Here is a 144179-nt window from a genome sequence, read left to right as displayed (position 1 = left end):
TACGGCTATCTATCGGTGATGAAAGGAGGAGATTCGGAGGACATAGGCGGTGCTGGGCTCCTTCACAGGCGGGCGTGGCTGGGCTCCAGGAAGGTTAGTAAAGCCCCTTGGACACATTTAAGACTAATTTACATATCTATAAAATCCTTTTTTAAAGAAATTAAAACCACACAGCCCTATAGGACAGATATATTGCGGACATGCTAGCGGCGATCTAGCCGTGCATGTCCGTATCTCTATAGCCCAAAACCTGGTGACAGAATCCCTTTAAGTTGCCATGTCACATTTGAAGACCCCCTAGAGTAGAAACTCCAAAAAAGTGACCCCATTTTAGAAACTATACCCCTCAAGGTATACAAAACTGATTTTACAAACTTTTTTAACCCTTTAAGTATTCCACAAGAATTAATGGAAAATAGAGATAAAATTTCAAAATTTCACTTTTTTGGCAGATCCCTTTAAAATTATCCCAGTCAAATCTGCTTTTCAAAAACCATATGGCGTTTCTTTCCTTCTGCGCAATACCGTATGCCCGTACAGCAGTTTACGACCACATATGGGGTGTTTATGTAAACTACAGAATCAAATATTGAGTTTTGTTGGGCTGTTAACCCTTGCTTTGTTAGTGGAAAAAAAATTATTAAAATGGAAAATCTGCCAAAAAAGTGAAATTATAAAATGTAATCTCCATTTTCCATCAATTCTTGTGGAACATCTAAAGGGTTAACAAAGTTTGAGAAATCAGTTTTGAATACCTTGAGGGGTGTAGTTTCTAAAATGGGGTCATTTTTGGGTGGTTTCTATTATGTAAGCCTCACAAAGTGACTTCAGACCTGAACTGGTCCTTAAAGTGCACTTTGCTTCTAAACTTCTAAGCCTTTTAACGTCCCCAAAAAATAAAATATGTGACGAGAAAAACAATCTCAGAATGGACTGGATAAGTAAAAGCGTTTTAAAGTTATCACCACATAAAGTGACAAAAAATGGCCTGGTCCTGAAGGTGAAAAATGGCAGGGTCCTGAAGGGGTTAAACTATAAAAGGAAAACAAGAAGAACATTTGCAAATAGTGCAGTTCTAGTAATTAGAAAACTAGAAAAATAGATACCAGTTTTGTTTTGGTATCATATTAAAGCTCTAAAAAACATTACGGTATTCACTAGAGATAAGCGAATCGATTCTAAACAAATCGAATTTGTTACGAATTTACCAAAAATTCTACTTCCAAACAAAGCCAAAGTTTTGGTGATTCAATTCAGATGGATTGCGCAAAATGGTGCCTGCCATTTTACATATCAGATTTAGTACACTAGTGAGGGAAAGCCACAGGATTGCCCATAATGCCTTACAGTCAGTCTCGCGGCACAATATTGACTTGTCTATTAAACACTATGGTTCCAAGCAGAGACGCTATTCTGAGCTCAACCACTGACGTGATAGGATGTTACTGTCACATACAATGCAATTAGACACACAAGACAGCCATTTTGTAGAACGTTTCGGAATTTGGAAGATATATTTAGTTAGGTAGATTGAATGACATGATAGAAAGTTAGGTTTGAACACTAGGAATAGGATAGGGGCCGTTAGTTTTTTGTGTGTATTACAGGGCTTGAGCTGTTTAAATATATATACAGACTCTGTTGCACTGCTCAATAGTTTCTAAAGATACAGTAGTCTTTTTTCTTATGTGCAGGAGCCAGCTAGCAGCTCAGTTAATAAAAAAAATTAAAAAAAATTGTGGGGTGGCTGATGATATTTTAAGCCTCATTGTTTCAGTGTACACTGTGTAATTGCCCTTTTGCTCTTCCACCACTTGTTCTGCAATGTTCCAACTTACTGGAATTCTACCTTTCATATGCTGGAGCGTCTCTACGAGCAGCATAAAACATTCATTGATTACACCAGGCCACCACAGCATGGAGCATGTGTTATTTTGAGCTCAGACAGTGGTAGCCCAACATGGACTTGTGTCACATACTCAGGCCCTTTGAAGAAGCCACCAGATTGAGTAGGCACACCAATGGCATCAACTATGTCATCCCCCTGTTATTTATATTTGAGCAAATGCTTATTCTGATGCAACAAGGTATAGTGGAAGAAAAAGAAAACTTCCAAATCTTACTCGCCACCCTGTGGATGTTGGGGACCTGCAGGGGCAAAGTTGAAAGGAGGAGGATGAAGATAAGGGGCTACAACTGGAGGAGGTGGAGTTGGTGGTGCAGGGAGACATGGAGTTTCTCCAGGCACAGCTAGGGAGCAAGGCTGAAACTTATGAAAGACTGCTGCTGACAGTGACACTGGCCACATCCAACCATTACAGTGAGTGCGAAGCCTGAAAGAACTGGGTCCTCGGGTACGCTGGTGAGCATGGTAGGCTGCATGCTTGGTTGCTTACTTGCTGACAAACATATCGTTAGCATCAAGCAAAATGATGACTACTGGATAGTCATAGAAGAACAATTTTTGGATTTTTTTTTATTTTAAAAAGCGTAACAAAGTGCAGTATGTTATTAGAGTGTTAACAGACTGTTTGTTAACACTGTCAACCATGTGTTTACATATAGCCATATGTCACCATGAGTTTGACATTAGTAATGCTAATGAGAGAGAAAAAAAAATGTTTAAAAAAACAAAGAAAGACAAGAAAAAAAATATATGAGGCCTTGAAGACCCCAATCAGTGCATGCGAAGTGCAGAGCGAGGAGAGCGCCATGAGCTGCACTGCACTGCTGTCACGGAACCATGAACCAGACGTACAACAAGAGATAAGTGAAAATAAGAAGGCTTTATTGAAAATAAAGCTGTAAAGCAAAAGTCCAAACGGATGGTGAAACCGAGCAGAGTCTTTGCGAAGCCAGAGGTCAGGAACCAGAAGGGTAGTCAGACGAAGCCAGGATCAGGAACCAGCAGGGTAGTCAGACGAAGCCAGGATCAGGAACCAGCAGGGTAGTCAGACGAAGCCAGGATCAGGAACCAGCAGGGTAGTCAGACGAAGCCAGGATCAGGAACCAGAAGCAGAAGCAGTCTTAGAAGCATGTGAACACAAGAGGACCAAGCAAGGAACTGAAGCCACAGACCTCCTATATATATGAGCTAGGCATCCAGCTCCTCCCAGGGGAAGGAGGAGCCGCAGGGTGGAAGGCTACAAGAAACCCAGAAACCAAGATGGCCGCCAGCACATGTCAAACGAAGGAGAGCAGCAAGCAGGTAAGACCATGACAGTACCTCCCCCTCAAGGGCCCCTCCTCCGCGGAGCACAAAACGGTTTCTGAGGGAAGCGTGCGTGGAAGGCTCGGAGCAAGGCAGGAGCATGGACATCTGCGGAGGGAACCCAGGAACGCTCCTCTGGACCATAACCACGCCAATGGACCAAAAACTGCAACCGACCGCGGACCAGGCGTGAGTCCAGGATATTGCTCACCTCATATTCCTCACGATTGCCCACTTGGACCGGACGAGGCCGAGGAACCGAGGAAGTGAAACGATTACACACCAGTGGCTTCAACAGGGAGACATGAAACACGTTGGAGATCCGCATGCCAGGAGGAAGCGCAAGGGCATAGGCTACCGGGTTTACCCTGCGAAGCACTCGGAAGGGACCAACAAAGCGAGGCGCCAGCTTGGGAGTGGACACTCGAAGGTTGAGGTTGCGGGTGGACAACCATACACGGTCTCCGACCTGGTAGGAAGGAGCAGGCGCTCGTCTGCGATCAGCCTGGAGTCTCTGGCGCTGCGCAGAGACCTCAAGGGACTTCTGGATCTGTACCCAAGAAGCACGTAGGACGGAAAGGTGATCCTCCACAGCCGGAATATCCTGGGGAGAGAATACCTCCGGTAACACGGCAGGTTGGAACCCATAATTGGCCATGAAGGGAGACGTCCCAGAGGAAGAATTCACCGCCGTGTTCCTGGCAAACTCAGCCCAAGGCAGGAGGTCAACCCAATTGTCTTGGTGATCGGAGACATAGCAACGAAGGAATTGCTCCAAGGCCTGATTGGATCGTTCTGCGGCCCCATTGGACTGAGGGTGGTAGGCCGAGGAGAAGGAGAGATGAATCCCCAACTGGGAGCAAAAGGCGCGCCAGAACCTGGACACAAACTGACTCCCCCGATCCGACACAATCTCCTTAGGCAAACCGTGCAACCGGAAGACCTCCCTGGCAAAAATCGTGGCCAACTCTTGTGCAGGGGGTAACTTCTTGAGAGGAACACAGTGGCACATTTTGGAAAACCGATCCACAATCATGAGAATGACCGTATGGCCTCGGGATGCAGGGAGGTCCACAATGAAATCCATCCCCAGGTGTGACCATGGGCGCTCCCCGGTGGCTATGGGTTGCAGAAGGCCCAACGGAAGGTGCAGAGGGGACTGACTCTGGGCACAAACGGAGCATGCCGCTACATATGCGGCGATGTCGGAACGTAGGGAAGGCCACCAGAACAGACGTGAAACAGCCCAGGACAGCTGATTCTTTCCAGGATGCCCCGCGGTCTTGGAGTTATGGTAGGTTCGCAACAACCGAGTGCGCAACTCCTCAGGCACAAAACATCTGCCGTTGGGTCTCCCAGAGGGAGCACCAGATTGAGCCGCCAAAATCTGCTCACCCAGGGGAGAGGTCAGGCTGGTGCGAATGGCGGCCAGGATCTGATTCGGAGGTATGACCGAAGTCGGAATCGACTCCTCCCTGGACAGCTCGGAGTACTGCCGTGATAAGGCATCCGCCCTGATGTTCTTGGAACCGGGTAGGTAGGAGACCACGTAATTAAAACGAGACAAGAACAGAGCCCATCTGGCCTGACGTGGTGTCAATCTCTTGGCCTCAGAAAGGTAGGTCAGATTCTTGTGGTCCGTCAGGATGAGAACCACCGAACCCTCGAGCAAGTGCCTCCATTCTTTAAGGGCCTGCACGATGGCCAATAACTCCCTGTCACCAATCTGATAGTTGCACTCCGCGGAAGACAGTTTCCGGGAGTAAAACCCACAAGGAAGCAGAGGACCCTCTGGTGTTCTACGCTGAGACAGAAGGGCGCCTACTCCCGTCTCAGACGCGTCCACCTCGAGGACAAAGGGCAACCCAGGGTTGGGATGCGACAGAATCGGAGCCGACACAAAGGCGGACTTTAGGGCCTCAAAAGCTCGGATGGCCTCGAGCGGCCAGACCTGGGAATTACTGCCCTTCCTGGTCAGATCCGTGAGAGGCTTGGCCAGCATGGAAAAGTCCCTGATGAACTTCCGATAATAATTGGCGAAGCCCAAAAAGCGCTGCAGGGAACGAAGACCACTGGGCTGGGGCCACTGTAAGACAGCCGAAACCTTCTCAGGATCCATGGAGAACCCCTCAGCGGAAATGATGTAACCTAAGAAGGTTACCTGGGATCGGTGAAATTCGCATTTCTCAAGCTTACCGAACAGCTTGTTCTCTCGTAACCGTTGCAACACTCGTCTGACATCCAGAATGTGGGCCTCCATGGATTCAGAATATACCAAGATGTCATCCAAATAGACTACCACACACTGCTGCAACAGGTCACGGAAAACATCGTTGATGAATTCCTGAAAGACTGCGGGCGCATTGCACAACCCAAAGGGCATAACCAAGGATTCGTAATGACCGGTCCTGGTGTTAAACGCGGTCTTCCACTCATCGCCCGCCTTGATCCTTACCAGGTTATATGCCGCCCTCAGGTCGAGTTTGGTAAAGACCGTGGCCCCTTTAAGGCGATCGAACAGCTCGGAAATCAAGGGTATCGGGTAAGCGTTCTTGATCGTGATGCGATTGAGACCCCTGTAATCGATGCAAGGCCTCAACTCACCGCCCTTCTTTTTCACAAAGAAAAATCCAGCCCCTGCCGGGGACGAAGATTTGCGAATGTGTCCGCGTGAAAGCGCCTCCCTCACGTACTCCTCCATGGCCTCATTCTCCGCTACCGACAGTGGATAGACTTTGCCACGAGGAGGAACGGCACCAGATTGTAACTCTATGGCACAATCGTATGGGCGGTGCGGAGGTAGGGCAACCGCGCGCACCTTATCGAATACATACCGGTACTCCTCGTATTCAGGAGGCAACAGAGAGTCCGAGGAAGTACACAGCAACTTGACAGACCCATGGATGCAACTAGCCCCACACTGCGGTGACCACGAGAGGATCTCGACCGATCTCCAATCGAAAGTCGGATTATGCTTCTGGAGCCAGGGGTACCCCAAGACCACCGAGTAGTGTGGAGACGAAATAACCTGGAGGCAGACCGACTCTATGTGAACGGCACCAATGGCTATCCCCACTGGAAGGGTCTCATGAGTCACGTGTGGCGGCAGAAGGGGTCTGCCGTCTATCGCCTCAAGAGCCAGTGGGGAACCTCGAGCCTGCAGAGGAATGGAATTGGCGGCAGCGAACACACTATCAATGAACAAACCACCAGCACCAGAGTCCACCAACGCCTGGGTCGTCACCGAGCCCCCGACCCAGGAGAGGACAACAGTGATCAGTGGTTTGTCAACACGGGAAACCGGGGACGAGGAGACTCCACCCAAGATCTGCCCCCGACAGGATCTCAGGGTACGAGCGTTTCCCGGACGGTTCGGACATGCCAACCGAAAATGCCCACCGAGACCACAGTACATGCATCGGCCCTCGCGTCTCCGGAGTGCCCTCTCCCCCTCGGACAGGCGAGCAAACCCCAGCTGCATGGGTTCACCCCCAGACAAGTCATCCCCAGGAGGCGTGGGAGGAGAGGGAGGCACGGGTGGGACAGCAAACGTAGGCACCAATCTGTTAGAAGACCTCCGCAGGTTCTCCTTAAAGGAAGGTCTCTCCCTGAGTCTGGTGTCAATCAAAATCAGGAAAGAAATAAGAGACTCGAGCTCAACTGGTAGGTCCTTAGCTGCAACCTCATCCTTCAAGGCATCCGAGAGACCATGAGAGAAAGCAGCGACCAGAGCCTCATTATTCCAGCCCACCTCTGCTGCCAGGGTACGAAACTCAATGGCTTATTCAGCTACGGATCGTGAACCCTGTCTGATGGACATAAGGAGCTTCGCAGCAGAGGCAGCACGAGCCGGCACATCGAATACCTTCCGAAGAGAAGCAACAAAACCGGAAAACTCGGCAACCACCGGATTGTTGTTCTCCCATAAAGGGCTGGCCCAGTCCAAGGCCTTGTCCGAGAGCAGCGAGATCAAGAAGCCCACCTTTGATCTCTCAGTAGGAAAGGCATGTGGCAGCAACTCGAAATAAATGCCCACCTGGTTAAGGAAACCTCGGCACTGAGTTGGCTCTCCCCCAAAGCGCTGTGGAAGAGGGGCAGAACCGGTCATACCCCGAAACACCGCAGGCGCAACAACAGGTGTCGGGGTAGACTCTGGCGCAACAACCGGAGCGGCAGTAGGAGCGAGCCCAGGAGCGACAACCGACCCATCGGCAACGGGAGCGAAATGAGCCGTGCGTTCAAGCAGGGTTTGCAACGCCACAGCGAACTGACCCAACAGGTGATCCTGCTGATCAAGTCTGGCAACCAGCGTGGGTAGCGAGGATGGCCCTGTACCGTCAGAATTCATGGCTTGGTCCTAATGTCACGGAACCATGAACCAGACGTACAACAAGAGATAAGTGAAAATAAGAAGGCTTTATTGAAAATAAAGCTGTAAAGCAAAAGTCCAAACGGATGGTGAAACCGAGCAGAGTCTTTGCGAAGCCAGAGGTCAGGAACCAGAAGGGTAGTCAGACGAAGCCAGGATCAGGAACCAGCAGGGTAGTCAGACGAAGCCAGGATCAGGAACCAGCAGGGTAGTCAGACGAAGCCAGGATCAGGAACCAGCAGGGTAGTCAGACGAAGCCAGGATCAGGAACCAGAAGCAGCAGCAGTCTTAGAAGCATGTGAACACAAGAGGACCAAGCAAGGAACTAAAGCCACAGACCTCCTATATATATGAGCTAGGCATCCAGCTCCTCCCAGGGGAAGGAGGAGCCGCAGGGTGGAAGGCTACAAGAAACCCAGAAACCAAGATGGCCGCCAGCACATGTCAAACGAAGGAGAGCAGCAAGCAGGTAAGACCATGACAACTGCACATATACAGGTGAGATTTAAATCAGCGCATATGTGAGAATTCGGAGCCAGACATCCAAACAGCGAGGAGGCCCAGCCGTGTCAATCAGGAATATGAGGAGTAGTGGCGACGATAGAGAGGAGATGAAGCTTCAGCCCCTCGGTGCTCCAAGCATCACATTTGCTTATGAATAGAAGTATGAATTTTTGTGACATCAGTAAATCCGATGGCAACCATAGAGGGGCTCATTTAATTTACCCTGATCAACCCTACCAGGCAGTATGCCTAATTTTATAGGGTTGAACATGGTGACAGATGCTCGTTAAATTCGCTCCATCTCTAATTTTCAGTTCTTCCTGTGCTGGTGGGTGGAGACCAGCTGTTTTGATGTCTCACATGAGTGCGCATGGAGACAAGAGATTCTGCTTTCTAACTCTCAATCACTCAAAATCACCATGTCGAACATTACAGAGATGTACTAAACAGTAGCACTTGGGGTACAATATAACACTAATAGCTGCTACTAATGATACAATTACCTTTTCGGATCATGCACCATGTTTCTCGTTTTTCCTAATTTCTACACTCCATCCTTGGTGCCTTTATTATTCCATGCTTCATGATCAGGGAGGCTACAAGGAGGTTTGGATAGAGCTGTCTAGATATTTTGCATAGATTGCAGTTCTGGAAGTGAACACTCACCGTCTGGCCCACCCATACATTTTCTAGACTCTGAAGGGTTACAATCTCCCCTAGCTTGTACACTCACTAACAAGGGTCCTTTACTTTATTGTCTCAAGCTCTGTGATGCTTCCTGACATGTTGTACACTTATATTTTGGCAGTTGCTAAAGATGGAAAGAACTCTTAGCATTATGCTAACTATAGAATCTTTTAAATGTATAACTAAAATATTTGCAGAGACCTTATCCACTCTGACTAGTTATGCTTGGCCCCCTAAGAAGACATTTGTGTTTTACTGTGAATTCTGAGATCCGGAATAAATAGGCTTGATACGGCTTAGTAAAGTATAATAAACTATGATAAAATGCGTAAAAGATATATACAAAACATAACATACAAAGTAAGTAATCAGTCATCTATGCTGTGACCAAATCAGTGGGCTCCCTATCAACAAGTTCCCACCATGGCATCTGGCCAACTCACATATGATACAAAAAGAGGTGGTATTAGTTAAAGACATCTTACCCAGATGATGTCCTTATTGGAGCGAACGTCTTTGTTGCATGCCTAGATGTTTTCTAGCTTCCTGGCCCCTCCTAAAGGTCTTCAATGTGCAGTACGCATGTACAAGTTGCTTCAGACCTCAGGAATGCTACCAGGTACTTGGTAACACTAACCAACTACATTACAAAGAATTAAAGAGAAAGAACTACTAAAATACCTTGCCACACAATAACAAAAACATTGTAAATGCAATTTACAGAGATCAGATCCTGATGTGCCTGCTCTCCATCAATGCAGAAAAAGCCTCTGACCATGCATGTTGGGCAAATTATTTTTGCCATCTTGGAAAAATAGACTTAGATTCTGCCATCAAATTGTGAATATCCTCAGTTTATTCCTTTGCAATTGCAACAGTATTGTACAGTACCCTTTTCTTAAATTTTTTGAATGAAATGATCACCTTAAACAATTTCTTGCTTATGATCATTAACTCAACCTACTTTCAGGACAGCATTTAACTTTTGTTGTGTCATCTGGAGGCAGCAGTGGTGTCAGTTGTGTTGATGCATCACTACTACAGTGGTCACATGCTGATATGTTAGGAGGCCAGTAACCAAATGCTGCCATGGGAGAAGCAGGGGATTGATAGGGTCAGTCTTAATACTTTTGCTAATTTATACTGGGGTCAGCTGTTTGTAAAAATAAAAAAAAAATGCATGGGGCTGAAAGACCTCTAACTTCCAAAAATCAGAAGCTCTAAAGATCTCCATGACTTCCCCTGTCTTGAGTAATTTCCTAAATTCTGCTTTGAAATATCTAAGGGTGATGGATTCTGAGACACCTCTCCTGTATTTGAAGTAATAAGATCATATGCCCCTCCTTATTAATCAACTATGATTTAGGGCTCATGCACACAGCCATAGCAGACCAACAACACATGCATACCGGCCAAGAGCCTGCAGACATTTTTCTTTTTACTACTTCACAACTGTCCTATACTTGTCCGCAAAATGGACAAGTATAGGACATATTCTATTTATTTATTTTTTGAAATTTCTATATTTTTTTATTTTCTTTAATAATAGTTACAAAGAAATAGTTAAACAGCGCTAAAAGGGCAAAAAAATGCGCCAAGAACATAGAAAAGGTGAGCGCAGCTTATAGACAAATGCCGTAAATAATGCGATAATTTCTACATTAACATAAATGATAAAATTAAGTCCAACACTGTATACACAAGCATAGTCCCTTTAAGCCCCTCTATTCCCCCTCTTACCCTTAGCTGCCGTCGCCGATACCCCAGACCCCGTATCCCCCCCCCCAGATGCCGGTCCGTCTACTCCACCCTTCGAGCTAAGCCATTCAATACACCTTACTACTGCGAAGCAGCACAATTACGCGTACCTCACCTATTTCGCCTCTCCACCTCCTCATATAGAGTTATCTGAGTCATGATCCGTCTCCACTCATCAAATACCGGTGAAATGGGGGAACCCCATCTCTTGACCATCAGAACCTTTGCCATCAAACAGCCCTTCATCCAGGCTAATCGATGATCAGAGGGATTAGGGTTGTCAGGTGTATAATAGCCCAAAATTACGGAGCTCATATCTGGTACACTAGCTTGAGGAAATTCCGCCTGCAATGCTGTAAATACCTGCTCCCAAAAGCGCTCCATCACAATGCATTCCCATAGAAGGTGGATATATCCAACATTGGGTCTACCACACTTTTGACAGGGAAAATCCCGTCCTCGGTTTTTAACAAACTTAGCCTGCATTTGTGGTGTATAGTATAGCCTATGTATGATCTTAAACTGGATCAGTCTATAGCTAGCTGCCAATTATACCTTTTTTTATATTTTGGAAAATCTGTGGCCAGGGAAGGGGGGAGGTTTTTAGATCCTGTTCCCATTTAAATGTGCTTTTAAAAGGAAGGACCATAGAAAGTGAGTTTCGCATTTTTGAGTAGATCTGTGCAATTTTAATCTTTTATCCTGCGTGAAGAAAAACGTAATCAAAGAACGGATGTTGTTGTGTAATCATATATGTTTTGTTAAATGTAGCTTCATAGGCATGTTGTAGACGTGCATACATAAATTGATCTAAAAAGGTGTTTGTGTAATTAAAGTCCCCTAAACCTTTGAAGCGATCTGCAACGAACAGATGTGCCACTCTGGTGATGCCTTTACTACTCCAATAAGTGTGATCAGTTATTTTCAAAAATTCCCCTAAATTCCGATTCTGCCACAACGGGGTAAAGTGGAAGACGTGTCGTACCTGCAAAATCGTTTTCAATGTGTCCCAGACCCTCTGTAATGTTGTCGCAATTAAACATCTAGTATCCGAAGTGAGAAAATGTGCAGTTTCTAAATGCGTAAAAATATTACCTAGTGACCTGCCTGATACCCTATTTAAATACTGCCCTAGTGCATTCTGACCAGCATTACAGCATCTTTGTGTCTGCGCAGAGAAAAAATAACCTTGGAAAAAAGGGAATGATAGTCCCCCGTCTGATTCGGCCAGGCACAAATACCTCTGCTTTATGCAGACCCTCTTCCTCCCCCAGATTAGATCATTTATTAGAACTTCCAAAAATATAAAAAAAAGGCATCTTCTATCCAGATGGGGGAAGCACAGATCGGATACAAAACCAACGGTAATATGATCATTTTTATTAATGGCAGACGGTCAGTTTGCGATATTACAAATTTTTGCCAAGCTCTAATTTTCCCCTTTACTTTATCTATCACCAAGGAAAGGTTTAACTCGTAAAATCTACCTATAGGAAGGCCTATCCTTATCCCCAGATATTCCAGGGAATAATCCCTGGACAATATCCGAACCCGGGAGCCTCCGTCGGGGACCTTTCGATTTAGCGGGAGGAGCGAGGACTTAGCCCAGTTAATTAAATAACCGGATAGTTCACTAAACTCCTCTATCACCTGCATAACGTGGGGGACAACCTTCCAACCCTGATCCAAAAAAAGAATAACATTGTCTGCATAGAGCCTGATTTTATCACTCTCTCCTGCTACCCCGAAGCCCCGGATCTGACCATCCAGACGAATCCTACAGGCCAGCGGCTCCATGAATAACGCGAAAAGTAAGGGGGAGAGGGGGCATCCCTGTCTCGTGCCACGTTGAAGCTCAATTATGGAGGAATTCACCCCGTCAATATTAACTCTAGCAATTGGCTGGGTATACAGCAATTGAGTCATTGAAATAAAGGTGGACCCCAGTCGAAAGCGTGGCATGGTCCGCCACAAAAAGGACCACTCTACCCTGTTGAACGCTTTAGCAGCGTCCAAAGACAGGATAGAGTGGTCTGGACCCCCCACCACCGATAGGTTCAAGTACGTCCCATACAGATTCTCCTGAATCTGTCTCCTGGGTATAAATCCTGTTTGATTAGGGTGAACCAGGGAAGCATTTACCTGTTTCAGTCAATTTGCTAGGGACTTTGCAAAAATCTTATAGTCTGTATTAAGGAGTGATATGGGCCTATACGACTCAACCTCACTATCGTCCTTATCTTTTTTTAAGATTAAAATGATGATTGCCTCCCTTAAAGAAGGAGGGAGAGAGCCGTATCTGTGGGATTCACTTAACACCTTCAACAAAATAGGGAGTAGTACTTTAGCGTGATATCTATAAAGTTTGAATGGCAGCCCGTCGGCCCCGGGGGATGAGTTATATTTACACGACCGAAGGGCCTCTTCTAGTTCTGCCTGTTGTAGTGGGTGATCAAGCATTCCAGTTTCCTGAGGTGAAAAAAAAGGCATTTCTAATTGGTCCAGATAGTCATCAATATTAGAAGAGCTACATAGCGTTTCGGATATGTATATAGTAGAATAGTGGTTCACAAATTCCTGTCTAACCCGATCCGGGTCCTTCACTATCTGGCCCCGAGTATTTCTAATATACCTAATTTTGGTTACGCCTCGTTGGTTGGCAACCAATGAGGCTAACAGTTTACCTGTTTTCCCCTCTTCCCTAAAACGTCTCTGTCCTTGAAAAAAAAGTTTATATTGGGCCTTATTTACCATGAAGGACCTATATTGTAGATTAGCTTCTTTCAATTGTATGCAAAGTGAGTCTGTACCATATTTAGTCAATGCTCCCTGCAACCTCCTGTCTTCCTTATTGCGTTTTCCTGTTTATGGAATTCCGCTCGATGTCTTTTAATTTTACTACAATAGAGGCCCCTGATATAGACCTTCAGAGCATCCCATACAAAGTGGATATAAGCCCTCATTACAATGCCAGAATTCCCGGATCTCCTTATTGATCAAATCCTGCTCACCAATAACCTCCAACCAATAAGGGTTCAGTCTAAAGGCTCTATTGGGACGCATATCTAACCCTCCCCCCCTGAGCAGAAGCAAAACCGGAGAATGGTCAGAGATTCCATGCAATTCATATTTCATCTTCACTACTTGATCAGACATAGCCGCGTTTGCAAAGGCTAAGTCGATTCTTGACATTGACCTGTATGACCGGCCAAAGCATGAATACGCGCTTTTTTTCCCATACAAATAACGCCAAACATCAACCCAGGCGAACTCCTGAGTGATGGAGCCCAACGGAGAATGGGACTGCCTCTGCTCAGAGGAGAGAGATACCCTATCCAGCACCGGGTCCAGAACTGAATTAAAGTCACCCACCAACAACATTGGGCACGGGGGTTTATTACAAATAAATGTAACTAACAGAGATAGAACAGTGTATGCAAAAGGGGGGGGACGGACATAGACAAAAGCTAAAATAGTCTCCTGTCCGTTCCACTGACCGTAAAGAAAAACATATCGACCCGCCTTGTCCACATGGACATCCAACGGAAGAAAATCAACCCCCTGATGTATATACACGCTCACACCCCTTGAATATGATGAGAGGCATGACTGGTATTCCAATTTCGCCTCTTTAACTGGGGGAGCTTCTCAACCGTTGCATGCGTCTCCAATAAGGCCACTATTGCCGGGAGAGGCCGGGCCATAACATCAAACACCACTGTCCTTTTAATTCTATCCCCCAACCCGCGCACATTCCAACACAAAACCTTACGGGTCATTATAGATTATCACAGAGCAAAACTTTCCACAGACCGGCAAGAGGGGAGAGGGAGGACCCCTAGGCCCAGAGACAGCAGCTAACCCCCCACACCTTCCCGTTCCCTAGTACCCACCCCTCACCCATTACCTTTACCTAACCCCACCATTTGGCTCACAGAGAATATTGTCCCCATCAACCTCTTCCACTATCGCCTAACCCCACTCCCAATCCAACCCTCGCTCCTCACGCCACCACCGTATAGACAACATAAAAAAATACAAACAAATCAATAAATAAATTAGAAGTCCCAGAAGGGGCTATAAACCGGTCAAACCCAGCCACTCTGCGGCCTCTACAGGGGTGGAAAAGAAATGCACAGAATCATTATAAACAACCCTGAGTTTGGCTGGGAACAACATCGTATACTTAATATGTGCAGAAAATAGCCTTTTTTTACATAAAAAAAAAGAGCGTCTTTTATTTTGTGTCTCGCGACAAAAATCCGGGTATATTTGGATGTCATTCCCGTCAAAGCAAATTTTGTCTCTCTCTCATTTGCGTCTGAGTACCCAGTCCCGGTCCTTAGAGCAAACCAGTCTAGCTAACAAAGCTCTGGGATGAGCACCTGGAGGTGGCTTCCTCAAAAGGCTCGCTCTACACAGAAAGAGGAGAGATCATGGTCCGATCCCAATGTTAGCACCAACCACTTTTGCACAAAGTCCGCTGGGTTATCTTGTTCCGCCCCCTCCGGAAACCCCGTCAGTCTTAAGTTATTCCTCCGGGATCTATCTTCCAACTCGATCAGTTTATTTTTTAACCCTAGACATACTTGCTGCACCCCTTCTAGACGCTTTTTTGTTAAACCCAACTCCTCACACCCACCGTCTCCAGCTCTTTCATTTTTGTTCTTAGTTTAGTAATTTCATCCCTAATTATGGTGATGTCCCCCTGTAGGGCCGCCATTGAAGTTGTTAATTGCGAAACAGTGCTATTGGTCTTATTTACTGCATCCAGGATTTCTGCTAATTTATTGTTAACTCCCTCCAGTCCTTCCCTTTCAGCCTCATTAGGTTCCACGGAGGCCAACATTGCCGCGGCCGTCTTGTTCCCGGCCACCTCAAGGTGGGCTCCCGCTTTTTGGGACCCCCCTAGTTTTAGGCGTGGGTGACCGCAGAAATTTGTCTAAGCGTGCTTGGGGGCTGGTCCCAAGACCACCTTTCGGCGGGCTTGCACCTCCCCCCGATTTCCGAAACTTAGGGGGCATAGTGACCAAATGTATTACCACCCTATCAAACAGCGTAACCAAAGTTTACATTCAATGATGCGCGACCTGAGGGAGAAATGCAAATTCAAGTCATACAAAATTAAATAATAAGCATACAACTATGACCAGCTTGTCAGATCGTAGCAAGCAACTAAAAATTGTAAAGAGATAAGGGTTAAACTGGGTAGAAACATAGATGTTGTTATGGCAGAGAGGTAGACAATCCATTCAATCCCGGAGTGCCCAGAGTTAGTATCTGTTAAGTCATATACTGGGGTCCATTCAATCCAGGTTGTCAACAGTTGGTTAGTATCTGTTAGAATGTATAATGAGGGCCCGGGTTAACTTGAAGGACAGTAGACAAATAACCCCCACCGAAGCGGGGTGACCAACAGATCTCACGGGTATTTGACCCTGTATTTTTTTTTTTTTTCCCTCCCTCCAATTTTCAAGGGGGTTATCAGCAATGAAACTGCCAAACGGGGGGTAGAAAACACTTAGACGTTGGAGTCTTCTCCCTCTCTCACAAGGAGCCCCTCTTCATCCCTGTCAGAGGCGTTGCAGGGATCAAAACAGCCCACTGATTGCACAACTAGGGTGGTACAGGGGATAACCAGGCGGCCGTGGCCGGGCTTGGGGCACCCTCGCTCACACCAAGTGAGCCCTTCTGCTCTTCCGCCCGTGGGCCCCTGTTCCGCAAACCCAACGCCCAAACCAGTACTTCAAGTGCTTAATGGTACTAACTAATTTTAGACAATCGGAAAATGCAAATGTGATCGCACACTACATCCAGCACTCTGCCCTCCATGCTGGACGAGACATTGGTTTATATTTTGGCCAAAGCATAGTAAGCCACTCACCGCGTCAAGGCTGTCTCATGAGTGGTCCCTAACTCTTGTTCCTACCTGTTCATGGGCCATGACAGCCACATAAAATCCAGGGAATGCAGGTCAGCATGCAAGCCCAGTACACTTTGCTTGTAACCCCGTCCGGTGCCATTACAGCTTTCATCGGATCCAGGGATGCAAGTACCAACATGCATGCTGAACCCACCATATACTTCTCCTGGAGCCTTGTATAGAACCTACCATTAGCCATTTGGCTCCAGGAGAAGTATATGGTGGGTTCAGCATGCATGTTGGTACTTGCATCCCTGGATCCGATGAAAGCTGTAATGGCACCGGACGGGGTTACAAGCAAAGTGTACTGGGCTTGCATGCTGACCTGCATTCCCTGGATTTTATGTGGCTGTCATGGCCCATGAACAGGTAGGAACAAGAGTTAGGGACCACTCATGAGACAGCCTTGACGCGGTGAGTGGCTTACTATGCTTTGGCCAAAATATAAACCAATGTCTCGTCCAGCATGGAGGGCAGAGTGCTGGATGTAGTGTGCGATCACATTTGCATTTTCCGTTTGTATATGTATTTCGCCATAGCGATCTGCACCTACAGGCAGGTTGTGCTGACCCAACCCCTTAATTTTAGACAATATCTGTGTCCCTACAGCGCCTCAAACTAAGACCACCCTGAGGGTAGAAGAGCACCACATCTGGGGCTGGCAATGTAAGCCCCCCTCCGTATCCGGACCACATCAAAGTCACGGCACACGGGGAATCCACACAGGCACACAGATCTTACGGTCGGTCCCACGAGCCTCTCAAGGGGAAAAATAAATAAAAATCAGAGCTCCTGTGAAGCGATAACGCCAGAGGCGAGTGTCACCTCACCACCTCATTTGAGGATTGTCCACAGTAAATAGCAGATAAGGTATCACCTAGATCGTAAGTGCAGGCCTCACTTCACCCGGACATCCAAACGTCTGGCCCCCGTCTGAAAGTTCTGTGGCAGTAGGGCAGCGGCAGATCACCTGATCAACAGAGCATCAACTTCACCGTCCACCGGCAGCAGCAGGAACAAGGAGGCAATGACGAGCAGCGCGCCTAACTTCAGCCGCACGACCAGCGTCCGGCATCTAGCTCCCTTCCGGGGCAGGCAATGGAGCGGCGGGACATAGAGGCAGAATCGGCGAGGGGGCGGGGCCACAGCACATCCTACGTCATGCCGCTACGCTTGTCCATTCTATTTATTTATTAATTTTTATTTGCAGGGCCACAGAACAGACATACGGATGCGGACAGAACATGGCGTGCATCTTTTGTGGCCCCACTGAAGTGAATGGGTCCGCACCTGATCCACAAAAAATGCAGATCGGATGCAAAGACCACGGTCGGGTGCATGAGCACTTACAAAGATTTGCCCTCTGGCTGCCCTTTTTTTCAGTTCTGAAGTGAGATACTGCTCCCTGTATTCTGGACATGATCTATGTTCTAAGACTGGATCCATAACTGTACATGTTAGGGTACACAGCTCCGCAAGGAAAGATCCCCTGCCTGTGATATTCCTCACAGTACCTATGAGCATTCAAATTGAACACCCTCACTTGAATGTCAGTCACACCCGCTTTCCCTTCCACTTTTGTCACACTGGGTGCAAAGATACAATCACACTGATGAGGATAGAGACATCACTGCATTAGTGTCATCCTTTACTTACACTTGGTACTTTCAATTCTCCAACGACTACAAAGCATTGCTGGCAGGAGGTACTGGACCTAGTAATTAAGGAAGCCCACCGCACCCCTTTCCCTCACTTTTATGTATCTCATGAATATTTATTGTTTGCTACTGTCTACAGCCAGAACTTAGGCCTCAAGCACATGACTGTAAATTTGGTCTATAGAACGCAATATGAGGTAGATGGTTGAAACTGACCTCTCCTCTAATGACTCAGTGGTCTCAATATTAAATACTAAACTGAATGTACCTTGTATGAAAAATAAGACGTACTGTAACTTATTTTTCTCTTATTAAAATAAGTGAGACAGTATAAATTAACATACACACTTCCTTCATGGAAGGGAAGGAGAAAGGACTATATCATAGTTAGCCCTATTGAGTTCTCCTGTATTTGCGAGGGGATCACCTAACAGGACTCTCTTTCATTGGAGTGCTTCCCAAACCTTTCAAATTCCCCAAGTAAGGAATAAAAAAAAAAGTTAAAAAGAAAAAATAAAATAAACATATTTGGTATTGCCACGTCCATGACGGTCGGCTCTATAAATATATCACATGATCGACCCAGTCCGATAAACACCATAAAAAAAAATAACTGTCAAAAAAAGCCATTTTTGTCACCTTACATCACAAAAAGTGCAACACCAAGTGATCAAAAAGGCGTATGTCCCACAAAATGGTACCAATGAAACAGTCACCTCATCCCGCAAATAATGAGCCCCTACATAAGAAAATCTTTCAAAAATAAAATAAAAATTATATATATATCTCTCAGAACATGGACACATTAAAACAATTTTTTTGCTTCAAAAATGCTATTCGTGTAAAACTTAAATAAATAAGAAAAAGTATACATATTAGGTATCGCCACATCCGTAACAATCTGCTCTATAAAAATGTCACTTGACCGAACCCCTCAGGTGAACGCTGTAAAAATAAATAAATATAAACTGTGCTAAAACAACCAATTTTTTGGTCACCTTGCCCCATAAAGTGTTATAATGAATGATCAAAAAAAATCATATGTACCCAAAAATAGTACCAATAAAACTGCCACATTATCCCCTAGTTTCCAAAATGGGGTCACTTCTTGGGAGTTTCTACTGTAAGGGTGCATCAGGGGAGGCTTCAAATGGGACATGGCATCTAAAAACCATGTGGAGTTCCTTTTCTTCCGCGCCCTGCCGTGTGCCCATACAGCAGTTTATGACATGTGGGGTGTTTCTGTAAACCGCAGAATTTGGGTAATAAATATTGAGATTAGTTTGGCTGTTAACAAATCTGTGTAAAAAAAAATAAAAATTGGATTAAAATGGAAAATCTGCCAAAAAAGTGAAATTTTAAAATTTGATCTCCATTTTCCTTTAATTCTTGTGGAACGCCTAAAGGGTTAACAAAGTTTGTAAAATCGGTTTTAAGTGACTTGAGGGGTGTAGTTTCTACAATGGGGTCATTTATGGGGGTATCCACCATGTAGTCCCCACAAAGTGACTTCAGACCTGAACTGGTCCTTAAAAAGTGGGTTTTGGGAATTCTTAAAAATGTGAAGAATTGCTTCTAAACTTATAAGCCTTCTAACGTCCTAAAAAAATTAAATGACATTTCCAAAATGATGCCAATATAAAGTAGAGATATGGGGAATGTTAAGTAATAAATATTTTATGAGGCATCACTGTTTTAAAAGCAGAGAAGGTGAAATTTAGAAAATTGCGAATTTTTCAAAATTTTTGGTAAATTTGGGATTTTTTTTCCAGAAATATATTGACTCAAATTTATGACTATCATGAAGAAAATGTGTCACGAGAAAACAATCTCTGAATGACTTGGATAAGTAAAGGTGTTACCACATAAAGTGAGATGTCAGATTTGCTAAATTAGGCCTGGTCAGGAAGGGGGCAAATGGACCAGATGGGAAGTGGTTAATATTTTTGGTCTATGTCTGATCCGCATTTATTTGCAAATCAAACATGGACCCATTCACTTCTATGGGACAGCAAAACAAAACAAAAAAAAAAACTGTGCAGCAAAGTTATAGAACATGTCCTATACTTGGCTTTTTTTTTTTTTTTTTTACAGTGGGTCCCGCAAAAAATTGTGGGATGCACACGGACTGCATCTGTATTTTGCAGATCCTCGAGTTGCAGGCCTCAAAACGGATAAGGTCATGTGCAGGAAGCCTTATTCTAACTCTGGACATTCTGAATTTGTGATGTTCAGAATGGTTATTCCTGCTATGTGGTTACCTTACACTTTGTATCTGTTATATTATACCTTGTTTTGTTTTTACAAAGATTGATAGAAAACAGGGGAGTATTGGCGGAGCTAGCTTTAACTTTGCCATACTAGCAATAGTAACAACCTATCACCCTGCCGTTTTCATGCAGAAGGCAATCAAATACACATAGCCTGTAATATTTTAATACACTGCTCAAAAAAATAAAGGGAACACAAATGTAACACATCCTAGATCTGAATTAATTAAATATTCTTCTGAAATACTTTGTTCTTTACATAGTTGAACGTGCTGACCACAAAATCACACAGAAATTAAAAAATGGAAATCAAATTTTTCAACCCGTGGAGGTCTGGATTTGGAGTCACACTCAAAATTAAAGTGGAAAAACACACTACAGGCTGATCCAAGTTTGATGTAATGTCCTTAAAACAAGTCAAAATGAGGCTCAGTAGTGTGTGTGGCCTCCACGTGCCTGTATGACCTCCCTACAACGCCTGTGCATGCTCCTGATGAGGTGGCGGACCTAATGGCAGTCAGGCTACCTCTGGCGAGCACATGGAGGGCTGTGCGGCCCTCCAAAGAAATGCCACCCCACACCATTACTGACCCAATGCCAAACCGGTCATGCTGGAGGATGTTGCAGGCAGCAGAACGTTCTCCACGGCGTCTCCAGACTCTGTCACATGTGCTCAGTGTAAACCTGCTTTCATCTGTGAAGAGCACAGGGCGCCAGTGGCGAATTTGCCAATCTTGGTGTTCACTGGCAAATGCCAAACGTCCTGCACGGTGTTGGACTGTAAGCACAACCCCCACCTGTGGACGTCGGGCTCTCATATCACCCTCATGGAGTCTGTTTCTGACAGTTTGAGCAGACACATGCACATTTGTGGCCTGCTGGAGGTCATTTTGCAGGGCTCTGGCAATGCTCCTCCTGTTCCTCCTTGCACAAAGGCGGAGGTAGCGGTCCTGCTGCTGGGTTGTTGCCCTCCTACGGCCTCCTCCACGTCTCCTGATGTACTGGCCTGTCTCCTGGTAGCGCCTCCATGCTCTGGACACTACACTGACAGACACAGCAAACCTTCTTGCCACAGCTCGCATTGATGTGCCATCCTGGATAAGCTGCACTACCTGAGCCACTTGTGTGGGTTGTAGACTCCGTCTCATGCTACCACTAGAGTGAAATCACCGCCAGCATTCAAAAGTGACCAAAACATCAGCCAGGAAGCATAGGAACTGAGAAGTGGTCTGTGGTAACCACCTGCAGAACCACTCCTTTATTGGGGGTGTCTTGCTAATTGCCTATAATTCCCACCTGTTGTCTATCCCATTTGCACAATAGCATGTGAAATTGATTGTCACTCAGTGTTACTTCCTAAGTGGACAGTTTGATTTCACAGAAGTGTGATTGAATTGGAGTTACATTGTGTTGTTTAAGTGTTCCCTTTATTTTTTTGAGCAGTGTATAAAACAATGGTATCCAGCCTTCATTTAAAATTTTTAATGACCCAAAGGCCCCTTGCAGACGAGCATTCCTCCCGCAGCAAGTCCACATCGCAGCACCCAGCCTGCCCTCCCACCACAGACTGGATTCACATAGCATTATATTGATTGATGATGCTATGTAACCCTTACAGTTCTGGAATGTATTGGATAACACTGGCAAGGGTGACATAGCATCATATATCAATATAATGCTATGTGACCCCCGGCAGCGCTGGGAGGTCAGGCCGGGAGCTGCGTCGGACTCGCTGCGGGATCAACGCTCGACTGAAAGGGACCAAACTCCTCTGGCAGAGTTCCATAGTCTCATTGCTTTATAATAAAGAATCCCCTTAGATCATGGATGCCCAACCTGCGGCGCCCCAGCAGCTGCAAACCTACAACTTCGATCATGCCTGGACAGCCTACAGCTATCAGGGCATGCTGGGAATTGTAGTTTTGCAACAGCTGGAGGGCCACAGGTTGGGCATCCCTGCCTTAGATGATTATATAGAAGCCTCCTTTGCTCTAGACATAGCGGATGCTTTGAGAGCTCTAGTCTTGATTTTAGAAGCTTCCTCCCAAATTTAGACCAGAAAGGACAAAGAATTGCCCGAACTGGACCAGAGAGCAGTGAGTATTAGGCCCCTTTCACACAGGCCAGAATTCCATGCGGGTGCAATGTGTGATGTGAACGTATTGCACACACACTGAATCCGGACCCATTCACTTGTGCATGGTGTGAAAATCGCAGCAAGCTCTATATTGTGCATTTTTCACGCAACGCAGGTCCCCTAGAAGTGCAAGGGGCTGCATGAAAATCGCAAGCGCGGATGCGGTGCAATTTTCACACATACTCATCAACCTGGGGTTAGTTTGGGATACATAAGGAGGTGCTCCCATTTCATATGCATGCTTGTCATGAGGAAGGACCCACATACCTAAGAGGTCTGAAACGCGTAGATTGATTTATGCACACTTGTTCACGGATTTTACTTCGCTGGAATAAAAAGCTATTATACTTCACCTGAAGTGAGCCGGATTTCTCCTCTTTGTTCTTTGGATTTTCACACATGGTTGCTAGGAGACGATCGGGATAGGGAACCGATCTTTATTATTTTCCCCTATAACATGGTTATAAGGGAAAATAATAGCATTCTTAATACAGAATGCTTAGTAAAATGCCCATTGAGGGGTTAAAAACAAATTTAAAATCACCCCATCCACTTGATCGCATAGTGCATCTCCTCTTTCTACTTTCTTCAGGACCTGGCTAAAAGGACCTTTGATGACATCACTTTTCTCACGCGTATGCAAAACGCATTAAACCGCTTTGCACTCACGCAGAAAAATAGAAAATTTTCCCGCAACGCACCCACATCTTGTCCAGCCCTCACACGGGACACCAGTGTGAAAGAGGCCTTAGGGTAGCTTTACACCTCCATTTAATTGATCCGCCAAGCAGCGCTGGGACAAGGTCCACCACCAACAGAGGCTGAGCTGCCCAAGTGCCCCCCCCCCCCCCCCCCCAGGGCGTTCCTTGTAATTTTACCCCATCCAGAACCCCATCAGACGGAAAAGATTATCATCTTTAAGAACTATCTTACTTCACTTCAGGGCAGACTCTCACACTCTATCCCTGCTGGGGCCTGGGCTAGGTCGTGACAGTGCTGTGCTGCTGCCTGTGCTGCTCCTGGTCTCCAGATGGCGCACATGTGACCTGACTGCGTACAGCGCATCAGGTCAAAGTGCGCACTGTACGCAGCCAGTCAGGCAAGCGACTGAGCAGAGACCAGAGCACCCGAACCAGGAGGTGGAGCGGGGAGGGAGCACGTAAGTCAGTGCCAAGTGCTCACTACTCCCTCAGTCCTCCAGCGCGGCCGGAAGCCCGGCAGGCGCGGCAGCAGCAGCGACGTGGTCAGTGGCCTGCCTGCCGCCCAGAGGCTGGGGAGCTGGCCTGCGCCCTGAGGCTGGAGCCTCCCCAGACTGTCAGCCTGGCCCTGCCGCCAAGATGTTCTGGCAGAGAAATCTTTTCCCTTCAGTTTCTGTTGTGAATCTATTGCAGTTTTGCCACAGCTGTCACCCTTCCATTGAAAAGGGTGACATCCACACAAATACTCGATATTATTAATGTGCCATTCAATCCATGGCGCTGTACATATTAAAAGGGGTATATATACATAGTACAAAACAATTACAATAAGCATAAACAAGACGAGTAACAAACTGGGACAAAAAGGAGAAAGGGCCCTGCACGCGAGGGCTTACAAACTAAAAAGGTATGGGAGAAGGACACAGTAGGTGAGGGTAAAGCCGGTCATAGGGGTATACAGCAGCAGCAGAATCACTGTATGTTGTAGGCTTGTCTGAACAGGTGGTTTTTCAGGTTTCAAAGAGTGATATGTTGGGGTAGAGTTCTAGAGAATAGGGGATGCACAGGAGAAATCTTGGAAGAGGTGATGAGAGTAGAGAAGGTGGTCTTGTGAGGCTCAGAGATTACATGTGGGGATGCATCAGGAAATTAGCTCAGATGTAAGGTGGGGACAGCATTGTATGTATTCGTTACTATTTTGAACTAAATTCGCTGGGCAATGAGGAGCCAGTGAAGGGATTGGCAGAGGAGTAACTGGGTGAGAGATGGATTAGTCAGGCAGCAGGGATGAGGATAGATCGGAGGGGTGCAAGGGAGCTAGATGGTAGGCCACATTGAAGGATGTTACAGTGATGAAGTCATGTTCAAACATTTCTGCAGACTCCTGGCTTAAGAATGCACAGATGTAAGATTTTGAAGTTGGAGGCAGCAGGTGGGGGAAAAAGGGGCTTGATGTGCCGTTTGGACAGGATAGAATCAAAGGTTAGTCCAAGGCAGAGGACTTTGTTGACCAGGAAGCATGTTCAGCCATCAATTGTGATAGGTCTGTTAGGGTGGTTAAGTGAGATGAGAGAAAGCTAAAACTGAATTTATTAAGTTTTAGAATGCGAGAAGGATATAGAAGATCGGGAATGTAGGCTTCTGGATAGTATGGTGGTGATATCTGGACCAGAAGTAAGTTTTCAGGTCAACAGCATAAAAGTAATAAAATCCATGGGACCATGAGCTGTGCCAGGCCAAAGCTGTAGAGGAGCAGGGGTCCTAGGACAGAGCTTTGAGGGACACCAACAGAGAGGCAATAAGACAAGGAGGTGGTGTGAGAGTAGGAGACACTAAGGGGGTCATTTATCAAACTAGTTTAAAGTAGAACTGGCTTAGTTGCCCATAGAAAACAATCAGATCCCTCCTTTCATTTTCCAAAGGAGCTGCCCAGAATGAAAGGTGGAATCTGATTGCGATGGGCTACTATGAATTAGTAGCAGTCTGCAGTAAGGATACAGAGGGGAGGTAACCAGTTGGGGGTGTGTACCCACAGACTCATTCTATCCAATCAGTGCTGCCATTTTCAGAGTGTGCAGGTACACCTGCCCCCCCCCCAACTTGTTAACACCCTTCCTGTAGACTGCTAGCAATTCATTCATAATTTCTAATAGAAATAAAAAATGGCACAACAGAGACAACAGTGGATGTCCCAGAATTGTTGTTATTACATAGGGAATGCATGAAGCTATAAAAACAAGCATGTCATGAGAGGTGAAAGGTCCTCTTTAAATGAGAGCAGGGTACAAGCTGTATTCGACCTGCACATTGAAGTCTATGGTGGAAAACTAATTTATATATATACACAGGGAGTGCAGAATTATTAGGCAAATGAGTATTTTGACCACATCATCCTCTTTATGCATGTTGTCTTACTCCAAGCTGTATAGGCTCGAAAGCCTACTACCAATTAAGCATATTAGGCGATGTGCATCTCTGTAATGAGAAGGGGTGTGGTCTAATGACATCAACACCCTATATCAGGTGTGCATAATTATTAGGCAACTTCCTTTCCTTTGGCAAAATGGGTCAAAAGAAGGACTTGACAGGCTCAGAAAAGTCAAAAATAGTGAGATATCTTGCAGAGGGATGCAGCACTCTTAAAATTGCAAAGCTTCTGAAGCGTGATCATCGAACAATCAAGCGTTTCATTCAAAATAGTCAACAGGGTCGCAAGAAGCGTGTGGAAAAACCAAGGCGCAAAATAACTGCCCATGAACTGAGAAAAGTCAAGCGTGCAGCTGCCAAGATGCCACTTGCCACCAGTTTGGCCATATTTCAGAGCTGCAACATCACTGGAGTGCCCAAAAGCACAAGGTGTGCAATACTCAGAGACATGGCCAAGGTAAGAAAGGCTGAAAGACGACCACCACTGAACAAGACACACAAGCTGAAACGTCAAGACTGGGCCAAGAAATATCTCAAGACTGATTATTCTAAGGTTTTATGGACTGATGAAATGAGAGTGAGTCTTGATGGGCCAGATGGATGGGCCCGTAGCTGGATTGATAAAGGGCAGAGAGCTCCAGTCCAACTCAGACGCCAGCAAGGTGGAGGTGGAGTACTGGTCTGGTATCATCAAAGATGAGCTTGTGGGGCCTTTTCGGGTTGAGGATGGAGTCAAGCTCAACTCCCAGTCCTACTGCCAGTTTCTGGAAGACACCTTCTTCAAGCAGTGGTACAGGAAGAAGTCTGCATCCTTCAAGAAAAACATGATTTTCATGCAGGACAATGCTCCATCACACGCGTCCAAGTACTCCACAGCGTGGCTGGCAAGAAAGGGTATAAAAGAAGAAAATCTAATGACATGGCCTCCTTGTTCACCTGATCTGAACCCCATTGAGAACCTGTGGTCCATCATCAAATGTGAGATTTACAAGGAGGGAAAACAGTACACCTCTCTGAACAGTGTCTGGGAGGCTGTGGTTGCTGCTGCACGCAATGTTGATGGTGAACAGATCAAAACACTGACAGAATCCATGGATGGCAGGCTTTTCAGTGTCCTTGCAAAGAAAGGTGGCTATATTGGTCACTGATTTGTTTTTGTTTTGTTTTTCAATGTCAGAAATGTATATTTGTGAATGTTGAGATGTTATATTGGTTTCACTGGTAAAAATAAATAATTGAAATGGGTATATATTTGTTTTTTGTTAAGTTGCCTAATAATTATGCACAGTAATAGTCACCTGCACACACAGATATCCCCCTAAAATAGCTAAAACTAAAAACAAACTAAAAACTACTTCCAAAAATATTCAGCTTTGATATTAATGAGTTTTTTGGGTTCATTGAGAACATGGTTGTTGTTCAATAATAAAATTAATCCTCAAAAATACAACTTGCCTAATAATTCTGCACTCCCTGTATATATATATATATATATATATACACATATACATATATACACACACACACACCTCAAAAAAATAAAGGGAACACTTAAACAACACAATGTAACTCCAAGTCAATCACACTTCTGTGAAATCAAACTGTCCACTTAAGAAGCAACACTGAGTGACAATCAGTTTCACATGCTGTTGTGCAAATGGGATAGACAACAGGTGGAAATTATAGGCAATTAGCAAGACACCCCCAATAAAGGAGTGGTTCTGCAGGTGGTGACCTGACCACTTCTCAGTTCCTATGCTTCCTGGCTGATGTTTTGGTCACTTTTGAATGCTGGCGGTGCTTTCACTCTAGTGGTAGCATGAGACGGAGTCTACAACCCACACAAGTGGCTCAGGTAGTGCAGCTTATCCAGGATGGCACATCAATGCGAGCTGTGGCAAGAAGGTTTGCTGTGTCTGTCAGCGTAGTGTTCAGAGCATGGAGGCGCTACCAGGAGACAGGCCAGTACATCAGGAGACGTGGAGGAGGCCGACAACCCAGCACCAGGACCGCTACCTCCGCCTTTGTGCAAAGAGGAACAGGAGGAGCACTGCCAGAGCCCTGCAAAATGACCTCCAGCAGGCCACAAATGTGCATGTGTCTGCTCAAACGGTCAGAAACAGACTCCATGAGGGCCCGACGTCCACAGGTGGGGGTTGTACTTACAGCCCAACACCGTGCAGGACGTTTGGCATTTTCCAGAAAACACCAAGATTGGCAAATTCGCCACTGGCGCCCTAATGCTCTTCACAGATGAAAGCAGGTTTACACTGAGCACATGTGACAGAGTCTGGAGACGCCGTGGAGAACGTTCTGCTGCCTGCAACATCCTCCAGCATGACCGGTTTGGCATTGGGTCAGTAATGGTGTGGGGTGGCATTTCTTTGGAGGGCCACACAGCCCTCCATGTGCTCGCCAGAGGTAGCCTGACTGCCATTAGGTACCGAGATGAGATCCTCAGACCCCTTGTGAGACCATATGCTGGTGCGGTTGGCCCTGGGTTCCTCCTAATGCAAGACAATGCTAGACCTCATGTGGCTGGAGTGTGTCAGCAGTTCCTGCAAGACAAAGGCATTGATGCTATGGACTGGCCCGCCCGTTCCCCAGACCTGAATCCAATTGAGCACATCTGGGACATCACGTCTCGCTCTATCCACCAACGTCACGTTGCACCACAGACTGTCCAGGAGTTGGCAGATGCTTTAGTCCAGGTCTGGGAGGAGATCCCTCAGGAGACCATCCGCCACCTCATCAGGAGCATGCACAGGCGTTGGAGGGAGGTCATACAGGCACTTGGAGGCCACACACTACTGAGCCTCATTTTGACTTGTTTTAAGGACATTACATCAAAGTTGGATCAGCCTGTAGTGTGTTTTTCCACTTTAATTTTGAGTGACTAATCCAGACCTCCAAAGGTTAAAATTTTTTATTTCCATATTTTTTTGGTGTGATTTTGTTGTCAGCACATTCAACTATGTAAAGAACAAAGTATTTCAGAAGAATATTTAATTAATTCAGATCTAGGATGTGTTAGTTGTGTTCCCTTTATTTTTTGAGAGAATATATATATATATATATATATATATATATATATATTTTTTTTTATTACATATTAGATATGCCAAACCTCCCTTTCCTTGTACTGTATTACACTGCAATTTTTCAGCATGCAATCTTAATCATGCACAGGTACCCTAATACAGCTGGCTCTAAAAATGGTCTGTCTCATCCATATTCCACATGCACTACTAGGCTGAGAAAGGTATTTCTAGACCAACTTCTACCAATAGTCAGTGAAAAGCACTGACAGAACATGGATACATGCTGGTCCGATACTCCTGCCACTATTTGTTTACAAACAGGAAAGTGCATGGCTACAGCACATAGCCACTGCAGCCACTCACTGTCCTCAGCTGTTGAATTAATAGGAACTTTGCTATGGCAGGCCTGGGAGACTTCAGAAGGCTATCAGCTCCCATAGTAACTGAATGGACCACTGCATCTAAGGTTTAACCATCAGTGATCAGAGTTTTCTCAGATCACTGACACTGCCAGCAGGTGTCTGCTGTATAATATGCAGTCACTGGCTATCTATGGCGCCTGTTCAGCTCCTGAATGGGTACCATGTTTAAACCTGTCGCCAATGGGTTAAAGTGGTTTTCCCACAAGTAGTAGAGTTACACTTCTCAGAACTTCTCTCAACAGGAACCACATTGTGCAAAGAACATGATTGTATGTATATAAACTACACGAGGGCAGCTTGACACTGCAGTTTTGACATGGGTAACTGTCAGTAAGGCGCATCCTAGCAGATGATTACATGTAGTGCGCCATCCTAGCTAACAGCCTACTGATAAAAACCCATATGATTTGATCAGATTAGATGCTTAGCACCTTCTATGTACACACCACTCTTCATCACAAGGTCATCTGCTACTACTATCTGCATGTGACACATGAAAGACTAATGTTGCTTTGTCTTTTATATTTTAAACTTCCAATTATTCAGTCCTGTGTGAGGTCACACGAATGCACGACGACATTACCTCTCATCTGGTTCATCTCCATTCACTCCAAAATCTCTAAAAATGCAGTTAGAGAAATGTGACAGACTGATATTAAGTACCAATGTATTGATTTCACATAGGAAACACAAAACACAATTATTTGGCAACTTGCCATATACGGTATTTCATTTAATTACACGTTAAAAACAAATTTCCCTGCAAGGTAAAAAATAACAATACAGCCAGCATCTTAATCTAGCAACATGGGCCAGTAGGTTGCCCTTAAATAGCATAGGGAGAGAAAGAAAAAAAAAAAAAAAAGTGTATTTTACCTCGTATTGCTATAGACATCCATTCAGAATTTCATAAAACACAATTTGAACATTACAAGTCTAGCAATATAGAAACAAAAATGTACATCAGAATCCAAACAAATGCAAACTCCTGTACAAGGAATCCCCATTGTAGACATAGAAACACTATAGAAATTAATAACATGGTAAAGTATCATACTTATACATTAGAATAAAAAAGTGATAACGTCAAAGTCACACAGAGTTAGCCCAAGAAAAAAAAAGAAAAAATGAAAAAAAAAGTTTATTTTATTTTTAAATGCCCTCAAGGAAAGCAGGTGCCTCCTTTATTTTAAGCCTATACAGTCTTACATAACTTCCAGCCAGCTTTAAGAACAGGTGTATGAATATGGAGGTTACCCATCTTCTCGTAGGGAACAGAAAGCAACTGCGGCACCTACAAGTTCATTTCTGCTTTCAGTAGTCATGCCTTTGTGAACATTATTAACAGCCAAATTGAGGTACCATATATCATGATGAAATGTCGTTCGAAGGACGTCGCCATTCAGGAAAGTTTCTTATATTTAAGTCAGACACTGAAACTACTTGCTTGTGATAATGTCACACATGTTCCACTTGTAAGATTGTCATTAGCACAAATTTGTCAACTCTTAGATCTATTTAGACTTGAATGCTACATCGAAACCAATAAAAACGCATGGTTCATACTCTGCATCCTCCTCACTACCTGCACAAACACACGTGAGGCCGCTACACACAATTACACATTGATGTCAGGTTGGAAAACTATTGGAATAACTTCAAGATACACCTATATCAGAGTGTAGAGTCAAAAACTGCTGGTATTACAGCTGGGGAAAGGTAGAGCTCCTCGCCCAGTCACCAGTATTCTTACTGGTTCCAACACCAGTTCATTTCTAAAGGCAGTATCTGCTTGACTGAAATGCTCAGCCTCCTGTCCTGTAAATTGCATGCTTTCACAGTTCATCCTCTAGCTGGGATATCCAATCCATGTTTTAAAATTAGGATTCAGACAATACTCCCCATCGGTTTCCACATCTACACAGCCCCAAAGTGTTCCATCCTGCACCAATTAAAAAAGGTTATAAAGCCCAATACACTTCACTATAGTATTGCTGCAACACAATCTGAAAAAGGTTTTAAAAACGTACAAACACATGCCTACACGGTGCTACCCCCATTCCCACCCCAATTTCCTACATACATCAAAAAATTTAAGAAAAAAAAATAAAAAAATAGGACCATGTTAATATTCAAAGCTGTAAGTAACCCTACTTTCACCTGACTGCACGGATCTGAATGCAATCTACCCAATGCGTCCTGGCTCAGTTTTAAATATATGTACAGAAACGTGCAATTGACCCTTCCTCCCCAGTCACAAGCAGGCAAGCTGGATATTGCAAAAACTAATGGCACAGGTTAGGTTTGTCTTATGCACAGGTGAAATAAAAAATAAATTAAAAAAAAAGCTGTAGATATGAACACTGTCACCTCAGCCATCAAGGAGCATTTCATAACCCCTTCAACACCAGGATGCCAAAAAGCATATATCGGCAGATAAGACCTCAGTGCTACTGCTGCATACAATTATATCTGGCACAGACCGAAGACTGGTGGACCCCCACCTGGCATGAAGGAGTTAACAAGCAGCAAAGCCCAAAAGCAGCATTAATACTCCCCCCACAAAATACATATACATAGAACTTCCACTATCCCAGTGAGGTATATTTTGTTTGCGTGTGGGAAGGGGGAAAAAAATAAAAAAAGGCAGAAGCTGAAAAAAAATTAAAAAAAAAAAGTGCTGGTCAAACCTATAGCCATGCTGCAAAGTAAAGGTGGGGTGAAGGGACAGAGCAAACCATAACAGTAAGTGATCTGAGGTATTTACAGAGATAATGAATAGCTGGCTGGCATTATCACATTACAGAACATTGTACGGGTCAAGACAGCACACAACAGACTTTACTGGTAGCCTTTCTGAAACAAAAGGAGCAATGCAGCAACATGGGGTCGACAACACATTAGTGGGCCCTGTGACATGGAAGGGGGTGAGTTGAGTTCAGAGACCCCTCACAGCTAGAAAATGCTGGTATAAAATGGTGAGGTTTCTACCGACTCATGGCTGCTACGTTAGTCATTGAACCAATGAGGAGTTATGTGCCAATAACAGGGCCTGCCCCGCTGGCAGAGAAGCCCGAAATGTCAGTAAGCACCGGGTGCCTGAGACATCTGTGGGCAGCATAAAAACACGATTAAGACTAAAGAGAAACCCCTCGGCTGCACCAGTCGTTTTAAGACAGAAAAGGGGGGGGGACGACGACGACGCTACATATACAACAGTTACACGTAGAAATGCTGTGTGAGGCTATGAATAGAATTATTGCCAGAAAGTATTCCAAACCCCAACCCTTCCTACAAGAGTAAAAATTGTTATCAAATCACAGCAGCATAACACGGGCGTTTTCATGTGCTGGCAAAATACTTATATTTCGTTTGGATGGGAAGTGGATGTCTCCTGGGGAGGGCAGCAGGAAAAAAAAAAAGTAATGGCAATCTGCATTTTTTTTAAAACCAATGGCAGTGTGTGCCACGTGGCCCTTATATTAAAATCTTATTTATATTACACATTCATTTTATACAGAAAAATCAATTCATTTGCAATATAGTGCAATAGTCTTGCAGCTCATACACGCTAAAAAGTATAAGTCTGCAATGGTAAAGAACCTGACAGACCTCAATACCTGTAAAAAAATTAAAAAGGTATCTTACAGTAAAGACTAGACCTCATTTAGCAAGTTTATGGCCCCACACAATTCTACTTTACCACTTATGTATGGTATATACTCGCAAAGCAGCATGTAGTTAAGACAAAGTATGTCAACTCTTGCTGGAACCAAGGATGGAGAAATGCTGGCGTTCAAAAGGAAAAAAATTATTCAAAGAAACATTTGGAGCAAAATCGTCAGATATCTTGCAAGTTTGAGGTAAAGATTCAGTCCAACGCATTAGAAGACAGTTTAAGGTTTTGATATACTTAAATAAACATTTAAAACAGACTATTCCACAACTTTCCTCGATTCGGATCAGACTGTGAAGAGATTCAGTGCAAAAAGTCCAAAGTGTGCTGGTAGGAAGCCAAGAGCGCCATCCCTGACAATAACAGGAGACTGTTTCAACCATATGTTTTAGGGCTCTGAGGAGAAGGGAGTTTGGTGCGGCATCCTGCTGCTGTCAGGCGAAGTACATTGTATGCTGGGTGTCGTGATGAATCTGAACCGCTTTGGCCAGAGCTTGAGGATCACGGCCGTTGCTTTGTCCAGACACGTGGCTTCCCTCGGCACTGAGAACAAAACATTACATTGAATTAGAAGGCAACCCCATCACTCTAAAACCATAACCTTTCTACCAACTGGGATATCGGCACATTTTATTTTAAATTTAAATTCTCTTAATATCCCAGGTTCATTTTCTTTAGTTTAACAGTATCTCACTGCCGATTTAGTTGCTTGTAGCTTAGAATGATTTAGTACTCGCTGTAATAGTACTGATTTTTCTGGGGAGCTTCTGAAAGGTTAGGACCATTTATGGTTTCGGCAATCATTGCCATTTAACAAGAAAACTAGATTAAACATTTTTTTGTTCATTAAATAGTTTGTCTTTGTAGTCCTAAAAGGAGAATGTCAGACAAAAATACTCATACTAACAAGTCTTCTAATCCCTAAAATGTGTCTGCCCACACCATGCCTCTAGGGTCTGTGAGAAGAGTCTTCTTGTGAGGCATTTTATTTTTTTACCTAAAACAAAGTGTACCAGAACCAAAAGTCACACAGTGAAGCCTACCAATACATACCTACTCACTGAGGTCATTTATACAACCTATAAGTTCAATACAATGGAGTTGTACAAGTTCAGCTCCTAAAATAACATAACAGAAACAAAGACAGGTGCACTCTGCGGTCTTACTAACCCCCGTACTGGTGTAAAATTGAGAATTAGCCAACATATCCTGCTTGGAGGACATGTCTGAGCCCAAGCACCGCGCCAAGGTTTCTCAAGTAGCTCAGGCCCTAACACTAAACCTACCTGGGCCGTATGGGGAATACCAGGAGCCAGGGGGCAAATTACAGGTGTAGAAACTCGTAGTCTGAATGTGCCTTTATTTCCATCCACAGGAAGCATTCTGGTGCACATGTGAGGCCCGGGCTATATCAGCCAGTCTTGCGTGGGGCTCAGAGCTCTCTGCCTCCTCCCATTGTATGCATGGTCACATGCTGGAGGTCACATGCTGGAGGTCACTGTAATTCGTCCACTCGCTCCTGGTATTGCCCATACGGCCCAGATAGGTCTAGCGTTAGGTCCCGAGCTACTTGAGAAACCTTGGCGTGGTGCTCGGGCTCAGACATGTCCTCCAAGCAGGATATGTTGGCTAATTCTCAATTTTACACCAGTACGAGGGTTAGTAAGACCGCAGAGTGCACCTGTCTGTTATGTTATTTTGACTGCTTGTCACATCCACACAATTGCTATCCTGTGTAGGATGTCCCTTGTGGTCCGCTGCAGGCATCCTCCATTGTATGCATTTTTGCTGGGGATTGCCATTAGCAATGGGCCACAAGTGCAGGATCTGCCCCCCCCCGGTATAGATGCGCCACTGCATATGGAGTTGAGCACTTCCTGCTTTTTAATACCACGCCAATTCGTAGTTTCAAGTTCAGCTCTTACATCATTTTTTAAAGCTTCGAAAATTGCAGTACAAAGCTACTAATCTACCAGCATAACCTTGTATACACTGTTAAATGTGCATCTGAGGAATTTTGACACAGTCTAGGCACCTTCCTGAACCCCCTATAGCTATGCTCAAAGCAAAGCAAAGATTACACCTTAACATCACTGTTCTTTTCAAAACCAGCCATTTTTTTGGTTGACTCTTACCTGTCAATTAGAAGGGTCATGGAAGTATAAAAGGTCGGTCTCCCGGGACACCATTAATTAAAGAGATTGTCCAGCCTTTACGGAGTGATTGCTGACCATCAGGATAGTCCAACACTAGCAGATCGGTGGGAGTCCAACACTGGCTCCACCACCAAATCAGCCGTTTGTGTACCTTTTTGCCGAAAGTCAGAGTTTGAACTACGCAGCAGCTTCACCCTTGTAGTGGAGGGAGCTTGTTAACTATAGCGTTGCTCCCACTGCAACTGGACAGCCCCTTTAAACAGGTCAACAAAAACTACTGCAGAGGGACAAAACTTACGTGTTTTTTTTGTAATATCAGCCAAAAAGCTGATAATATTGTCACACTTTTTAAGCTTAGACAGTAGAGGAAAAGGTCAGTGTTTTGTATTGTATGACTATTTTCTTAATACTTAATGTGTGCCATTATTAACCAAGCACAGTTTGTTACAGTTATTCTTGTACTACCATGTGTTATTCTCAAAAGCAAAATATATATTTAAAGAAAAAAGAAAACAAAAAAGTGTCCCCAAATGTCAGACTAACTGAAAAACAAAAAGGTACTCACAACAGGCACACTGATATTACACTGATCAACGTAACATCACTGGCCTAGAAAGAGCCCGCAACGCTCAACAGCATTTTCAAAACAGCTGATCGGCAGTGGTACCAGGAGTTGGACCCCCACTGATCAGCTATCTATGTCCTATCCTGAGGATAAGCCACTGATATCAAAGTCCCAGACCACCCCTTTAAGAAAAATGGTAAGTACTACCTATAATTGAGAACACAGGCAAATGACGACAGAGCTGTTAGAAATATAACTGCTCACCTATCATGATCTTTGTCCACAAGATGGTATCTTGCTCTGAATGCAACCAGTCGAGCATAGTATGCAGGAGCTGGGATAGATACAGACCGTGTACAGCGCACATATGTGTGACACAGCTGGTAAGTTAAGAGCTGCAGCTCATCAGCCGTGAAGCAGTTATCATCCCAAAGAACTTGGTAGTGAGACGGGCGACTTGTTCCCTAGAAGAACACAATATTCGGCATTAAAGAACCAATATCTGTCATGTCAGGAGTCAAAAAGCATATAAATATAGCAAATGGCATACCTGAATACCAGCATGGCTACAGAGATAGAAGTCAAATTCTGATGGATGTGTAATGGTGCTGTCTACCGTAGTGCCCGCTGGAACGTTTCCACTTTTTCCCACCTAACAAAACAAAAACATACAGATCTTCTGTAAAAATACAGTGTGCATTATGAATTGCTTAATGAAAAGTGTAGCATGAAGTCAATAGCATATCCTCTACCATACCAATAATTGACAAACTACAAACTGCATCATTTATAAGTCCATTTAACGTACAATTAATAAGATGTGGAAACTTTCAGTACTAGACACTGTTTGGGGGGTTGAGAATCCTTGAGTCTAATACTTCCAATTATACTATTGCTAGTATTTTATTTAGATTGCGATATAAAAAAAATGCTTAGGCCTCCTGACCGATACACATTTTTTGCAAACTGCACAGAGACGTATTCATTTCTATGTGTCTGCTAAAAAAACGGACAGCAAATGGATGTCATGTGTGTGCTGTCTACATCCGTGTATCTGTTTCACAAATTATAAAACATGTCCTATTCTCCGTATTGCGGATTTATAGTAATGGGAGTGAGAAAAATGTGGAATGCACATGGGTCGGTATTTTACGGATCCGTGGTTTGTGGACCGCAATATGGACACAGTCATGTGCATGAGGCCTTAGAAAAGGAAGGTTACTGAAAGGTGTTCTTTTACATGCTATAAAGGGGTTAATAGACAATTTGTCCTTTGCCGTTCTAGTTCTGTAAACGTACCCTCTCAGTTTTGTCAGAGCAAAAAAGTCTGGTATGATGACGCTTTTGAACAACAATGTATGTAATACCAGGTCTGTAATCCTCTTCTAGACTTATGCAGGCTTTCCGAATAGCCATCAGCTCTGGCCATGCAACCTACAAAAAAAAATAATAAAAAATAGTTGTTTTTTTGAACATTCATGGATAGGATGCAATTAGAAATATACACACACATATATACATACACACACCTCCAAGTTTGTGAATTTTCAGGCTAAGCTCTGTCAAGGCCAAATTATAGGAGTTCTATAAGTTTATATACAAGAATAAAGGATGGAGCACACAACTTTCTATAATAAAGCCAGACAGCCTATATCATTTTCTGGTAAAATCACAAAAGTTAGAGACAGTTCTGGCACTGGAGCTACTGCACAACAGCTGATCAGCAGTGGTGTTGGGTGTCGGATCACCGATAATCATGTAGTGATGCCCTATCCTGACAACCCCTTTAATGGCTACCATAAAATGCTTTAAGCATACATTACACTCTGTTCCAAATGCTCATTGGTCACATCTAGTGTTGAGCAAACTTGTGTTTTTTTAAGTTCAGCATACAAGGTTTGTGTTATCTAAGAATTTCGTTATGGATTCAGCTACCACGGACCATAAGTTATTGTGGAATCCATAACGGAATTCTTAGATAACACGAACCTTGTACACCGAACTTGAAAATACAAGTTCGCTCATCCTTAGTCACATCCCATTTTCAGACATTAGTAGCGGAATAAAAAAAACTAATAAAATGGTTGTCTGATTATTATTGAGCTCTCTACAAAGTTACATATGACAAATCTGTTCTCCAGATATGCTGTCATTCTTATGCTTTCATATGAGTAAGATTTCTTGAAACAGATGGTTATGTTCACACGACATTTCTCTTTAACACAACACTTTTTTTTGGCTTACTTTACATTCCATTATAAAGTAGAAGCAGACATGAGAGATGTGGATATCATTCTTCAGAAGTTAAGATGGCCCCCCATTTCCACTGGCTCTCGGACAGTGCCTTATTTACTCAAGTTGGAAATAAAGCACAAAGGGTTTGCCTATCTAAGAGGACCCTCTTCCCTGATGTGTCATATGACGTATGCTGTACTGATGTTAATGTGAAGCCATTACAATATGGCGCTGGTAGTTAGATCTTTACATAGATCACATACCAAAGGTTGTAAAATAGTGCACAATGCGCCGACGCCAAGTGTTCTTTCTTTGCCTATGTATTCTAGCCAATGGAACAATGCCACGAGCCTCAGGGGGATGCCCCCTCTGATGTACTTCTATACTGCTTAACTTCCTGTAAGAAACAACTACTTTGACCCTGCCTGGTATCAGTGTGGTTTCTTCCATACATGTAAAATCCTAAGATTAAGCTACTAATTTGGAGCAGCAGAGCAAACATCTTTGGCTCTGATTGAGAGCAGCTTTAACAGACACTTGAGTGTTTTAATAAATATTTAGATGTAAACTTGCCACACTTTAGGCTTCTGTTTTGAAGATGTTTTCCTATAGTAATGTTACAGCATACTTGTATGTAAGAAAAATACTAGATTAGGCTACTTTCACACCTGCGTTCAGGTGTCCGCTCGTGAGCTCCGTTTGAAGGAGCTCACGAGCGGCCCCGAACGCAGCCGTCCAGCCCTGATGCATTCTCAATGGAGGCGGATCCACTGAGAATGCATCCGCCTGCCAGCGCTCAGCCTCCGCTCAGTGAGCGGACACCTGAACGCTGCTTGCAGCGTTCGGGTGTCCGCCTGGCCGTGCGGAGGCGAGCGGATCCGTCCACACTTACAATGTAAGTCAATGGGGACGGATCCGCTTGAAGATGACACTATATGGCTCAATCTTCAAGCGGATCCGTTCCCCATTGACTTTCAATGTAAAGTCTGAACGGATCCACTCAGGCTACTTTCAGACTTAGAAAATTTTCTAAGTTATAATGCAGACGGATCCGTTCTGAACGGATGCGAACGTCTGCATTATAGGAGCGGATCCGTCTGATGAAACATCAGACGGATCCGCTCCGAACGCTAGTGTGAAAGTAGCCTTATGTTACACAAATGCCAAAAATGTGGTGTGCAAAAAGGCAGATACTAAGGCTACTTTCACACTGGCGATTCTGGGTCCGCTTGCGAGATCCGTTTCAAGACTCTCACAAGCGGCTCAAAACGGATCAGATCAGCCCCAATGCATTCTGAATGGATAAGGATCTGTTCAGAATGCATGAATTTGGCCGCGTTTGGCCTCCGTTGCGTTTTTTTAGACGGTCACTAAAACACAGCTTGCAGCGTTTTGGTGACCGTCTGACTATGCGGAGCCAAATGGATCCGTCCTGACTTACTATGCAAGTCAACGGGGACGGATCAGTTTTCACTGACAATATGGTGCAATTTAAAACAGATCCGTCCCCCATTGACTTTTAATGCAAGTCAAGACAAATCCGTTTTGACTTAGACTTCTTTGAATGAATAATGCAAACGGATCTGTTATTAATGGATACAAGAGTTTGCATTATTCGTGCAGATCCATCTGTGCAGATACAAGACGGATCCGCACAAAACGAGAGTGTGAAAGTATCCTAAATTATGCCACCTCGACCATCCATTCAAAGTGCAATAATTTAATTCCATCGCAGAAACACCTCATTGGTTTAAGACAACAGAATGGTATAACAGAATGGATAATGGAAAAGGACAAGGTCACAGAGTGGTGCTTAATCTGATTAATTTACTAAGGAAACAACCATAAACTAATATTAGCTGAAGATTGCAATGCTTAAAACAATCCATCAGAATATCAGCTACTGGTTAAACTGAAGAGGTTTTCTAGGAATTATATATTGATGCCCTATCCTCAGAATAGATCAATATCTGATCAGTGGGGATCTGACTCCCAACACCCCCACTGATCAGCTGTTGAAAAGTATACATTAGTATACCAGACAGTACACGGTATAGCGGCTGTGCTTGGTATTGCACATCAGTCCCACTCACCTGAATGGGACTGAGGCACACAAAGGCCCATGTGACCAATGGCTGCAAAGTTGCATGCAGAACTTGCATGAACATCCACATCCCTTCCAACAGCTGACTTAGACCTCCACCGATTAGATATTGACCTTTAAATTAGTCATTGCTAATTTATGGAAAATGTTAAACATTTGTTTTAAAATGCTTCCATTTTAATTCCCATCTGTAAAAACATTTTTAAGTAAAATATTGCAATTTTCTCTCTGGCCATGGAGCCTTGCAATAGGTTGACACTTGCTGTTCTGTAAGGATTTCTTTTTAGTAGTCATCTCATTATCATAGGCAGGGTTACAATGAGGAGTAACACCTTCTCATCCCCAGTGACATCTGCACATCAAAAAGCATGCCCGCAACACACTCACATAAAAGCCAAAAAGTTGCTTTCCGAAGGCTTTCGAATAAACCCTACTAGGTCCTTCCTACTTCAGACGTAATTTATTACTGTATTTTATTGGCGTGCTACTGATGGTTTCTAAACATTAGAGGGAAAATTTGATGAAAGCTAGACCCACCTGTTTCATCTGACCTTCGGACACCCCACCACGGTAATAGATAATACGCGTGGGCTTGAACCGAGTTGACTTATAAAACTGGATGAGAAGCTCCCGCACCATGTTGCTAAGGTCTTGAATGACTTCCTGACTATACAACAGCTCTTGGGTTGTCTCCTGTCGGGAAGTCTGCACACGCACGGTAGCACAGTAGCGGCTTGGATGACCATCCATGCTGCCAACTACAGCAGCAATAGAAGGCTTCTTGCCATCCCCAGCAGGAGGATGAGTTACGTCTGCACCCAGGAATATAACTGGCTGCTGGAACACAGTGGGCCTGCAAACACAAATATCAGCTTTAGAGTCAAATTTAACATACATCAAATACTAAAAAAGTACAATTTTCTGCATATAAAAATTTTAACTTTCTAAATCTTCACATTTCAAATTTCATACTAGACAGTGCTTATGTGCAAATGAAGTAGCCATATTTTCAAATAATCAGGAATAAGTACAACTAGACAATTTACTGATCAACATTCTAAGCAAGAGATTGTCACAATTGTCAAGTCACTTACAGAGTTGAGCGGACACCTGGAAGTTCGGGTTCGACCGAACTTCACAAAAAAAGTTCGAGTTCGGGACCTGAACTTGAATAAAATGGCTCTAAAAAAGTAATTGAAAGGGCTAGAGGGCTGCAAAAGGCAGCAAAATGTGGTTAAGAGCATGGCAAGTGCTTTGCAAACATGTGAATAGGGAAATTACAAAACAACAAAATACGTAAAAATAAAATATAATAATCTTGATCTAGGAGGAGGAAGTCAATATGGAGTAGGAGGTTAAGGAGGCGGTTAGACCCCAAACGATTGGGAAATATAAAAAATAAAACAAAGAAAAAGTGTGCTGGAGTAGAACAATGGCTGGGTGAGGCCGGTATACATGTCTATTCTGTACAAGGTACGGACAAGTCCTGTGGGATCCCTGCCTGGTTCATTTTAATGAACGTTAGCTTGGCCACATTGGCTGTGGACAGGCGGCTGCGCATGTCTGTGATAACCCCCCTCCTGCCGTGCTAAACACACGTTCAGACAATACACTGGCTGCAGGGCAGGCCGGTACCTCCAAGGCGTAAAGGGCAAGCTCAGGCCATGTGCCCAATTTGGAGACCCAGAAGTTGGAGGGGGCAGACCCATCAGTCAGTATGTGCAAGTGTGTGCACACATACTGCTCCACCATGTCGCACGTCCCCGATCCAATTGGATATTTTCTCCATCAACTTTCGATGTTTTTATGCGCCTACCATGGTGATCACGGGTAACGGGGAATCAGGGTTCCATGCCGGAGAGGGAGCCTGAGAAAGGGATACCACATCCAAGGGAGGTCAATGGCTGAAATCTGATTGGGTGGAAATGTGGGACAAGTTATTAAGTTAAATTCAGCACATGCGCCCGGCAAGGGATGTGCGTCAAACAGGCTAGGCCCAGAGCTGTTACGAAATTTCTCCCATTATCGCACACCACCAGGCCGGGCTTAAGGCTCACTGGCACCAACCACTCATCGGTCTGTTGCATTATGCCTGTCCACAGCTCCTGCGCGGTGTGGGGTTTGTCCTCCAAACAGATACGTTTTAAAACTGCCTGCTGCAGTTTACCACCTATGCTGCTTAAGTTGGTGGTGAAGGTGTTACGCTGACCCGATGACGAGCCGGTAGAGGATGAGGAAGCAACAGGAGGCAAAGAGAAACCCCCTGCAATCCTCGGTGGTGGAAGGACATGCGCCAAACTGCTATCCGCCTCAGGCCCAGCCGTCACTGCATTTACCCAGTGTGCTGTTAGGGAGATATAACGTCCCTGTCCGTGCTTACTGGTCCATGTATCCGTAGTTAGGTGGACCTTGCCACAGATAGCATTGCACAGTGCACACCTGATTTTGTCCCCCACTTGGTTGTGCAGAGAAGGGATGCTCGTCTGGAAAAGTAGTGGCGGTTGGGCACAACGTACTGTGGGACAGCCACCGCCATCAGATTCTTAAAACGGTCTGTGTCCACCAGACGGAATGACAGCATTTCAAAGGCCAGGAATTTGATAATGCTGGCATTCAGGGCCAGGGATCGCGGGTGGGTAGGGGGGTACTTGCTCTTTCGCTCCAGTGTTTGGGAGATAGACAGCTGAACGCTTCCAATGGACATTGTGGAGATGCTTGGTGACCCAGGTGGTGGCGTTGCTGGCACATCCTCTGTTTGCGGGGTGGCAGGTGCCACTGTCCCTCCAGAGGGGTATGAAGAGGCCAAGACTGCAGCAGAAGAGGAAGCAGGAGGAGCCAGAGACCTTTCTTGGTTTTTGAGGTGTCTACTCCACTGCAGCCCATGCACTTAGATGCCTGGTCATGCAGGTTGTGCTTCGGTTTAGAACGTTTATGCCTCGCTTCAGGCTCTGATTGCACAACGTGCAAACTACTCATGTCTTGTCATCAGCACATTGTCTGAAGAATAGCCACACCAGGGAACTCCTTGGAGCTGGCTTTGTTGTGCTCGGTCCCTTGGTGCGGTGGGCAGTAGCAGGCGTACTGTCTAGGGGATGGCCGCTCGGCTTTTGCAACCTGCTCCCTCTTTTGCTGTGCTAGTGGCTCTGTGCAACCACCGCCTCTTCCTCCGAACTACATAGGTCACTCACATGACCTTGGTTCCATGTGGGGTCGAGGACCTCATCATCCTCCACATCATCTTCCACCTAGTCTTAACCCCTGCCCTCCTTGTCGGTCGGCACACTGCAGAAAGCCACAGCAATTGGCACCTGTTTCGTCATCATCCAAGATGTGCTGCGGTGGTCCTCCCATGTACTCATCTTGAAAGATAGTGGTTGGGCATCGGTGCACTCAATCACTTCCACTTCTGGGGCAGGGCTAGGTGGATGGCCCTGGGAAACCCTGCTAACAGAGTCATTAAAAAGCAGAAGAGACTGCTGCATGACTTGGGGCTCAGACTGCTTGGCTGATTTGCAAGGGGGTGAGGTGAAAGACTGATGGCCATGGGCTGCACGTGCCAACTCTGATCTTTCAGCAGGGAACTGGGTGGGAGACCATGAAGGAACTGGAGGCACTGTCAGCCACCCAATCTACTATCGCCTGTACTTGTTCAGGCCTCACCATTCGTAGAGCGGCATTCGGGCCTACCAAATAACGCTGAAGGTTCTGTCGCCTACTCGCACCTGAGGAAGGTGTTTCACTTGTGCATGTAGCTGGCACAGATCGACCACGTCCTCTCCCTGCAACAGGAGCTCCACCAACAGCACCACAACCAGGGCCACGTCCCTTATTTGACGCTCTCATTCTTTGTGTTCACCCACCAAACAGATTGTTTATGTCAGGCGATAATGTAACCGCCAATAGTCAACAATTAAGTTCACTGACAGTAAGGCTGTGCCTGTGACAGAAAAAAAAATCTTGAGGTCACACAACAGTGTGACAGGGGACTTTAAAACAATTACTTCACGGTCACAAAAAAATGTGAATCTATCAAACAATGTAACAGCAGTATTTAACGGTTTTAGTGGACTGTCAGAAATGCAGCACAGGCCGCAAATGTACCATCTAGCACAAAAAGGGATTTTTTTTTTTTTCAAAACGACAATGTAACAGCAATATTTAACGGTTTCAGATATGCAGTGCCGGTGTCAAATATAAAAAAAAAAAAATAGCTTTAGGTCACACAAATATGTGACAGCCTAAAGGAATTGAATTATTTTCACTGGCAGGTATGCACTGCAGGCCGCAGGGGTACCCCTGGAATCTAACAGATGGATTTAATGAATAGGATTTTCCCTGTCAGATATTCAGCATAGGGGTACTCCACAGAAAAAAATATATATATATGAATATGTCCTTTACAGTTCGGGTTGGCTCAACCCTAGTCACTTACAAAAAAATAACATGAATGACAAGACCATTTCCTCCCTAAGCAATATGCTGCAAAGTTAAGTCATTCTTAACATTTAAAAAGGGTCTCCAAGTTACAAAAAATCACCCTCCCAGGCAAGAAGTACCATAAAATAAAAAGAACATACACACCCCTGCCCCCCACACTGCTGCCACTACGATCCTCTCCATCTGGTTTTGTTTGACTGCAGAGCTGTTGTGCCCGTAGCCTACACGTGACCCCTGCAGCCAATCACTGACCTCTGAGGTCATGTGCCACATATCACTGATTGGCAACAGGGAGAATCGGAACAGTCGCACGAAGTGGTGGTGACTGAAATAGTGTTATTTCATAACCATTGATGTCTTTTACTTCACTATGACAACAGAACAGCATCCTGAATCACTCAAATTGGACAAAGTTGTGTTACCTTTGATGTGGGACCAGAACATTGTTTATGCCTCCAAGTTTAGCATTGATCTTCAGGCATAAATTGGACAGCGTCTGCGGAGAGGTCTTCACCACATTTTTAACCTGCACACATTGAGTAGCCATACCAAGGAGTGTATCCCCCACTCTCTTCACCTCAGCTGACGAAAAAGAAAGTTGTATAACAATACATAATACTAACGTAACATAACCACCCGACACTAATACAGTTACTTTACTATACAGTGAATATGACAACATTAACAGTTATTACACAACACAGGTAAATTTATGTCCTTTACCTGCCAAAGACATATGTCATACATCCTTGCAGGGTTTCAATTCAGTAGCCAAGGACGTACCCGGTACTGAAGGCAGAATCTTGAGCAGTTTTAAAATTATCTGGTCTTTTTATTTTCTAGAAAAGGTGTGAAGAGAGCGCTTGCCCATCTAATTGCGCCTCTATTCCTAATTAGAGCTTTTATTAACGCATAAGCCAGAAGTTTAACAGTGAAAAATTTGCAAACACCCCTGGCAGCGAAAGGTTTAAAGTTAATCTCCGTTTTTGTGAGAACAAAATTCAGTACCTAAACATTAATAAAACATTAATAAAACATGCTTATAGTGGCTGGAGTGCAGTTTTTGATAGAGCTCTAAATCCCCTGGGTAGACATGGAGTTAAAGGGCTTCTGTCACCCCACTAAAGTGATTTTTTTTTGGGGACTAGTTAAATTAGTTATATAGCGATATATGAAAATATAATTGTGTTCCTTACTTTGATCCAGCAGTTTATTCAAAAAACGAAGTTTTATCATATGCAAATTCGGTCTCTACCAGCAAGTAGGGCGGCTACTTGCTGATAGCTGCTGCAGAAATCCGCCCCCTCCTCTTGTTGATTGACAGGGCCAGCCGGGATCTCCTCCTCCGGCCAGCCCTGTCGGCGTTTCAAAAATCGCGCGCCTGTGTTGAATCGGCGCAGGCACTCTGAGATGAGGAGGCTCGTCTCCTCAGAACTCCCTCAGTGCGCCTGCGCAGATGACATCACCGAAATAGAAGACGTCATCGGCGCAGGCGCACTGAGGGAGTTCTGAGGAGACGAGCCTCCTCATCTCAGAGCGCCTGCGCCGATTCAACACAGGCGCGCGATTTTTGAAACGCCGACAGGGCTGGCCGGAGGAGGAGATCCCGGCTGGCCCTGTCAATCAACAAGAGGAGGGGGCGGATTTCTGCAGCAGCTACCAGCAAGTAGCCGCCCTACTTGCTGGTAGAGACCGAATTTGCATATGATAAAACTTCGTTTTTTGAATAAACTGCTGGATCAATGTAAGTAACAATTATATTTTCAAATATCGCTATATAACTAATTTAACTAGCCCCAAAAAAAATAAAAAATCACTATAGTGCGGTGACAGAAGCCCTTTAAAGGGAACGACTCAGAAAATACATTTAAATCACATTTTTGAGTTACTTTTTGTGCCCTAGAGAGGTTGCTGCACACATATGACTGGCTCTATTCAATTCTATTGGAGTCCTGAAAATAGCAGTGCATTGCTTCCTTTAGAAATCATGGTAAGCACTGTTAAACACTTTAGAAGGGAATAGTACACCAATATTTTATGATTAAAACAAGATACAAAAGAATTTAATGAAAATTAACACAAGATAACAGACCTTAAAACAAGAAACAAAATCAGTTTTTCAGTTTTAATTTTCAGATTGATTTAGTTTCTGCAGAGAATGATGATATCTACAAAGCAAAAGGCTTTGTGGCTAGTGTGAAAACATCGGGATTTACACATTTTAATTCCTAAATAGAGCACAGTAGCCTTGAATTACTGGGGTCCTAGTTTCGTATCAGATCAAGGAAAACATCAATATGTGTCATCCCTGTGTTCGCATGGATTTTCTCCAGGTACTTCACTTTCTTCCCACTCAAATACATACTCGCAGGTCAATTTGGAATTTAGACTGAGCCCCACTGGAGATAATGAGCAATGACAGCACTGCAAAACATGTTGGCACTTTTCAATAGAAAATTAGACCAAACATGTTAACCCTTTCACTACCGTAAGTATTTTCGTTTTCACGTTTTCATTTATTTATTTTTATATTTCCATTCACATAGCTGCATGAGGGCTTATTTTTTAGTGTCCTTTTTTTTGTACTTTCTAATGCCACCATTAATTATGGCATACAATTTAGTGGGAAGTGGTAAAAAAAAATCCAATTAAAAGGTGAAATAAAAAAAATAAAAAGGCAATTCCTCCACCATTTTACCGGTTTTGTTCCCACGGCATTTTGTTTGCGGTAAAACTGACCCATGCCCTTTAGTCACTGGGACAGTACGATTACAACGATACCTCTTATGTATAGTTTTTTTTTTTTTTATGTCTAAATAGTGTAAAAAGAAATGTAAAACTTAGAAAAAAATTTTTACATCACCATATTCTGACCCCCATAACTTTTATAGTTAGTCAGGTCCATAAATATTGGGACATCAACACAATTCTAACATTTTTAGGGCTCTTTCACACTTGGGTTTTTCCGGATCCGGAGTACATGCCGGATCCGGACAACGCAAGTGTACTGAAAGCATTTGAAGACGGAACCGTCTTCAAAATGCTTTCAGTGTTACTATGGCACCCAGGACGCTATTAAAGTCCTGGTTGCCATAGTAGGAGCAGGGAGCGGTATACTTACAGTCCGTGCGGCTCCCGGGGCGCTCCAGAATGACGTCAGAGCGCCCCATGCGCATGGATGACGTGTCCATGCGATCACATGATCGCCCTGACGTCACTCTGAAGCGCCCCGGGAGCCGCACGGACGGTAAGTATGCTGCTCCCCCGCTCCCCGCTACACTTTACCATGGCTGCCAGGACTTTAGCGTCCCGGCAGCCATGGTAACCATTCAGAAAAAGCTAAATGTCGGCTCCGGCAATGCGCCGAAACGACGTTTAGCTTAAGGCTGGATCCGGATCAATGCCTTTCAATGGGCATTAATTCCGGATCCGGCATTGCGGCAAGTGTTCCGGATTTTTGGCCGGAGCAAAAAGCGCAGCATGCTGCGGTATTTTCTCCGGCCAAAAAACGTTCCGTTCCGGAACTGAAGACATCCTGATGCATCTTGAACGGATTTCACTCCATTCAGAATGCATGGGGATAATCCTGATCAGGATTCTTCCGGCATAGAGCCCCGACGACGGAACTCTATGCCGGAAGACAAGAACGCAGGTGTGAAAGAGCCCTTAGCTCTATACACCACCACAATGGATTTGAAATGAAACGAACAAGATGTGCTTTAACTGCAGACTGTCAGCTTTAATTTGAGGGTATTTACATCCAAATCAGGTGAACAGTGTAGGAATTACAACAGTTTGCATATGTGCCTCCCACTTGTTAAGGGACCAAAAGTAATGGGACAGAATAATAATCATAAATCAAACTTTCACTTTTTAATACTTGGTTGCAAATCCTTTGCAGTCAATTACAGCCTGAAGTCTGGACGCATAGACATCACCAGACGCTGGGTTTCATCCCTGGTGATGCTCTGCCAGGCCTCTACTGCTACTGTCTTCAGTTCCTGCTTGTTCTTGGGGCATTTTCCCTTCAGTTTTGTCTTCAGCAAGTGAAATGCATGCTCAATCGGATTCAGGTCAGGTGATTGACTTGGCCATTGCATAACATTCCACTTCTTTCCCTTAAAAAACTCTTTGGTTGCTTTTGCAGTATGCTTTGGGTCATTGTCCATCTGCACGGTGAAGCGCCGTCCAATGAGCTCTGAAGCATTTGGCTGAATATGAGCAGATAATATTGCCAGAAACACTTCAGAATTCATCCTGCTGCTTTTGTCAGCAGTCACATCATCAATAAATACAAGAGAACCAGTTCCATTGGCAGCCATACATGCCCACGCCATGACACTACCACCACCATGCTTCACTGATGAGGTGGTATGCTTAGGATCATGAGCAGTTCTTATCCTTCTCCATACTCTTCTCATCACTCTGGTACACGTTGATCTTTGGCTCATCTGTCCATAGGATGTTGTTCCAGAACGCTAAAGGCTTTTTTAGATGTTTGGCAAACTCTAATCTGGCCTTCCTGTTTGAGGCTCACCAATGGTTTACATCTTGTGGTGAACCCTCTGTATTCACTCTGGTGAAGTCTTCTCTTGATTGTTGACTTTGACACACATACACCTACCTCCTGCAGAGTGTTCTTGATCTCGTCAACTGTTGTGAAGGGTGTTCTCTTCACCAGGGAAAGAATTATTCGGTCATCCACCACAGTTGTTTTCCGTGGTCTTCCAGGTCTTTTGGTGTTGCTGAGCTCACCGGTGCGTTCTTTCTTTAAGAATGTTCAAGACAGTTGTTTTGGCCACGCCTAATGTTTTTGCTATCTCTGATGGGTTTGTTTTGTTTTTTCAGCCTAATGATGGCTTGCTTCACTGATAGTGACAGCTCTTTGGATCTCATTGAGAGTTGACAGCAACAGATTCCAAATGCAAATAGCACACTTGAAATGAACTCTGGACCTTTTATCTGATTATTGTAATTGGGATAATGAGGGAATAACACACACCTGGCCATGGAATAGCCAATTGTCCCATTACTTTTGGTCCCTTAACAAGTGGGAGGCACATATGCAAACTGTTATAATTCCTATACCGTTCACCTGATTTGGATGTAAATACCCTCAAATTAAAGCTGACAGTCTGCAGTTAAAGCAAATCTTGTTAGTTTCATTTCAAATACATTGTGGTGGTGTATAGAGCCAAAAATGTTAGAATTGTGTCGATGTCCCAATATTTATGGACCTACTGAGATGTGTAGGGGCTCATTTTTAACGTGACAATCTGTAGTTTATTGATACCATTTTGGAGTGTGACTAATGACCCAATGGAAAAAAATAGCAAATTGGCCATTTTAACCCTTTCAGTTACGCCATGCGCCGTATTAGAAAAATATTTTTATATTTTAATAGTATGGGCGTTTTTGGTCACACTGATACCAATTATGTTTATATTTTTTCTTATTTAGGCATTTTTTTTATTATATGGAAAAAGGGAATTTTTAACTTTTATTGTTTACAAAATTTTATATATTACATTTTTTGTAATGATTTTGACGCTCATAGGAGCCTAAAATCTGTTCAAAATTAAATAGGAGACTTGCAGTTTGAATACTCTGTCTCTTCAGCGAGACTCAGGGCTCATTGGCCGCAGGGGATGTCCGTAACACTCCTGGAACTTCTGGGTTTTTGACACTTTAGATGCAATGATCAAGTGAGATCACGGCATCTTAAGGATTTAATTACCGCGATCTGCATTTTTGACAGTCGTAATTAGCAGCAGGTCTCTGCTGTTTGAAACAGCAGAGACCCGTCAGCCATGACGCCCACTGCACGTGCGACCTGGCGCCATGTTTGCCTAATGCTCCAGCGCCATACATGGGGTGAATTTTGAAACAAATATTAAAATCGCATCACTGGGGGCCGCCCTACAAGGTAATACCATAATTAGCCTATGTTTAGGCTAGGTCTACAGGACAAAGTGTCAAGCGACACAAAAGGGCACAACTACACAGCAACATGTCGCGCAACAATTATAATGATAGTCTATGGTGTCGCACTGCGACGCTCGCAGAAAAATCCATTTTGAATTTTTCGCAGCATGTCGAAGTGTGACACAAAAGACTAACAAAAATTGTTGCGCGACGGTTCGACATGCCATGTAGACCTAGCCTAAAACTGATGAAAGGTCCTCTTTAAATGTGGATGAGTAATGGACTATGGAACCCTTTAGGGCTTTGATGGACTTTGACTATTGCTGACAATACCAAATTAACGATTCAATTATTCGCTGTATTGCTTTCCATTGAACAAATATTTGTTGTACCCATTGCTTATTTGTACATTTCCATGCAGTAGAAAACTAAAAAATGTTTAAATTTTGTTTTTACACCTGCATTTATGGCATCTAATTTGTGCCAAACTTAGTGTCAATTATTGGACACTCGCGGAAAATAAAATAAAATTAACTTAAGGGTACAGAGCCTTTAGGAAGGCTGCTCAAAATAAAAATAATAATATAGAAAGGCACCTTTGGGGCATTTTGTATTGCATTTTTACTCTATTGGGCTAAAAATTATTGTCAATTAGTCTTTATTAAAAATGTTCAGCCATTTTTGATACAGGGATTAAAAATCCGTCTATTTGCAAGCTGTCACTTTTTCTTTGAATCCAGTCATCTGACGGCTCATGCATAGCTCTTCTGTTGATGTTATAAACACTTATTTAAGCCATATTCCTGTCAGTTTGATTAAAAGTTGAGCTATAATAAGTGTTTATGAGCTCAGCTCTGCAGGAGCCACCAGATGGGACTCACAGAAACAAAGTGACAGCTTGCAAATAGACTCATTTTTAACCCCTATAACTCAGCAAAAGCTGAACATTTGTAATACAGACCAAATGGATTTTTTTTTTGCGTAAAATGCAATAAAAAAAATAAAAAAACTCAGACGGTGTTTAAAGCCTTTATACTATGCCACTATAACCTTAAAGTAATGATGGCCTTTTTGTGATCTGGCTAGTGAATCAGTAAGATCTAAAATGAAGGCCAAAGGCTCTTACCATACACAGGAGTCTTCCCAGGAAGGATAACCACAATTAGCTGGAGACCAACATAGGTAAGTTTTAAATGTTTGAACATCGGCTCCACACTGTCTGCACCCTGTGCATATTTACAGAAGCATGGCTGACCCTGGATTGGCATCCCCGCATCTTTTGATATTTTTCTTAGCTGGTCAGTGAAGCTCCTATTGAGAAACGCAAAGCATAGATTTCACATTACAACACTGAAAAGAATGGTTCATGTATATTAACTCATTCAATTATTAAAGAGTCCAAAATGCCCGAATGCCATTTAAACTTCTATGACTTGCTTTTAAACAGACTGACAACTTCCTAAGAGCATCCCAAATCTCCACAGAAAAGATAGTGAAAATTCATCTTTAAACAATATGCCATTTTTAGGTCCAAAACTATGCAGCAGACTGTTAGATTCCATACGAAGGGTACTTTCACACTAGCGTTTTTCTTTTCCAGCATTGAGTTCTGTCCTAGGGGCTCAATACCAGAAAATAACCGATCCGTTTTTTAGCCTAATGCATTTTGAATGGAGAGCATCAGTTTAGTCTTTTTGCCTTTTCAGTACGGAGATAATACCACAGCATGCTGCAGTTTTATCTCCGTCCAAAACTCTGAAACACTTGCCAGAATGCCGGATACGGCATTTTTTCCCATTGACATGCCCCGAGAGGTCTGGCGCTTGCTTGCTCAGACCGCAAAAAATGAAAAAAAAATGCCTGATCCGTTTATCCGGATGACACCTGAGACAGATCCAGCATTTCAATGCATTTGTCAGACTGATCAGGATCCTGATCCTTCTGACAAATGCCAGTTTGCATATGTTTTGACGGATCTGGCAGGCAGTTCCGGCGACAAAACTGCCTGCCGGAATCCTCTGCCGCAAGTGTGAAAGTAACCTTAGGCAACCATATAAGAAAGAAAAAAAATATTGCTAAGTTTTTTCTACTAGGGTGACTGCAGGGATTTTTGTTGTGGTCTTTCAGTATTTTGTGAAGAATTGCTAGTTGACATCTTGAACTTTAATTTTAGATATGTTTCTAAGCCTACTTTCACACTAGTGTTTTTGTTGGATCTGGCAGGGTCCAGCAAAAATGCTTCTGTTGTTGATAATACAACCATCTGCATCCGCTATGAACAGATCCGGTTGTTTTATCTTTAACATTGCGTTTTCTATCGTGTTAGATTGTGACAAAAACGTGTCGTGCTCCCCATCCCAGGACGGAAAGCAAACCACAGCATGTTATGGTCTGCTTTTCGGTCTGGGAACGCAACTAAATGGAACGGAATGCATTTAGAAGCATTCCGTTCAGTTACGTTTTGTCCCCATTGACAATGAATGGTAACAAAACTGAAAGTACCCTAAAGGCTTTGGTTCAGTCACACTTTCAACCACAAACCTGATTTTTTTTTGCACTTTGTAATGCTTTTGAGGAAAAACTGGGATAAAAAAGGTCCATGGGTGTAAACTGTTGATTGGTATTTGCACAATACGCCAGGTGTCCTTCAGAAAATTCTTTCTGGGGTTAACAGTTAGACTAATACACTGCTCAAAAAAATAAAGGGAACACAAAAATATCACATCCTAGATCTGAGTTAATTAAATATTCTTCTGAAATACTTTGTTCTTTACATAGTTGAATGTGATGACAACAAAATCACACAAAAATAAAAAGATGGAAATCAAATTTTTTAACCCATGGAGGTCTGGATTTGGAGTCACCCTCAAAATTAAAGTGGAAAAACACACTACAGGCTGATCCAACTTTGATGTAATGTCCTTAAAACAAGTCAAAATGAGGCTCAGTAGTGTGTGTGGCCTCCACGTGCCTGTATGACCTCCCTACAACGCCTGTGCATGCTCCTGATGAGGTGGCGGACGGTCTCCTGAGGGATCTCCTCCCAGACCAGGACTAAAGCTTCTGCCAACTCCTGGACAGTCTGGGGTGCAACGTGACGTTGGTGGATAGAGCGAGACGTGATGTCCCAGATGTGCTCAATTGGATTCAGGTCTGGGGAACGGGCGGGCCAGTCCATAGCATCAATGCCTTCGTCTTGCAGGAACTGCTGACACACTTCAGCCACATGAGGTCTAGCATTGTCTTGCATTAGGAGGAACCCAGGGCCAACCGCACCAGCATATGGTCTCACAAGGGGTCTGAGGATCTCATCTCGGTACCTAATGGCAGTCAGGCTACCTCTGGCGAGCACATGGAGGGCTGTGCGGCCCTCCAAACAAATGCCCCCCCACACCATTACTGACCCAATGCCAAACCGGTCATGCTGGAGGATGTTGCAGGCAGCAGAACGTTCTCCACGGCGTCTCCAGACTCTGTCACATGTGCTCAGTGTGAACCTGCTTTCATCTGTGAAGAGCACAGGGCGCCAGTGGCGAATTTGCCAATCTTGGTGTTCTCTGGCAAATGCCAAACGTCCTGCACGGTGTTGGGCTGTAAGCACAACCCCCACCTGTGGACGTCGAGCCCTCATATCACCCTCATGGAGTCTGTTTCTGACCGTTTGAGCAGACACATGCACATTTGTGGCCTGCTGGAGGTCATTTTGCAGGGCTCTGGCAGTGCTCCTCCTGTTCCTCCTTGCACAAAGGCGGAGGTAGCGGTCCTGCTGCTGGGTTGTTGCCCTCCTACGGCCTCCTCCACGTCTCCTGATGTACTGGCCTGTCCCCTGGTAGCGCCTCCATGCTCTGAACACTACGCTGACAGACACAGCAAACCTTCTTGCCACAGCTCGCATTGATGTGCCATCCTGGATAAGCTGCACTACCTGATCCACTTGTGTGGGTTGTAGACTCCGTCTCATGCTACCACTAGAGTGAAAGCACCGCCAGCATTCAAAAGTGACCAAAACATCAGCCAGGAAGCATAGGAACTGAGAAGTGGTCTGTGGTAACCACCTGCAGAACCACTCCTTTATTGGGGGTGTCTTGCTAATTGCCTATAATTTCCACCTGTTGTCTATCCCATTTGCACAACAGCATGTGAAATTGATTGTCACTCAGTGTTGCTTCCTAAGTGGACAGTTTGATTTCACAGAAGTGCGATTGACTTGGAGTTACATTGTGTTGTTTAAGTGTTCCCTTTATTATTTTGAGCAGTGTATATAAAGCTGAGTATGTGTGTATGTACGCTAAAGGAATCCGCACTGTTGCATTTACAATCACAAAATTTGGCACAAAGGTACATTAGGTGTCCGGGAAGGTTTTAGACCAGGTCTCCGCTCTCTAGGATGTACCGTTCCTGAGATAATCCCCAAAAAAATGCATTAGCCAATAGAAGCTTGGTCACATGACCCTTATCAGGCAATAGAAACTCGCAGGCCGTTAGCCTCCACATACAGTTTTACACCAGGTTTTCATAACCCAGCCATTTTTCTTCAAAGCTGTAGGTCAGCTTTAAAGGGGCAGGGCGCTGTGGATGACATTTAAGGGGGCAGAGTGCTGTGGAGGTCACAGTTCAGGGGCAGGTAGGGTGGCCATTTAAGCCACCCTCAAAAGATGTACTTAAAAACCTCGTCCCCAGGTCCAGCTAAGCCACGCCCCAACTGGTGAGGCCATGCCCCCCATGATGCAGCCACCTGGGATTGAAAAAAAATGAAGGTAAAAATTAACTTCTGTAAGGTGCAGAAGGGCAGCAGCACAGTGCTTCTGAGAGTGAGTTATTCAAAAGGAAATCCCTGTATCTGTCCAAGCCCTGCACCGGATGGAGAACAGAGTCTGAAAGCTGGACTGTCCGGCCTAAAACCGGACCTCTGGCCATCCTAGGGGCAGGCTGCTTTAGAGGTCAGTTAAGGGAACGGTCCACTATGGAGGTCAGTGTTAAGGGGCAGATTGCTGTAGAGGATTGACCCCTGACCTCTGGAGGGGCAGAAACAGAGAAGAGGTTAAATAGCCCCCTCCCACACCATTCCCCAGTGTTTCAAAATTACTAGAGAGCCTTAAAATAAAAAAAGACTAATGCAAATATATGGTATTACTTCATACCAAACATGAAGTTAAATTTAACCTAAGGGGAGGGAATCACGTGCAGTGATTTCATGAAAACAGAATTAACGGTAAGACCAATTCCAAATTTCCATATGATCACCATGACGGCATCCATAAGATCCGCCTGAAGGACTTTGCATCCATAAGACAGGTCGGAAGACCTAGACAAATCTAGTCTATAATGTTTAATAAATGTGTGCACATTGGGCCAGATCGCAGCCCTGCATATCTCTTCCAATAAAGCACCAGCTTTCTCAGCAAAGGAAGATGACAGCCCTGGTGGAGTGAGATCTGAGGTTCTCAGGAGGATCTAGACCCTGAAGCTTGTAACAAAAAGGAAATTGTATCCTTGATCCATCTAGCAATGAAGGATTTAGAAACCTATTTTTCCCTGAGAACTGGACAAGGTGGTTATCAGTTTTCCTGAACTCTTTGGTGACCTCCAAATATTTTAGTACAACGCGTCGGACATCAGGGCATCTAGGTTGGTTGCAAAATGAGGGTATAAAGATCTGACTTCTGTGAAAGTCGGAAACAACCTTGAAGCGGAACCCCGGGTCCAGCCTTAGAACAATCCTATCGGAAATTCTAAGGTAGGGTTCTCTAATAGAGAAAGCTTGGATCTCCCCTAACCTCCTGGCTGATGTAATTGCAATTCGGAAAGCTGTCTTGAAAGATAGAAATTTAAAGGGAATCTGTCACCTTTTAGACCGCTCAGGGGTTAAAAACCTCATTTGCCCACATTACAATGGTACCTTTGTGCTGTCCCTTGCCGAAATCTTCAAAAAAATTACTTAAAACTTATGCTAATGAGGTTCGGCAAGTGCCCAGGGGCGGCGTTACTGCAGCAAGTGCCCAGGCCCCTCGGCGATGTGCCCAGAAAACCACACCTATTTTACCCCTCTGGCCCGTCCTCCTTTCCTATTATTACCATCTCCTCTCCCTCACAAATCTCGCTCCTGCGCCACTCCACACTTGTCCTGCACCTGCTGTGCCCATTATGGGCAGAGGAACAGGGAGTTGGACTGAAGGAGGGAATAATAGGAAAGGAGGGCGGGCCAGAGGGGTGAAATGGGTGTGGTTTTCTGGGCACATTGCCGAGGGGCCTGGGCACTTGCTGCAGTAACGCCGCCCCTGGGCACTTGCAGAACCTCATTAGCATACATTTTAAAAGTCTTTTTTGGAAGATCTCGGCGAGGGACAGCACAAATAAAGGTACCATTGTAATGAGGGCACAGGAGTCTAACCTGATCTGGGCGGTCTAAAAGGCTCAGATTAGGTGACGGAACCCTTAGAAGAGTTTCCTCTTAAAGGGAGTCTAAGGGGCTCGGCACAAGTCCATTAAGGACCGTGTTTAAGTCCCAGGTAGGGGCGTGAGATTTTAAAGGAAGGTCTTAATCTGGAAGCTGCCCTGATACAGTTTAATCCACCTATTGCTTGCTAAATTCGTATCGAAGAAGGTACTTAGAGTGGAAACCTGAACCTTTAAAAAGGTGGAAGGTCCAATTCCAGACCTTTTTGCAGGAAAACTAAAATTGGATACAAAGGTTTTCCAAAATTCGGGTTTATCTGCCCCGACTAGGAACAACATTTTTTCCACATCTTCAAATAGATTGCGGAGGTCACTTTTTTCCTGCAACATCTCAGTGTAGATATAACACTGTCTGAAAGTCCCTGGCATTTTAATACAGAGATCTCAGGATCCAAGCTGTGAACTTGAGTATCTCTAAATGTGGATGCAGAATTGGACCCTGAGGTAAGAGGTCGTTCCTGTGGGGCAGCACCCAAGTATCCGAAATAGTTAGCTTCTGGAGGAGGGAGAACCAACTCCTTTTCGGCCAGTAGGGGGTGATCAGAATGACAGTCACTCTTCCCTGGAGGATCTTCTGAATTACTTTCAGAATCAGGGGAAGAGGAGGGAATGCATAAGCTAACTCCCAGTCCCAAGTGAGGGAAAGAGCATCTATTTTCCAAGGATTGTCCCTTGGGTTCAGAGAACAAAATATTTTTAGTTTTCTATTTCTTCTTGAGGTAAACAGGTCTATTGTCGGAGAGCCACACCTGTCATGTTAAATACTTTTCAATGACCACTGTGTCTGATCTATTCTCTGCAGGCTGAGAATCTGCATCTTGATTTAAGGAGCCCTCGAGATGAATAGCCAACATTTACTTCCTGTCTTGGCCCAGGTAAATATCTACTTTGAAAGATGTAGAAGCTTCTTTGATCTCGTTCCTCCCTGGTGTAGGAGGAATGCAACCGTAGTCATGTTGTCAGATAGTATCTTCACGTGATGATTTCAAAGAGACCTCAAGGAGGATTTTAGTGTCTCCCAGACAGCTCTCGACTCTTGCAAATTTGAAGACTGGTTGGTTACTACTTTGTCCCAAGTACCTTGGTAATAACAGCCTCAGATTTTTGCTCCCCAACCTGTTCTGCTAACATCTATCAGGATCATTATACAGGGAGATTTGTTCCAAACCAGGAGAGAGAGAGATGTTTTTACAAAACCCGGCATCAGTAACTTCCGGTCTAGCGATCTTAGCAGTTTGTCCCATTGTTGTAAGATCCAGACCTGCATGGTGCAATAGTGGGATTGACACCATGCTACCGAAGAAATACAGGAGGTTAGAAAACCCAGTATGCTCATTGCTTCTCTTCTAGAGCAACTCCTCTTTTGGAACAGTTTCAACTTCTGTCTGAAGGCATATATTTTGTCCTGAGGAAGGTAGGTAGTGTTTCTGCGAGTCCAAGACCATTCCCAGAAATTTTACACTTTTAGAAGATTGGAGACAGGATATTCCTGGGTTCATCACCCAACCCAAGGTCTGTCAGAAGGGATAAAAATATTCTTAAATTGGAAGTTAAATGATCCACTGAATAGCCAATGACCAGAAAGTAGTCTAGGTATGGTACTAGAATCAGGCCCTCCTGCCTCAGATAAGCAACCACCTCGACCACTAGTTTGGTGAATATGCTTGGAGCAGAGGAAATCCTGAAAGGCAGTGCTGTGAATTGGTAATGAAGAATCTGACCCTTTGTATCCCTGATTGCAAACCTTAGGAACTTCTGGTAACTCTGATGAATAGGAACATGGTAATATAAGTCTTTTAGATCGACTGCACATAACATTATTAGTGTAATGATGGATTTCAGCGATCCCATCCTGAACTTTCTGCATACGATAAATCGGTTTAGACTTTTTAAATTTATTATAGTACGAAAGGAGCCCTCTTTTCCTCACTAGGAATAGTGTTGAGTAGAAGCCTTGTTCTCTTTGAGAAAGGGGAAAGGGACTACTACCAGTGTTATCAAATCTCAAACTCCTAGCACCACATTTTCATGGGATCTTCTGGAACCTAAGTTGGTGATCAGGAACTTTTTTGGGGTGGGGGACAGTAGAAAACTTTTGTATCCTGATATTTCTAGGGTCCAAGGGTTTGATGTTATATTTTCTCAGGGAACTAGAAAATTCTGCAGTCTCCCCCCTATTCTGGAGTCATTGTCTGTCGCCAGATTTACTTTGGGGATTAAGGAAGAAACCCCTTCCTCTAGCCCCCTTTGGGTAGCACTAAAGGCACGATTTTTCCTTGCCCCTGTAGGACTTGTCCTGACTAGAATAGGGGCGAAAAGGAAATTTCCTTTTGTATGGCCCATTTTTTATCGGCCGCTTTCTCCAGAACCTCATCAAGAATTGGCCAGAAAACGTATTCTCCTGAGAAGGGGATAGAGCAAAGATTTATTTTAGAAGTCTTATCCAAAGAGCTCTGCAGGCTGCATTTGATAAGCTTGCATCTCTGGCAGAAAATCGAACAGATTCTACAGATGCATCTGCCAAAAAAACTGTTGCAGATGTTTATAGGAGGAATAAAAGCTAGTATTTCCTCCCGTGGCGTTTTACTTGTAATGTGATTTTCTAGCTCGTTCAACCACAGATACATGGATCTAGCTACTGACGTAACAGCTATATTTGCTTTAAGACTGAACATAAAGGCCTCCCATGATTTCCGCAAAAGGCTATCTGCTTTTCGTTCCATCGGGTCTGAGTTGAGAAGCATCTTCAAATGGAAAATGTCTTTTTGTTGACTTTAGCCACTTGAACATCAATTTACAGAACATCGTCAAATAATTTGGATTCAGAAGGATTGAACAGCAGACTGTTCTTAAATTCTTTGGAAATGCCCAGCCTTTTCTCAGGATCAGACCACTTCCATAATCAACTCCTTAACGTTCTCGTTTATTGGGAACACACTGGCACGTTTAACTCCAAGTCCAAACAATTCTTCCTGTGACACCTCTCCCTCAGATAGGGGTTCCTTATCAGCCCATTGCTTGGAAGACTTGACATCTACCACGCATTTGGAATCAGAGGAGGACACTACCCTCATTTTCGGTCGCTTAGGGGGTTGAGGTCCCTGGGTCGTTTATCATAGTTGACATGCAGGACCGTATTTCTTCCTGAATCATGGTTCTGATACAGTCCATAAGTGATGGTTGCTCCTCATGAAAATTAGATATGCAGTCCTTGCAGAGTTTTTTTTTTTTTACATATGACTCGGGTAATCTCTGGAAGCAAGAGCTACATTTTAGAGGCTTATTAGCTTTCTTCTGCGCCTCCTTTGCCTAAGGATATGAAAAAAACTACCTCGTCAGGAGGGGGATTTAACAGAGCATGGTGGAGACACCCATGTGCAAAGAAAAAAAAAGAAAGCCAAGACTAAGTGCTCCCATATTTCTATGCGCATAAAATACACCGATCTACAAAAAAAAAAAAATTATATATATATATATATATATATATATATATATATACACATACACAGGGAGTGCAGAATTATTAGGCAAGTTGTATTTTTGAGGATTAATTTTATTATTGAACAACAACCATGTTCTCAATGAACCCAAAAAACTCATTAATATCAAAGCTGAATATTTTTGGAAGTAGTTTTTAGTTTTAGCTATTTTAGGGGGATATCTGTGTGTGCAGGTGACTATTACTGTGCATAATTATTAGGCAACTTAACAAAAAACAAATATATACCCATTTCAATTATTTATTTTTACCAGTGAAACCAATATAACATCTCAACATTCACAAATATACATTTCTGACATTCATAAACAAAACAAAAACAAAATCAGTGACCAATATAGCCACCTTTCTTTGCAAGGACACTCAAAAGCCTGCCATCCATGGATTCTGTCAGTGTTTTGATCTGTTCACCATCAACATTGCATGCAGCAGCAACCACAGCCTCCCAGACACTGTTCAGAGAGGTGTACTGTTTTCCCTCCTTGTAAATCTCACATTTGATGATGGACCACAGGTTCTCAATGGGGTTCAGATCAGGTGAACAAGGAGTCCATGTCATTAGATTTTCTTCTTTTATACCCTTTCTTGCCAGCCACGCTGTGGAGTACTTGGACGCGTGTGATGGAGCATTGTCCTGCATGAAAATCATGTTTTTCTTGAAGGATGCAGACTTCTTCCTGTACCACTGCTTGAAGAAGGTGTCTTCCAGAAACTGGCAGTAGGACTGGGAGTTGAGCTTGACTCCATCCTCAACCCGAAAAGGCCCAACAAGCTCATCTTTGATGATACCAGCCCAAACCAGTACTCCACCTCCACCTTGCTGGCGTCTGAGTCGGACTGGAGCTCTCTGCCCTTTACCAATCCAACCACGGGCCCATCCATCTGGCCCATCAAGACTCACTCTCATTTCATCAGTCCATAAAACCTTAGAAAAATCAGTCTTGAGATATTTCTTGGCCCAGTCTTGACGTTTCAGCTTGTGTGTCTTGTTCAGTGGTGGTCGTCTTTCAGCCTTTCTTACCTTGGCCATGTCTCTGAGTATTGCACACCTTGTGCTTTTGGGCACTCCAGTGATGTTGCAGCTCTGAAATATGGCCAAACTGGTGGCAAGTGGCATCTTGGCAGCTGCACGCTTGACTTTTCTCAGTTCATGGGCAGTTATTTTGCGCCTTGATTTTTCCACACGCTTCTTGCGACCCTGTTGACTATTTTGAATGAAACGCTTGATTGTTCGATGATCACGCTTCAGAAGCTTTGCAATTTTAAGAGTGCTGCATCCCTCTGCAAGATCTCACTATTTTTGACTTTTCTGAGCCTGTCAAGTCCTTCTTTTGACCCATTTTGCCAAAGGAAAGGAAGTTGCCTAATAATTATGCACACCTAATATAGGGTGTTGATGTCATTAGACCACACCCCTTCTCATTACAGAGATGCACATCACCTAATATGCTTAATTGGTAGTAGGCTTTCGAGCCTATACAGCTTGGAGTAAGACAACATGCATAAAGAGGATGATGTGGTCAAATTACTAATTTGCCTAATAATTCTGCACGCAGTGTATATATATATATATATATATATATATATATATATATATATATATATATATATATATATCCCACAAGAGGAACTTACAGGAGGCAGCGCTGGGGCATCAAGCTCCCTAGGACTTTGCAGCTCAGGGCCCGACATATTGAGACAGTATCACTCTACTCACTCAAACCTCAGATCAGCATTTGTCCGTGGCTCCCTGCTGTTCTTTTATCCTGCTGCCGCCTGCTCCTGTGAACTTCCGGGTCATACCACATGACCGCCGTGACGTCATGCGTCTACAGCTTGCCTGCACGCCGGACGCACTACCAGCTCAACCCACAGGGGAAGAGAAGGAGCCAGCAACCCAGGAGCAGGCTCCGAATATACCAGAGCGAGCCCTCCCGATTTCCCCAGCCCAGCATTAGCACGTGGCTGCCAGCGGACTGGGGAGCTCAAAGAAATGAACTGAGCTTAAGGTAAATAAGAGACCGTTCCTACAGGTCTCCCAGGAAAAAAATAAAAATAAAACTAATTTACACTTCATCTCCGTGATGTGCAGGGAGACTCTTCTCTGCCCCTGCCCTCAGCAGGGACAAGAAACAATGGGGAATGGTGGTGGCAGGGGGCTATTAAACCTCTTCTCTGTTCCTGTCTCTACAGAGGTCAGGGGTCAAACTCCTTGTGATAGTCATGGTGATATGGAAATCACTGTTAAGGAAATGGGGTACTGTGGAGGTCACTAATAAAGGGGCAGACTGTTGTGGAGGTCACTGTTAAGGTGGTGGGAAGCTGTGGAGACCTTTTAAGGGGGCAGGGAATGGTCCGTAATGGAGGTCAATGTCAAGAGGGCTGGTCTTGTGAAGGTCACATTTTAAGGGAACGGAGCTCTGTGGAGGTCAGGTCCTTTTGCTAGTACTAAATAAAATTAAATATGTAAAAGAGGTTTTGTGACTTAAAAATTTGGCTACATCGAACAAGATAGGCCGCACTCACCATTTTAACCCCTTCCCGTCACATGACGTAATAGTAAGTCATGGCGGCAAGTGACTTGCCGTATTCTAACATACTATTACGTCATGGTGATCGGGCGGACACAGAAGCCGTGCGCACCCAATCACTGCAGGGACCCGGCAGTCCCTGATAGCCGGGCCCCTGCTGTATCCGCCAGCATCACTGTAAAAGCCGATGCCAGCAGATTAACCCCCTTCTATGCCGCGGTCAGCGCTGACCACAGCATAGAAGGTGCTGTGGCGGGGACCAATGGGTGACCAGGCAGCCCGATGCCATGCACAGACTGCCTAATGCCTTGCATGGCATCAGGACCTGCCTTCTACGTGGACGGAGAAGATCCAGCCTCAGGTTGGGTCTCCTAAGCAACCTGTTAGTGTATTACTTTGTGTACTACACTAACAGGCAATGCATTACAATACACAAGAAAAAAAAAACACATAATAGGTTTCACCGTTTCCGTAACGACCAGCTCTATAAATATATTACATGATCCACCCAGTTCAATAACCAAAAAATAAAAAACTGTCAAAAGCCAATTTGTCATCTTGCATCACAAAAAATGAAACACCAAGTGATCAAAAAGGCATATGTCCCATAGAATGGTACCAATAAAACAGTCACCTCATCCCGCAAAAAATTAGCCACTACATAAGAAAAATCGCTAAATAAAAAAATATAGCTCTCAGAATAGGATTTTTTAACTTCAAAAGAGCTATTGTGTTAAAGTGTAAAACTTAAAGAAAAAGGTATTGCCACGTCCATAACGATCTGCTCTATAATGACCTAACTTCTCAGGTAAAAATACATAAAAACTGTGCCAAAACCACAAATTTTTTGGTCACCTTGCCCCATAAAGCGTAATAATGAATGACCAAAAAAATCATATGTACCCAAAAATGGTGGTAAAAACATCAACTCTCCCTGCAAAAAACGAGCCCCTGCACAAAACGATCAGCAGAAAATCAAATATGGCATTCAAAAAATGGACACAAAATTTTTTATTTCAAAAATGCTTTATTATGTAAAACTGAAAGAAAGTAGACATATTTGATATCATTGAGTCAGTAACATGCTCTATAAAAATAGCACATAATGTACCCTGTCAGATAAATGTTGTAAAAAATAAACTGTACCGAAACAGCAATTTTTTGGTTACCTTGCCTCACAAAAAACGTAATAGATAAAATAAAAATCATATGTACTCCAAAAAAGTACCAATAAAACTGGCACCTTATCCCGTAGTTTCCAAAATGGGGTCACTTTTGGGGAGTTTCTACTGTAAGGGTGCATCAGGGGGGCTTCAAATGGGACATGGCATCTAAAAACCAGTCCAGCAAAATCTGCCTTCCACAAACCATAAGGCGCTCCTTTTCTTCTGCGCCCTGCTGTGTGCCCTTACATCAGTTTACGACCACATGTGGGGTGTTTCTGAAAACCGCAGAATCAGGGTAATAAATATTGAGTTTTGTTTGGCTGTTAACCCTCGATGTGTTAAAGAGAAATGGAAAATCTGCCAAAAAAGTGAAATTTAGAAATTTCATCTCCATTTCCTTTAATTCTTGTGGAATACCTAAAGGGTTAACAAAGTTTGTAAACTCAGTTTTGAGTAACTTGAGGGGTGCAGTTTCTACAATGGGGTCATTTATGGAGGGTTTTCACTATGTAAGCCCCACAAAGTGACTTCAGACCTGAACTGGTCCTTAAAAAGTAAGTTTTGGAAATTCTTAAAATTTTAAGCATTGCTTCTAAAATTGTAAACCTTCTAACGTCCTAAAAAAAATAAAATGACATTTACAAATTGCCAATATAAAGTACACATATGTGGAATGTTAAGTAATAAATATTTGAGGTATCACTGTTCTAAAAAGGTAGAGAAATTTAAATTTTGAAAATTTTAAATTTTTCAAGATTTTTGGTAAATTTGGGAAGGTGAACTATACTGACTAAAATGTATGACTTCCAGAAGAAAGGACTGGCACTCGCTGAAATTGATACTTTCTTCTTATTTATTACCACATGAAGGAACAAGTAAGTGTCAAAGACTCGACTAGTCGAAATGCATCACTTATTTGTTCCTTCATGTGGCAATAAATAAGAAAAAGTAGTATCCATTTCAGAGAGTGCCGTTCACTTCTTCTGGTTTGCTGGACGCTGACCCTGACATGTGCACCGCATATGAATATTGAGTGCCGGCTGTTCTTCCTTATCAAATTTATGACCGTCATGAAGTACAATGTGTCACGAGAAAACAATCTCAGAATGGCTTGGATAAGTAAAAGTGTTCGAAAGTTATTGCCACATAAAGTGACATGTCAGATTTACAAAAAAAATGGCCTGGGCAGGAGGGTGAAAACTGGCTCGGGGTAGAAGGGGGTTAATCCCTAGCAGCAGGGATTAAACTAGTGAGCATGCCTCCTTTTGTCATTTTATCACAATTCCTAGTGGTGGGCAAATTAAGTAAAGTCGGAAAACACTACTTATTTAGCAATTAGATGTTAAAGGGGTTCGCTGGGCATGTCGGATAATCCCTATACGATACTAACCTGTGGAAGTTTTTTTATTTATTTATTTATTTCAAGATATTACCTACCTCTTCCTCCAATGATGCCGCAGTGGCACAGGAACTGGATGTGGGCTCTTCTGCCCAGGTCCCGGACACATTCCATCGGGACCCATGCAGAACAGCCTGCATCAGTGCAGCAGACGGCGACATCGGATGAGCAAGGGATGGGCAAGACCTTCCTTCCACATGTTAGTATCAACTACAGATTAGGTAAAATACCCAGACAATTCCTTTAATTCTTCAGAATGTAGTGGAAAAGTAATTTTTTCCCAATGCCATTTCATGTTTCTGTAAATCCGGGTTCTGCACTTATCTAGCAGAACAAACCACACATGGTAAATGCTGAGAACTGACTATACTGTAACTAGTTGCTAACTACATCAACAACTGCAAAGTGCAGTTTACTACCCAAAAAAACTTCTCCGACACTTGGCCCACCATTGTTAAATAGAACAAACAAAAGATGCAAATGAAATCAAGCAATGGTTGTCTGCACTACTTGTCAATATTAACAGGATAAGCTCAAACTCACTTTAACAAGTCCTCTCTGCATTGTTTCTGAGGTGCAAAGCAAGCAACGGCCCAAACCTTGATTTCAATGCCAGCATAGAACTGCTTCCCTCTCATGTCCCAGACACCCTGGTTTGGAGTAGCCACAGTTTTATTCTGGAGAAAAAACAAAAAAGCAGGTATCAGTGTGCAAATAATGTTTAAGCAACCAATAAATATTTCCTCTTAACGTCATGCAGGACATTAGGTTTTGTCTAGACTAAAGAACCAATGTAGCCGAATAGAAAGCATTAACAGAAAACCACTAATCTATTTTGTTATTTTTTTTTACATTTTGGGTGACGTATTTTTATTAATTTATAAAATCTTGAAATATCCAGTTTTCACACTGGCCACAAGGGAAGTCAAACTGTTGCTTCCAGGTTCCTGTTCTCTCCCAATCTATACAACAAAGCTGACAAGTGGAGGAGCAGAAATATCCCATCATCCACCATTTTATTGTCAGCACTATTGCTTTGCTAGAGGCCTAAATAGCAACACTGTATACATAGAGAAGGCTCTGTATACATCTCCCTTGTCACTCCTGCTGTCCTACATTTCCTTTAGCTGCCATAAAGAAAGCACACCATGCTTTGGGGGGGGGGAACAAAAATAAAAAAAAACATTTCCTTTTTGCCTACTTAAATCTGATAAACTAAAATTAAATGCGTGAAATATTCATTTAGAGTAATGCAAATTCTTACCCGGCCACCATACTGAAGCATGGGAGCTGGAAGCACCCTGCCAGTGAGCTCTGTCATTTCATTATGTACAACTATGCCAAACTCCTTCAGATATGGGTCTGGTCCTCCCACCATGCTATTACTCTTCACCTGTAGGAATAAAATCATACATCACATGTGACAAAACAACTTTCAGCACTAACGTTCTATCATTTTGGACAACACGTCAGTCTGTGCAGCTCCTGAATGTTCTCGTTGCTAGCTTGGGAACCCATGCACAAACATTTCCTTGAGCGTAAATTTAAAAAAAAACTACCATGTTTGATATATACACAAGACAGATGAGACTGACACGCTAAAATTAAAATAAAAAAATGGAAAACCCATCTCACTATGTTCATTGGGGAACACAAGAGACAGTGAGCATCGCTGTGACCCTCCACCAGACATACACCTTCTGCAGGAACTGAGCTACTCAGCTTGAACCCAAGTAGGAGCAGCCAGGAGAAGCCAACCAAAGATAAATCACAAAAAAGGAGAGAAAAAGTTCAGATGGGTCATAACCACACACAGTGGTACCCATCTTCTAAACAAGCAAAACTACTTGAAGGTAGCAGTGTCCCTGAAGGACGTAGCAAGAAAAAGGATTTTACAGGAGAGAGTCAAAAACATTGCTTCCTCGCTCGTGACATACAGGAGACAGTGGGATGTTCCAAAACAGTACCAGAGGGTGGGAACAAAGAGCCGTAGCCCTTCCAGAAAAGCTGTTTAGCCAGTAACCGAAATGCATCAACTGATGTAATTAGGGAAACTCAGAATGAAAGCAGTCTGATACCCGAGAGAATGACTCTGTATGCTGCATGGAGAAAGGGTTAGAGTCAGAACTGCTGGAGAAGACTAAGATCTAGGTGAAGGATGAGCAGAACTCTAAACACACCTTTGGAAGAATGAGAGCCAAAAAGCTGCCCCACAGGCACATGTCCATGTGAAGAAACCAAATAAACAGGCTAAGCCTGAGAATTACTATGTCCATTGCAAAGAAACTTTGAAGGAAAGCAGGGACAGAGTACGTTAAAGCCCTCCCAAAAAGACACCCAGTAGAGCATATCTACTAAATAGATGGCAGGTTCCTGAACAAGGAAGAAGACCACAGTTCTGATCAGGGACCAGCAGTTAAGTGGAATGGTGCCCTGGTGGGGATGGGTTGTGGTGGGGGGTTTAGAATACTTACCTTTGCGTCACTTTCTGCCCCTCTGTCATGTCCAGCTGGGTCACCATTTTCAGTGTGCTGCCCCTTGGGGCAGGAAGCTACATGAGAAAACATGGGGGACTTGAAAGATAAGGTGACTTGCTGGTGGGGGCCAGCGGATTTGCCATCTATCATCCCTCCTTGCCTTCCAGAGGTAGGGAACAAAGAGCAAGCTTGGTGACTCGCTGGTCCCCCAACTTGAGTGTGACATTTCTCATTAGAAGATGAAGCAAAAAAGTAAAAAAAGGTAAAAATATATATCAGACCTGTCCTGTCAGAGCCTGCAGGAGGGGTGTACAGGGGGTATGGCTGGTAGGTGGTGCCCCCTGTGACACTAAAGAGAAATATCTATAAACTACACAAAATTCTGACTTACTGTATCTCCACAAAAAAAAAAACAAAAAAAAAACTGAAGTCTTTCTGCCGTTTCTAAAACAAGTAGCTGCTCCTTTCAAACATAGGCTTTAAGGGGTTGTGTCAAAAGACAACTTGTGTCATAACACAATTTGTTGGAGGAAGATATGGCCAGCCAGTCATTGTGGTATCAAGTATTACTGGCAGACATTCATTTTAGCAGCTCAAGTCTCACTGAATGGGATATAAATATATCTACATACACACAAACCTATAGAATCTGAACACCCATAACATTAAAAACACCTCCCTAATATAGTTAGGTCCACCTTTTGTCATCAAAACAGTTCAGACCCATCGAGGCACTGGCTCCCATAAGACCTTTAAAAAGGTGTCACGCAGTATGTGGCACCAAGGCATTGGCTACAAATTCTTTAAGGGCGTTATGCAAAGTTTAGGTCCCAACTTATCGGGAGGGGGTTGACTCCTGGTGGTCACAAGAATAAGTATCCCACTACCTTGTCTGAATGGATCATGCGCATAGCCACTATTGATTCTCAATCGGACTGCTGAAGATCACCAAGCTCTATACTCCACCATCTTTAGCAGCCCAATACAGAATGGAGGCGCAGCATTTTTATCACTGCATTATGCATATCTTAGGCTACAATCGTTTTTCCAATTGGTCTTTGTTACATCTTTTCAAAAGTTTGCTAGCTACACTAACCTTCAGGTCTCAGTGACTCTGCCGGCTGTTCAGTCCTCAGTAAAATCTTCTCTGATAGCTTGATCTGTAGCCCTTATGTCTCTGACCCAGTCATCGAGCAATCATAATTTGTCAAAGTTGGACCAACTCAAATATTGGAATCATTAAGGGGGTTATCCCATGAAAACTAACCTACCTACAAGACAGGTGATAAACAGATCGTGATTGTCTGACTGCTAGGAGCCCCCACGATCCAGAGAACTTGGGGTCCTCAAGTCTCCTCTCTGAATGCAGTAGTAGAGCACATGTTGGTCCCCTGCTCCATTCACTTCTATGGGACTGACAAAGTGCTGTCAGTCAGTCCCATAGAAGTGAATGCAACAGTGAATCAACATGCACACTACCGCTCCATTCAGAGAGGAGACTCTAGGACCCCACTTTATCTGGACCATGGGGGAGGTATCAACCATCTTGTGAAAAAGTGATAAATAATTTTCATGGGATAACCCTTTTAATAAAAAACTCCAAACTTCAGGGATCTCAAGTCTCCCTGAAGTTCAGGGAGTCTCCCTCTATTAGATAGCGGCTCCCTGACACCCACATGAGACAATATAGGTTTACTGATAGCAGAGCAGAGAGATGAGAGAAGTGACAGGACAGAGTTTAGATTACAGGTTGAATTAACCCTTTAGGGTCAAATTGGCTTCTCAATGAGATCTATATGTTAAAGGCATCCCTTCTTCTGTCTCATTCAGTAGCTATAGAACTATTGAGAGAGATGTATTTTTTTAAAATACATTTACACATTTAACCCTCCATTTTAATTATATTATTTACCCCAGTGTTAAATTCACCCACCCTGGATGCTTGTTTTTTTCCTACAGTGGGGTAGATAATTACACACAGGGTTTTAAAGAATAAACTTCCTGACTCAGACCAAGAGCCGACTCAGCAAGTGAATCGAAGCATCCGCGCAACCTAAGCTTCGGTTCACTTGCTTCTTGTCAGCTCAGCGAATGAACCGATTCATGTGAAAGATCCGAACTTCCCATCTCTAGTTTACTCGCAGTAAACCTTTCCGGCAACCTGTAGCAGTGTCCCCTTCTCGGCGCGTGCGCACAGTGCAAGAAGCCGATGCCAGCAGTGCACACGTGCGGGATCTCGAGGAGGGGGAGGGAGAGGCGGCACTGAGGAGTAGAAGGCGGTGCTGGGCACGAACGGCGATGCGTGCGGCCGGGCACCATGCATCCACAGACCTCCCCTGCTTGGGCACCTTAATTCAGTGATTGACAGGTTAGTAAAACCTGTTTTTCCGCAGAATAAAGCCACAAATAGCTTTTATAAGGCCACCTTAGAAATCAGAATGCTACCCTGGACATGAGCAGATGTTTAGCTCACAGGGCTTATAGGTGATGACAGAATCCCTTTAATCATATACATAAATATGATAATTTGGGGCAGGGTAATGAGCCCAGTCCTCCACACCATAGAGCAAAGTGTGCAGATACTGCATATGTTTGGAAAATGTAATAAAAATTTCGTGAAAGAAAACCTCCCTGAAATGAGAAGTGCACCTCCCTGAAATGAGTTTTTGCAGGTTGGGATGTCTGAAACTTGTATAACTACAGAAGCACTCACCAGTCTGCTGATCTCTTCCTGCCTGTCTGGGGCTGACCTGGCAGTTGCTTTTATCATAGTGGAAGTCTGGTTATCAGTCAGTTTCTTGATGCATCGTTGTCCAGCCACAATGTTACAGACCTGAAAAAATTAACAAATAACCCATTAGCCGTTTAAGAACTGCTATATACGACTAAGGCCTATGCACACAACTGTAAATCACGGATCCTAGACTTATGCATGCCGACTATTTTTACTCCTGTAGCAATGTCCTGTTTTGTCCACAAAATAGAGAAGAACATGACATTTTATATTTTTTTGTGGGGTGTCAAATAGACATACAGATGTGGACAGCACACTGTGTACAGTCTATCTTTTGCAGCCCCCTTAAAAATTAACGAGTCCGCATCTGATCTAAAAAATAAAAAAAAAAAAGGGGATCAGATGTGGACTGAACATACAGTCGTGTGCATGAGGCATCAAGACCTAGGACAAATTATTCCCTGCTATTGCAGACGGGACACAGAGGCAGGCTCCTGTTTAAGCAAACTGTCTTCGAGCTAGTCACAGAAAAGTAGGAGAAAAAAGGGGTGACATGAATAGTACAGCATCATAACTAGGGACGAGCAAAAAGACTTCGATTCGCACACTTCGTTGCAATACTGCACGGAGCAGGAGCTCTGTACAGTATTAGAATGTATTGGCTCCGATGAGCCAAAGTTATTACTCTGCAAGACTTGGTGTAGTAACTGAATTACTGTAAAAACCTTGATACCGAACTCTGGTTCAGTTCCAAGGTACAATTTTGAACCGAACCAGAGTTTGGTATCAAGGATTTTTACAGTAATAATTTACAAAGTAATTATACGAAGTCTTGCGAGACTTCGTGAAGTAACAACTTCAGCTCATCGGAGCCAATGCAAAAGTTTTATGTCAATAGACTTTGAATGAAGCATCAGAAGACTACTCACTCATCCCTAATCATAACCATTTTCAATCCCATTAACTAATATAACTCACCTGAATGATTTCTAGTTTCAATTCAAGCACTTACCTCAAGGGGTAGATAGGTGTGTTTCTGCTCTTGGCCCACTTGCAGACAAGGTAAATGAGGATATTTTAACTGCAAACTGTATTTCTGCTTGAAGTATTGAGCCACTGTACACTCCATTGCCTGGCCATTCTCTAACTGCAAAGGAAAACTTCAAGGGAAAAACAATGGGGGAATTATGAAGAGAATTTTTGAAGTCAGTTTATCTTGACTCTACGTGGTCCTAATTGGCATGCAGTTTGCTCATTTTGGCACACCTTAAAACAAAACCCTTTGGTCTATAGATTTTAACTCCAGATTTTTTTTAACCACTGGAGTACGGCTACAGGTTAGCTTGGTACTTTTAAAAAAAGTTTTATTTGATAATATTCAGTACACAATCAACACCTTAGTGACTAAGGACTTACTATGTAAGTCATGATGTGGTGTTAGTTACCACATCATGAAGTGCACAGTACATCATGAGATTGAAATGTCACCGCAAGTACACTTGCGATAACACCGGCATCTAAACGGGTACTACGGACAGCTGAGCTGTCCGGGCACCTGGCAGGGAACTAATCACAGAGGTCCCTGCTTTTGGATTGCTGCAATTGGTCAGTCAGATTTGACTGACCAATCGGAGCATTCAGCAGCGCAGCTCCAATCTCTGCGTGTCGAGGAGATCGGGGCTGCGCTGCCGTGTTCACTGGGCCCTGATCGCTCCCCCCCCCCCCCCCCTCAGAATGGCAGAGCGGGACCAGGTAATAATGTGGGCCCGACGCCCCACCCCTCCCCCACAATTTTTCAGGATCGCCGAGCAGTAGTAGATTGTCAGCTGTAACATACTGCCGACATCGGTGCTGGAGCTCCCTCCTTCCCCCCTCCCATCTGGCCGCTGCTCTGCTGTGGCAGCATTCCAATGGTTACCATGGCAAACGGACGCATTACACAGGCAGGAGCCTGATCAGGCTTACTGTGAATGAAAATACAGTGTACTGCAGTGTATTGTAGAGCCATCAGACCCACTGCCTCTTCAAGAACCAAGTGGGTCTGAGTAAAAAAGTTTAAAAAAAATATTTTTTTTACATTTTCCCATATACGCACATTTAGAATTGGGTAAAACTTAACAAAATAAAATACCCTAAACCTGTTTGGTATCGCCACGGCAAACATCCATTCTTTGGTTACCTTGCCTCACAAAAAACAATATAGCGTGATTAAAAAATCATATGTACCCCAAAATAGTACCAATAAAACTGTCACCTTATCCTGTCGTTTTCAAAATGGGGTAAATTTTTGGGAGTTTCTACTGTAAGGGTGCATCAGGGGGGCTTCAAATGGGACATGGCATCTAAAAACCAGTTCAGCAATATCTGCCTTCCAAAAACCATATGGCGCTCCTTTTCTTCTGCGCCCTGCCATGTGCCCTTACATCAGTTCACGACCACATGTGGGGTGTTTCTGTAAGCCGCAGAATCAGGGTAATATTGTTATTTTGGCTGTTATCCCTCGATGTGTAACAGGAAAAAAATGGATTAAAATGGAAAATATGCCCAAAAAAGTGAAATTTAGAAATTTCATCTCCATTTTCCTTTAATTCTTGTGGAACACCTAAAGGGTTAAAGTTTGTATAATCAGTTTTGAGTAACTTGAGGGGTGTAGTTTCTACAATGGGGTCACTTATGGGGGATTTCCACTATGCAAGGTCCACAAAGTTACTTCAGACCTGAACTGGTCCTTAAGTGGGTTTTGGAAATTCTTAAAAATTTTTATTGCTTCTAAAATTCTAAGCCCTCTAACGTGCTAAAAAAAAATAAATCTGACATTTACAAAATGATGCCAACATAAAATAGACAAAGTAGAATTTTTCCAAATTTTGGGCAAATTTGGGATTTTTTCATAAAGGTGAAATATATTGACTCAAATTTACCACTGTCATGAAGTACAATGTGTCACGAGAAAATGATCTTAGAATGGCTTGGATAGTCATCACCACAGAAAGTGATACATGTCATACATGAGCCTGGTCACGAAGGTGCAAAATGGCCTGGTCATTAAGGGGTTAAAGAGGTTATCTGCTTTTGCTATACTGATGAACTATCCTCACGATAAACCATCAATATTAGATTGGCAGGGGTTCGGCGCCCTCACAGATCAGTAGTTTGAGAAGAATGAAGCGCTCGTACAAGCAGTATTCATTTCTCTACTTACCTGCTCACCGTCAATGCAGCGGCACCATCCCAATTCACTTTAATGGGACAACTCTGTCCTATTCAAGTGACTTTTTAAAAAGGAACCTGTCCAGTGTATGTGGACTGTGGATAACATGGCAGAGCAAGAGAGGCTGAGCACACATTTTGATCTTTCTATGTTTAGGAGTCCAGTGGACGATCATTCTTAGCGATTGACAGCATCATGTGTGCGTGGTAATACAGTAACAGACAGCCTTTCCTAACAGGACACCCATCAGACCCTTAACCATAGAAAGATCAGGGACTAAAGTGAAAAAGATACAAGTTACACTGAATCTTTACCCACAAACTATAAATTCAATTACTCAGCTCTTGCGCTGTTACATGCTGTCAGCAAGAGGTTCCTGTCTACAAATGCCTCCATTTTAAGATCTGTGACTGAAAAGCAAATGACAGTTTTTTTTAGATAAGCTTTAAATAAATTTATCATACCACTTCAAAATAAAAAATTAAAACGCCCATTATTGTAAAAAAAAAAAAAAACGTAGAGGTTCTGCAGTTTTTTTTAAACTGATGATCTATCCTCTGGACAGATCAGCATCTGATCGGCAGGGGTCCGACACCCGGGACCCCTGCCAACCAGCTGTTTGAGAAGGCAGCGGCGTTGGCAGTAGCACCGCGGCCTGCTCGCTGGTTACCGCAGGCCCAGTGACTTCACGACTAGTATCAATGGCCTAGGCGTGGCTAAGCTCTGTTCGCTTGAATGGAGCTTAGGCCAGGCCAGGCCAGTAATACATGTCGTGACGTTACTGGGCCTGCGGTAAACAGAGAGAAGGCTGTGGCGCTACTGCCAACGCCGCTGCCTTCTCAAAAAGCTGATCGGCAGGGGTCCTGGGTGTCAGACCCCCACCGATTAGATGCTGATTATCTATTCAGAGGATAGATCCGTTTAAAAAAAACTGCAGAACCCCTTTAATTTAAACTATTCCAGATGACCTGGTCATCATGAATTCAGCTTTACAAAATGTTTAATGGAAAGTAAAGAATATGAAAACTCACGTCTGATGACTTGCTGGTCTTCTGGTAACGTTACACACTCTATATTTTCTCTTCATCTGCCCACAATGTGTGACCTCCACTTTTAGACCTAAAGAGCAAGCATGTGATATTAAAAATAGTAACCATTAAAGCAAACACTGGAGGAGCGGAAAGAATTCGGGAAAAATTCTATGACTGACCTCTTATTTCTTTGGTGAATTTCACACGCTGGGAGTCCGTCAGAGGCTTGGTCTGTTCGTTAATGTTCTGAACATCAAGAACTTCGCACATGAACTCAATGACCGGCTGAGCACGATAAAAAGCAGTTGCGGAAACTGAAAAAAAAAAAAAGCATTAAATAGGAAAGGCAACTGATATGTTTAACCCCTTTGTGACCGCTACAGTACATGTACAGCGGAAGTCCGCTCTTTAAAGCCATTTTAAAAAGCAGACATCCAAGGATAATGTTTACGATAATGCCGATCGCATACATTTTACCTCTCACAATTGACCACGGCATCTGAGGCAACTTTACCCGGGATCGCTGTGCTTCCAGGTATTGAACAGCTTCCCCTTACGGCAATTGGGGGAGGCATCCATCTGTGATAGCCTGGCACTCTGACAATACCCCATGCTACTGCAGTTGTAGTTCCTATGGAACCCTGCAGGTAGCAAGGCTTTATAAGAACACAGTGAATCTGCAATAATTTGGAATGGCAATTCATTTCCAATGCATTGGAGAAATCAAATACCTGCTTCTTATCGTCACCTAGGGTGACAAAAAAAAAGGAAAGTAAAAAAGTTTTGATATTAAAAAGATATGGGGAAAGAGGATGATCTTAATTTGCATATATCTTTTTAATATCAAAACATTTCGATCATCCAATTTCCCCATAATTAAAAGAAATCATTGCCATTGTTGCACCACCCAAAAAAATTTTAAACACATTTATATTATGAAAATTTAAGAAAAAGTGATCAAATGGTTATATACACTGGTATCAATAAAAACTACAGATTGCACCGCACAAAAAGCCCTGACAGCTCCGTAGACATATCTCTAAAAGTTACGGAGGGGAATATGGAAAAGAACATTTTTTTGGGGCCTGTTTTTGTCAGTATTGAAATAACTATGTAAATGTGTTATCATATTCGTACTGTTTCAGAGAGTCAGTTTTACTGCATAACGAACTCCGTAAAAACAAAACCTATAAAAACTGGCGGAATTATTATTATTTTTTTTTAACAATTTCTCTACATTTGGAATTATCCAGTTTCCCACTTAATTATACGTAATGCAAGTACAACTTGCCCGCAAAAAACAAGCCCTGATACAACTATGTGAATGGAAGAGGAAGCTGTGAGCGGTGCAGTCCTTTTAAGGAGCTGAACGTTGAGGTGTCAAAGTCAAATATCTGCAATCAGATATTGATGACCTATTCTAAGAACAAGTCATCAACAACTGTATAGCCCAGCCAACCCTTTTAAACTACCTACAATGCCTGGTAGGGATGCCTCCTATTGTACGCACAACTTTTGCTACCAAAAAGTGAGCCGGCTATCTGGAGAAAGTCATCTTTTAATCCATATGGAAATTAGTCATTCAGTTCACCTAGAATAGGCCAGAGCCAACCTGTGTACCATCGCTCAGCTGCCTTCCCTCCTAGTGCTTCTATCTATCCTTTTATAGGTCCAGACATTATGAAATAACTAGCAGGATATGTAGGGCACTGTGCAGGGATGGAATATTGCTTGCTAGTTTATCTGGGTGCTGCTCCGTTAACCCGCTGTGCCCCCTGCAGTTTTCCCGGCTGGTATGCTAATGAATAGCATCGGTACAGGGAGGAGACTGCCCTGTAGCACGGTCCAATCGCAGCGCAGAGCGTCACAGCCAGGGAGAAAAAACAAAAACAAAAGTATGGGGCCCATTTTTGGTTCTGCATTTTCATGCCAAGGTTTTGGGGGATTTGACATCATGGAGTTCACCGTGTGCTAAAAAGGACATGACATCTTTATTCTGCTGCTGAATACGAACACGGACATACCGAACTTCTATTTTTTTTATGCTACTTTAAAAAAAATATATATATATATATATATATATTTGCTTTGCCATTTTCTGACAAACAACTTTATATTTCCGTCCACACGGCTTGTTTTTTGCAGGACGAACTGTAGTTTTTATTGGTACTATTTTTGGGATACATTTTGATCACTGTATTTAAATTTTTTTGAGGGGAGAGGAAAGGTGACCAAAACAGCGAATCCTGTGTTTATTTTTCGTTACAGCATTCACCACAGGAATTTTTTTATTTTTTTGTTTTTTTTATCCTTGTCCCATTCACCCTAATAGAGATCCATTAGGGAAAATCGGATACAGACGCGCTCCCTGCTGAGCGGTTCTTCGGTCTTCAGAAGTGTCCAGCCTGCCATGTTAACCTGATCTGAGCCATGCAATTTCACTGTGGGGGTTCCGAAAGAAAGCAGAGTGAGCCGCATCCCTCTGCCTTAACTCACAGATGCCGTGATCTGTGTGGATTGTGGCATCTGAGGGATTAAATGACTGTTCGGCATGATCACCGTTCCCAGTCAATGCGGCCCAGTGACTGCGGTATTATACATCCAGCACCAGCCACTTATGGAGCGGGCTCACTGCAGCAAACCGCTCCATAGATTACAGCCACCATGATGTACCAGTAGGTCACGGTGGCTGTAGAGGTTCAAGCTTCCCCACTGTCCTTGCACATGAACCTGAAGTCCCACGCCTGTGCTTCAAGACACTGCGCATGCACAGTACTATCTATTGAGGCAGGCCAGGACGGAGTGAAGTGCTGAATATTTGTCAAGGTTGGATAAGATGGCAAATGCATGGGATTTCAGGACTAAGATATTTATCTTATGTAACTGGCTAGGGATCCATGTTGATATTTGGTCATACTCAAGTTGCAACAGATTTATGGGATACAGAAGTATAGGATAGGTCATCAATATCAGACAAAGGTCCGACTCCTGCCACCCCAACTGATGAGCTGTTCTGCAGTACTACACAGTAGTAATGTATAGATCTGGTACTGCAGAGCTGCTCTCATCCACTTCGCTGGGAGCAGCCCAAGGAGAGACCTTCAATATAAAAAGCCCAGAGAATCCCTTTAGGTATTTAATTTATGCAATGTTAAGATTCACATGACGTGAAGTATTTTAAGAAGGTTTTAGGTCAATAAATCTATGGTAGAAGAAGTTGTACTCTGTTGTGATGCTGACACTTCCAAGAGGGTTCTGTCATTTATTTGAGCCAGTGCCTGAAGTAATGTAGGCCATGGAAATCAGGTCCTTGAGCTGAGGGCTCAACTTAATACGCAACGTAAAGTTATTTACACACGCTTTTCCATATGAAGAAAATCTACAGATGTGCTCAAAATATAATAATATATATCTATATCTCAAACGAAACATTACAAGAGACCCCATTCACTGAGCAGCATGTCCAATATTCCAAAATTAACTCTGCCACAAAGCACAGTTCCTGGCAAGCAGCTAAAAATAAAGCGGTCATGCAGTCCATTGTGGATTTTAACACTATTGTGTTTTTTTTGTACATTTAAAATATTTTCCCGTTAATTCTTACAAAAACTGCAAACTGGTTTGCAAACAACAAAATAAACAGTGGTAAGATGCAGCAAAAAACTCCATTAACACAAAGAAAAAGGGCTTTACTTACCGTCAATATTCAGCATCATATTCCACATTGCCGGACGCACGGACTGGTGAAATCCAAACCAAACTTCACGACCCCCACCCAGGGGATGATAGTAACCTTCAGGGGGTGAAAAGAATGAACGCCCAACAGGGGTATACCTACAGAAATAAAACAAAAAGTATATAAAAATAATTATCGCACTAGTTCTGATAAGGGATCATAACCCATGGATTAATTTTTTACATACCTCATAGACGGCAAGTGACGGGTGATAACATCAAGAGCTTGCACAGAGTCTTCAGGAACCTCACTCACATGTCCAGACAATGCCTCCAGGAGAAGCTGCAGGCTGACTACTGAAACCCATTGAATGGTCACTTTGAAAGTCTGGTCTTTACCCTCACCTGGAAGAGTCACTTCCAGATCAACCTGCAGAAGGGAGAGAATATATATGAAATGCTGATTGTCAAGCACTTACATTCAGCATTTATAATCAGAACCAGCAGCATGAGGAAGAGGTCTTTACTGAATGGGACATCCAAAAACATTGGCGTTTTACTCGAATATGTGCCTTTTTCATTTATTTATATGTGACAAACTGATCATAACTGATCAAAAAAAACTAACAAAGTTTTTTTTAACTTTTCTTTTGGAGCTAGATGGTGATGCTAGTACAAGTAAAAAAAATAATAATTAACTATCTCACCCTTTCTCTCCCAATTGGCAGTGGATGTGCAGTGTACATATTTCTTTTTCCATCGTATCCGGGCTGGCGGTCTCCAAATATCTGCATCTTGAAGTGTCGCACCATTGTATCAACCACTTCCCTACAGGCAGGGAGGAAAGGTTAGCTACAGCATAAAAAGGTTGGTGTGTTTGATGGTGGGGGGAAAAAAAAAGCACATCAAGCTAGTTCTAAAACTGACTTACCTGTTCACTCTCCTGGGTCTTTTCTCAGGTTTAATGTCCACATCATAATGGTAGACATCGATTTTTGGTATTTGTACCTGGAAATGGTTTGCCAGGAGCCTTATTGGCTTTCCAAGGGTTCCCAAGCCAGGACGCCGCGGAGGCTGGAAGAGGTTAGTCGGTGGAGGGCCTTGGGATAAAAAGTGAAGTTCAATTAAGATACTAGTTGCTTGTGATCATTAAAGCAAATCTGTCATTGGACTATAAGTAAGGTCCAAAATGGCATGTACATAGACTGCACCTATTGTATTCATGAGGCAAGAGCTCGCCTGCTCTCCTCACAGCGAGACACCGTAAAAAGCCTTCAATAGCTGGTGAGGGAGCGCTCTCCTGATAAATACAATGGAATGAGACTAAAGGGCCCTTTACACGGGCAGAGAATTGAAAATATCACGAGCTTTGCTTGTTCATCGGGCAATCCTTTACACTGCCAGATAATCGCTAATGAGCACAACTATGAACGCTCATTACCGATCTAGTGAGAATCAGCTTTTTCATTCTACCGTGTAAAGGGACCTTAAGGGAACCTACAGAATAAATCAGTTTGTTTCCTTTTGAAAATATGTACCGTAATTGGATCATAAACGGAGATTAATTAGACGTTTTAGGAACATCAGTTCGCCATACTCCTAACAGAAAGGGCTTACCAGATTTACGATACGGCTCCATCAACCACCTCCTTGTGTCACGTTATCTTTTACGTTAGGGTGCATTCACACAACTGTATGTATTTTGAGGTTCACAAAACTTAGATGCACTTTGAGTGGCATCCTCATTTTGTTGTGGACCCATGGACTTCAATGGGAGCACAGTCCGCATTTTGCAGCAAAGTATAGGACATGTTCTACGCTCATTTGCATATATTAAAACTATTTCTCTCAGTAATGTGGATACATATGGGCACGGAACCAACACGGATGCCTTCAGCTGCCAAGCGCACATGTAACAGGTCAGCCAGTGTCATAGGTACAAATCTGCTGACAGATGCCCTTTAAAAATGTGGTGACAAGCTCAAAAGTCGTAAATTATGGCACAAATATGGAGCGTCAATCTGCAAATTTTTTACACCACTACTGCGGTACAATAATGGCTTTAAATAAATTAATGGTAATAAATGAGGTAGTTCCATTAATAATTTATTTACAGCTGCTGTTATGAGGCCACTATATAAGGAGCGACCCGTTACCCCTGAGCAGTGGCAATGTGTGGGGCTCCTGTCCTTACCCACCACTGGTTTGACCCTAGCTACTATCATTTTTGAGTTTCAACTTTTGTTGTTCATATTAGTTATTGGCTATACTGATTTTTTGGAGTTAACTATGCGGTGGTCTTCCAATACAGATTGTTCGTTGTGTGGGGGCTCATTTTTCATTTTGCTATATATACTTTGTGGATATTTTGCTTTGAAGTATTATCACTACAGCACCCATATCACAGCACCATAGGCCTTATTGAAGTCCACTTTAACTACAATAAAATCTTTCATGAAATCCAAAAAGGCAAAAGACCGTTTAACCTACATAATTCCGAAGGTCAGGTCGCAAATTACAAAAACGTGCCTGTCCATGGCATTTAAGTGGCTGAAATTTCTGCAATAAATACCCTTAAAAGGGCACTTCCCACCTCATAGCCGAGATGGGAATAACCTGATTATGCACTGGCCTGGGGTGACTGGCTTTATGGAAACATAAGAGCCAGCTGCAATCTGTTTCTGCATCTCCCATACCAGTGAATGGGGGCTGCACAGTGTAGCACAGTGAGCTGTTCCATAACCAAAAAGTTATGGGAACAGCATATCTAGCTGACTGTCCCCGTTAGCGCAGCCCTCATTCCTTGCAATGGGAGTTAGGGAAACACTGGACTGTAGCCAGCTCGGCCATTTCCGAAACACCGCCTACCCCAAGACACTGATCTATCTAGTTATTCTGGCCATGAAAGGCTGGGATGAGAATAACCCTTTGAGTGCCAACAAGAACCTTGCAAAATACTGCAAAGCCCAGGCACCCTGTGCCATACACATGCTATCAGTACAGAACATTTCCACAGGGTTAGAGTCCACATCCTGACAAGAATTAAGCAGTGGGTTTCAGTCACCAGATTTAACCCTATTAAAGCTAGCTGACATTAGCAATGTGCTAATGTCAGCTAAACCTAACTAGTATATTCCTACTTTTATCTATGCCCCAGTTACGCCAGAAATCTAACTTTTAGAATATGCTAATTAGCCTCTAGGAGCAGGGGGGGCGTTGTTCCTGCTCCTGGAGGCTCCGTCTCCCACCTTTGGTGTCACCTCCCTCCAAGTCCTGATTGACAGGGCCAGGCAGCGCTCGCCTCTGTCTGCCAGCCCTGTGCTCTGGTGAAATCTCGCGCCGTTCAGTATTTGGCGTGGTGAGGGAAAGACTCTTGCAGGCTGCCAGCTTCCTCACCGCGCCTGCGCCGTTCATACTGAACGGCGCGAGATTTCACCAGAGCACAGGGCTGGCAGACAGAGGCGAGCGCAGCCTGGCCCTGTCAATCAGGACTTGGAGGGTGGTGACACCAAAAGGTGGGAGACGGAGCCTCCAGGAGCAGGAACAACGCCCCCCCTGCTCCTAGAGGCTAATTAGCATATAATAAAAGTTAATTTCTGGCGTAACGGGGGCATAGATAAAAGTAGGAATAGGCTAGTTAAGCTAGCTGACATTAACAATGTGCTAATGTCAGTTAAACCTAATAAGTTAAAATCTGGTGACAGAATCCCTTTAAAAAGGAGGGCATGGCAATTTTTCAAGGAAAAAAAAATAATATTTATTTTAACTTAGGGATTGATATTAATTTTAAGCTATTCTACCCCGGCCCTGTTTTCACCTTTCTGCCCAAGCCATTTTTTGCAAATCTGACCAGTGTCACTTTATGTGGTAATAACTTTAAAACGCTTTTACTTATCCAGGCCATTCTGAGATCGTTTTCTCGTCACATATCGCACTTCATGACAGTGGTAAAAATGAGTAAAAAAAAAACATTTTTAATCAAAAAAATACCAAATTTACCAAAAATTTCGAAAAATTAGCAAATTTCAATTTCTCTACTTTTAGGACAGTAATAGCTCCAAAAATAGTAATTACTTTACAGTCCCCATATGTCTACTTTATGTTTGGATCATTTTGAAAATGACATTTAATTTTTCGGAAAATTTCCAAAACCCACTTTAAGGACCAGTTCAGGTCTGAAGTCACTTTGTGAGGCTTACATAATAGAAACCACCCAAAAATTACCCATTTTAGAAACTACACCCCTCAAGGTATACAAAACTGATTTTACAAACTTTGTTAACCCTTAAGGTGTTCCACAAGAATTAATGGAAAATGGAGATGAAATTTCAGAATTTCACTTTTGGCAGATTTTACATTTTAATCAATTTTTTCCAGTAGCAAAGCAAGGGTTAACCACCAAATAAAACTAAATATTTATTACCCGGATTCTGTGGTTTACATAAACACCCCACATGTGATCGTAAACTGCTATACGGGCACACGGCAGGGCGCAGTAGGAAAGGAACGCCATATGGTTTTTGGAAGGCAAATTTAGCTGAACTGGTTTTTAGATGCCATGTCCCATTTGAAGCCCCCCTGATGCACCCCTACAGTAGAAACTCAAAAAAGTGACCACATTTTGGAAACTACGGGATAAGGTGCCAGTTTTATTGGTACTATTTTGGGGTACATATGATTTTTAATTGCTCTATATTACGTTTTTTTGTGAGGTAAGGTAACAAATAAATTTATGTTTTGGCACAGTTTTATTTTACAGCGTTTATCTGAGGGATTAGGTCATGCGACTTATAAAGCAGATCGTTACGGACATGGCAATACCTAATGTCTACTTTTTCTTATTTATTTAAGAGAGGGGCTCATTTTTTTGCGGGATGAGGTGACTTATTTATACCATTTTGTGGGACATACACCTTTTTGATCGCTTGGCGTTTCACTTTTTGTGATGTAAGGTGACAATTTTTATTTATTTTTTTACACAGTTTATTTTATGGTGTTTATCGGACAGGGTGGATCATGTGATATATTTATAGAGCCAGTCATTACGGACGTGGCGATACCCAATATGTGTGGGTTTAGGGTTTTTTGCTGTTTTTTATTATAAAATGAGGGGAAAGGGGCGTTTTCTCTTTTTTACTTTAATTTTATTACTTTTATTAAAAACTTAACTTTTGGGGGTCTGATCCCCTCTGCAATGCATTACAATACATCTGTATTGTAATGCATTGCCTGTTCGTGTACTACAGTGAGTAGTACACAAACAGGTTGCCTAGGAGACCCAGCCTGAGGATGGATCTCCTCGGCCCCCGAAGAAGGCAGTACCCGATGCCATGCATCTGGCTGCCTTGTGACGCATAGAGTCCCCGCCACAGCAGCACGGGGACGCAATGCGATAACTCACCCGACAAACCCCTTCTATGTCTCGGTCAGCGCGGCATAGAAGGGGTTAATCCACCGGCATTGGCTTTTACAGCGATGCCTGCGGATACAGCAGGGGCCCGTCTACCACGGACTGCCGGGCCCCTGCAGTGATCACACATGCGCACCGCTCCGGTGCCTGCGCGATCACTGACGTACTATCACATCAAATTGCGGGAACGCAGTGGTTCCTATGACATAGTAGTACGTCATAGGTCGGGAAGGGTTTAATCTCCATTTTCTTGGGGTTTTATTTTTCAATTTTTCCTGACCTTAACTAATTTTCCTTTCTAGCCGTATGATGGCTTAACTTTACAGAGTAAATTATTATTTTTTTCTACACCATTTTAGATTACATACAACTTTTTTTTTAATGCCAATTTCTTCTTCAACTGGGGCTGATGTATTAACCCAAGTTACAGGGGGATACAGCCCCCAAAGTCTTTACAAGGCTGCAGAGACTGACTTCAGAGCTGATCTGGGTCTGCTAAGACCCAGCAGCTTGTGCAGACACCCTGCGATCATATCATTGCTAGGAGTGGAGCAAGAAGCAGCATCATACACTCTGCTCATTAAGTGCTGTGTTTATAGCAATGGAGAAGGCAGGGATGGTAAAAAAACACGTTCCTTCTCTATGGGGAGCCGTGCTGTCACTGAGGATAGGACATCAATAAAATTCTCAGAAAACCCCTTTAAATAAACCATTAACCCTTAACTGTTCTTTTTTTTAAATCTCACTAGTAGTAGTTTTTAAAATGCATTGGTATACCCTGAGTGTCAATGAAGTATTGCCTATCTCTAACATGTGATTGGCTCTCCATTAGGTAGAGCCTGTGGTATGGTCTAATATAGGGATGCTCAACCTGAACCCATCCGGCTGTTGTAAAACTACAACTCCCACCATGCCCTTCTGTAGGCTGTCCTGGAATTATGGGAGTCGTAATTTTCCAACAGCTGGAGGGCCGCAGGTTGAGCATGCCTGGTCTAATAGATATACAGTTATGGCAAGCCTTGGGGACTTTGGTAGGGCCCCTACCTCTAAACTCCCTAGATGCTGCAGATGCTATTGACTGTGGCATTTAGAGGGTTAGTGACTTCAGTGAGCGCTGGTCTCCCATGGTTTTCATTTGGCGTGATATTACCCCACCAAGAGGGGGGTGAGGCTAACATATCAAAATTTTGGTAAAATGAAATGGCAATTCAATTAATCAAATCAATTAACTGCTCAGCCCTAGCCTAAAGGGGATAAGTACTCAAAAACGACCCATTGCTTAAATCATGTTTTCATGTGTGTTTACATGGGTCTACCTATATTTAATACCCTGTTTCGTAGAGATCACTTTTCAGCAGTCATCTCATTATTACAGACAGAAGTATGACAGGCTACATCTGTATAGATAACACAGGATCCATCAATCACAACAGGTGATATCACAGCTTATATTCTCACTCCCAGTACAAGCCACAGACATGCCTAGAAAACGATTTCATTTCAGACAAGATGTCAGACCCCATAATCATGGGCTGAAAAAAAAAAAAAAAGCCATAAATAAAAAATAAAAAAAATAAAAATCTCCAGTTACAACAAGCTGTAGTTGCTAGATCGGTGAAGGTCTGACTACTGGGACTTCCACTGATCACAAGGGTGCACTAAAACTACTGTTAAACTATTTAGGACTGCTGGGGAAAGGAGCGCACTATGGGGGAGATTTATCAACCTGGTGTGAAGTAGAACTTGCTTAGTTGCCCATAGCAACCAGATTCCACCTTTCATTTTCCAAAGGGGCTGTGAAAAATAAAAGGTGGAAATATCCCACCTCATCTGCTAGTAGGCTTCTACAACCGACTGAATTCAGTGAGAAAATGTGGCTTTTCCAAGTGGGGAGGAAAATGGCTTCTTGGCAACTACATGCTATATTAGCCACCTGTTCACATGAGTATATCCCTAACTTAGCTCTTCCCAACCAGCCCTCTAAATGCACTGCTGAAAGCTATTTATAACCACATGGATGGCTCCTCACAGTACACAATCCTGACCAAATATTCCTCGGCAGCAGCAATACGGAAAGGGGTGCACTGAAGCCAGCCGCAGAAGACCAAGTGTGCGCAAAATTCCTGCCATCATAATACACCTCATGCACACGTAAAGGAAAACCTCAGCAGCAATTCCACAAGAATCTGCAGTGACAAATCCACACCAATCAGTATCCACTTCGCTTGCAGATTTCATTTGCGGAAACAGGCAAGCCGCGGGGTGGGGGGACAAATAAAATGGAGCTCCTTTACCGTTTCTGTACAACCCCGCCTCCTGCCGTGGACAGGAAGGGATGTACAGAGATCCGCTTGGGACTGATCCAGCAAAGGAGCCAGGCAACCATCAGGGAAGGGAAGCATAATGGACAGAGGGTAAGCCATAGATTTTAGAAAAGCAAACCAGAGACCATTCTGCATCAGAAATGAACATACTGTGGATTTCAAAATGTATTCCTGAAAACTGCTAGAACGCTAAAAGGTACATTCAAAAACAACTTTTTTTCACCGATGCCCTTCAAAACGTCTGTTAAAAATGGTCCCCCTTCATTTGTATGGAGGCTGTCGGTTCGGACAAAATAGGACATTCCCCATTTCTTGACAGTAGTGAAGAAAACGATTCATCGATTTAAATCGATGTAATCGAGGCGAAAATCCTCAATGCAGATTCCCTGCATCGAGGATTCGTTTAAGTCATGTGATCAGAGCGTGAGTGAAGTGAAGCTCCTCACTCAACGCTCCGTGGACTCCCGTCTCAGGACCGCGCTGCACTGGGCAGGGCCTTGCGTGCACACAGTCAGTGCGCTGGCTGACGCTGTGTGTGATGTCAGTTCCCTCCCAGTGCATGCACGCCACACTCCTAGGAAATGTGAGTATATAGTTAGGGGCGGGGGGGATCCTGTAAAGGCGGGCACCTGTGATTTGGCATGGAGGGGCTGATCTGATGGGAGTGGGGGACATTGTGAATGGCGTGGAGGCATTGGGGAAGAAGGACATCATGGCAATCTGGATGGTATGATGGCAGTGCCATCATGGGGCACACGGCATGGAGGGGCTACTCTGATGGCAATGAGGGAGTGGGGGACATGTCAATGGATGGCATGGGGGTCTAGCTCTGAATGCAGCAAGGGAGGGGCTGATGGTGGCAGCCTGGGGGTCTGATCAGGGCAGCATGGGGCTCTGATTGCAGGCTTGCCATGGGGGGACTGATTTGAGGGCAAGGCTGACTGACTTGGAAGGGTTCTTAGCAAAATGTGCAGCATTTTTTGCGCGGATCCCCATTACAGTCAATAGGCATCCAGCTATGACAGATGCAGCCAGTTTACTACGGCAGTCTGTTCCTCCACCGGAACAAACTACACATTCTGGCAGAACAGCCTGCAGGAGCATACTTATTGGGTATAGCTGTATACAACTAGCTATATGCTCTCATTGACTAATGTGGTCCAATGCCATTTGGCCATGTTCCGGCATACATGCTGGGTATCATCCAAAGCTTTTTTTTGTCCGGCCAAAACCCATCTGGAATGCTTTAACAAGGCCGGACCCCATTACAGTCAATCGCTGCAGCAGCCGGCAGTATCCAGCTATACCTGATACGGCACATTCCGGCTGTGAAAGAAGCCTTGTGTGTGCGCGCAATTATGTGCTATACCACTAAGGGCTCTTTCACACTTGCGTTCTTTTCTTCCGGCATAGAGTTCCGTCGTCGGGGCTCTATGCCGGAAGAATCCTGATCAGTTTTATCCTAATGCATTCTGAATGGAGAGAAATCCGTTCAGGATGCCTTCAGTTCCGGAACGGAACGTTTTTTGGCTGGAGAAAATACCGCAGCATGCTGCGCTTTTTGCTCCGGCCAAAAATCCGGAACACTTGCCGCAAGGCCGGATCCGGAATTAATGCCCATTGAAAGGCATTAATCCGGATCCGGCCTTAAGCTAAACGTCGTTTCGGCGCATTGCCGGATCCGACGTTTAGCTTTTTCTGAATGGTTACCATGGCTGCCAAGACGCTAAAGTCCTGGCAGCCATGGTAAAGTGTAGTGGGGAGCGGGGGAGCAGTATACTTACCGTCCGTGCGGCTCCCCGGGCGCTCCAGAGTGACGTCAGGGCGCCCCACGCTCATGGATGACGTGATCGCATGGCCACGTCATCCATGCGCATGGGGCGCTCTGACGTCATTCTGGAGCGCCCCGGGAGCCGCACGGACGGTAAGTATACTGCTCCCCCGCTCCCCACTACTACTATGGCAGCCAGGACTTTAATAGCGTCCTGGGTGCCATAGTAACACTGAACGCATTTTGAAGACTGATCCGTCTTCAAATGCTTTCAGTTCACTTGCGTTTTTCCGGATCCGGCGTGTAATTCCGGCAAATGGAGTACACGCCGGATCCAGGCAACGCAAGTGTGAAAGAGCCCTAAGGAATAAAAATATTGTTTTTATAAAGAAATACGTTATTTTAAGAAGGTTATTCTTATTAGAGTACTCGATTGTTCATAAAAATAAATAGATAGAATACTCGATTACTAAAATAATCGTTTAGTGCAGCCCTATACCCAATAGGTGCTAGTCCCACCACTAGGTCAAGCCCATAGCTGGAGAATGGGACAAATGGTCTCATTGTCCACATGGGAATAACCCTCTCGGCTGGAGCTGGAATAAATGTACAGACTAACTCCAGCATCAATAGAAAATTATTAATTACCAGTATTAGTACTGTATTCATTATTTCTTGTTGCATATTTACTTTCATAGGAATCTAGTATGTTTTGAACCATAGAAATTTGTTCTCTCCATCTGCGGCCCTTTTATTAAAAACACAAAAGTGAAAACTAGCAGGGCTGTATAGTCAGAACCAGTCTGGAAAACATAGTAATCAGAGTTGGACATGTGGGTTAAATGGGTTGTCAGAAAGTTTTAAAAATCTCAGAGCAGAACCAGACTAATAAGACCTTTCACACGAGCGAGTTTTCAGTCCGGATCTGATGCGTGTAATGAAAGCATAGCATTCGGGCTGAATCCTGACCCATTCATTGCAGTGGGTCTGTGTACATGAGCATCATTTATCACTGATGCGTTGGGGGGGGGGGGGGGAATAAAAAAAATAAAAAATAAACCATGTTCTATATTTTGTGTGTTTTTCACGCAGCGCTGGCTCCATAGAAATGAATGGGATTTGCATGAAAAATGGAAGTTATCCAGATGCAATGTTTTTCACTGATAGTTGCCAGAAGATGCTGAGGGTTGTTTTTTCAGTTCTTTGGGTTATTTTTACACGTGTGAAAAAAACATTAAAAACTGATGGCATCTGTTTGGAAAAAACAAACACGGATCTCAAAACTAATTTTTTTCCTGAACAGAACGTGACAATCCAAATCGCCCATGTCAAAGACGCCTAAAAGAAAGAAAAAAGCCTAACTCATCTGCTAAAGGTTGATCCCTTGCAGCACTGTGGGTCCAGTCCCTGAGGATACAGATCCCAGTAGGACCGAAAGCGGCAATGTCATGTGGTCAACTGCCGCTCATGCATACATCACAGTGATCATGTGCACGTACATGGCAGGTCACATGTACTGTCCAGAGGGGACCAGAAACGTCAGGGACAGGAGCATCAGCACTGGAACCAGGACAATTTAACAGTCTTGAACAGACCTTTAACCACTATACACCAGGATATAAATTTAGCTGCATGTCATCCTCCAGACATGGCCTGTGCGCTATCCACATTTTATTTGCAGAACCATTGTTTACAATGGGTCCATGGTCCGCATTTTGAGGACACCTTTTTGCAGAATGCACATATGAATATGAAATCAATGCAAAATATGGATGCCACACACTCATTTTATGGATCCACAGTCTGCGGACCACAAAATACACATGTCATGTGCACGAGGCCTTAGGCCTCATGCACACAGCCGTTGTTTTGATCCGCATCCGAGCCGCAGTTTCGGCGGCTTGGATGCCGACCCATTCACTTTAATAGGGGCGCAAAAGATGAGGACAGCACTCAGTGTGCTGTCCGCATCAGTTCAGCGAAAAAAATATAACTTGTCCTATTCTTGTCCGCGCTTTGAGGACAATAGGCAGTTATATTAAAGGCTGTCTGTGCCGTTCCGCAAAATTGTGTTCCCATCTATGGCAGAGGTTACATTAAAGGTCACAGATTCAGGACAAAACAATGCTATGTGCCGCACTATTTTGTCTGGCAGAATGGACAGACTAACAGGAACCCAATTGACCTCAGTTTTTAGGGTTTAACCACTTCAGCCCCCAGTGCTTAAACACCCTGAAAGACCAGGCCACTTTTTACACTTCTGACCTACACTACTTTCACCGTTTATTGCTCGGTCATGCAACTTACCACCCAAATGAATTTTACCTCCTTTTCTTCTCACTAATAGAGCTTTCATTTGGTGGTATTTTATTGCTGCTGACATTTTTACTTTTTTTGTTATTAATCGAAATTTAACGATTTTTTTGCAAAAAAATGACATTTTTCACTTTCAGTTGTAAAATTTTGCAAAAAAAACGAGATCCATATAGAAATTTTGCTCTAAATTAATTGTTCTACATGTCTTTGATAAAAAAAAAAAAATGTTTGGGTAAAAAAAAAAATTGTTTGGGTAAAAGTTATAGCGTTTACAAACTATGGTACAAAAATGTGAATTTCCGCTTTTTGAAGCAGCTCTGACTTTCTGAGCACCTGTCATGTTTCCTGAGGTTCTACAATGGCTAGACAGTACAAACACCCCACAAATGACCCCATTTCGGAAAGTACACACCCTAAGGTATTCGCTGATGGGCATAGTGAGTTCATATAACTTTATTTTTTGTCACAAGTTAGCGGAAAATGATGATTTTTTTTTTATTTTTTTTTTTTCTTACAAAGTCTCATATTCCACTAACTTGTGACAAAAAATAAAAACTTCTATGAACTCACTATGCCCATCACGAAATACCTTGGGGTCTCTTCTTTCCAAAATGGGGTCACTTGTGGGGTAGTTATACTGCCCTGGCATTCTAGGGGCCCAAATGTGTGGTAAGGAGTTTGAAATCAAATTCTGTAAAAAATGACCTGTGAAATCCGAAAGGTGCTCTTTGGAATATGGGCCCCTTTGCCCACCTAGGCTGCAAAAAAGTGTCACACATCTGGTATCTCTGTATTCAGGAGAAGTTGAGGAATGTGTTTTGGGGTGTCTTTTTACATATACCCATGCTGGGTGAGATAAATATCTTGGTCAAATGCCAACTTTGTATAAAAAAAAAATGGGAAAAGTTGTCTTTTGCCAAGATATTTCTCTCACCCAGCATGGGTATATGTAAAATGACACCCCAAAACACATTCCCCACCTTCTCCTGAGTACGGCAATACCAGATGTGTGACACTTTTTTGCAGCCTAGGTGGGCAAAGGGGCCCATATTCCAAAGAGCACCTTTCGGATTTCACAGGTCATTTTTTACAGAATTTGATTTCAAACTCCTTACCACACATTTGGGCCCCTAGAATGCCAGGGCAGTATAACTACCCCACAAGTGACCCCATTTTGGAAAGAAGAGAGACCCCAAGGTATTCGCTGATGGGCATAGTGAGTTCATGGAAGTTTTTATTTTTTGTCACAAGTTAGTGGAATATGAGACTTTGTATGAAAAAAAAAAAAATAATCAGCATTTTCCACTAACTTGTGACAAAAAATAATAAATTCTAGGAACTCGCCATGCCCCTCACGGAATACCTTGGGGTGTCTTCTTTCCAAAATGGGGTCACTTGTGGGGTAGTTATACTGCCCTGGCATTTTCCAGGGGCCCTAATGTGTGGTAAGTAGGTAAATGACCTGTGAAATCCTAAAGGTGCTCTTTGGAATATGGGCCCCTTTGCCCACCTAGGCTGCAAAAAAGTGTCACACATGTGGTATCGCCGTATTCAGGAGAAGTTGGGGAATGTGTTTTGGGGTGTTATTTTACATATACCCTTGCTGGGTGAGAGAAATATCTTGGCAAAAGACAACTTTTCCCATTTTTTTATACAAAGTTGGCATTTGACCAAGATATTTCTCTCACCCAGCATGGGTATATGTAAAATGACACCCCAAAACACATTCCCCAACTTCTCCTGAGTACGGCGATACCAGATGTGTGACACTTTTTTGCAGCCTAGATGCGCAAAGGTGCCCAAATTCCTTTTAGGAGGGCATTTTTAGACATTTGGATACCAGACTTCTTCTCACGCTTTGGGGCCCCTAGAATGCCAGGGCAGTATAAATACCCCACATGTGACCCCATTTTGGAAAGAAGACACCCCAAGGTATTCAATGAGGGGCATGGCAAGTTCATAGAAATTTTTTTCTTTTTGGCACAAGTTAGCGGAAATTGATATTTTTAATTTTTTTCTCACAAAGTCTCCCGTTCCGCTAACTTGGGACAAAAATTTCAATCTTTCATGGACTCAATATGCCCCTCACGGAATACCTGGGGGTGTCTTCTTTCCGAAATGGGGTCACATGTGGGGTATTTATACTGCCCTGGCATTCTAGGGGCCCTAAAGCGTGAGAAGAAGTCTGGAATATAAATGTCTAAAAAATTTTACGCCTTTGGTTTCCGTGAGGGGTATGGTGAGTTCATGTGAGATTTTATTTTTTGACACAAGTTAGTGGAATATGAGACTTTGTAAGAAGAAAAAAAATAATAATTCCGCTAACTTGGGCCAAAAAAATGTCTGAATGGAGCCTTACAGAGGGGTGATCAATGACAGGGGGGTGATAAATGACAGGGGGGTTGATCAATGACAGGGGGTTGATCAATGACAGGGGGTTGATCAGGGAGTCTATATGGGGTGATAACCACAGTCATTGATCACGCCCCTGTAAGGCTTCATTCAGACGTCCGTATGCGTTTTGCGGATCCGATCCATCTATCAGTGCATCCGTAAAAATCATGCGGACATCTGAATGGAGCTTTACAGGGGGGTAATCAATGACAGGGGGGTGATCACCACAGTCATTGATCATGCCCCTGTAAGGCTTCATTCAGACGTCCGGATGCGTTTTGCGGATCCGATCCATCTATCAGTGCATCCGTAAAAATCATGCGGACATCTGAATGGAGCTTTACAGGGGGGTGATCAGGGAGTCTATATGGGGTGATCACCACAGTCATTGATCATGCCCCTGTAAGGTTTCATTCAGACGTCCGGATGCGTTTTGCGGATCCGATCCATCTATCAGTGCATCCGTAAAAATCATGCGGACATCTGAATGGAGCTTTACAGGGGGGTGATCAGGGAGTCTATATGGGGTGATCACCACAGTCATTGATCATGCCCCTGTAAGGCTTCATTCAGACGTCCGGATGCGTTTTGCGGATCCGATCCATCTATCAGTGGATCCGTAAAAATCATGCGGACGTCTGAATGGAGCTTTACAGGGGGGTAATCAATGACAGGGGGGTAATCAATGACAGGGGGGTGATCAGGGAGTCTATATGGGGTGATCACCACAGTCATTGATCACGCCCCTGTAAGGCTTCATTCAGACGTCCGGATGCGTTTTGCGGATCCGATCCATCTATCAGTGGATCCGTAAAAATCATGCGGACGTCTGAATGGAGCTTTACAGGGGGGTAATCAATGACAGGGGGGTAATCAATGACAGGGGGGTGATCAGGGAGTCTATATGGGGTCATCAGGGGTGATCAGGGGCTAATAAGGGGTTAATAAGTGACGGGGGGGGGGGGGGGGGTAGTGTAGTGTAGTGGTGCTTGGTGCTACTTTACTGAGCTACCTGTGTCCTCTGGTGGTCGATCCAAACAAAGGGGACCACCAGAGGACCAGGTAGCAGGTATATTAGACGCTGTTATCAAAACAGCGTCTAATATACCTGTTAGGGGTTAAAAAAACACATCTCCAGCCTGCCAGCGAACGATCGCCGCTGGCAGGCTGGAGATCAACTCTCTTACCTTCCGTTCCTGTGAGCGCGCGCGCCTGTGTGCGCGCGTTCACAGGAAATCTCGCGTCTCGCGAGATGACGCATATATGCGTGACTCTGCGCAGGGCTGCCACCTCCGGAACGCGATCCTGCGTTAGGCGGTCCGGAGGTGGTTAAAGGGATTCTGTCATGACATTTTAGGCTTATAACCTAAACATATGGCCAGGTCCGTACTAATAACCTGAATCCGAAACGGTCCTTGTTAAATGTGCCTGTGGCTCTATTAGCCCAAAAAACAGTTTTTTATAACCTGTTATTCACCTACCTAAGGTGCCCAAGGGGACGTCGCTTCATACAGTGTGCCCGGCTGCACCCATCTCCGTCTGGTGCCAAGCGCCACCTTCCCAGTTGAAATCGCCGCCCTCACCTCAGCCCCGCCTCCGCAATCATCCGGTCCCTCTGCCAGATCCCGCGTGTGCGCACTAAGCATAACCTGAGGGACCGGACGATTGCGGAGGCGGGGCTGAGGTGAGGGGGGCGGCAATTTCAACTGGGAAGGCGGCGCTGGGCACCAGAGATGGCTGCAGCCGGGCACACTGTATGAAGCGACGTCCCCTTGGGCACCTTAGGTAGGTGAATAACAGGTTATAAAAAACAGTTTTATGTGCTAATAGAGCCACAGGCACATTTAATAAGTACAGTTTCAAATTCAGGTTATTAGTACGGACCTAGCCATATGTTTAGGTTATAGGCCTAAAATGCCATGACAGAATCCCTTTAATGGGTCTCTGTGTCCATCATATACTAGATTCAGGGCTTCAGGTTTTCCTCCCCCGGTTTTCTATTCCAACACCAGGACAAAAAAAATAAATCATTGAAAATGTATAAATGGGTATTATGTCCGTCTTCATAACTGCACTGAATGATTCTTCTGACTAACTACAGATACAATGATGGTGAGCTTTCTCAGTCCTGGGCATAGTTCCCACATACAGTGCATTTTGTTATGTTGCGGCCTTGTGCTAAAAAGAAAAAATATCAAGTTTCCACCCATTAATCTGCACTCAATCCCCCATAATGAGAAAGCAAAACTGAATTTTAGAAATTTTTTCCAATTTATCAAAAAGGGAAAAACTAACTTTTATATGGACATAAGTATTCAGATCCTTTCCTACTACACTTGAAATTTAGCTCTGGGGCCTCCCATTTCTCAGAATAATCTTTGAGATGTTTCTAGGCCTTGATTTTAGCCTACCTGTGGTAAATTTAGTTGATTGGACATTATTTGGAAAGATACACCCGTCTATATAGCCTAACAATGCATAAGAGCAAAAAGCAAGCCATGAGGAGGAAAGATCTGCCTGTAGAGCTCAGACACAGGATTGTGTGGAGGCACAGATCTGGAGAAAGGTACAAAAGTAATTCAGTTTCCCAATATCACACTGACTGGCCTCCATAATTCTTAATGGAAGACATTTTGAATATCAAGGACTCTTCCTATCGCCGCCCCCAAGCTAGGTAATTGGGAGAGAAGGGCCTTGGTAACAAATGACCAAGAACCCATTAGTCACTATGACTGAGCTCCGACGATCCTGTGGGCAGATGGGAGAAACTTCAAAAAGGCCGACTGCTGCATTGATTATCAACTAATCTGGACTTTATGGCGAGTGGCCAGCCAGAAATAAGCTTCGCCTCAGTAAGAGACACAAAAGTTTGCAAAAAAAGCACACCTAAAGGACTCACTGTCAGAAACAAGATTCTCTGGTCTGATGAAACCAAGATTGAACCTTTTGGCCTCGGTTCTAAGCTTCATGTTTGGAGAAAACCAGTCACTGACTAATACCATCCGTACAGTGAAGTACAGTGGTGGCAGCGTCATGCTGTGGGGGTGTTTCTCAGCAGCTGGGACAGGAAGACCAGTCAGGGTAAGGCTACTTTCACACTAGCGTTCGGAGCGGATCCGTCTGATGTTTCATCAGACGGATCCGCTCCTATAATGCAGACGTTTGCATCCGTTCAGAACGGATCCATCTGCATTATTACTTAGAAAATTTTCTAAGTCTGAAAGTAGCCTGAGCGGATCCGTTCAGACTTTACATTGAAAGTCAATGGGGAACGGATCCGCTTGAAGATTGAGCCATATAGTGTCATCTTCAAGCGGATCCGTCCCCATTGACTTACATTGTAAGTGTGGACGGATCCGCTCGCCTCCGCACGGCCAGGCGGACACCCGAACGCTGCAAGCAGCGTTCAGGTGTCCGCTCACTGAGCGGAGCGGAGGCTGAACGCTGGCAGGCGGATGCATTCTCAGTGGATCCGCCTCCACTGAGAATGCATTGGGGCCGGACGGATGCGTTCGGGGCCGCTCGTGAGCCCCTTCAAACGGTGCGCACGAGCGGACACCCGAACGCTAGTGTGAAAGTAGCCTTAGGGAAAATCTTAATGGAGCAAAGTACAGAGATCTTCTTAGGGTCCATTCACACGTCCGTTGTTTCTTTCCTGATCTGTTCCGTGTTTTTGCGGAACAGATCTGGACCAGTTCTGTACCCATTCATTTTCAATGGGTCCTGAAAAAAAAAAAAAAAAAAGACATTGAGCTGTCCGATTTTTTTCAGGACCCATTGAAAATGAATGGGTACAGAACTGGTCCAGATCTGTTCCGCAAAAAACGGAACAGATCAGGAAAGAAACAACGGACGTGTGAATGGACCCTAAATGGAGGTCTGATCCAGAGTGCTCTGGACCTCAGACTGGGCAGAACCTTCCAACAAGACAACGACCCTAATCACACAGCCAAGACAACACAGGAGTGGCTTACGCTTGTAATACACCAGGCGATTATAGAAATGATCTGCCTGTATAATACTGCCACCAAGCAAACACTTGTTCATCGGGCTCTTTCATCAGGTTTAAAATCATGGCAGCAAATTGTGCTGTGTAATCCTGATCTACTGCTGGCAAGCAATGATTCAGTATGGGGACAAGAGATGGCATGGCGACTGCTCCTCCCCATATTGAGGAGGAAATCATTGCAAGCAATAGCAGCGGTCTCCTCCACTAGGGAGCAGGCCATTTCTGGGACGGAAAGCTTCCCTGCCGACAATCACCTGCCTGATCGCATAGGGCAGGGATGCCCAACCTGCGGCCCTCCAGCTGTTGCAAAACTACAACTCCCAACATGCCTGGACAGCCTACAGCCATCTGTCTAGAGCAGGGCATTGCAGGAGTTTTAGTTTTACATCAGCTGGAGGGCTGTATGTTGGGCATCCCTGGCATAGTGTAATACAGCCTTTAGGGACAACTCAGTGAGTCTCCTTGAGTGTCCCAGCCAGAGCCCTGACTTGAACCCTAATCAAACATCTCTGGAGAGACCTGAAACCAGCTAGCATCTCAGAACCGAAGCAGAGTCCCGTTTCAAGTTTTAAAGCACTATTTCCACTTTAAAAATCAACTACTGAAGTTATTCAATAAAGTCACATGCAACTTTGTGAATAACTTACTTTGGCTCATCAGAGCCCATACATTCTAACACTGTACAGAGACTGATCTTCGTACAGTATTATTCTTAAAGAGGACCTTTCACTAGATTAAAAAATCTAAACTATACAGACATGTAGAGCGGCGCCCAGGAATCCCCCTGCACTTACTGTTATACCTGGGCGCCGCTCCGTTCTCTGGTTATAGCCTCCAGTATCTTCATAGTTAGGCTCCACCCAGTGGAACCTGCCGGTGTCTCATTCTTCCATGCTGTAGCACTGGCCAATCGCAGCGCTCAGCTCATAGCCTGAGGGGTTTTTTTTTTCTCTCAGGCTATGAGCTGAGCGCTGCGATTGGCCAGCGCTACAGCATGGGAGAAAGACGCCGGCAGGTTCCCCTGGGTGGAGCCTAACTATGAAGATACCGGAGCCTATACCGGGAGAACGGAGCGGCGCCCGGGGATAACAGTAAGTGCAGGGGGATCCCTGGGCGCCGCTCTCCATGTCTGTATAGTTTAGATTTTTTAATCTAGTGAAAGGTCCTCTAAGTTTTGAATGACGCTTCGCTCAACACTAGTAAGGATTTCCAATTTTCTGTCTTCACGATCATTATGGGGTAGGAAAACTGGATTTTGTTTATTATTTTAGCACAAGGCCACAACATAAGGGTACTTTCACACAAGCGTTTTTGTTTTCCGGTATTGAGTTTCGTCACAGGAGCTCAATACCGGAAAAAAAAAAAACTGATCAGTTTTATCCCCATGCATTCTGAATGGAGTAATCCGTTCAGGATGTCCTCAGTTCAGTCCCTCTTACGTTTTTTGGCCAAAGAAAATACCGCAGCATGCTGCATTCTCTACGGCCAAAAATCCTGATCACTTGCCGGCATTAATTTCTATTGAAATGCATTAATGCCGGATCCGGCCTGAAGTGTCCCGGTTTTGCGCATGTGCAGACCTTTAAAAATGAGGTGGAAAAAAGATACCGGATCCGTTTTCCCGGATGACAACCGGAAAGACAGATCCGGTATTGCAATACATTTGTGAGAAGGATCAGTCTCACAAATGCATCCAGATTGCCAGATCCGGAAGGCAGTTCTGGCGACGGAACTGCCTGACGGAATCCTCTGCCGCAAGTGTGAACGTACCCTTAAATGTGAAAAGTAAAAGCAACTGAAGACTTTACCAATGCAATGTGAAAGCAAACACAAGTTGCTAGTACTGTGCAGGAAGCAGAGGGAGGGCGCCACTACAAGGAAGTAAGAGGGGAAACAGCACCACTTGCGCACTAATATTGTGCAATCTGGTGAGGTGTGTTGTCACCACGCACCCCGCATCAGCTCTGCTCCCACACATTCCAGCAGAGATCTGCAAGTCCCTACAACAGGAGGATCAACCTGGAAAATAAAGGAAAACTACTAGATGTAATGTGCACATAATGTGGCCTGCCCTTTAAACGTGCACAGGCGGCACAACACGCAGATCCCCGCACGTACCACTCAGACATGAGGGGCACTGATCTGGGGACACAGGAGGGGTGAAGGGTGCCGCTCTGCTAATCGATCACCCAGCTCCAACCGTAAGCCCCTATATGGAGCGCTCAATGGATTCCGACCTGCCCCAGGTGAGGCCTACCCACCCCCGGCTTTCCTGGCCTAGACTGAGCCACCCAGGCAGGACTTACCGGGCCCCACCGCCTCCATCTCCGCAGCAGTCCTCTCCGGGAGTCTCTTTTTCTCCGGAATATTTGCTCCGGGTGGGGGTTCCTCCACGGACAGAATCGGGTCTGGGGGAAGGGGAGAAGCCTCCGAACGACGGGGCGCCTCAGCTGTCAGGGAAGTGTTGCACCTCAGCGCCAGGCGGCGTGCGGGAGAAGGGGATCTCTGTTGCGGGGGAAACACGGAGGGTGACGATAGTCGCTGATCAGCTGTGCCCGTACGGCGACACCGAAGACGGAAAAGAGTGGGGGCCGAGCATGTAGAGCGGGGGCGCGCACTGGGGCTGCGGGAGCGCGCAGCGGGTTCTGGAGCACAGCTCAGTCCTAGGGAAAGAAGGAGGCGGAGAAGGAGTGGGCGAGGGTCTTCTCACTGTATATCGCCTATAAGAGGGGCGCCAGCTCGCCGTATATCACCTATAAGAGGGTCTCCACTCACTATATACACTATAAAAGGGTCTCCCCTCACTATATACACTATAAGAGGGTCTCCCCTCACTGTATACATATCACCCATGAGGGTCTCCCCTCACTGTATACACATCACCCATGAGGGTCTCCCCTCACTGTATACACATCGCCCATGAGGGTCTCCCCTCACTGTATACACCACCTATGAGGGGCTCCACTCACTGTATACACCGCCTATGAGGGGCTCCACTCACTGTATACACCGCCTATAAGAGGGGCTCCACTCACTGTATACACCACCTATAAGAGGGGCTCCACTCACTGTGTATATCACCTATAAGAGAGGCTCCAGCCAGTGGCATACATCGAGAAGCAAGGGCCCCATAGCAAGGATCAAACCAGGCCCCCCACACAGAACAGTAGGGTTTCCGCCTAAATCCTTTCAATGACCCTTGGGCCATTTTTCCCACTGCCTTATTTGCTCAAAGTTGTTCCTTTAGAGCAGGGATCAGCAACCTTCGGCACTCCAGCTGTTGTGAAACTACAATTCCCAGCATGCTTCATTCATTTCTATACGAGTTCTTAGAAGAGCAAAACAAGTATGCATGCTGGGAGTCAGGGGAGGGCTGGCAGCCTTAGTCCTGGGGGGCAAATCCAGTCAAGAGGCCCATTTTAGCCCCGCCCATTATTAAAAGCCCCTCCTACATTTAATAGGCCACTCCCAACACACACTGTACAGCTGACATTCTATAGTTGAGGCCTGTCTCTACACATCATACGGAGAGGGGAGGGTCTGTCCTGGCTGCACTGCCTGCTTATATAACAAGCTACAGCCAGGACGCTCCTCCGCTCTCCTCCTTCCCCTGATCCTGCTCATTGCCTGTGGTTCCCCCCCACCATCTGCCACCCGCCCGTGGCCTGCTGCCCCCTTTGGCCGTCCTCACCCAGCTCTGAATCCTCCTTCTGCAAATGGCAGGAGGTGGAGCCGAAGCATCTCCTCTCCTACATAGCGCCCCATACCTCTTACATCCAGTGATGTCACCTTTGTTGTAGACGTTCTCTTTCCTCATCTTCTCCATTCAGACCAGACCGCCATGATGATTCTTCAGCCATCTCCCATCTCTGCAGAGATTAACAAACAGACATTAGTTTCCTGCCACCCCCAATACTATACTGCAGAAACAGTACCCCTGGGAATACTACTACCACACAGATAGTGCCCCCTTAAACAATTATTGGCACACAGTGCTCTAAAAAATAACTGCACCCAAATACTAATAGTATAAAGATAATGTCCCCCAAAAATAATTGTGCTAAGCTGATACTGTGCCAGGGTGCCCCCAAAATCCCACCAATATAAATAATTCTCTGCCAGAGCACACTTAGTAGTAATAATGCCCCTATAGTGCCCTAGTAATCATGTTCCTCATAGACCCCCAGTAGTAGTAAAGCTCCCCATAATACCCCCTAGTAGTACTAATTTTCCCTATAATATGACAGTACATGAAATACCCCCGCTTAGTGCCCGCAGTTGAGCTAATGTCCCCATAATGTATGCCAGTATAAAATACCCCTATATAGTGCCCCAGTAAATGCACTCATACTGCTCCTCTCCCCCTTCCCCATAGTGTCCCCCATAATATGGCAGTAAAAAAATGCCCCTTAGTACCCCCAGCAGATGCCCCTATAGTGCTCCTCTCCCCCACAATGTGCCAGTAAAAAAATTCCCCTTCTTAGTGCCACCATATGCCCCAATAGTGCTCCACTCCCCCATAGTGCCCCCAAATAATGTCCCATAGTGCCGCTCTCCCCTATAGTGCCTGCCATAATGTGCCAGTAAAAAATGCCCCCTTAGTGCTACCAAATGCCATAGTGCCCCCCATAATGTTCCAATACAAAAGGCCCCTTTAGAGCCCCCACTTCCCCATAGTGCCCCCAAATAATGCCCCTATAGTAACACCAGATGCCCCATAGTGCTGCTGTCCCCTATAGTGCCCCCCAGAATGTGCCAATTAAAAAAAAAAAGCCCCTTTAGAGCCCCCAGATACCCCCATAGTGCTCCTGTCCCCCATAATGTGCCAGCAAGAAATGCCCCCATAGTGCCAGCTCCTCCAATAGTGCCAGCTCCCCCCATAGTGCCAGCTCCCCCCCCATAGTGCCATCCCCCTTATAGTGCCAGCCCCCCCATAGTGCCAGTTCCCCTTATAGTGCCAGTTCCCCTATAGTGCCAGCCCCACCCATAGTGCTAGCTCCCCCTATAGTGCAAGCCCCCCCATAGTGCCAGATCCCCCCCCATAGTGCCAGCTCCCCCTATAGTGCAAGCCCCCCCATAGTGCCAGCTCCTCCCCCATAGTGCCCCCGCATAGTGCTAGCTCCCCCAAAGTGCCAGATCCCCCCTATAGTGCCAGCCCCCCTATAATTCCAGATCCCCCCCCATAGTGCCAGATCCCCCCCCCATAGTGCCAGATCCCCCCCCCCCATAGTGCCAGATCCCCCCCCCCATAGTGCCAGATCCCCCCCCCCCCGTGCCCCCCCATAGTGCTAGCTCCCCCAAAGTGCCAGATCCCCCCCCCATAGTGCCAGCCCCCCCTATACTGCCAGATCTCCCCCCATAGTGCCAGCCCCCCGCAAAGAAAAAAAAAAAAAACACTAATACTTACCTCTATCAGCAGCGATGCAAGCCTCTTCTGGCCTGTGTCCCTGCTGTGTGCTGCCGGGCTCAGGAGTCGCGATGATAATGACGTCATCGCACTGCCTGAGCCGGCCTCTGATAGGCTGCAGGCATTAGTGCCTGCGGCCTATCAGAAGAACAGGGGAGGGACACGCCTCTCCCTCCCCTGCCCCACAGCACAGCCGCAATGACATCCAGGTCCGCACCGCCGATCATCACCACAGGCGGCGCGGCCCTGAAGAATTAAAAAAAAAAAAAAAAAAAATTTTTAAGACGGGCGGCCCAGCGGCCGTTTATTTAGGGCGGCCTGGGGGGCAATTGCCTCCCTGCCCCCCGGCCCAGCCCTCCCCTGCTGGGAGTTGTAGTTTCACAACAGCTGGAGTGCCGGAGTTTGCCTACCTCTGCTTTAGAGGATAGAGTCTTGACCAAGTTTTCACCCCCAGTAGAAGAGGAGATGATCCCACATTTGGAGCTGCCATTGGATGTTATTATTTGCCACTAGGGTCTATTTCTTTGATTCAAAATCTATTGATAATAGAAATTCGGCCCCAAGAGTTACTTCCTCTGGTGGGGCCAAGGAAGCCAATGCAAGGGGTTCCAGCTCCCTGTATATACCAATACATTGTGTTACAGCATGCGTAGTGCCCACTAGGCAGCCACATACTGAGCACTCACTGTAGACAGTTTCCTGTACATAGTCAGGTCCATAAATATTGGGACATCGACAATTCTAAAATTTTTGGCTCTATACACCACCACAATGGATTTAAAATTAAACGAACTAGATGTGCTTTAACCGCCTAATGCAGGATTGCGTTCCAGAGGCGGTCGATTCATTCCTCCTTGGCGCGTCATCTCGCAAGACGCGAGATTTCCTGTGAACGCGCGCACACAGGATCGGAAGGTAAACGAGCTGATCTACAGCCTGCCAGCGGCGATTTTTTTAAGCCCTAAAAGGTATATTAGAGGCTATTTTGTTAACAGCGTCTAATATACCTGCTACCTGGTCCTCTGGTGGTCCATTTTGCTTGGATCGACCACCAGAGGACACAGGCAGCTCTGTAAAGTAGCACCAAACACCACTACACTACCCCCCCCCCCCGTCACTTATTAACCCCTGATCACCCCATATTAGACTCCCTGATCACCCCCCTGTCATTGATCACCCCCCTGTAAGGCTCAATTCAGACGTCCGTATGTTTTGCAGATCCGCCAAACACGGACACCAGCAATGTGCTTTCCGCATTTTGCGGATCCGCACATTGCCAGAACTATATAGAAAATGCCTTTTCTTGTCCGCAATAGGACATGTTCTATAGGCTCCACAAAAAACGCAGTGTTCGCCCGATCAGACCTGATCTTGTGCGCTCACTTGCGTTCAGTCCGCCCCACCGCAGTGACAGATTTATTTTTTTTCTGATCACTGCAAAAACACCGTAAAATCGCTGCTGCGCTATAAAAAGATCACTGAGGGGCATGGCGAGTTCAAAGAAGATTTATTTATTTTTGTCACAAGTTAGCGGAAATATATATATATATTTTTTTTTCTTAAAGTCTCATATTCCACTAACTTGTGACAAAAAAATAAAATCTCACATGAACTCACCATACCCCTCACGGAATCCAAATGCGTAAAATTTTTTAGACATTTATATTCCAGACTTCTCACGCTTAAGGGCCCCTAAAATGCCAGGGCAGTATAAATACCCCACATGTGACCCCATTTTGGAAAGACACCCCAAGGTATTTCGTGAGGAGCATGGCGAGTTCATGTAAAATTTTATTTTTTGTCACAAGTTAGTGGAATGAGACTTTGTAAGAGAAACATGTGCCAAAAAAAAAAAATTTGAGGAACTCGCCATGCCCCTCATGGAATACCTTGGGGTGTCTTCTTTCAAAAATGGGGTCACTTGTGGGGTATTTATACTGCCCTGGCATTTTAGGGGCCCTAAAGCGTGAGAAGAAGTCTGGAATCCAAATGCCCTCCTAAAAGATTCTCATTGGAATTTGGGCCCCTTTGCGCACCTAGGCTGCAAAAAAGTGTCACATGTGGTATCGCCGTACTCAGGAGAAGTTGGGCAATGTGTTTTGGGGTGTCTTTTTACATATACCCATGCTGGGTGAGAGAAATCCATCTAAAATGACAACTTTGTATGAGAAAATTGGAAAAGTTGACTATTAGAGAGATATTTCTCTCACCCAGCATGGGTATATGTAAAAAAACACCTCAAAACACATTGCCCTACTTCTGAGTACGGCAATACCACATGTGTGACTTTTTTGCAGCCTAGGTGCCCAAAAGGGGCCCAAATTCTAAATTGCACCTTTAGGATTTCACAGGGCATTTTTTAGGCATTTGGATTCCAGACTTCTTCTCACGCTTTAGGTCCCCTAAAATGCCAGGGCAGTATAAATACCCCACAAGTGACCCCATTTTGGAAAGAAGACACCCCAAGGTATTTCATGATGGGCATAGTGAGTTCATGGAAGTTTTTATTTGTTGTCACAAGTTAGTGGAATATGAGACTTTGTAAGGAAAAAATAAATAAATATTTTTCCGCTAACTTGTGACAAAAAATAAAAACTTCTATGAACTAACTATGCCCATCAGCGAATACCTTAGGGTGTCTACCTTCCGAAATGGGGTAATTTGTGGGGCGTTTCTACTGTCTGGGCATTGTAGAACCTCAGGAAACATGACAGGTGCTCAGAAAGTCAGAGCTGCTTCAAAAAGCGGAAATTCACATCCACCAAATGAAAGCTCTACTAGCGAGAAGAAAAGGAGGTAAAATTCATTTGGGTGGTAAGTTGTATGACCGCGCAATAAACAGTGAAAGTAGTGTAGTGCAGAATTGTAAAAAGTGGTCTGGTCATGGGGGTTTAAGCTAGGGGAGCTGAGGTGGTTAACTGCAGACTGTCAGCTTTAATTTGAGGGTATTTACATCCAAATCAGGTGAACGTGTAGGAATTACAGCAGTTTGCATATGTGCCTCCCACTTGTTAAGGGACCAAAAGTAATGGGACAGAATAATCAAACTCATTTTAATACTTGGTTGCAAATCCTTTTCAGTCAATTACAGCCTGAAAGTCTGGAACGCATAGACATCACCAGACGCTAGGTTTCATCCCTGGTGATGCTCTGCCAGGCCTCTACTGCAACTGTCTTCAGTTCCTGCTTGTTCTTGGGGCATTTTCCCTTCAGTTTTATCTTCGGCAAGTGAAATGCATGCTCAATCGGATTCAGGTCAGGTGATTGACTTGGCCATTGCATAACATTCCACTTCTTTCCCTTAAAAAACTCTTTGGTTGCTTTTGTAGTATGCTTTGGGTCATTGTCCATCTGCACTGTGAAGTGCCTGAAACACTTCAGAATTCATCCTGCTGCTTTTGTCAGCAGTCACATCAATAAATACAAGAGAGCCAGTTCCATTGGCAGTCATACATGCCCACGCCATGACACTACCACCACCATGCTTCACTGATGAGGTGGTATGCTTAGGATCATGAGCAGTTCCTTTCCTTCTCCATACTCTTCTCATCACTCATAGATCTTGGTCTCATCTGTCCATAGGATGTTGTTTCAGAACTGTTAAGGCTTTTTTAGCTGTCGTTTGGCAAACTCTAATCTGGCCTTGCTGTTTGAGGCTCACCAATAGTTTACATCTTGTGGTGAACCCTCTGTATTCACTCTGGTGAAGTCTTCTCTTGATTGTTGACTTTGACACACATACACCTACCTCCTGGAGAGTGTTCTTGATCTGGCCAACTGTTGTGAAGGGTGTTTTCTTCACCAGGGAAAGAATTCTTCGGTCATCCGAATGAACTCTGGATCTTTTATCTGCTAATTGTATTTGGGATAATGAGACCACCACACACCTGAACATAGAACAGCTGAGAAGCGAATTGTCCCATTACTTTTGGTCCCTTAAGTGGGAGGCACATATGCAAAATTCCTACATCGTTCACCCGATTTGGATGTAAATACCCTCAAATTAAAGCTGACAGTCTGCAGTTAAAGCACATCTTGTTCATTTCAAATCCATTGTGGTGGTGTATAGAGCCAAAAATGTCAGAATTGTGTCCATGTCCCAATATTTATGGACCGACTATGTAATACATGACGGTGGTTTCCATAATACAGTGCAATAAGCTCGCCATGCACAGTAAAGGCAGGTTTAGACAATCCGATGTACACCTGATTGTCGGGTAGGAAGCGTTCTTTCCCGACAGTCAACTGCTGGTTCAGTGAAGGAGACTGATTCATTTACATGCAGTGATCTCCTTTACAGCAACAGCAATCCCTTGTCCCCATTGTTTCTGGGCAGCAGATCACCGTTTAGCCAGCACGATCTGCTGCCGAGAAGCCATGTTACGGTGGTGCCTGCACGAACGACAGGATCACCCAATGAACAAGCGTTTCGCTCCTTCATCGTGTGATTGATGGCACATTTAGACTGGCAGATTGACGGGAACAAGCATTTGCAGGAACATTCATTCCTGATAACCTGCCCGACAATCATGCAGTATAAATCCACCTTAAAGGGAACCCGTCACCGGGATTTTGTGTATAGAGCTGAGAACATGGGTTGCTAGATGGCTGCTAACACATCCGCAGTCCCAGTCCCCATAGCTCTGTGTGCTTTTATTGTGTAAAAAAACTGATTTGATACATATGCAAATTAACCTGAGATGAGTCCTGTATGTGAGATGAGTCAGGGACAGGACTCATCTCAGGTTTATTTGCATATGTATCAAATCAGTTTAACACAATAAAAGCACACAGAGCTATGGGGACTGGGTATTGCGGATGTGCTAGCAGCCATCTAGCAAACCATGTCCTCAGCTCTATACACAAAATCCCGGTGACAGGTTCCCTTTAAGCTAACATTTACACCCCCTGATTTTGACAGGACCAGACAGCCATCTAACGTGTATGGGGGGTGTACAGATTCTGACATACACTACTCAAAAGTTAGGAATATTTGGCTTGCGGGTGAAATTTCAGGATTAACCTAAAATGCACTCTAACCTTTACAGGTGAACTTAATGTGACCTTATCTGAACTTTTGAATGCACATATCCAACTGTTCAATGTTTCAATACTTTTTGCACAACTTGCTGTTCTCTAACAAGGAGCTTAACTGCAAAATTCACTACAGGCGTTTTATCCGTGAATAGCCCAATAAATTTCCTGGTTTAATTACAATTGGTATTTAGGCTGGGTTCACACCTGAGCGTTTTACAGCGCGTTCCTACGCGCTGTAAAACGCTCAACAGGCAAGAACCAGTAATTCCCTATGGGCATGGTTCTCACCTGAGCGTTTTACAGCGCGTACGAACGCGCTGTAAAACGCCCTACGCCCAAGTACAGGAGCTTCTTTGGGGCGTATTTTCGCGCGTTCCCGCCCATAGACTTCAGCGGGAACGCGTGACAATGGGCGTTTGCTCATTTAAAAACGCGCGTACGTGCGTTTCGTCCTTAACAGACCACTCCTAGGTAGGGCTGCACGATAAATCCCCCAAAAAATAATCGGATCGCGATAATCGCCAAATGTGATATGGCGATTTGACAGACCCGAAAATGCTGCGATTATATATGAAGGGGCCCCGCGCACATAACTGGCTTTGTGTGTAAAGTATTTTACAACTTTCTGAAACAAGCTCTCTATTGATAAAATGGCCAGCCTCTGTACTCACTTTCTCTATGAATGCACTGCAGCGAGCAGCAGCGAGCTGGCCGGCGCATGACTAACGTCACTTAGTAACGCTCCTGCTTCCTGAATTAAGTGGGAGGAGCGTTACCAAGTGACGTCAGTCACGCGCCGGCCAGCTCACTGCAGTGCATTCATAGTGAAAGAGTACAGAGGCTGGCCATTTTATCAATAGGAGAGCGCTTGTTTCAGACAGTCGTAAAATACTTTACACACAAAGCCAGTTATGTGGGCAGTTTAGGACACATAGGGCCATGAGGGGGACCAGCATAAGATGCTATGTGTGTCTTATGCTGGCCCCCCTCATGGGCCTATGTGTCATAGCACACATCCCCTATAACAGTGCCATCCACAGATCCACCCCATAACAGCGTCCTCCACAGATCCCCCACATAACGGCTCTTCATTGGACACCTCAAGGCAGTTTTTCATTGAATGCCTCTGTTGTCAATCACACAAACGCGCATATTACGAGCATTTCCCAAATACAAAAACGCCCCAAAATACGCCTAATAAAAATGCCTGTAAAATGCGCATACCCAATACGCTCAGGTGTGAACCCAGCCTTAAACAGTCCTCATCATGCTGTTCACATTTTATCATGAGACCAAAACAGCACCTAACAATTGATCAACAGTCCCTCACCATTGCGAGGCTTCAAGCAGGATGTTCTCGGATAGAAGTGGCCACTGAGCTTAGAGTGTCCTCAGCAGGTTGCAGAGATAGACTAGAAGAGTCACAGAAAGGCATAGAAGTGGACCTTCTTTGGACACATCCCACACTGATGACCTCTTCATTGTTAATGTGGAACTGGATAATGAATGGCACACGAACTCCAGGCACATTTAAGGGAGGTGAGGGGCACCCAAAAGTCATGTTAGACAATTCCAAACCATGTACAGTCGTGGCCAAAAGTATTGAGAATGACACAAATATTAGTTTTCACAAAGTTTGCTGCTAAACTGCTTTTAGGATCTTGGTTTCAGTTGTTTCTGTGATGTAGTGAAATATAGTTACACGCACTTCATACATTTCAAAGGCTTTTATCGACAATTACATGACATTTATGCAAAGAGTCAGTATTTGCAGTTTTGGCCCTTTTTCAGGACCTTTGCAATTCGACTGGGCATGCTCTCAATCAACTTCTGGGCCAATTCCTGACTGATAGCAACCCATTCTTTCATAATCACTTCTTGGAGTTTGTCAGAATTAGTGGGTTTTTGTTTGTCCACTCGCCTCTTGAGGATTGACCACAAGTTCTCAATGGGATTAAGATCTGGGGAGTTTCCAGGCCATGGACTCAAAATGTCAACGTTTTGGTCCCCAAGCCACTTAGTTATCACTTTTGCCTTATGGCACGGTGCTCCATCGTGCTGGAAAATGCATTGATCTTCACCAAACTGCTGTTGGATTGTTGGAAGAAGTTGCTGTTGGAGGGTGTTTTGGTACCATTCTTTATTCATGGCTGTGTTTTTGGGCAAAATTGTGAGTGAGCCCACTCCCTTGGATAAGAAGCAACCCCACACATGAATGGTCTCAGGATTCTTTACTGTTGGCATGACACAGGACTGATGGTAGCGCTCACCTTTTCTTCTCCGGACAAGCCTTTTTCCAGATGCCCCAAACAATCGGAAAGAGGCTTCATCGGAGAATATGACTTTGCCCCAGTCCCCAGCAGTCCATTCACCATACTTTCTGCAGAAGATCAATCTGTCCCTGATGTTTTTTTTGGAGAGAAGTGGCTTCTTTGCTGCCCTTCTTGACACCAGGCCATCTTCCAAAATTCTTTGCCTCAGTGTGCGTGCAGATGCGCTCACACCTGCCTGCTGCCATTCCTGAGCAAGCTCTTCACTGGTGGCACTCCGATCCCGCAGCTGAATCCTCTTTAGGAGACGATCCTGGTGCTTGCTGGACTTTCTTGGACGCCCTGAAGCCTTAACAAGAATTGAACCTCTTTTCTTGAAGTTCTTGATGATCCTATAAATTGTTGATTGAGGTGCAATCTTAGTAGCCACAATATCCTTGCCTGTGAAGCCATTTTTATGCAACGCAATGATGGCTGCACGTGTTTCTTTGCAGGTCACCATGGTTAACAATGGAAGAACAATAATTTCAAGCATCACCCTCCTTTTAACATGTCGAGTCTGCCATTTTAACCCAATCAGCCTGACCCAATGATCTCCAGCCTTGTGCTAGTCAACATTATCACCTGAGTTAACAAGACTATTACTGAAATGATCTAAGCAGGTTCTTTGACAGCAATGAAATGCAGTGGAAAGGTTTTTTTTGGGATTAAGTTAATTTTCATGGCAAAGAAGGACTATGCAATTCATCTGATCACTCTTCATAACATTCTGGAGTATATGCAAATTGCTATTATAAAAACTTAAGCAGCAACTTTTCCAATATTTATGTAATTCTCAAGACTTGGCCACGACTGTACATCAGCATGTTCTGCTTGCTAGTCGACTTGCAAGACGATCACACCTGTGGTCAGGTACCCTTGCATGGGCCAGGGAGCATCTACAACTGGATGAGGGACCAAGTGGGCTTCAGTGCTGTTCACTGATGAAAGTTGGTTCACGCAGAGCAGAAATTAAGGCCATCAACAATGTTGAAATAGTCAAGGAAAGCGCTAAGGCTACTTTCACACTAGCGTTCAGAGAGGATCCGTCTGGTGTCTGCACAGATGGATCCTCTCCTATAATGCAGACATTTGGATCTGAAAGTTGTTCAGACGGATCCGTCCAGACTTTACATTGAAAGTCAATGGGGGACGGATCCGTTTGAAAATTGAGCCATATTGTGTCAACTTCAAACAGATCCGTCCCCATTGACTTACATTGTAAGTCTGGACGGATCAGTTTGCATCCGCACGGCCAGGCGGACACCTGAACGCTGCAAGCAGCGTTCAGGTGTCTGCCTGCTGAGCGGAGCGGAGGCTGAACGCTGCCAGACTGATGCATTCTGAGCGGATCCGCATCCACTCAAAATGCATTGGTAGCTGGACGGATGCGTTCGGGGCCGCTTGTGAGACCCTTCAAACGGAGCTCACAAGCGGAGCCCCGACGCTAGTGTGAAAGTAGCCTAACTTGTCACCAGACAAGCCTTTGGTAGTGGTGGTGTTAGTGTGGGCAGGGGTGTCTATACAGACCTGCCCCACACTTTGTGAATGGTACAGTAACATGCCCATAACTACTTGAGCATTAATCCAATCATTGTCCCTATGCATGGGATACCTCAAATGGAGTGGCCTGCACTTTCTCCAGACCTGAATCCCATTGAAAACCAATGGGATCAGCTGAGTCACCATGTAAAGGCTCGTAACTCTGTACCCCAGAACCTCAATGACCTGAGGGCTGCCCTTCGAGACGAGTGGGATGCCATGTCAACATATTGTCTGTTGAGGCTTGTGAAGAGCACGAGTCGTCGTCAAGCTGTAATTGATGCTCACGGCCACATGACAAGTTCTTGAGACACACATTTTTGTGGGGTATACCCACCACTGGTGTTGGCTTTTGTTTCAATAAATAGTTTGAGATGAGGAAATCACCATTACATGCTTATACTTCAATGCCCTACTTTCATGATATAATATCACTGTAGTGTGAACTTTTCAGGTTTTCCATAAATTTCACAGAAAAGCCAATTATCCCAAACTTTGTGAGTAGTGTATGTCGGGGTAAACTAAGATCGGGTATGTTGAAATTCAATGAGATCCTTTGTTCTCTGGAGATAAACCACCAGAGGTATCTGGTAGGGTTGAGTGAATCTGGTTTGGATTGCTGTATCAAAACCAGATTCTTTTAAAAACTACATTAAGAATATGGGCTACTGTAAAATGTATGTCCTTAGTGGAAGTCTTTCCAAAGTTTCAGCAAATATCGCAAGACTTGCTTAGTCTCGCCTCCATCACATGTCAGTTCATTTATTCACATAAATTACTGTATCACAATACAAAGCTGAGCTCTGCTTAGTTTTGATCCAGATTTACTCAACCCTAGTGTCTGGTTATTAAAAGATTTTGCTGTATTTCAGCAGTTTATAGCATGTTTGACCCAAATAAAAGAATGATACTCATCTAGTCACCGCTGCCCTGGTCCTGCACGCTGGCTGCGTTCAGCAATCTTCCGGACACTATGGAATGGAGGAAATCTGGAAAACCCCTTTTCTCCCCAGGGCCATTGAGAACACATGCATGTGTACGGGGCAGACAGGAGTAACAGCTGTCTACTACAGATAAGCAAATCAATTCATATGAATCGATTCATTCAAATAGACACCTTGGGAACTGAAGGGCTGGCCGCGCTCTACAGGAGGCTCCCCACTGCGCAGTTGCTTACATTCCCACGTCTGTTTGACATCCATGGAAAATCCATCCATGTTTCATCTGTGAAGGATTTGCGTTTGGTCTGTGTCCTCGTTTCTTGTCGTCATTCATATTCCATGGACACAGATCAGCTGTAAATTTAATTTCAGAGATTCTCCTACCAATGGTCCATGAGACACTGACAGAACAGGGATGTCCTCCATGTTATGTCAGTGTTTTTTCCACAGACTTCAATGGGAGTGTTTGATGCACATCACGGACCAAAGTTATGTACGTTTCAGATTTTTCCACTACCTATGGATAATAACACTCATGGTCAGTGGAAAACTACGGATACGTGAGTTAACGCATTAAAGTCAATAGTTAAGTGTGCTGTCCATGGAAAATGTGGATTGCACAAGTCCATAAAAACGTGAACAAAATGTGAACAAGGCCTTATTTTACCTTTTTTTTTTTTTTTTAAGTTGGGACTTATGAGGCAAGGTTGTGGACAACTGAAGATAAACTGTAGCGTAAACCGCCAATTTCATTTCTCAGTTTTTTCCAAGTAACTCCGCTTCACCATTCGAGAATTGCAAAAATACCTAACAGTATCCACTTCAATCACCATGACCTACCTGTACATCATAGATTGCAGTGCATTATGACACTGAGACGTACAGGTACATAATGACTGCAAACTGTCACCCTGTCAAAGCTCAGGTTGATCGAACCGCAGTATCGGCTGAAACACTCCCCTGCCAGCAATCGCTGTGAGTGGTCAGTCTGCAGTGACTGACCATTCACAGCATAGTTACATTGGTAACTGGACTGAAATCCCATTCACGACTGAGGAGATTAGATGTCTACTATGAAAAAAAGTGTGCCCACACAACACATTAACCCCTCCACTACAGAGTGTACTACCAATACCTCTGCCATCTTCCGACTACAGGCTGACCATCTGTGACCACTGTCTGTTTACCCCTTCACCACTACTTCCCTGCTACTATCAATTTGTGGGAACCTCTGATTATTTTATTTTCCTCTTCGGATGTATAGGAACAAAATAAAAATCCCAAGAAAATATAACAATACAAATTATATAGTAACAGTACACTTCTAGTACTGTTCATTTGTAATACACATATCTACAGTGTTGACTTATCACCCTATATACAGTTTTGGATTTGTTTGCATTATTCAGCAATCAGTTTTTTTATATAGTGAGGGGGGGGGGGGGGTAGCATCAGAAATGTTAAACAGTTATCTTTTTGGCAGTATATATCCAACGGTCAACAGCTGCAGTAACAGATTTGTTTTACTCCAGTTCTATAATTTTACTAGTTTTTACATATTTATGGGCACTTCTATTTTTTGCAGAACGGAAATACGGACATACGGAAATGGAATGCACACGGAATAACTTCAGTTTTTTTGTGGACCCATTGAAATGAATGGTTCCGTATACGGTCCGCAAAAAAAAAAAAAAAAAAGACACCGAAAGAATATACGTTCCTGTGTAAGGCCGTAGGTTGAGAAATTGACCAGTTGTGCGAATTTTAAAGTCCACAGCATGTTAATTGTTTGTGCGATCCCACACCTTCTGTAGAGTGGGTTTTCCCCGTAGACATCATAGAATGGTTTATATAAACAGAAAATCCTCACAAAAATTCACAACATTGCATAAAAAAAGGACAAAAAAAACGTGACTGTTTATATAGGTGCATTTTTTGTGCTGTTTTGTTGCAGATTTTCTGCACACAAATCTGCACAATGTGCCGCCATCCTTAGGGGTTATTATATTCCCTATTCGGGGGAGTCCACATCACTTTCATTTTCCGTTCTTCTGATCCATCAGAATTTTTTTTTTTTTTAAAGGATCCCAAGCATGAGTTGAGCACATTTGGCATCAGCATTTCTGTCCAGATCTTAGATGGAAAGGTCAAACAGATGCCAAATGTGCATAACTGATGCTCAGGATCCTTTTTTAAAAAAATATAAAAAATTCTGAAGTGGTACATATGTACAAGAACATTCAACATATATATCCATATTTTCTCATATAGATATATAGATATATATATATATATATATATATATAGATAATATATATTTATCTATATGAGAAAATATGGATATATATGTTGAATGTTCTTGTACATATGTACCACTTCTCTCTCCGGAGAACAATTTATTTCTTCCACTGGTGCTTGGTGGGGGTGTGTCCATATTATCTTCTCAGGTTTCCTGTCCAGATGGGAGGTCCTGAGTCGCTTAGTGTGCCGTCATGGGTATCGAGAAAAACTTACCGGTAAGCAATGTTGTTTTCCCCATGACGGCACCCTATGCGAGATAGACTAATTTGGAATCTAGGGAGTGACTACAGCCTTAAGAACCCTCTCTCCGAAGGATGCATCAGAATGAAGCTGCAGTCTATATTGCTTAAGGAAGGTATGTGGATTACTCTAGGTGGCTTCCCTACAAATTTGAGCTAGAGAAACATCTGCTCTCTGCCCAGGAGGTAGAGACCGCCCTAGTAGAGTGGGCCCCGAATCCTGATGGAGGAGGGAGCCCCAAGGAAACTTAAGCCTTAACTATGGCCTTTTTAACCCATCTAGCAATGACCCCGGAAGACACCTTGCACCCTTTGTTTTTGCCTAGAAACTGGACCAGGAGATTTTTGTCTTTTCTCCATGGGGAAGTGGCGTCTAAATAGGCCAGCAGGCATCTTCTAACATCTAAGCAATGGAATTTCTGTTCTGAACTGTTGGAAAGGTTAGGAAAGAAATACGGCAATACAATATCTTGGTTCCTGTAAAAGTCAGACTACTTTGGGTAAAAAGGTAGGAAGGGGTCTAATGACTACTTGGTTCTCCTGAATAGTAGTGTAAGGAGGATAAGCTGAAAATGCTTGGATTTCTGATATCCTTCTAGCGGAGGTGATGGCTAAGAGGAAAGCCATTTATATGGACAGGATGTCTATCAGAATTTCAGACAGAGGTTCAAAGGGCTCCTGGGCAAGTGCTGTCAAAACCCCATTTAGATCCCAGGGAGGGTAAAGCGGTCTTGGGGAAGGATGGAGTCTAGCTGCTGCAGATAAACACTTAACCCAAGGGTGGACAGCTAGTTGGAAGTCGAAAAAGTAGCTCAAAGCCGCCACCTGCACCTTTAAGGTGGAGGCCCTGAGCCCCTTATCCAGACCAGCTTGCAGGAAATCCAGGATCTTAGGGACTTCTGGAGGACTAAACGGATCTGGACTGGATACCAAAAAGGAAGAGAAGGTTTTCCAGACTAATATACTTTCTAGCCGTAGAAACCTTACTGCTGCCTAAAAGGGTGGAAACCACTTTGGTCGGAAAGGCCTCTTCCTAACCAGATATCCCTGTCAACTTCCATACTGATAACTGCAGAATCTCTGGGTTGGGATGTAGGACAGGGCCCTGGGAGAGAAGATCTTCCCTTGGGGGGAATGATCCAAAGGGGTTCCCTGGATAGGTTTATCAGGGTTGAATACCACTCTCTTTGGCCATCTTGGGGCTACTATTATAGAGGCTCTTTTCCTCTGGACTTTCTTCAAGACTTGGGGAATTAGGGAAAGGGGAGGGAAGGCGTATCCGAATTCCTGATTCCAGTCTCGAGCTAGACCGTCTATAGCTGTAGGATTCTCTGAACGATTTAGGGAGAAGAGTCTTTCCACCTTCCTGTTTTTCCGGGAGGCAAAGAGGTCTATTGTCAGAGACCCAAATTTGGACACAATCTGAGAGAATACTTCCTCGTTCAGACTCCATTCTGCTTGACTCGACTTAGAAAGTCGGCTAGAATATTTTCTTTCCCCCTTAGCAGAAGAGAGGAACCTTTTTTCTATCCTCAATCCATCTACCTGAAAAATCTCCTGGCAGAGGGAGAGAAGGGATGGTACTCTTGTTCCACCCTGGCGATTTTTATAAGCCACTGTCGTTGAGTTGTCTGAGTAGAAGACCAGTCTTCTATTTGAGACTTCCGGAATTGCAATCTTTGGGGCCATCACTACGGCTTTGAGCTCCTTGTAGTTTGAAGTGCATTTTCTTGTTTTTAAATCCCACCTTCCTTGCCAGTATCTTTTTTTCAGAGTATACACCCCAGCCCCAGGGACTGGCCTCCATACTTATCATGGGATCTGCAAAGGACCAAGGCATTCCCACAGAGGTTTCTTTGGGATGTCCACCACAGAAGGGATGATCTTGCTCTGGAGGAAAGATGGAACCTTCCTCCAGTGTTTGTGGAAGTCCATTCCAAGCCTGCAATATATCCACCTGCAGTGGTCTTGTGTGAATCTGTGCGAAGGGTACAGCCGGAATCATAGCCGTCAAATGACCCAGTACCATCATTGCTTGTCTGAAAGAACACTGGAATGAATGAAACAGGGCCCAAACATGCTCTATGGTGGATGAGACTTTCCTTTGTGGGAGTATTGTCTTCTGGGACCTGGAGTCTAGCTGCATTCCTAAAAAGGTGCAATTCTGAGACGGGGTTAGACAAGATTTTCTATAATTTATCTTCCATCTGAGATCCTTTAACAGGGAGCATACCAGAACTAGATCTTTCTGTAATTGGTCCTTTGTGTGGGCAATGAACAAAAAGTCGTCCAGATAAGGTATCAACACTACCCTGGTCAGAGAAAGGCCACCATCTCTGCCACTACCTTTATAAAGATTCTCGGGGCCTGTGAGACACCGAAGGGGAGTGCCCTGTATTGTAGATGCAGAAGCTGACCATGCATGTAGACTGCTGTTCTCAAATTTTTTTGGGAGGAAGCATGAATTTGGATATGATAATAAGCATCCTCTAGATCTATGCTCGCCATCCAGCAATCCCTGAACAACAGATCTAGGGTATTTTTTTTGTCTCCATACAAAACCTTTTGTATTTTAAAGAACTTGTTTAGCTTTTTTAAGTTCAGTATCATGCGAAAGGATCCGTTGAGCTTTTTGACCAAAAATAGAGGGGAGTAAAACCCCTTGCCTTCCTCCCTCTTGGGTACCTGGCAGACTACTTCTTTGTCTAATAATAAACGGACTTCCGATTCTAGCACCTTGGACTTTTGGAAGTCTCTCGGAAGGGGAGTGCAGGTGAAAGTCTTGAGGATAAGAGGAACTCCAACCGGAATCCCTTCCTCATCCCCCCCAGGACCCAATTGTTCTGGGTAATCCCTGTCCAAGCCAGGAAAAAGTAAGCTAACCTTCCCCCCAACCTGGAGTCTGGCGTCATTGTTGCTTTCCTTTCGGTGTATTATCCACCTGATCTTTTCTGAAACCTGTGTTTTTTGTCATATGGTTTGCCCCTCTGTCTTCTAAAACCCTACTGGGGTTTACGAAAAAAGGGATTCCTCTGAGGTGTAGGAAACCCTTTCTTCTTGTCCGAGGCCTTCTCTAGTATTTCATCCAGACAAGATCCAAAAAGTCTGTTCCCTTCACATGGAAGGGCGCAGAGTCTGGCCTTAGAACCTAGATCCCCTTTCCATGATTTAAGCCAAATGGCTCTTCTAGCGGCATTAGTCATGGCCGTGGATTTGGCAGTAAAACGGATAACATCAGTAGATGCATCAGTTAAAAAAATCTGCCGCCTTACAGAATGTAGGTAAGGAAGCTAGGATTTCTTCCCTAGGTTTCTTTTAAGATGAATCTCTAGCTGCTCCAATCAGAGACTGAGAGACCCAGATACACAGGTAGGTGCTATAGCGGGTCAGAGAAGTGGCTGACGTCTCCCAGGCACATTTTAAATAATCAACTTTATCTAGAGGATCGGAAAGACAACCTAGATCATCAAAGGGAAGTGCTGCTTTTTTTGGCGACCGGGGCATCCACTGTAGGAGCCTTATCCGATATGGAGGATACTTTCTCTTTACTGAGGTGGGAATAAAAAAAACTTCCTGTCAGGAATTTTCCACTCTTTTTTGATAAGGGCCTGTAAGTTTTCGTGCATAGTAAAAACCCTATGTTTCTTAGGGCCTAGAGCTTGGAAGGCTTGGTTCGCAGCAGATCTAGTCTGTTTAATATCTTCTAGCTGTATAGTGGATCTTACAGCTTTCAGTAATGGCTGTGTATCCTCAGGGGGGAAAAAAGGATCTTCCTGAATATTCATCATCAGAGGAATCAGTCGCTGGAAAACAACTATCCTGATTCTTTATCTTCATTATCAGAAGAGTCAAATTCCACGCTTTCATATTCTGTAGATCTATCCGGGGACTTGGTACAGCCTTTACTGAATGCTTTAAGCGAAGCCTTCACTTCTGACTTAAACATTTCATGGACCTGGTCAAACTCTGGGACTCTTCCGCCACAAGCTTATCTATGCATGCTGAACACAGCGGTTTAAGATATGAAGCAGATAAGGAGTGTGCAGGATGTAAAACGGCCCTATGTTTGGTCTTGCTAGAAGATTTTTTAGGCGGCTTTGAGGTCTACAACAATCAAAATAATATACCATTAGTAAAGAAAAACCGTAATTAGACTTACCGGTAATTCTGTTTCCTTGAGTCCACCATAACGGCTCTACTATGAGATTGATCCTTGACCTCTGTAGGGGCAGGAACACAGTTTAAAAAGGCCACCACCCACTCACCCTCAGTGCTTTCCAAATTACCAAGTGGGTGCAGCCTTAATTTAGGCAAATATATATATATTTTTTTGAGTATTAATTCATACTCAACCCCTCCTTAATTCTCAGGAGGGGGGGGGGGGAATCTGGGCCGTCATGGTGGACTCAAGGAAACCGAAATACCGGTAAGTCTAATTACGGTTTTTCCATTTCGTACACCATGACGGCTCTACTAGGAGAGCTACCAGATCACTAAATAGGGTGGGCAACTGCTTGCAGAACCTTCTGACCGAAGGCCAAGTCAGCAGAAGCCGAAACATTAATGCGGTAATGTTTGCTAAAAGTATTTATACTCGACCTGGTGGCTGCTCTACAAATTTTGTCTAAGGAGACACCCCCTTTTTCTGCCCACGAAGAAGCCACAGCTCTTGTAGAGTGGGCTTTTATATTTGTGGGGCTGTTTAGACCCGATTTTTGATAGCAACAGATAATTGTAGACCTGATCCATCGTCCGATGGTGGCTTTGGATGCCTTTTTTCCCTTGTTTGGACCTGCATATTGAACAAGAAGATTATCATCCTTTCTAAAAATTCTTTAGTTGAATCTAGGTACTGTATTATAGTATCCCGAACATCCAGGAGCTGGAACTGATCGTGTGATGGACAATCTTTGGGAAAAGATGGAAGGATAATTTCCTGATCTCTGTGAAAGTCCGACACAACCTTCGGCAGGAAACCCGGATCCAGACGTAAAACTATTCTGTCTGGAACGATAGTGAGGTATGGTTCCCGGCAGGACAGTGCCTGGATTTCGCCCAGTCTGGCTAAAGTTATGGCCACTAGGAAGGCCGCTTTTAATGATAGGTGTTTGAGTGAGATATCCTGAATAGGAGAAAATGGTGATCTTATAAGACTTCTCAGGACCAAGTTCAAGTCAAATTGAGGCGTCCTAGGGGTTAAGGATGGCCTTAATCTGGAGGCGGCTCTTATAAACCTCCTTATCCACCTATGACTGGCTAGGTCTATATCATAGCAAGCCCCCAAGGCCGAGACCTGTACTTTAAGAGTACTTGGTCTGAGGCCCAGATCTAATCCTCGGAGAAAATCCAGTACTTTCTCAATATTTGGAGGAAGAGTCTACCGGAGGGTTCTGAGCCTGAGACCAAGATACTGCCGTTATACAGGAAATAATCATACCCAAGAGGCTCATGGCGCTGAGTATGGAGCACTGAGACGGACTCTGGAACTTTTTTGTTTTGTCCACAAAGGATGTTATTTTCTCCTGAGGGAGGGATGTAACCTGGGAAACTGAGTCCAGGATCACTCCTAAAAACTTCATTCTGGCTGATGGGATTATGCATGATTTTTTTAGGATTTGTTATCCAGCCTAGGTCTGAAAATCTGTGTATCAGGTCGTTGGTAAAGTTGGTTGTTTCCAGTTCAGAGGATCCTAGAACTAGGAAATCGTCCAAGTATGGAAATATTTTTATTCCTTCTGCTCTCAGGGGAGATATCATTTCCACTACGAGCTTCGTGAATACCCTTGGGGCAGAGGAGATTCCAAAGGGTAGCACAGTGAACTGGAAGTGTTTTATTTCTCCCAAGCTGTCCACTAGGGCGAATCTGAGGTATTTCTGAGATGTCTTGTTTATGGGGACGTGATAGTAAGCGTCCTTTAAGTCTATGGACGTCATGAAGTCTCCAGCTTTGATCAAAGGAAACATGGATGTTATGGATTCCATCCTGAACTTTCTGTATGTGACAGCTTTGTTTAGTCCCTTTAAATTCATAATAGTGCGGAAGGTACCGTCTGGTTTCTGCACCAGAAATAAACTGGAATAGTAACCCCTTCCTCTTTCCATACTGGGGACTTCTGTTACCACTCCAGAATCTATAAGCTGAAGGACCCCTTGCCAGATTTTTTTCTAGAGTTTTTGGGCTGTGTGATGTTATTCTGAACTTTTTTGGAGGGGCTGAGGAAAATTCTATCCGGTAGCCACCTCGTATGATGTCTAAGGCCCACGGATTTTCGGTGACTGATTGCCACCGGGACAGAAAATTCCTCTGTCTTCCCCCTACTCTGGCGTCATTGTTTATCTGTTTATTTTGGGGGTTGAGAAGGAAACCTCTGCCTTCCCCCCCTCCCCCTTTCTGGTAACTCCACCTAACCGCGTGGAACGAAAGGGCTTTTTATTTTCCTCAGGAAACCTTGTTATCAGCAGCCTTCTCAAGAATGGAGTCTAATACGGGTCCAAAAATGTATTCCCAGAAAAAGCTATAGAACATAGCTTGGCTTTTGATGCTCTATCCCCTCCCCAGGCTTTCATCCACAATGCCCTTCTAGCTGAATTGGTGAGGGCCGCATTCTTGGTGGTGAACCTCACCGACTCCGCTGAGGCATCCGCCAAGAAGGCAGTGGCAGATCTGAGGAGTGGAATAGAGTTTAATATTTCCTCTTGGGGTTTTGTTTTTGATATGTTCTTCCAACTCATTAAGCCAGAAACACATAGACCTTGCAACGGACGTCACAGCTATGTTGGTTTTAACTCCAAACATAGATGCCTCACAGGATTTTTTTTTTTTTTTTTTTTAAGTGAGTTGGCCTTCCTTTCCATTGGGTCCTGTAGTTGTGATGAGTCCTCGAATGGGAGGGAGGTCTTCTTAACTACATTGGCTACCTGGATGTAAATTTTTAGGGTTTCATTAACCACTTGCCGCAACTGTAACGCCGAAAGGAGTCATCGCGGCGGCTCCCCCAGGCTACGCCAACGCCGATTGGCGTCATCTCGCGTGAGCCGAGATTTCCTGTGAACGCGCGCACACAGGCGCGCGCGCTCACAGGAACGGAAGGTAAGAGTGGATCTCCAGCCTGCCAGCGGCGATCGTTCGCTGGCAGGCTGGAGATGTGTTTTTTTTAACCCCTGAAAGGTATATCAGACGCTGTTTTGATAACAGCGTCTAATATACCTGCTACCTGGTCCTCTGGTGGTCCCCTTTGTTTGGATCGACCACCAGAGGACACAGGTAGCTCAGTAATATGTTGCACCAAGCACCACTACACTACACTACACCCCCCCCCCCCACTGTCACTTATTAACCCCTTATTCACCCTTGATCACCCCTGATCACCCCATATAGACTCACTGATCACCCCCCTGTCATTGATTACCCCCCTGTAAAGCTCTATTCAGACGTCCGCATGATTTTTACGGATCCACTGATAGATGGATCGGATCCGCAAAACGCATACGGACGTCTGAATGGAGCCTTACAGGGGCGTGATCAATGACTGTGGTGATCACCCCATATAGACTCCCTGATCACCCCCCTGTCATTGATCACCCCCCCTGTCATTGATCACCCCCCCCTGTCATTGATCACCCCCCCCTGTCATTGATCACCCCCCCCTGTCATTGATCACCCCCCCCTGTCATTGATCACCCCCCCCTGTCAGGCTGCATTCAGATGTCCGTATGATTTTTACGGATCCACGGATACATGGATCGGATCCGCAAAACACATACGGACATCTGAATGGAGCCTTATAGGGGGGTGATCAATGACAGGGGGGTGATCAATGACAGGGGGGTGATCACCCCATATAGACTCCCTGATCAACCCCCTGTCATTGATCACCCCCCTGTCATTGATCACCCCCCCTGTAAGGCTCCATTCAGACATTTTTTTGGCCCAAGTTAGCGGAAATTATTTTTTTTTCTTACAAAGTCTCATATTCCACTAACTTGTGTCAAAAAATAAAATCTCACATGAACTCACCATACCCCTCACGGAGATTTATATTCCAGACTTCTTCTCACGCTTTAGGGCCCCTAGAATGCCAGGGCAGTATAAATACCCCACATGTGACCCCATTTCGGAAAGAAGACACCCCAAGGTATTCCGTGAGGGGCATATTGAGTCCATGAACGATTGAAATTTTTGTCCCAAGTTAGCGGAAAGGGAGACTTTGTGAGAAAAAAATAAATAAAATCAATTTCCGCTAACTTGTGCCAAAAAAAAAAAATTTCTATGAACTCACCACATGCCCCTCATTGAATACCTTGGGGTGTCTTCTTTCCAAAATGGGGTCACATGTGGGGTATTTATACTGCCCTGGCATTCTAGGGGCCCTAAAGCGTGAGAAGAAGTCTGGGATCCAAATGTCTAAAAATGCCCTCATAAAAGGAATGTGGGCCCCTTTGCACATCTAGGCTGCAAAAAAGTGTCACACATCTGGTATCGCCGTACTCAGGAGAAGTTGGGGAATGTGTTTTGGGGTGTCATTTTACGTATACCCATGCTGGGTGAGATAAATATCTTGGTCAAATGCCAACTTTGTATAAAAAAATGGGAAAAGTTGTCTTTTGCTGAGATATTTCTCTCACCCAGCATGAGTATATGTAAAAAGACACCCCAAAACACATTGCCCAACTTCTCCTGAATACGGCGATACCACATGTGTGACACTTTTTTGCAGCCTAGGTGGGCAAAGGGGCCCACATTCCAAAGAGCACCTTTCGGATTTCACTGGTCATTTTTTACAGAATTTGATTTCAAACTCCTTACCACACATTTGGGACCCTAGAATGCCAGGGCAGTATAACTACCCCACAAGTGACCCCATTTTGGAAAGAAGACACCCCAAGGTATTCGCTGATGGGCATAGCGAGTTCATGGAAGTTTTTATTTTTTGTCACAAGTTAGTGGAATATGAGACTTTGTAAGAAAAAAAAATAAAAAAAAATCATCATTTTCCGCTAACTTGTGACAAAAAATAAAAAGTTCTATGAACTCACTATGCCCATCAGTGAATACCTTAGGGTGTCTACTTTCCGAAATGGGGTCATTTGTGGGGTGTTTGTACTGTCTGGGCATTGTAGAACCTCAGGAAACATGACAGGTGCTCAGAAAGTCAGAGCTGCTTCAAAAAGCGGAAATTCACATTTTTGTACCATAGTTTGTAAACGCTATAACTTTTACCCAAACCATTTTTTTTTACCCAAACATTTTTTTTTTTATCAAAGACATGTAGAACAATAAATTTAGAGAAAAATGTATATATGGATGTCGTTTTTTTGCAAAATTTTGCAACTGAAAGTGAAAAATGTCATTTTTTTGCAAAAAAAATCGTTAAATTTCGATTAATAACAAAAAAAGTAAAAATGTCAGCAGCAATGAAATACCACCAAATGAAAGCTCTATTAGTGAGAAGAAAAGGAGGTAAAATTCATTTGGGTGGTAAGTTGCATGACCGAGCAATAAACCGCTAAAGTTGTGGAGTGCCGATTTGTAAAAAAGGGCCTGGTCTTTAGGGGGTATAAACCTGTGGTCCTTAAGTGGTTAAACAGTTTGACATCTGCCGGATCGAATAATAGCCTATTTCTGAATTCCCTGGATACCCCCAGTCTTCTCTTAGGGTCCGTCCACTCATCCAGTATCATATCTTTTAGGTTCTCATTCATTGGAAATACTTAGTTTTTTGGCTCCGAGTCCCCCAAACATCTCATCCAGGACAGATCGTGGTTTTTTTTCACCTCCTCAATCCCCATGGTTGCTCTGACAGCGCCCAATAGCTCCTCCATGTCCTCAGTGAAAAATATTTTTTCTCTTCCATCTTCCACAATTTCCCCCTCTGAGAGCGTCGATATCAACATTCTGTCTAGAGGTGGAGGTCTCCTCGTCCATATCCTTTGAATCAGAGGAGGATGGGACAGACATTCTAGGTTTTTTCACCGGAGGTGTAGGAGGGATTGATCTGAGAGAGGCCAGGGAGGACTTAATTTCATTCTGAATTAGGCCTCATGCACACGACCGTATTTTTTCACGGTCCGCAAAACGGGGTTCCGTTGGTCCGTGACTTTTTTTCGTCCGTGGGTCTTCCTTGATTTTTGGAGGATCCACGGACATGAAAAAAAAGCCGTTTTGGTGTCCACCTGGCCGTGCAGAGCCAAACGGATCAGTCCTGAATTACAATGCAAGTCAATGTGGACGGATCCGTTTGACATTGACACAATATGGTGCAATTGCAAACGGATCCGTCCCCCATTGACTTTTAATGTAAAGTCAGGAGTTAATATACCATCGGATCGGAGTTTTCTCCAACCCAATGGTATATTTTAACTTGAAGCGTCCCCATCACCATGTATTTGAGTTACATCGTAAAAAAACTCATATCCGACAGTATATTCTAACACAGAGGCGTTCCCATGGTGATGGGGACGCTTCAAGTTAGAATATACTACGAACTGTGTACATGACTGCCCCCTGCTGCCTGGCAGCACCCGATCTCTTACAGGGGGCTGTGATCAGCACAATTAAACCCCTCCGCAGTTTGAATATCATTTGTGGCCAGTGTGCGCCCCCCCTCTATTGTATTAATATCATTAGTGGCCAGTATGCGGCCTCCCCTCTCCCCCCCCCCCCCCCCGATCATTGGTGGCAGCGGAGTTCCGATCGGAGTCCCAGTTTAATCGCTGGGGGTCCAATCGGTAACCACGGCAACCAGGACGCTACTGCAGTCCTGGTTGCCATGGTTACTTAGCAATATTAGAAGCATCATACTTACCTGCTGCGCTGTCTGTGACCGGCCGGGAGCTCCTCCTACTGGTAAGTGACAGATCATTAAGCAATGCGCCGCACAGACCTGTCACTTACCAGTTGGAGGAGCTCCCGGCCGGTCACAGACAGCGCAGCAGGTAAGTATGATGCTTCTAATATTGCCAAGTAACTATGGCAACCAGGACTGCAGTAGCGTCCTGGTTGCCATGGTTACCGATCGGAGCCCCAGTGATTAAACTGGGACTCCGATCTGAACTCTCCGCTGCCACCAATGATCGGGGGGGGGGGGGGGCCGCACACTGGCCACCAATGATAATACAATAGAGGAAGGGAGGGGGGGCCACACACTGGCTACCAATGATAATACTATGGGGGGCGGGGGGGCCACACTGGCCACCAATGAAATTAAAACTGCGGAGGGAGGGGGGGGTCTGCCCCCTGCTGCCTGGCAGCCCCTGATCTCTTACAGGGGGCTATGATACGCACAATTAACCCCTTCAGGTGCGGCACCTGAGGGGTTAATTGTGCGGATCACAGCCCCCTCTAAGAGATCGGGTGCTGCCAGGCAGCAGGGGGCAGTCATGTACACAGTTCGTAGTATATTCTAACTAGAAGCGTCCCCATCACTATCACAAAGTGAAAACTCAGCTCTGAAAAAGCTTTGGGTCCGTGAACCGTTGTCCGTCAAAAAAATAGGACAGGTCATATTTTTTTGACGGACAGGATACACGGAAGCGGATGACAAACGGTGCATTTTCTGAGTTTTCAACGGACCCATTGAAAGTCAATGGGTCCGCAGAAAATCACGGAAAACGGAACGGCCACGGGTGCACACAACGGTCGTGTGCATGAGGCCTTAGTGATTTGACCTCCAACAATATGGATGGTTGCTCCTCTTTTACAAGATCATTTATGCAAACTTGGCAGAGTTTCTTTTTATCATTCTCAGGAAGTCTCTTGCTACAATTTACACATCTATAAACTTTAGTTCTTGTTCTGGGCTCTTTAACTCCCTATAAGAGAGGAGCAACCAGGTATCAATAGACATGATAAACAAGTCAAAATGATACATCATTTTCTCTCTCCCCACAGGGGAACTCGCGGTTGGAGTAGCCGAGGGGGGCTTCAGATTCCATCTGGACTGCAGGGGCGTCAGGGGCTTCAGGGACAGACATCTGTGGTTTGTCTGCTCCAGGAGGAAGACCGGTTGCACGCCACTGCTATTCAAACTTGCCGCTTCTAATACTCAGCGCGGCATCCGACGTCATCGCGGTGCGCCCCGGTCCAAGCTCCGCCCCTTCCGCCTCCTGCCGGCCCAGAGCAGAGTGCAGCGCTGAGGCTTCATCCAGGAGTCGGCATGCAGCGTGATCTGCTACGCGTGGTCAGCTTCCTCAATGCAGGGAAGGGGGACCGACGCTGTGGGAGAGATGCAGGCTCCTGTCGACAGGAACGAGATCAGCTCCACCTGTATCCTCTGCCCAGCTTTGGACTCGACCGCAGGAGGGCAGAGGAAGAGGACACAAATCCCCAGGTATCTTAAAACAATAAAAAGGTCTTCACCTCCATCAGGAGGGCTCTGTGAGTTGCCCCTGTAGGGACAGGAAACACTGAGGGTGAGAGTGGGTGGTGGCCTTTTAAACTGTGTTCCTGCCCCTACAGAGGTCAAGGGTCAATCTCATAGTAGAGCAGTCATGGTGGACGAAATGGAAAAGTAAGAATTAGTCTTACCGGTAATGATGTTTCCAGGAGTCCAACATGACAACACTACATGGAGGTTGTCTCCCCCGCCCACTATTGGGACAGGAAACAGGTTAAAAGCTCCCCCCACCCACCTTCACCAGTGTTTTATAGATTAGATTATCACACAATAATGGGCATCGTAATACAAAAGAAAAATACTTCAAACATTAGGGAGGGAACTACCAGTGCTGTCATGTCGGACTCCTGGAAACATCATTACCGGTAAGACTAATTCTTACTTTCCAGGACGTCCTCCATGACAGCACTACATGGAGTAGAAATACCAAATTAATCTAACAACTAGGGAGGGACCGCAGCCTGAAGAACTTTACGTCCGAATGACTGGTCATTATTAACTGACACATTTAATCTGTAATGCTTACAAAAAGGTATGGGAGCTTGCCCAGGTGGCTGCCTTACATATCTGGTCAATAGAAGCATTTGCATGTTCAGCCCATGAAGCCGAGACTGCTCTCATTGAATGAGCTTTAATATCTTGAGGACCGGGAAGTCCCTGGCCATGATGGGCCTCTTTAATGACCATTTTAATCCATCTTGCTAATGTCACTTTAGAAGCTTTCTTGCATTTATTGCGGCCTGAAAACTGAATAAACAGATTAGAATTTAATCTGAAGGTACTGGTAACGTCTAGGTAGGAAAGGAGAGAACATCTAACGTCTAGATACAGGGGTGTCAAACTCAAATACACAGTGGGCCAAAATGTAAAAAACTTAAACAAAGTCGCGGGCCAGCATTGAACAAATGAACCTTTCAACATGGACCCAAACAAGATTTGCTTTAACATTGAATATGGAACAAGCATATTCATTTATTAAATAAGATTTAAATAATAATAATAATTTTTTAAATAAAACAATAATAAAATCAATCAACCATTCAAGCCCATGTCTTGGAGTAGCAAGAAAAAGTGCATAAAGAAAACAATTATTGCTCAGTTTGCTGCACACTGATCTAATCTGATGTGCCAAAGCCAGATACCTGGCATCTCTTCTTGGATGATACTTCATCAATGCCTGGGCTCAGGCTTTGAGCTGAGGAAATCCTCAGTATCGAGCGAAGGTGTTCATCAGTCAGACGTCTCCTGTGAGATGTTTTGGTCATCTTCATCGAGGAGAAAAGTTGCTCACATAGATAAGTGCTGCCGAACATGGAGAGCATCTGAGCAGCTTGGGTGCGGAGCTGAGGCATTGCGTCAGGGATGAACTGTGGAAACTGTGCGGCGCCCACAGCATCATACTTTGACTTCAGCGTGTTATTACACTGGAGTTCAATTAGCTCAATTTGGAGGTTGGTTGGTGCGTTTTCCACATTAACTGCGAAGGAATTACTGAGCAGTTCAAACCTACATTTCTGGACATCAAAGTCGGCAAATCGCCGGCTAAACTCAGCGCCGAGTACACCGAGTTTTTCAGCAAACTGTGTGCGCATGGGAACAAGTTAGTAAAGAACTGCGTTTTCATGGTTTGGCAGCAGGGAAAATGGCCAAGGTTTCCTTGCAGCATCCGATTCTCCCACAGGCACAGTTTAGTTTTAAAAGCCCTCACTGCAGCGTACATGTCTGTGATGATGCGCCCGCGCCCCTGAAGCTGCAGGTTCAGCGCATCGAGATGTCACACAGAAAGGCCAGCTCACACAGAAACTTTTTCTCCCGAAGCTCTGCTGTGTCCTTCCCTTTGCTTTCCAGAAACTGACATATTTCCTCATGCAGCTCAAAACATCTATTCAGTACTTTTCCGCGGCTTAACCATCTCACCTCTGTGTGATACGGCACGTTTGAATACGCCGAACCACACTCCTCCAGAAAAGACTTAAACTGGCGGTGATTCAGACCTTTGGCTCTTATAAAGTTAACTACTTGTGTTACTGTGGTCATCTTTAGGGCTTTGCCACACAGTGATTCCTGATGTATGATGCAGTGATAAACAGTTAGTTCACCTGCACAGTTCTCTTCCTGCATCTTCTCCCGGACCCTGCCCACCAGTCCACTTGTTTTACCGCACATCGCTGGCGCACCGTCGTTAATCCCACGAGTTTATCCCACGACAGCTTTATTTCAGTTACGCATTTGGAAACCTCCTCAAAGATTTCCTTTCCTGTGGTTGTGCCATGCATTGATTTGAATCCCAATAGCTCCTCCATAACACACATATTTGAGTCCACTCCACAGATGAAGACTGACAGCTGAGCAGTATCAGATGCGTCGCTGCTCTCATCCACAGCAAGGGAGAATGCAACGAAATCTTTTCCCTTTTCCAAAAGCTGGTCATACAGATTGGTGGCAAGATCACATGTGCGATCAGCTACTTTGTTTCTGCTCAGGCTCACGTTTGAAAAGGCTTGCTTTTTCTCTGGGCACACGATGTCACAAACTTTCAACATGCACTTTTTCACAAACTCTCCCTCATTAAAGGGCCGGGCTGATTTTGCGATCTCTACTGCTACAATATAACTAGCTTTTACAGCAGCCTCACTTTGTGATGTGGCTTTTTTGAACATATTCTGTTGTGAAACCAAACTTCTTTTCATCTCCTCCACTTTCTGGCTCTTTTGAGTCATGTCCAGGTCCTTGTACTTGTCATGGTGTTTTGTTTCATAGTGTTGTCGAATGTTGTACTCCTTAGTTATAGCCACGTTGACTCCACAAATCAGACAAACAGGTCTGCCTTTTACATATGTAAACAGATATTCTGTCTCCCACCTGTCCAGAAAGTTCCTGTTGTCTGCCTTTCTTTTTGCCATTTTTGGGAAGGGGTTCCACAGTGACAGTTGTAGCTTGAGATCGCTATGGCTTCTGTCACACAGGAGAGGGCGTTTCTGGGACCTGTCCTTATTGACGCGCCAAAACATCAGCAAGGCATTATGGGATTTGTAGTATTAGCGATGAATGAATGCGCTGTATAATACCAGCGGGCTAGCTCTAGTAGTCATTTGGTATAGCCTCGCGGGCCAAATATAATTACACTGCGGGCCAAATTTGGCCCGCGGGCCAGAGTTTGACACCTATGGTCTAGAAGATGGAACTCCTTCTCCCCTTCGGTTTTCGGATCTGTGTAGAAGGTTGGTAGTACTATTTCCTGATTACAATGAAAGGAAGAAACCACCTTAGGAATAAAGGATGGGTCTATCCTTAGTGTGACTATCCTCACAAATTGTAAAGGTATGGCTCACGGATGGTAAGGGCTTCGATTTCTCCTAGTCTACGAGCTGATGTGATAGCTACTAGAAACATCATTTTCAAGGTTAAGTTCCTTAAGCTGCTTTCATGTAAAGGTTCGAAGGGTGGCTTTGTTAAGGCATTGAGAACTAGCGACAGATCCCAAGGAGGAATCGGGGACCTTAGTGTTGGTCTAATCCGCGTGGTTGCCTTTAAAAACCTGTTTACCCATCGATTTTCTGAAAGCGTAATTTAGAAACCAGCTTAGGCCACTTTCACACTTGCGTTGTTGGGATCCGGCATGCACTTCCGTTGCCGGAGGTGCCTGCCGGATCCGGAAAAACGCAAGTGTACTGAAAGCATTTGAAGACGGAACCGTCTTCCAAATGCTTTCAGTGTTACTATGGCACCCAGGACGCTATTAAGGTCCTGGTTGCCATAGTAGTAGTGGGGAGCGGGGGAGCGGTATACTTACAGTCCGTGCGGCTCCCGGGGCACTCCAGAATGACGTCAGAGCGCCCCATGCGCATGGATGACGTGATCCATGCGATCACGTGATCCATGCGCTTGGGGCGCCCTGACGTCACTCTGGAGCGCCCGGGGAGCCGCACGGACGGTAAGTACACTGCTCCCCCGCTCCCCACTACACTTAACATGGCTGCCAGGACTTTAGCGTCCCGGCAGCCATGGTAACCACTCTGAAAAAGCTAAATGTCGGCTCCGGCAATGCGCCGAAACGACGTTTAGCTTAAGGCCGGATCCGGATCAATGCCTTCCAATGGGCATTAATTCCGGATCCGGCCTTGCGGCAAGTGTTCCGGATTTTTGGCCGGAGCAAAAAGCGCAGCATGCTGCGGTATTTTCTCCGGCCAACAAACGTTCCGTACCGGAACTGAAGACATCCTGATGCATCCTGAACGGATTACTCTCCATTCAGAATGCATTAGGATAATCCTGATCAGGATTCTTCCGGCATAGAGCCCCGACGACGGAACTCTATGCCGGAAGACAAGAACGCAGGTGTGAAAGAGCCCTTAAGGCTGCTGTCTGAACCTTAAGGGTACTGGGTTTAGGACCCATATTGAACCCTTCCTGGAGGAAATCTAGAATCTCCCAGACTCGGGAGTAGAGGATTCTTCTCTCAGAGTCATCCAGGAGCAGAATTTTTTCCAGATTTTATTATAAATTGCAGATGTAACCTGTTTATGGCCTTTCTGAATGGTGGATATTACTTTGTCTGAGAATCCCTGTAATTTTAACAAGTCCCTTTCAGAGGCCACGCTGTTGATTTCAGCTTGGTTATTTCCGGATTCCAGATTGGACCCTGATGAAACAGGTCTGGCCTGAGAGGGATCGGATCTTCTTGACTTAGTGAGGACAGTACCGGGAACCAGGCCTGTTTTGGCCAAAAATGAGCTATGAAGATCACTGGATGATTCTCTGCTGATCTTCCTTAGGGCTATTGAAATCAAGGGGAAAGGAGGAAACGCATAAGCTAGCTTCATGTTCCAGGGCTGAGAAAGTCTACTGCTGTGGGATGATCGGCTGGATTTCGGGAGAAGGAAGCTGTTTGTGCATTTTCCCTTGATGCAAAGAGATTGATCTCTGGATATCCCCATGTTGATGTCAGTTCTAGAAACACCTGTCTGTTCAGAGTCCATTCGTTTGGATCTATAAAATGTCTGCTGAGGAAATCTGCCGACTGGTTTCTTGAACCCTGTAGGTGTACCGCTGAGAATGACAGCACATGCTCTTCTGCCCAGGAAAAAATTTTGTTTGCCACATTCTGAAGCAGAGGATATTTTGTTCCCCCTTGAGGTTTGAGGAAGGAGACCGCTGTCATATTGTCTGATAGGATTCTTATATTCTGTCCGCTCAGGAGATCTTGACTCTGTTTGAGCGTCTCCCAAACGGCCTGAAGCTCTCTGAAATTTGAAGATCTGTTTTTTATGGTTTGGTTCCAGATTCCCTGGAAGTAGTAGATTCCAACCTTTGCACCCCATCCTTGTTGGCTGGCATCTGTTGTCACTACGATATATGGACTTAGATTCCAGGAGACTCCTTTTGATAGGTTGTCTGATATTTGCCACCGATCCAGAGATTTCCGAGCATTTTCTTTTATAGGGATTTTCCGGTCTATGGATCGATGGTCTCCGTCCCAGACCGCTAGGATCATTTTCTGTAGGACTTGTGTGATGTTGATTCCACGGTACTATGAATATACACTGTCATTAGGCCCAGAATGCTCATGGCCTCTCTGATGGTGCACACCGATTTCTTCTGAAATGCTTTCAATCTTCTGACAAGGTTTTGTTGTTTTTGAACTGGAAGGAAAGACCTCTGTAGATTCGAATCTAGCATTGTTCCAAGGAAAAATTTTCTGGTTTCTGGTACTAGGTCCGATTTTTCCCAATTTAGGATCCAGCCTAGATCCTGTAGGAGGGATATCGTTGTCTGTTTGCTCCGTTAGTACTACCGCGGAATCTGCGGTTAGGAGAAGATAGTCTAAATAAGGTACAATCTTTATTCCCTTCAGTCTGAGGAAGGCCACTATCTCTATTACCAGCTTTGTAAACACCCGAGGGGCTGTTGATATCCCAAAGGGCAGGCATTGAAACTGATAATGATTTACTTTCCCCGCTTCTCTTACTGCAAATCTTAGGAATTCTTGGTGATCCGGATGTATTGGTACATGGTAGTAAGCATCCTTTAAGTCCAAGGTGCACATTACCGCTCCCTGAGAGATGAGGGGTGTAGTTGATCTTACTGATTCCATCTTGGAGCGGCAATACTTTATGAAGACGTTTAGGGGTTTTAGGTTGATTATAGTTCTAAATGAACCATCTGGCTTTTTGACCAGGAATAACCTTGAATAGTAGCCCTTGCCTTCCTGATCTGCAGGGACACAGGTCACCGCGCCTAGATTCCTCAATTTCGCGACGTCTTAAGAGGCTTGTGATGTACCTTCTTCGTACCCTGTCAGCACAAATTTTTGCTGCGGAGCTGATATAAACTATTTTGTATCCCTCTTGAATAATTTGGAGCACCCACGGGTTTTGAGTTATTTGGCTCCATGCTGGGAGAAAGGATCTTAATCTCCCCCCGACTGGCCTGGAGTCATTGTTTGTCTTGGGAAGTGTTGGGGTTAAGCAGAAATCCTCTACCCTTACCCCCTTTTGGATAGGACCATCTTCCAGACTTTCCCTTATCCTTAAGGGTTAGTTTTTTTGGCTGGAATTTTTTACGAAAAAAACAGAATTAGACTTACCGGTAATTCCGTTTCCATGAAATCACCATGGCGGCCACAAGGAGAATGACCCATGACCTCTGTGGGGGCAGGAAACAGAAGAGATTAAATTGCCCCCTCCCACCACCACACCTCAGTGTTCCAAAGATATCAAGTGCCAGAAGTGTATTCGTATTTCCCAGTAATACTTCATACCAAGAAAAATAAAAGGTGAAAACTTCATAAAAGGGGAGGGAATATATGGGCCGTCATGGTGATTTCATGGAAACTGAATTACCGGTAAGTCTAATTCCGGTTTTCCCCTATCACCATGACGGCCACAAGGAGAGTTATAAAATTACTTCTTATGGGGGGGGGACCGCCTGAAGAACATTCCGACCAAATGATGAGGCCAGAGGTTCCAGATAAATCTAAGCGGTAATTGTGGCGAAAATAACCTCGCCACTGGGTTTTGGAGGGGCCTGGTTGCCAGCCTCTTGCCCCAGGATTATGGGCCCTCATCAGCCCATGCAAAACTTAAACCCCATGGTGATTTGACTGTGTTTGTGGCATCTGAGCGCTCAGATCCAAGCCATATGGGGACATGTGGGGTTTTGAGGTGTGTGACAGAACCATCTGTGTAATTGTATTGTATGTTACGTGAGGGTACCCAGATAGCTCATTTTATTGTATTTGTGTATTCTGAGTGCTATTCACCTAATGATATGCACTCAGACTTGAGCTATCTGGGAATATGTTAAATGTCTGTGTTTGCTGTAAGGGTGTGACATTGTGTGTTTGGGTGGCGATTCCTGTCGTTGTTCCCACATGTGTATTGGTGATTTCCCTTTGTCCTGAGAGATAATTGAATTGCTCCTCGGGTGTCTCCAGGGCAGAGAGGAGGAAACCATGATGCATTGTGGGGATGTGTTGTGTCTGTGTATCCTGAGTGCTACGTATCTGTCCTGTGTCACAGTCTTCCTTCTGGTCCCCTAGGGGCGTGTACACCAGATGGGGACCTGCATAAATGCGGGCGGGTAGCCCTCAATAAAAAGTGTTCCTGTTTTACACTCAACATAGAGCCTCGTCTCATGTGTGTGGGGATTGCTATACGTGTATACTCCCCTGGCTATTACTCCTAGCTCTTGTAAGAGCTGTTCCTGGTTCCTGTGGTGGTATCAGTATCGAGCAGAGTGCTTGGAGGCCTCGGGAGGCACTGGGAGCATTTATCAACGGAGGTACCCGGTCGGGGTGCTAGGAGATCCGTTACAGTAATGTTTCACAAATGTGTGAATGCTAGACCAGGAGGCAGCCCTGCATATATCGCCCAGGAAAGCCCCTGCTCTTTCAGCAAAAGTAGTGGATACAGCTATGGTAGAATGTGCCCAAATATTGGAAGGAGGATCCAGATTTTGATTCCTATAGCATAGGGTAATGGTGTCCTTTATCCATCTTGCAATGGAGGATTTTGAGACCCTGGATCCCTTATTTTTTCCAGCAAACTGGACAAGCAGGCTGTCAGACTTCATGAAATCTTTAGTGGCCTCTAAGTATCTAAGGACTGTACGCCTAACATCAAGGGAATTGAATTTCTTTTCCTCCTGATCCTTAGGATTGTTGAAGAAAGATGGCAGAAAGATCTCTTGGCCTCTGTTGTGGTCTGAGGCTACCTTTGGCAGGAAACCTGGGTCTAATTTTAGCACAATCTTATCCTCAGTGATGGAAAGGTAGGGTTCACGAATAGAGAGAGAGCCTGAATCTCTCCTAATCTTTTAGCGGAGGTAATTGCTATAAGAAAAGCGGTCTTGAATGAAAGTAATTTAATTGAACAGTTCTCCAACGGCTCAAACGGGGAACACATAAGGTTATTGAGTACTAGATTTAAGTCCCAAGTCGGGGTGCGAGATCTTAAGGTGGGTCTAAGTCTACGGGCAGCTCTTATAAACCGTTTAATCCAGCTATGGTCTGCCAGGTCGGTATCAAAGAGGGCGCTTAATGCTGAAATCTGAACCTTTAAAAAAGGTAGATGGAGAGAGACCTAGTTCAAGCCCATTTTGTAGAAATTCCAGAATCTTTTGAATGTTAGGCCCTTCAAGATTTGGATTCTTTTCACCTGACCATGAGCAGAACCTTTTCCAGATCTTCAAGTATATCGCAGATGTCACTTTTTTCCTTGAGCATCTCAAGGTGGCTATGACCTTGTCCGACAGGCCTTGAGACTTTAAGATGGAGACCTCAGGATCCAGGCCGTGAGTTTCAGAAATTCCAGATGAGGATGTAGTAAAGGACCTTGGTATAGGATGTCCCCTCTGAGTGAGAGTCTCACCGGGTCGTCTATTGCCAGTCTTAGGAGCGGAGCAAACCAACTCCTCTTGGGCCAGAACGGGGTGATCAATATCACTGTGGTTCTCCCTTCCAGAATCTTCTGAATGACCCTCGGGATGAGAGGCAATGCGTACGCTAGATCCCAACACCATTTCAGAGAGAAGGCATCTATTCTCCAGGGATGGTCTCCCGCATTTAGGGAGCAGAATGTTTGTAATTTCGTATTCTTTTTTGTTGCAAAAAGGTCTATTGTAGGAAGTCCCCAACTCTGGGTTAGCATGTTGAAGACCTCTTGTGATCCATCTCTTGCCTGCTTAAAAAGTCCGCTTCTAAATTTTGTGATCCCTTTAGGTGCATTGCTGAGATGGATCTTGGCTCTTTCTCTGCAAAGGAGAAAATTTCCTCTGATATTCTGGAGTCTCCTTGATTGAGTACCTCCCTGGTGTTTCAGGTAGGAGACCACGGTCGTGTCGTCCGATAGGACCCTCACATGCTGTCTTATCAGCTGCCCGGCTGAAAGTAGAGCTTCCCTTACCGCGTACAGTTCCCTGAAATTTGAGGATTGGACAGATATGAGATGCTTCCAAGTTCCCTGGAATTAAGTTTTGTAGACTTTCGCTCCCCATCCAGATTTGCTGGCATCCGTGAAGATGGTTATTGATGGCGATTTGACCCATGGAACCCCGAGGGGGGGGGGGGGGGGGGGGGAGAGGGAGAGGGAAGACTGGATATTGATCTGTGGTAGGAAGGTCGACTGTTAGAGAGTCTAGTGTAACCCCTAGGAACTTCACCTTCGTGGATGGCACTAACAGACTTGGGTTGGTTCACAATCCATCCTAGCTCTGACAGACAGGATAAAAATATTTCCAAGTCTGACAGTAGGAGCTCCTTTGAGTCTGCTATAATTAAGAAATCGTCCAGGTACGGCACTATATTTACCCTTCTTGTCTGAGTGGAGCTATCATTTCTATCACCAGTTTGGTGAACAGCCTTTGTGCGGCTGAAATCCCGAAGGGTAGCACTATGAATTGAAAAGCCGGAATTAGACTTACCGGTAATTCATTTTCCACGAATCCACCATGACGGCCCAGAGAGATTGACCCCTGACCTCTGTAGGGGCAGGAACAGAGATAGGTTTAAAAGGACCCCTCCCACCACCATTCACCAGTGAGTTCCAGATTATAGTGCTACAACCACCGGTTACGAGTGAAACAACTCCAAGTGTTTTTTTTTTTTTTTTTTTTTGGTATTAACTCATACCAAGTCATTGGAAAAAATTTTCCTTTTTTTTTTTTTTTTTTTTTAAAATATATATATATATATATATATATATATAGGGCGGGATATCATGCCGTCATGGTGGATTCGTGGAAAATGAATTACCGGTAAGTCTAATTCCGGCTTTCCACTTCACCACCATGACGGCCCAGAGAGACATAACAGATTATATACGTCTTAGGGTGGGGCAACGGCCTGTAGGACCTTGCGACCAAATGCGAGGTCGGAAGACCTGGATAAGTCAAGCCTATAATGTTTAATGAAGGTGTTTACATTAGACCAAGCTGCAGCCCGGCATATTTGATCTAGGGAAGCGCCTGCCCTTTCAGCGAAAGAGGCAGATATAGCTCTTGTGGAGTGAGCCCGGATGACTTCTGGACAATTGATGCCCTCGATCTTGTAACAGTCTGTAATAGTCTGTTTTACCCATCGGGCAATGGTAGATCTGGAAGCTGCCTTCCCCTTATTTTTACCACAGAAGAGCACTAGTAAGTTGTCCACCTTCCTCAGGTCTCTGGGGACCTCTAGGTATTTTAATACCGTTTGTTTGACGTCCAGGGTATGGAAACGTTCCTCTCCAGGATTTTTAGGATTCACACAAAAGGAGGGAAGAATGATCTCCTGGTTTCTATGGAAGTCTGTTACTACCTTTGGCAAAAATGTCGGGTCTAACCAAGGTAATACGATCCTCCTGTATTGTGAGATATGGTTGTCTTATTGACAATGCCTGAATCTCACTCAGTCTTTTTGCCGATGTTATGGCTATAAGAAAAGCCACCTGAGAAAGATTCTTCAAGGAACATGCGTCCACGGGTTCGTAGGGTGGACCTGTGAGTCCTCTAAGGACAATGTTTAAGTCCCAGGTAGGCACCTTTGATCTGAGAGATGGTCTTAGTCTGGCTGCGGACCTCAGGAATCTTTGGATCCATCTATGGCTGGCTAATTCGGAATCGAAATAGGCACTAAGCGCTGAGACCTGGACTCTCAGGGTGGAAGGACTTAACCCTAATTCTAGTCCCTTTTGAAGGAAATCCAGAATTTTCTGTATATTTGGTCTGGTTTGGTCTGGGGCCTCGTTGCCTGACCAGGTGCAGAATCTTTTCCAGATTTTAACCCCTTAAGGACACAGCCTTTTTACACCTTAGGACCAGGCCATTTTTTGAAAATCTGACCAGAGTCCTTTAAGTGCTGATAACTTTAAAACGCTTTGACTTATCCAGGCCGTTCTGAGATTGTTTTTTCGTCACATATTGTACTTCATGACACTGGTAAAATGAAGACAAAAAAATTATTTTTTTTGCACCAAAAAATACCTAATTTAACAAAAAATTTGGAAAAATTTGCAAATTTCAAAGTTTCAGTTTCTCTACTTCTGTAATACATAGTAATACCCCCAAAAATTGTGATGACTTTACATTCCCCATATGTCTACTTCATGTTAGAATTGATTTGGGAATGATATTTTATTTTTTGGGGATGTTATAAGGCTTAGAAGTTTAGAAGCAAATCTTGAAATTTTTCAGAAATTTACAAAAACTCAATTTTTAGGGACCCGTTCAGGTCTCAAGTCACTTTGCGAGGCTTACATTATAGAAACCACCCAAAAATGACCCCATCTAAGAAACTACACCCCTCAAGGTATTCAAAACTGATTTTGCATACGTTGTTAACCCTTTAGGTGTTGCACAAGAGTTATTGGCAAATGGGGAGGAAATTTGAGAATTTCATTTTTTTGTCTAATTTTTCATTTTAACCCATTTTTTCCACTAACAAATCAAGGGTTAACAGCCAAACAAGACTGTATCTTTATTGCCCTGACTCTGCCGTTTACAGAAACACCCAATATGTGGCCGTAAACTACTGTACGGCCACACAGCGGGGCGTAGAGTGAAAGGTGCGCCGTATGGTTTTTGGAGGGCTGATTTTTATGGACTGGTTTATTTACACCATGTCCCATTTGAAGCCCCCTGATGCACCCCTAGAGGAGAAACTCCCTAAAAGTGACCCCATCTAAGAAACTACACCCCTCAAGGTATTCAAAACTGATTTTACAAACTTTGTTAACCCTTTAGGTGTTGCACAAGATTTAATGGAAAATAGATACAATTTCAAAATTTCACTTTTTTGGCAGATTTTCCATTTTAATATTTTTTTTCCAGTTACAAAGCAAGGGTTAACAGCCAAACAAAACTCATTATTTATGGCCCTGATTCTGTCGTTTACAGAAACACCCCATATGTGGTCGTAAACTGCTGTACGGGCACACGGCAGGGCGCAGAAGGAAAGGAACGCCATACGGTTTTTGGAAGGCATATTTTGCTGGACTGGTTTTTTTGACACCATGTCCCATTTGAAGCCCCCCTGATGCACCCCTAGAGTAGAAACTCCAAAAAAGTGACCCCATTTTAGAAACTACGGGATAGGGTGGCAGTTTTGTTGGTACTAGTTTAGGGTACATATGATTTTTGGTTGCTCTATATTACACTTTGTGCGGCAAGGTAACAAGAAATAGATTTTTTGGCACGTTTTTATTTTTTGTTATTGACAACATTCATCTGACAGGTTAGATCATGTGGTAATTTTATAGAGCAGGTTGTCACGGACGCGGCGATACTTAAATAAAAAAAATAGTATACATATTAGGTAAGATTTACACAATGATTTCATTTTTAAAACAAAAAAAATGTTTTAGTGTCTCCATAGTCTAAGAGCCATAGTTTTTTCAGTTTTTGGGCGATTATCTTAAGTAGGGTCTCATTTTTTGCGGGATGAAATGACGGTTTGATTGGCATCTATTTTGGGGTGCATATGACTTTTTGATTGCTTGCTATTACACTTTTTGTGACGTAAGATGACAAAAAATGGCTTTTTTACACCGTTTTTATTTTAATTTTTTTACGGTGGTCATCTGAGGGGTTAGATCATGTGATATTTTTATAGAGCCGGTCGATACGGACGCGGCGATACCTAATATGTATACTTTTTTTTTATTTATGTAAGTTTTACACAATGATTTCATTTTTGAAACCAAAAAAATCATGTTTTAGTGTTTCCATAGTCTAAGAGCCATAGTTTTTTCAGTTTTTGGGCGATTATCTTGGGTAGGGTATGATTTTTGCGGGATGAGATGACGGTTTGATTGGTACTATTTTGGCGTACATGCGACTTTTTTGATCACTTTTATTACCTTTTTTGGGAAGTAAGGTGGGCAAAATTTCAATTTCATCATAGTTTTTTATTTTTTATTTTTATGGCGTTCACCGTTCAGGTAAAGTAACAACCGTTTTATAGATCAGGTCGTTACGGACGCGGCGATACCAAACATGTGTAGGGAATTTTATTTTTTTCATTTTTAATCAGTGATTAATGTGTTTTTTGATTTTTACTTTTTTTTCACTTTTTTTCACTTTTTTTTTGACCCAGACCCACTTGGTTCTTGAAGATCCAGTGGGTCTGATGTCTGTATAATACAGTACAGTACGATATATATTGTTCTGTACTGTATTTTACTTACACTGAACAGATCTATGCTTTTAGCACAGATCTGTTCAGCACCATGGACAGCAGGACGCCTGAGAGGCGTCCTGTTGCCATGGGAACCTTCCCCGTCTGCTCAGAACTGCGCAGACGGGGAAGGGTAAGCACAGGGCTGAGGGGGGCTCTCTGGGGGCTCTCTCCCTCTCCCATCGGGGGGCTGCAAAGGCACAGCAGCCCCCCGATGGGTGAGGGAGGGAGCTCCCTGCGCTGTTAACCTTTTCCATACAGCGGTCCGTACGGACCGCTGTATGGAAAGGGTTAACGGCTGACATCGCATCGGAGATGTCAGCCGTTTATACCAGGGTGCCAGCAATGTGCTGGCACCCTGGTATACCCACTAGAAACCAACGATTATACAAGGGGAGGCGGGCGGGGGATCGCGATCCCGCCTGCCGCACCGCCCGCCTCCCGCACCGCCCGCAACCCTCCCCCTGCACCTCCCACCGGGCTAAAATCACTCGGGGGGTGCAGGGGGAGGGATACAGATCTATTTTAGGAATACTAAAGTTTCTGATCCCCGCGGTCAGGGACCGCAGGGATCAGAAACTGCAGAAATCGCAGGTCTGAATTGACCTGCGGTTTGCCGCGATCGCCGACATGGGGGGGTCACGGGACCCCCCCGCGCATTTAGCCTAGGTGCCTGCTCGATGATTTGAGCAGGCACCGGGTTCCGATCACTGCCGGCCGGGCGGCAGTGATCGGAACAACACATGACGTACCGGTACGTCATGTGTCCTTAAGAGGTTAAAATAAATGGCGTTAGTCACCTTTTTTCTGCTGGCCTTCAAGGTAGATATAACACCCTCAGAGAGACCTCTCTGTCTCAGGAGGTTGGACTCAGGATCCAGGCCGAGAGTTTGAAGATTTCCGGATGAGGATGGAGAACCGGCCCCTGGATCAGGATATCCCTTCTCGCTGGGAGAATAAATGCTTCCTGTGGGGAGAGCTTGGCTAGAATCGAGAACCAGCTTCTCTTGGTCCAGTACGGGGTGACCAGGATGACTCTGGCTCTGTCCCTGATGATTTTTTGTAGAACCCTTGGGATTAATGGGAACGGGGGGAAGGCATATGCAAGATCCCAGTCCCAGTGCAGGGAGAAGGCGTCGATCGTTAGGGGCCTGTCCCTTGGGTTTAAGGAGCAAAAGGTTGATACCTTTGTGTTTATCTTTGTAGCGAAGAGATCTACCACTGGAAGGCCCCATCTCTGGACAATCAGATTGAAGATCTCGATGTTTAAGGACCATTCTCCCTGGTCTATGGTAGTCCTGCTGAGGAAGTCCGCCGCACAGTTTAGGCTTCCTTTTAAATGAACTGCCGATATTGATCTTACATTTTTTTCCCCCCAGAGGAAGATTTTTCTGGACAGACCTTCCAGTTTTTGAGACCGTGTGCCCCCCTGATGCTTGAGGTAGGACACGGTCGTTACATTGTCTGAATAGACCTTTATATGTTGGTTCCTTAGTTTTGGAGCAGCTGCTCGTATTGTTTCCCAAACTGCCCTGAGCTCCCTGTAGTTGGAGGACTGAGCTGCAATTTCTAGAGGCCAGTCTCCCTGGTAGAGATTGGAGTAGATTTTTGCGCCCCACCCTTTTAGGCTGGCGTCGGTCTGAATATGTACTGCCGGGGTCCTGAACCAGACCATGCCTTTTTTTTACATTTTTTGTTTGAAGCCACCACCGGACTGAAGATTTTATGTGGCCCGGGATCAGGATCTTCCTGTCTAAAGAGGTCAGATTTTTGTCCCATTTTCTTAGAAGCCAGGACTGAAGGGCTCTGTAATGGGCCTGGCACCACGGGACTGCTACGATGCAGGCTGTCATCTGACCTAAAAGGCTCATCGTTTCTCTGAACGAGAAGGAGCGACGTCTCAGGAAGGCCCTGATTGATGACTGTAGGTTCTGGATTCTTTCTGCTGGAAGGAAGGTAGTTTGTTTTTCCGAATCCAGCAAAACCCCCAGGAACTTTACCCTGGTATTCGGAACTAGGGATGACTTTTTTAGGTTTATAACCCAACCTAGATATGTCAGAAGGGAACAGAAGGTTTCTCGATCTGCTATAGATTGATCCACCGTGTTTGAAATTAGTAGAAAGTCGTCTAGATAAGGAACGACCGTCACCCCCTGAGGTCTCAGGGAGGCGACCATCTCTACCACCAGCTTCGTGAAAATCCTTGGGGCTGAAGCCAGCCCGAAGGGGAGAGCCACGAACTGGAAATGGTGAACAGACCCTCTGTGATCCCTTACTGCAAAACGCAGGAACTTCTGAGACTGGGAGTGAATGGGAACATGATAATATGCGTCCTTCAGGTCGATTGTACAGAGGGACGCGTCCCTTTGAATTAAGGGGATGGTAGAATTTAAAGATTCCATCTTGAACCTTTTGTAGATCACAAATTTGTTTAGCCTCTTGAGGTTTATGATCATGCGGAAGGAGCCCCCCGGTTTTTTTTACCAAGAAAAGGAGAACCCCCGCCCCCGTTGAGGCACGGGAACCGGAATTACTACTCCCAGGTCCAGGAGATTCTGGACCTCCTTCCAGATCTGGCTGTGCTGAAAAGGAGAAGGGTGGTGAGAAATCAGAAAAACATCTGGAGGGGGGGAAGATAACTCTATCCTGTATCCCGACTTGACAAGATCTTGCGCCCAGAGGCTCGGAGAAGTCTGCTGCCACTGAGCAAAATGTTGGGATAGTCTTCCCCCTATCCTGGCGTCACTGTTTCTCGCCACCCTTGTTTTGGGGATTAAGGAGGTACCCTCTACCCCTCCCCCCTTTTGGGTAACTCCAACGTCCGGTTTTTCCTTTTCCACGAAAGGAACTATTCTGGGTATATTGACCACGAAAGGAGGGTTTCTTTTTAGGGGTCCTATCCTCAGGGAACCCCTTCTTTTTATCAGTAGCCTTCTCGAGGATCGTGTCTAATACGGGACCAAACACGTATTCACCCGAGAAGGCTATAGAACACAGCTTCATCTTGGAAGAGATGTCTCCCGACCAAGATTTCATCCAAAGTGCCCCTCGGGCCGCATTGGACAAGGCTGCATCCTTGGCTGAAAATCTAATTGTCTCTGCGGAAGCGTCCGCTAAGAAACCCGTGGCAGACTTTAGCAAGGGGATAGAGTCTAGTATCTGTTCCCTGGGAGTTTTACTGCTTAGATGACCCTCTAACTCATTCAGCCACAGGTACATAGACCTGGCGACTGAAGTAGCGGCTATGTTTGTCTTGACACTAAACATGGCTGCCTCCCAGGACCTTTTTAATAAGCTGTCCGCCTTCCTTTCCATAGTGTCCCTTAACTGACAGGAGTCTTCAAATGGAAGTGAGGTTTTCTTATTGACTTTCGCCACCTGGACGTCAATTCTAGGGACCTCGTCAAAAATTTTTGAGTCTGACGGGTCAAATACAAGGCGGTTTCTGAATTCCTTGGAAATTCCTAGCTTCTTTTCAGGATGGGCCCATTCATCCATCACCATCTCCTTAATGTTTCCGTTTATGGGGAATACCCTGGAGCGTTTGACCCTCAATCCCCCAAACATCTCTTCCTGAACTGTGTGGGGTTGCTGAATGTCCTCCACCCCCATGGTATCCCTGACCGCCTTTAAAAAGGTCACTCATTTCACTGGGAGTGAAGAAAAATTTCCTAGAGTCCTCTACGATCTCTCCTTCAGAAAGGGGGTCGTCGTCCTCTTTTCTAGAGGATGAGGCATCATCTTCTAAATC

The 144179-nt window shown here is 44.5% G+C and overlaps 2 protein-coding genes across 2 annotated transcripts; both read right to left on the bottom strand.

Annotated features, from left to right (window-relative positions):
* Positions 1-31716: 31716 nt before the first annotated feature.
* LOC120995283 (protein argonaute-4) lies at positions 31717-99243 on the bottom strand. Its single transcript, XM_040424382.1, has 18 exons — positions 98913-99243; positions 79314-79482; positions 79090-79210; positions 78631-78812; positions 78405-78541; positions 74887-75021; positions 74708-74795; positions 71478-71625; positions 70445-70564; positions 66519-66647; positions 65798-65931; positions 51330-51514; positions 44701-44860; positions 40379-40694; positions 36802-36936; positions 36053-36154; positions 35767-35966; positions 31717-33324 (listed from the first exon to the last, which is right to left on the bottom strand). The coding sequence occupies exons 1-18, from the start codon at positions 98929-98931 to the stop codon at positions 33216-33218; spliced, it is 2589 nt and encodes an 862-aa protein (XP_040280316.1). The 5' UTR covers positions 98932-99243; the 3' UTR covers positions 31717-33215.
* A 28649-nt stretch (positions 99244-127892) lies between these two features.
* On the bottom strand, positions 127893-129680 carry LOC120993782 (general transcription factor II-I repeat domain-containing protein 2-like). Its single transcript, XM_040422254.1, is given in 4 exon segments — positions 127893-128366; positions 128369-128553; positions 128556-128960; positions 128963-129680. Coding segments are annotated over 4 exon segments (1782 nt in total).
* Positions 129681-144179: the final 14499 nt, after the last annotated feature.

The sequence above is a fragment of the Bufo bufo genome, chromosome 3, assembly GCF_905171765.1.
Source record: "Bufo bufo chromosome 3, aBufBuf1.1, whole genome shotgun sequence".
NCBI classification, from domain to species: domain Eukaryota; kingdom Metazoa; phylum Chordata; class Amphibia; order Anura; family Bufonidae; genus Bufo; species Bufo bufo.
The sequence above is the reverse complement of the archived record's forward strand: the minus strand, read 5'-3'. Positions and strand labels throughout refer to the sequence as shown.

What these genes read in the sequence shown, in the direction of transcription:
- LOC120995283 (XM_040424382.1), bottom strand. An exon ending in AGACCAGCAAGTCATCAGAC is followed by an intron (nt 71,626 to 74,707) that starts GTGAGTTTTCAT and finishes TTTCCCTTGAAG; the next exon opens with TTTTCCTTTGCAGTTAGAGA. An exon ending in GCTCTGACAAAACTGAGAGG is followed by an intron (nt 36,155 to 36,801) that starts GTACGTTTACAG and finishes TTGTTTTGTTAG; the next exon opens with GTGGGAAAAAGTGGAAACGT.